Source organism: Thamnophis elegans, chromosome Z (genome assembly GCF_009769535.1).
Source record: "Thamnophis elegans isolate rThaEle1 chromosome Z, rThaEle1.pri, whole genome shotgun sequence".
In the NCBI taxonomy this organism is placed as follows: domain Eukaryota; kingdom Metazoa; phylum Chordata; class Lepidosauria; order Squamata; family Colubridae; genus Thamnophis; species Thamnophis elegans.
The window spans coordinates 107,010,949-107,155,127 of record NC_045558.1 but is presented as its reverse complement, the minus strand read 5'-3'; the positions used below and the strand labels follow the sequence as shown (position 1 = coordinate 107,155,127).

Below are 144,179 nucleotides of genomic sequence, written 5' to 3'. Positions count from 1 at the left end.
GGTAAAGGAGGCACAGTAAGGCTTCAGTAACAACAACTCTTTATTGCAAGTCAAGTAAACATCCGGCTGAGGAATGGTCGGGCAGCATCTCTTTTTAAAAGGATCTGTCAGGCCTCTTGACCAATGGGATTCAACCTCTTTCTTGCTGGAACTGAGGACCTTGGTAGAAACCTCTGTCAGTCTGTCAGTGGGGGAGGGATATCTAACACCCCTCCCCTCTAGGATGGAACAATCTAACTGGTGACGTAGTCACGCAGGTAGGCGAGCTTTTGCATAGCTCTGTCCGACCTGCGCAATTCAGTCATGGTGTTTCCTTCGAACAAGTCGGATGGACCTGTTGCTTCTGCAGACCCGCCTGACGGAATCTCCTGGAACTTTTCACAGGCCGCGGCTGGAGCTTCTGGCGTTGACTCACTCAGAGCTCACTGCAGGCCTGCATCGAAGTCAGATAAATCTTCCAATATTCTCGAGCTTGATTTGGTCTTGGAGGGACTGTTATTTTTTGTGAAGTCTCTTTCGGTTTGTGCAGGAGTTACATTTGGTTGTCTAAACCCCGAGTTGGACATGCAGCTTTGGAGTTGGTCTATATGCCTTCTCCAATTTCTACTGTCCTCAAGTTTTACTGTGTTCGATCGAGGGCCGGTAATTTCAATTATAGTTGCAGGAATCCAACAGTCCGGGGGTGATACTAACACCGAATTGCAGGAGGTTGTATAGGGTAAGCACTTTGTTGTGGCGCTTTATTAATTGTACATTTATAGTCCGCGCAGCGTGCATGATCAACTGGCTCTAAGATGCCCTGGCTCATGAGCTTATCGATTTCTTTGTCAATTTTTGGGCAGAGAGCGAATGGCACTCTCCTGGGTTTTAGCCTAATTGGGGCTATTGTGGGGTCTAAACTAAAGGAAATGGGGGTTCCTTTGTACTCACCCAGACCGGTGCCGAAGACGTCCTTGAACTCTTTAAAGATGGCTTCAGCGGCATCCTCCCCCATGGAGTTGACTCTGGTCACTTCTATCCCTAGAGCTTGGAACCAATCAAGCGCCAGCAGGCTCTGAAGGTCCTCTCTGACCACCATCATGGGGAATTTTTTGCAGAATGGCTTGTAGTTTACCCGGAAGGTGCCTTGGCCCACGATGAGGACCTTGTTCCCCTGGTAGTTGCGTAGGCAAACGTCAGGGCGGCTGATTCGGATGCTCTAGCTTTGTCTAGTGTGATCTGCAGAGAGAGATTGGATTTGGCCAGAAGCCTCCTCTGCAGAGTGATGTCTCGCACACCACAAATTATGTGATCCAGAATCAGTTCATCCAGTTCACGGAACTCACAGTAGGCTGTGGCTTTTTGGAGCACTGCCATGTACTCGTTGATCGATTCGCCCGCCTTCTGGTTCTGAATGTTGAACTGGTACCGGCGAACGTACTTGGACGTCTTCAGCGCATAATGGGTCTTCAGCGTTTATTGTAGTGCAGACCAGGACACTGCTTGTAGAGGGGTTGGTTCCAAGAGGTTTTTCGCCGTCTCGAACACTTCCCGGCCACAGTAACCGGGGAACAAGTTCTTTTTTGGGGCTTCTGAAATGCCCGTGAGATCATTGTATGCTTAGTCTTCCAGCTTGACTGGGAAAAAGCACATCATCTTTTCATCACCAAAAAATGCACATAGGGCTACACAAATGTCACAAGGATTAGATGAGCCAACAATGCCTCTCACAGGAGGAGAGATCTATTCACTTAGAGGCTTTGCAGGAGTCAGGAAGATTACACAGAAATCAGGCCTTCCCCCCAAAAAATTGTAAATTCCCAGATTCTTTTCCCACTTCTTAAATATGCCCTAAGTAATCAAATCTGCTCAAATGATTTTGACCTCCAAGCCTATTTTATACCTTTCCTCTCTTTCTGAAAGTTACGAGGACAGTTTTGTTATTCAGGATTTACCTATTAGGAAATAAGTACATTTCTTCAGATGTAGCTTTCTGCAAGTGGGAGTTTAATAAGACTTCATGAGGGGATACCATTTCCTCTCAGTTTCATTTCTTCAAGTCCATCATTAGAGGATGGACCCAACAATCCTTTCCCTTTGCTATGTGGGCTGGTTGAGAAAACAGAGGTCAAATGTATGTAACCAAACATGCCATATCCAGCTTAATCTATTGAGTGTTTCTCAACCATTTGTGTGGGCTTCAATTCCCAGAATTTTCCAGCAAGAATTCATGTATTGTAAAATTGCCAAGGTTCAGAAACATTGGTTTAGTATATTAACCCAATCGCACTATATACCCATGATGGCAAGCCTATGGCACGTGTGCCACAGATGGCATGCAGTGCCCTCTCTATGGACATGCAAGCCGTCAGCCCAGTTAAGCTCCACTATGCATGTGCGCATGCTTCCCACCAGTCAGCTGATTTTGGAGCCTCTGTCACACATGCAGGGGGCAGGGTACATGCATGGGAGATGCTCATGCATGTGTGGGGGGCACAAGTGCAAGGGGAGGGGCAGTGTGGTGTGGCACTCCCGTGAGCTGTTTTTGCTCCCAGGAGGCTGCAGGGAGGTCTACCAGGCCCAAAGTGGGGCGCAGCGGAGGCACGCCCCACCTGTGGTCCGTTTTTGCTCCCAGGAGGCTGCAGGGAGGCCTACTAAGCCCAAAATGGGTCATGGGGGTTTGCGCATGCATGTGCGGGGTAGTGCAGGGTAGCATAGGGGGACATGTGCTCATGTGTGGGAGGCAGGTGCAGGGCGGTCACACTGCATGCACAGGAGGCAGAGAGTGCAGGGGTGTCACACACACATTGCATTATGGGTGCTGGCGTGCGGGCACTTTTGCCACATGATGACAAAAAGGTCAGCCATCACTGCTATGTACTATAGAATGTATAGAACCAAGAGAAGATACCTCACTTAATCTATGCAATCTGTGTGCAAAGGCACAATAAATTTCTCCCATGATCAATGCTATGAATTCTCGGAGTCTGTGTGTAGAGATACTGCATTTCCAGTTGTTGCTTTTTTTCTCCTCCAATGTTTTCATCAGATAAATGAGAATACCTTCCATAGTATGGTGTTAGCAATAGTTTGTTTCATAGAGCAAAGATACCCAGGTGGTATCCCAATGCACCATCAAACTGCAGCATGTGGTGCCAGCACAGATGGTTCTCTTTAGTGCAACAGACACACGCACACACATTTACATGCACACACACACACACACAAACACCAATCAGAACTGTTATAGTAATTCTGGCCAATCTATTAGCAGGGAGTGTTTATTTTTCAGCAGGGGGAGGAAGGTGGAACACCAAATGCCATACTGAACATTTAATTCAGATCGCCGAGGATCCCAACGTCCTTTCTTTCAGAAATTGTCTAGCGTTACTTGACAGACAAGTGCATAAGTGCAGTCTATTGAAACTTCAAGTTTTAAACACCTGGATGAACAAAATATTACTATTAAGCAAAACCGCAATATTCTGCAGTGATCCACAATTTAATTCTTTACGCAATACAATGAGGATTTTTAAATGCAATATTTAAAAAATAAGATTAAGTATTTTAATTTGGTAAAGGGATTTACCAGCTTCTGATAACCAGCTTCTCTTGATGTTTATTTGGATTTCCTAGTAAGCTTAGCTTTGGTTTTAGTAGAAGTGATTAGATTGACACAATGGCAAGTTATATACTACAGTTTACAAATAGTTAGGGTCAAAGCCTAAATCAAGGAAACAATGTTATAGATAGTAGTGTGTATAAGCTTGATCCTCCTATACATATTAGCATGGGATATATTTCCTCTTGACTATAATAGGGCAACAAAGGAAACATGGTGAATTGTCGCAAACCTCACATCTTACACATATTGTGCTGATTTCTCTGGGTTGCAATAGTTTAGTCACCACTAGATGGCAACAAAGAGATATAGAAACTCAATTGCATATCTAGTGGAGGTCCAAATTTTTCTTCATATTGCAATTCTACCTCTGACCCAAGATGTGTAAAAAAAATATATCCAGAAAACCAGGAGATGGCAGCAAAAAGATACAGTCATGTGTCTTTTGCTGCCACTTGAATTTTTGCAGCCTCAATCCAGTATCCTAGAAAACCAGAATTTTTGTGGAAAAGGTAGTTTCAATAGACAATAACTGCAGAACCAGAATCCTGATCACATAACTAAATACACTTCAAATTATTTAATTCTAATAAAAATAAATGGCACTTAATAACATTTTTGTAAAAACAGCAATTGAGTGTTAAGCATCCCATTACAATTGGTCAGAATGCTAAATGATATTTTATTACTTAGTTTGAGTTGTTAGTCATTGATAAGCCAGAATATAATTTATTTAGTTTGATTTAGCTATTAAATCATCCACTATCATTTGTAAGTCATGGGAAATAGATGATTACATGTGATCATCCCATTTATTAATTTTATTTTAAGCAAGCAGAGGGGGGGGGAGAGGCAAAATGAATTTCAGAAGAGTAAGCTATGCCTCATATAGAGAAGAACAATATATTTTCTCTTGAAAAATAGAGAATACTATACTGTATTTCATTTGTAACCATGCTGCCACAAGGCATACACTCCCAAAACCTAGTCCTTTTGATTTTTGTGGCAGTAAGTTTTAAGAAAAGGGTTTAAGAATTTTGATGCCTGTTTTAAACTCCCAACTAATGATTCTGTATAATTATAATTTGGATTCAGACGATACTTAAGAAATCATAGAGATCCACCAATAGGGATCAAGCCCAAGAGGGACATTGGCACAGCCAGTTCTTTTCAGACAATGCTAACCATTCCCATTTTGGCATCTCCATTATTCAACCACTCTTCCCACTGCCCAGTCAGTGGGAGCACTGGCAGGGGATTATGGGAGTTACCCCTCTAGATGGTGCCAAGTCGAGGAAGGCTGAGCTGGGTCTGACAAACTAGTTTTCCTACCATCACCTGATAGCAGAAAGAAGCAAGCTGCTGGGCTGCTCAAAGGCCGCCATTGGGGCATCGGGAAAGGGGTGCCTAGGGGCAAGGAAAGAGATCCCTTCTTCCCCAGGCCGAGGGGGCGGAAGATGCTCCATGTTCTTTTTGGGGTTGTGCTTTAAAGAGCAACGTCTAGCAGAAGGAAGGTTGGGATGAAATACGGTCATTTTTGCTAAATCCTGCCCATGAAAGGACGCCGCCTTCCAGACAAGTTCGAAAGTTCGCCATCTGAACACATCGCGACAATACTGCACCCTTCTGGCTCCCGTCCTTCCGCCTGCGAGCCTCCCAGAATAGCCTTGGGCGAACGAGAGGTGCCCTTCTCCCCACCCCCCCAACCTGAAAGCCACGAAACTGCACGGGAGCCGCTGGGTGTGCCGGTGCACGCATCCTTTTATCCCTCTGCACACGGATTGTGCAGGGACCATATACTCTGCTGCCGCCGCCGCCGCCTTGCTGCTTTGCCTGGCTACCCTGGCTCTCTCTCTCCCCCATCCTTCCCTCCCTCCCTCCGCCAGCCCTTGCGGTGCCGCCCCCCGACCCACCGCATCTAGTCCGGCGAAGGGGCTGCCGCAGCTCCCTCGCTCGAGTCTCCACCGCCCCCTCCGCCCCTCCTCCATCCCTTCTTTCTGCGGGCGCCCTCTAGTGACCTGACTTCAGCTTCCAGCACCAGCTCCCGCGGCCAGCCGGCAAGGGAGGCAACAGTCGCGGAGCGCAACCAGCCGCTTGTCCTTCGCCCAGAGTCGGCTTCTTCGGCGTCTCTCTTCTTCAGGTAAGGAACGGGCAATATGGGCAGACAGAAGAGCGACGGCTGCCGCTGCTGCTGCGCCTTCCGGCTGAGCAGGGAGGCTGCTGCTGGATATGATCGGGGGCTGGAGGGGAAAAGGGAGGAAAAGTGGGGGCTTGGTTGCATATGGGTGGCGGGGTGACGGAGGGGGCTTCTCCGCCATGGAAAGAAAGGAGAAAAGGTGCAGGAGCAGACAAGCTATACGGGTTAGGTGGGTGGAAAGAGGAGATCCTGGGGGTGGGGGAGGAAAGAAGAATGGAGTTGGTGAAGGGGGCTGTCATGGCATGCAGGTGGACCTGGGAAGGAGGAGCTGAGGCATGCGATGGGGTGCAGCTGGAAGATCAGGGTAGAGGTCTGGATCCAGGCCGGGGAGGCAGGCACCGGTGGGGCCCTAGTATGAATCCAGAGTGAGGTGGGGAAAATGAGAAGGGAAGGTCCCTGGGATAGAGAAGCAAAAGAAATCAAGGCGGAATAGAGAGATCGAGGACATGCATGGGATGCAGTAGGACGAAGGGACCAAGTTTGGGGGGCAGCAGGTGTTTTAATTTGCATTTTGGAGGGAGAGGGTCATGCACAGCAGCTGCATCCATTCAGGGACTGGGGCCCTTCTGCTGGCAGGGGAAAAAAGGAGAGGCCAGGTATGGGGGCAGCACGTTTTTGACTCTATGGGGGTTCCCTCATCCACACACCCTTGCCTGGCGGAGGGTGTAATTAGGAGGCGGCTGGCAGGGCTCAGCACGTCAGGGCGCAGACAATGGGCCAGCCTCCCGGGGCGGCTGTTGTGCCAACACGCTGCTAATGTGATTAGGGGCACATATCGCAGCCAGCACCGGCCTCCTGTGTGCCAGTGAGCGTGCAAGAGGAGGGGAGGCAACAGCTTGGAAAGAGAGATGGCGGTGGGGAGGGGGAGCAACGCCAGAGAAGGCCGTGCCTCCTTTCTCAAACGAGAGCCTTGAGTACTTTGGAAAGAATGAGGTATCTTCCAAGGGGAATGAGTGAACCCCAAAGGGAAAGAGCATGCTGTGTGCGCGCAGACTTGCCGATATGCCTCAGCTCAGCATAAGCAGATGGGCTGATTCTGTAACAGACATAGAACAGTACAATACATATTAATATACTACACTTACCAGGAGATCACATTTCCTTCTGACATTGGGCATGAAATGTGTCTATCAACAGCCTTTCCAGTGGAAGGTTTGTAACACCATTGTGCTTCACATTTGGTTTGTGTACACATTAAAAGTGCAAGTGTGATAGAACAGCTGTTTGTCTGTGTGAAATAAATAGAATTCTAGTAGCACCCTTTGTGCTTGTATGTGTGTGAGGGTTACAGTGCCTCAGCTCAGCTCTGTCCCGCCTCAGCTTAAAGATATGCAAAAATTACATGTATGCAGATAAGTGAGTGCATTCCTGGTACTGTGTATTTGGGTACAGGCAGCAAAAAATAAAGTTTATTCCATAATAATTTTTTTATTCAACTTCAGTGAAAAAAATGGGCTGCGAATATGACAGTGATGCACCTACAGAACATAATTTATCATGCATTTCTCCTGCTGAGGAAATATAAGTTTCTTTACCAAACAATATCTTGTTGAAAATTTATCACATATTAATATAATATTACCATTATGTGTGGACTACTATCCTTTTTAGGTTGGTATGCAAATACTTTTTTTCTCACTTTCAATTACGATGATTCTTAGAATAAGAATGCCTGGGTAAGTCTCTACAGTTTTCTCAGCAAGGTATTCAGAAATCGTTTGCCATTGTCTCCTTCCTAAAGCTGAGAGAAAGTGACTTGGCCCAAGGTGATCCAGCTGACTTCCTGTGCAAGGCGGTGTAGAACTCAGGCTCTCACAATTTTTAGCATGCCTTAGCCACTAAACCAAGTTAACTCTCTCAGACTATGCAAATATATCTTTGTATATGTTTGTGGATGAGCTGTGTGATGTGCCAGCCTGAGGAAAATAAGGCATGCCTTCTACTAACATTTCTTGATAGTGTATCTCATCTATACAAATGTGTGGAAGAGGATCAGGCCTAACTTGGGATAGATATTTTTGTTTAAAGGTAAAGGTAAAAGTTCCCCTCATACATATGTGCTAGTCGTTCCCGACTAGGGGGCAGTGCTCATCTCCATTTCAAAGCCGAAGAGCCAGTGCTGCCCTAAGATGTCTCTGTGGTTATGTGGCCACCATGACTAAACGCCGAAGGCACACAGAACACTGTTATCTTCCCACCAAAGGTGGTTCCTATTTTTCTACTTGCATTTTTATGTGCTTTCGAACTGCTGGGTTGGCAGCAGCTGGGACAAGTAACAGGAGCTCACTCCATTACGCGGTGCTAGGGATTCGAACCGCCGAACTGCCAACCTTTCTGATCGACAAGCTCAGCATCTTAGCCACTGAGTCACCGTGTCCCATATTTTCCCATATTTCCCTCTTAAAAAACAAGGCTTTCTAAAGAAGTCAAGAAATGTTTTTCAGTCAAAAAAAAATCTGTAATTACTCTTCCCCCATAATTTAATTTTTAATCTTAGCCACTTTAAGGAAGCCTTCTGCCAGGTTGAAGCCCATTGATGACACTCTGAAACCCAGTCAAATCCAATCCTATATTTGCTTACACCTAATAGACAAAATCTTGACAAAAACTAAAGCTATAGAATTCTAATCTACTAGATATATCCTGAGAAATTCTAAACCAGTGGTCCCCAGCCTTTCCACTCTTCAGACTACGGGCAGTGGTGGGTGGGTGTGTTTTGCATGTACAGCATAATCCTGAACATGTGCAAATGAACCTTCGCATACCTGCCCACTGCTTGCACAGCCTGGTTCCCAAAGGGCCATGGCCCAGGAGTTTGGGACTCCTTTTCTAGAGCCCTCATCCAACTTGGGACTGCACAGTCCCTTAATTTAGGCCTCTCTCTGGGAGAGCATTGTGTTGCAAAAACGTCCCCGCTGATCCTGCAGGTGCCGATTCCCTCACACTTTCTGCAGTTTGGCCTCTGCAGTTGTTGAACTACTATTATCCTCATACCATGAGCCTTGCTGATTATGAGAGGTTAGGATCATCAGTTTCTCCCATCTTTAAACACTGAGCGTTTGTTTTACTTACATTAAGCCTTGCTTCCACTTTCCCTTCTTTCTAAAAATTCTGAGATTCTTGGTTGAAATCTATTCATCTCTGAAAGTATTTAGTGTCTTAAAAATCTGCTCCCTCTCTCTCTCGGCCCCCCTGCAATTTTTATTAAATGATTTGAATGAGCACTCTGCAGAAATTAGAAGGACAGTTACAATGGTCCCATCGCTTATCTCAAACTCTGCCCTAACTTTCAATTTGGTCTAGTGATTAAGGCCCCGGGCTAGAACATAGAAGCCTCTGAGTGCAAGTCTTGCCTTAGTCATAAAAGCCTCCTGGGTGATTTTTGGTCAGTAACTCATCTCAGCCCAACCCCCCCTCACAGAATTGTTTTGGGGAAAATAGGTAGAAATGTTGGATATATTCACTTCCTTATTTGTAAAAATAAATAATAAAGGAGAGATGTAAAGACATAAAATAAAAAACAAAGAGGCCAGTTAATAATTTTTTTTTTAAAAAAACCCTTCCTTTAAGGTTATAGAAAAACTTTGCAGGATAGTATTCTTCATATTGGCAGCAACAAGACATCTTATCGACCCGACATGGTTGTGGATACAACAGGGCTGGGTCATGTTACTTGCAGATGGCAGCGCAGAAAGACAAGCAGGCAACTGCAAGTTGGGAGGAAAGAAGGCAGGAATTCCTAGTTACCTAGGTAGGATTGGGACCATGTGAGTTATTTATGGATTTATCAAACAGATTTATATGACTGCCTGTCTACCTAAAGGAACTCTGGGTAATGAACAAAAATAAGAACACAATACAATTGTTTTTTTTTATTAAAAAAAAGAAAAAGAAAAATAGCATTGAGGCCTGATACAACTCATATTTGTAAATCAACTACCCCATGCCAGTTAGTTTTTGGCCTTGAGGAATGCAATATCCAGTTCAGTCACTGTGGTACCTACTCAGTTAAGACAGGGTATAACCATCATGGAGGAAATCTACACTTTGTACCCTAATGAGAGCCCATGATGTGACTGTGGTGCACTGGAACAAACTATAACATGTATAGCTCAAGAACGTCTCCTCAGGAAATTTCAAGGTACCTGGAATGATCTCCCCGCAGCCACACCAGAAGCAGTCAGATGGTTAGCTTCCTTAGATAACAAATGACAACATCGATCCTATTGCAATTGTATGGCTCCATATTATGGGGATTTTGTTATGGTTTTATCTTAATTTAATATTTTATCTCCTGCATTATATTGTCCACATATTATTCACATCTGTGTGTTTGCTGATGGTTTGTTTAAATAGTAATATGATAAACAAACAAACAAACATGACAACTCTGTCAACATCATGGCCCTAGGGCCTCTAGGGGGGAGGGGGCACTGCCACAGAGTTATAGTGCAGGCTGTTCAGTGATGGAATTACTGGTACTGAAAGAACAGCCAACAGGCCAGATGTTGGTCAATTTATGCCTGACATAACTTTGTAAAAAGAAGATGGTGCATATGACATGCTGCAAAATTTGGCAATGGGGAGGTGGCTATTCAGCCCATCTGATCTCAGTTGTTGAAAGTGGATGGTGTTTTTTGCTGCCATTTTCAAATTAAAAACAAAATGTATCATACATTTAAAAATATACTTTAGTTAATTGTTAATTAACAAAAACCCCTCCCAAAGCAAGACCCTTGCAAAAATCCTGGTTAAACACACTTTGTGTTACTTTCCTACTCAATTCTACCATTACCCATTCCCTAATGTGCAAGTCTTAGCCATCCAAAAGTTTCCTGGTCTTGATCTACAATAGTGAAGGCTGGGTATCCAGGCCCACAGTGGAGAGTACAGCTCATTAAATATTAGAAATAGTGGTTGATTAATATATAGGCGAATCAAACCGGTCAGTCCTGAAGGAGATCAACCCTGACTGCTCTTTAGAAGACCAGATCCTGAAGATGAAACTCAAATACTTTGGCCACCTAATGAGAAGGAAGGACTCACTGGGGAAGAACCTAATGCTAGGAAAGATTGAGGGCAAAAGAAGAAGGAGACAACAGAGAATGAGGTGGCTGGATGGAGTCACCGAAGCAATAGGTACGAGCTTAAATGGACTCTGGGGGATGACAGAGGACAGGAAGGCCTGGAGGAACATTGTTCATAGGGTCATGATGGGTCGGACATGACTTGCTGACTAACAACAACAATAATATCTAGGAATAGGATTCAGCCATAGTATTTGGGTGGCACACATAGTTATAAAAGGTAGCCATCCTATTCCTCATCAGTGAAAGTAGGAGTGAAAGTGAAGGTCAAAGCTCTCCTTTCCACTCCCTATCTTCCTGCAATGCATATTTTACATGATGGGTTAGCAGGAAGAGGATGGAAGCGTTTTTTAGATCAGCCTTCCCCAACCAAGTGCTTTCCCAGATGTGTTGATTTGTAAGTCCCATCACTGCAGCCACAGATCATGCTTGCTGAAGAAGATGAGATGAGACAATTTATCTGAAGATTTCCCTGGGTGTGTGGTTGCCTTCAGTCAGCAATTTAGTCTAGATTTCCTGTGTGTGCTTTCAGATGTAGAACCTGCTTTATCAAATGTACTAACGGATTAATGGGATTCTCATGGCAGACAGGTAGAGAACAAGACCAATGCGATGTAATTTTTGTATGAATTCCTCTTGTCTGATTCTATTTGTATTTTCTAAACTATGGTTTGGTGCCTGCCTTTGCATTCTAGAAAGATAAAAACGCCTCTTTCTTTTTTCTTTCTTTCCTTTTGACCTTTATATCCAGCTGATAGGTATCCACATGGCTAGGAGTTGAATTACGAGAGAGATAGTGACAAAACCTAGGGCTTCACTCAATAAAAAGAGCAAGAGGACCTCCAAATGCACAAGGACTGGTTTATATGTTTCCTTACTGATCTTATTGAAAACCCACAATCAAAAAGAAGTAACCGGGATGACAGTTTGCCCAAAATGCAGTTACTACTGTCCTAGATACAATACAATACAGTGCCTACCAATCAGTAGTATAGAATAAACGGCCTAAGTGGGACACAACTCTGTTGGATAAATTGAACAATAACCCATGAAACAGAGAACAGGAGGAGGGCAGAGCAATCAGTCCCCAGACAATGTCCTAAGGCAAAAGATAAGGTGGTGTTTCTGTAGGTCCCTATTGTAATTGGAAGAGCTTCTGGAAGTTTTGGGCTCAGGAACCAAAATATAATGAAATAATGTTTTGCAGTGAGTTCACACACACTCGTTACCTTCAAGGTATTTCTTGGAGGGAAAAACTGCTCCAAGTAACAAATACTGCTTCTGCATCATATAGCTTTTAGTCATTAATTTACAGTTCCAGCAGGAAAAAAATATGGTAAATGGCATGATTGAAATTCTTACATCCTGAAAGCTTAAGTATAATGTTTGGGAAAGACTCCTTCAATGAAAAAGTGAGCTTTTTGTTTCTGTCTTGATGGAAGTCAGGTTCTTTGACATTAGTGGGGGGGGGGACTTAAATTTTTTAAAAAGAAAACAATTTGTTTATTATCTAACTTGATTTATTTGAGAATTACATTTAGCTTTGAGAACTTTAACAAGGGTTAGTATTTGAAAACTGAGTGAAGATATTTCATCGCAGGACGTATGGTTGGCCACCAGACTTGATGGCTATAAAAAGGAAGAGAGAGAAATCCAAGGGGGATCCATCTCTTGCTTTAAACCTGCAGCTGGGTAAAATTGTCATTTTTAGAGGAAATACATCTTAGTGCACCAATTGCTGGGAACTCTCTTTCTCGAGACACCTGGTTGCTTACTTGCAGGAAAATTTGAGAAGTTGGACCAATTTTGGTCTGTTCCAGCAAAACATCTCTTATGTGAGAAGCCATAAATGTTCTGGATTATAATGTACAACATTGTGGCTTGGTGAGAAAAATAAGAGATGAAAAAGAAGCAAGGTGATATCCTATTAATAATCAGAATTCCTGACTTCTTTATGGTAGAACCTCAATGAGTCATGCTCTTCTCTTCCCCCCCCCCCCAGTATGCACAGCCAAATGGCCATCATGGTCAATGCAGCAGCAGTATATGGTACCTAGCTTCATTTTCAGTTGTTGCCTTGTGTAAACTACAAGGCCCTCAGACTTACAATATAATACAATACAATACAATAGCAGAATTGGAAGGGACCTTGGAGATCTTTTACTCCAACTCCCTGCCTAGGGAGGAAACCCTATACCGTTTCAGACAGATGGCTATCCAACATCTTCTTAAAGACTTGCATAGTGCCTACAATTAGACTACTGTTCAGTACACATTAAGTCATAGTGTGAGTTATAACTTTTTCTTCATTCTATGTTTGCAATGTTGCTTGCAGTATTGGAGAATATGCTCTTTTCATATAGAAATTGGAAATCGTCTTGATAATGTTTCAGGGTTTTCACATCACCCTCTGCTTTTCCTTCTTCCTCCAGGCATGGAGTTCCAGTGGGGTGGAGATCTCCCCCCACACACACACACACCATATGCTTCTCATCTACATAGGGGTAGCACTAATAGCTCAGATCCATCTTCCTGGAGGTTCCCTTCAAAATCCCTTTTCTCTTGTTCCTCCTCCTCATCTCCCTTACACAGCACAGTGACTCATTCCATGCGGGGGTGACAAATGGCAAGTGATTGAAGAGGCGGTATTGACATGATGCATGAGCCAGAGAACTGAAATCTCCCTTTCACTGACACAGATAAATGCACCTGCACATGCACACTTGGCTTAATGGTAGGGCTTCCTTTTTCATGCATAATATTCAACTGGAATCCTGGGCAGCCTCATCCAAAAGGATAGAGAACATTCCACAGGTGTGTCCAAAGCCAATGGTGGCTAATGCATTTGTAGCATATCCCATTTTAGCTGCACATCACTAGGAAGAAAGAGTCTTCCCTAAGAACAATGTGTGTTTCACACTCAATGCAAAAGTGTGTTGCTCCAACTCTGTTATCATGAGAGTTTGCTGAGTGAAGGTCAAAAAGACTACAAAATGAAAATGTTGTTTAGAAACTGAGCATTAAGTGTTTGTGGCAGCTGCTCAGGTTTGTCAAGAAAGCTTTTTATTAAGGTAATCCAAAGATACACTCAAGAGGAGCAGCACATAGCTGTACCCTGCCTATTTGTACTTTATGTTTGCACTTAAGATAATTTGCAGTGCAATAAGCATGTCAAGAAACAGAAGTAAGGAAATATGCAACAGATTGACAAACTGAGCTAACAATTACAGGAGATGAATAAGAGAAAGTAAGCAGGAACAACTCAACTGTGTGTGAATTTGTACTCAACTACCACTGAAAACATACCAGTCTGCTAGATACCCTGATCTGAAAATCATTCTCTGATAGGTTGACTGGATTCTGTAACATGTATGCATACCCAATGCTGCTCTGTGACTGTGTTTTGTCAAATACTGCATGCTTAGGATAGTGCCATTCTTCCTAATATGAATGCTATTGTTTGAATTATTTATAGCAGGCAGAGATATATATTAGATGTTGTTACCAAGATATTATGGGTAGTCCTCAACTTACAAAAGTTCATTTAGTGGCTGTTCAAAGTTACATTAGCACTGAAAAAGGTGGCCTTTGATTGTTTTTCACACAACCTTTGCAGCATGCCCATGATCATGTGATCAAAATTCAGATGCTTGGCAACTGATGCATACTTATAACCGTTGCTGTGTCATAAGATCAGGTGATCACCTTTTGCAATCTTTTGACAAGCAAAATCAACGGGAATGCTAGATTCACTTAAAACTCATGTCACTAACTTATCAACTGTAATGATTTACTTAACAAGAGTGGCAAGGAAGGTCGTAAAATGGGGGCAAAACTCACTTAACAAATATCTTACTTAGCAACACAAATATGGAACTCAATTGTGGTCTAAGTATACCTGTATATGTGCCAGTGAAAACAGTTCATATTTTCATGGACACAGAAAGTGTTGTGTGTGTGTGTAGGGGTGTGTCCGTCCACCGGACACCATCACTGATGTAATGGATATGGGAGAGACCTGTTTTAAAATTCTCATTCAGCTTTAATTCTGACCCAGAAGAGTTCTTGCCCTCACTTCCTGTACCCTTGAAATGACAATACTGATGATTTTATTGAGTATTGCTGATAACAACAAGGCAAATCTTGTTGGGAGAAAACTAATATATCAGGTATTAGAAGCAATTTCAAAAGGGATGATTATAATAAAAGAGAACATCAGGATCCAAATGCCAAAAATTGTGCAATAAAAAACAGAATGGATATGGATGTTTGCCAACAACAACAGCTCTTATTATTCTGTCTATCTACCTTTGAAATTATCTTGCATCATTGAAAGAGGCAAATTCCAGGAAAATAGGTACATGCTTGTTTTGGTATAAAGAAGGAGATGGTTAAGTAAATACATTCTGTTCTCAGCAGAAACCTATTGCTTCTTCATTTAAAAGAATATGTTTATGTCATAACCTTTTATTATTTGTTCTGTTTGGTGAAGGTATATCCGTCTGTTGAATAAAAGGAACTCTGGAATTGAATAGGATAGCATTCTAATCATTGTGTGTTAACAACAAGAGACTTATTTGATGCTGCTATTTGCCACCCATGTAAGTGTGTGCTACAATGAAGCTAGAATCTTTCACATAAGCCTCCTCAATGTGTTGCTTCTCTGATGTGATGTTGTACATAGTGCTACTTCAGAATTTAGAATTATTCATTAAATGTATTGGTTTTAAGAAGTTTGCAAGTGTCCTTTCAATAGGCAATTTATATTTTGGTCAGAAGATGAAATATAAAAAAGATTAGAATATTTTTGATTATTTTGTCCACTTTAATGGACAAACACAAATAAAAACATATGTTATCACTGCCATACTTAACCAATGCTATTGTGTACTGAGCAAAAGGCTACCTTGGTCCAAACTATTGTGAGGTATTCTTGCTAAAGCTCAGTAAAATTGGCACATAAACAGAAGAGTTTGTAACAGAATGAAGTTGAGTTCTTTGTGTGTAACTTTGGTGCAAGACAACAGGCCAAGGGCCTAAGTCTGATGCACCAACAATTACACTCGCAAAAATTCATGGAACCAGACCAAATTAAATGTAACTTAAATTAATTTGAATTTAATATTATTTTAATACAAGTGCACCTATATGCTTTTATTTTTCCATTTTGTTACATTAAATACTTAAATACTCATCAATAACTTTTGGTTATCTCAAAGCTTTGGTAGACCATATACAACCTTCAGCTGCGAGTTGGATGCATCTGCTTTTGCTCATGCATGTAATGCTGTTGGCCAACTAATAGGCTATTTGGAGAGCACACAGGCTGAACTCATTTTCTGTTGCATTCAGGAAACATTGCTGAGAAAGAGGAAATTAGAATAAGAGCAAGGTTGAAGAAAAGGAACAAAGGGAAATAGACAACTGCATGTAACTAGCTAATCTTTTCTGCGTTGTGTGGCTGATTTGGAGCTGGGAGGAATTTACTCTTGATTTTAAGGCTCCACAAGTGAGCCCTGCAACAAAATGTTGTCTATGTCTTTTCTAAGAGGCCTGCTCAAATTTTTTGAGAAGGCTGGTTGTGCTCTTCTTCCATATAGCCTTTTATGTTTCATTGGTTTTATTGTAATTTCTTTGTTTTGATAATTGTGAGCTACCCAGAGTAATTGAGAGTTGGGCAGCATGCAAGTTTAATAAATTATTATTATGGTTCATTGCATAGTCAGTCAGCTGTTTCAACTGGATTTAGCTTTCTCCGTATTCCTTTTTCAGCAAATATGTAATATACTACTGAACAATCAAGTCTCAAGCTGGACAATTTTTTGTGAGGGGTGTGTGTGTGTGTTGCAGAAAATTAAGGGGCTCAGACTTCGGGATCAGGAGAAGTGGCTTTATTGATTGATATCAAGGTTCAGATCAAGCTATGCAAGACAGCCATTTGAACATATGAACAATAACTTATAGAAAAGACAGTTCTTATATATCTTTCAAAAGCAGCAGAACACAGGAATGTAATATGTTTCTGTTACTAAATATCTTGCCTAAGCTTTTCCAGAAACTTTATGTAGCTAGCTTGTACTCTTGTGGTTAGGCTTTTAACATTTCCTGTTTTTGTACATATCTTAAAAGCAAGTCTCTATTCCTTCTTTCTGTCACGTCTTACTTTTATATCCTGATTCACTTTATGTCCTGCCTCATTCCCCCCTTTAAGACTCTATTTTTAGATACAATTGAGTCTTACCTATTATAGTATCTTAGATTATGACATTTGGCATAACATAATCAGTTCAAGTTAATGATATATAACACCAATAAGAAATATATATATATACACACACACACATACATATATATATATATACATACATACATACATACATACATACATACATACATATATATATATATATATATTTGTTGTATTATACATATATATATGTATATGTATATGTGTGTGTGTATACATATATATATGTTGTATTTGTGCTGATAAATAAATAAAGGGAGACTAGTATAGATCTATTTCAAGCTATTTAGCTCTCATCAGCTAGCCATACCCTTACTGGGATTAGAACCTGTGCTGTATTACATTTTAGGCAGTTGTGTTAATCACTAAGCCACAAGGTTCTCCTCCTTTACCAGCTGAGCCAGGGAAATAGGTATGTATTTAGTGTCACAACCCCTGGTATGCCCAAATATGGGAGGAAGGCCACTGCTTCCTATCTGGATGGTCTCTTGTGATGAGCTGATAGACAGAGATAGGAAGCAGTGGCCTTCCTCCCATATTTGGGCATACCAGGGGTTGTGACACTAAATACATACATACATACATACATACATACATACATACATACATACATACATACATTCTCAGACCTCATCCTACCAGGGTACATGTTCCAGTTCAGTTACAAGGTAAGCATACATACGTATTTTTCCCACATAACAACACTCCATTTTCTCCTACACACACCTATCTTCATGGAAAAGTCATGGGCCAGGAGGTTCTTTTCATTAGTCCAAGCCCCCAAGGTCCCTCCCATGAATATGCCAGTAAGCAGTTGTAATGGAGTTTCTTGCTTATGGTCCTTTTGCTTATCCCTTCAAAGAGATAATGGGAACTGGTATTTCCAGGGGAAAATAGATCACATAATCCTGTTGAGGATCGAATTGAGAGCCAAAATGGGAATTGGGCTGGCTGAAATGGCCTTGGGCACTTTTCATATGTCAAATTCCCTCCCAATGGGTAGTTCTTAGAGGGGGCGGAGGCGAGAAGGTGACCTTCTGTTGGAAGAGGTTGTGGGCAGAAGGAGAAATACTGCAGGTTAGTTTTACATCCGTAAGTGTCTGTCTAGGACTAAGGTATAATTCTGATGGTCATTGCTTTTCTGACAGTGACCCTACAGAAATGCCAGGTTCCTGATACTGTTTGACGCACAAAGGAGGGTAGTCCTAGGATTTCCACACCAATGGCTATAGGGCCAACAATGGGAAAGAGGCTCATCCCCAGCCTTTTTACTGCATTGTAAAAGTCACCTTGTAACTTGGCTTCTGCCGCTTTGGTTCTCCATCTACCACCCTTCTCAAGGACCACCGTGGCCCTGGTCTTTACCCAAAGGCCTGGCTCTACTGGAACTGCATGGTAAGATTGATGGGGCAGCAGACAACACAACCAGCATTTTTGACCTAGTGCGGGGTCAGATTGATTAATTAGACTGATCTAGTTCAAAGGATTATGGAGTGCTAATTCTGTACCACTTTTTTTGCAAGCAATTTTGTTCAGCCCGTCATTTTTATAAGCCTTAATAAAACTCCTTATATTTATACAGTTCCCTTCTCTTAATTGTCTCAGAGGCCCATTCTCGCTTTGTTCCATTCATGTTTTACCTGGATTGTTGGGCGTTTGTCCTTAGGGTTTGGGATTGGTTTAGGTTCATGGTACCATCCCCACCGAGAGATGAGACACCAGTGGCGGGAGCAAGCTGGCTCCAATCCTTTGTCTGTTGTCTCCAGGAACCCCATACCCCAGGCCCTGATCTTGTCCTGTTCTTTGGGATTCTCAACATCCTGGAGCCTCTCTCAAGGGCAAGAGGGGGTCACTCGGGCATTCTCACAACATTGGGAACTATTGTTCAGGATGTTATCACTCAGTAGGCCCTTTGCCAATAACAGCCAAACCCACAAAAAGCTCATAATTGTCCCTTACACAGAACCTATCCAATCACAATTCCCTTAATCTACAAAATCACCATGTCAGGAAGAAGATTGGGATTGTATATGATCTGGGAAAGGGCAATATCAGTCTTAGAGGTCCCACAGAACCAACTCTTATTTGTTAAATACAATGTCCACAGTCCCAGGATGAGTACTACACTACAGAGAGCCCACTCCCAGATTTCCTCAAACATAAGTGTCTCCAGGAGTTTCGTACTGCCCTTTGTCACAGTCAATGATTTTAGCCTCAGAACCTGTCTTTCTTGGGAGGGGGCAATTCCAAAAGAATGAATATCCCATACAACAAATGACAATAAGGGCAAGCACACTCACTAAAGCAATAGATAGTGCAGTTATGGCTATGTATGCTTGACTTTCCATGCCCTGACAGGTGGCCAGGTTTCCTAACACATTTTACATCTAACAAATGGAACGTCGTCTTCTTCCTCCAAATCTTCGGCTGTATGTAGAGGATCAGCTTCCAGGGGGTGACTACCAGTAAGGCCTCTTCTGCCCTGTATGTAGTTTGCCTGTTGCCGGTAGGACAGTTATAGGGGCGCTTCTTCAAGCATACCACTAAAGGACAGGCTTCATCCTGGTCTGCCTCCCAATACTCATCAGTAGCTGGCTTAACTCGAGTCCAGTGAATCCAAGACTTGGATTCCAACACTCTTATTGCAGGTGGAGAACACATGACCACAGTATATGGCCCTTACACCTAAGTTTCCATTTCTCTTCTTTCCAGTGTTTTATCCATACTCTGTCTCCCACCTGGATATTATGACTAGAAGTGCTCAGAAATGGTGGACTGAGGGATACACAATATTGTTGGATTTCTTGTATTTGCTTATTTAATTCTCCCACCATTTGATTCACCCATGAGGTCTCTATTTGACCTAGGTCCCTTACGTGATTTTTCAAGTTAGCAGTTATGACCGGGAGTCTTCCAAATATCATTTCAAAAGGAGATAACCGAATTCCCTTTCGTGGAGGCATCGCACAGACCAAAGTGCCAACGGCAATGCATTCACCCATTTAAGGTGAGTTTCAAAACACACCTTTGTCCTTAAATAGGATTCTAGTCACTTTGTGTGCCTGTTTTGTCTTGGTGGGAAACATTCAGGCCACCCAGTATAATTGCACACTATGACTAGCATTGCCTTATATAGTCCACACTTGGGCATGTCTGTGAAATCAATAACTAATGAATCCATAGGGGAATATCCCTTGGGCTGATTTCCTAGTGGAAGTCTAAGTCCTTGTCTTGGATTAACTTGAGCACATAGTGAGTGAAGGCGATTAATGTAAGCAATGTGCTGAAGTGCTTCTGCTAATGCACTCTTGCCCATATGTGTTGTTGAGTGAGAGTCTTTTACTACTGGCCAGGCTAAGTTGGCTGGTACAAAAATTCTTCCATCTGGGAGTACATACCATTCTCCCTGTTTATGTCCCTTCAAATCTACAGTTGCCTGGAGTTCTTTTGCTTTAGAATATCTGGGGCTCAGTCCCCTTGGCATTTCCAATGCTACATAAGCTGTCATGTCAGGGTAGCTCTGATCATCTCGGGTTGCTGACAGCCTTGCTTCTCTGTCAGCTGATTTTCCCTTTTCTGCTGGATCTGAGCATCCAGCTTGGAGATTGTGCAGATCCCCCATATGGAATCTTTAATTCCCCTGGGCAAGCACACTAGTTGCTCTTCTTTTCCTCTGCTGTTAAGAGTCCCCTCTCTCTATAAACTGTGGCATGGACATGTAATGTGAGGAATGCATATTTAGAATCAATCCAAATGTATATACTTTCATTCTGTGCCCTTTCTAGTGCTCGTATTAAAGCCCACAACTCTGCTACTTGAGCACTAGTGCTCTTTGTTTCTAGTACTCCACGAATTGCATGACTAGTAAATATAGTAATTGGCTGCAAAAAGGACATGCTTCTAATCTGGATTCTCTCTATAATTAGGAATTTGATTTTTCCAATTATATAAATCAGCCATTGAGAATGGAGCATATACCCATACCTTACAACTGGCAATAAAATTTCCGTTAGGGGAAATTGGAGTTATGTCTCAACTGCTCCCTTGGACCGGGTTTGTGGTCCAGTTGATCTGTGCCCTCGGGAACCTTTTTGGTTTTCTTCCTCCTGGCTCCACCTAATGTGACCGTTTGTTCTTTCTAATCAATATCTGATTCCACCTTTTGTCTCCTTGGGTCTCCTATCCCTTCAATATCAACCACCATGTCAAAGATACACAGGCACAGGTGGAGGGCACTGATGCCAGACTCTCTCTGTCTCTCTCTCTCTGTCTCTCTGTCTCTCTGTCTCTCTCCCTCTGTCTCTCTCCCTCCCTCCCTCCCTCCCTCCCTCTCTCTCTCTAAACACTTAAACATATCAACAAAGACAAACATGCAAGTTAAAACAATACAGGAACTAAATGTTCCATTGAGACTCTCCTTTTTCTTTTTTCTTCTTCTTCTTTCTTTTCTTTTCTTTCCTCCTGGAGGCTTGTTACCCATCCTGGTAACTGGCTATATCTCAGGGTTTTCCTAAGAGTGTTATATTCTGTCCTCCCAGGACTACACACCTTACAACTCTTTTTCCCCCTGTCCTCCTTAAGTACTAGATTGTTAATACTTGTCTCTGCTCTGGGATGTTTGGTGTCTTCTCTTTTCTAGTTTGGATCTCCCAGAAAATGCTGGCATATTTTTAAAGATCCAAACTCTTCTATATCTATCTTTAGATCTCCCAGCGAGCGCTGGCATATTTTTAAAGATGTATAGAGACGTTTGTTCACACATTGTTTGCATTTGATCAGGTTTCTAGCTTGGATCACCCATTCAGGCTTTAACTTTTTATTACCTGCTCTTAAGCATTTGGTAATATGGTCTTGAATTGCTTGTGCAATGGGGTGAGGACTACACACCTTACAACTTTTTTTTCCCTGATGGAGACGAATAGGCACTGCCAAAGACTTTATTTGAATGACTAATGGTGTATGGTGACCTGCAAGTTGTTAAGGATTATCTTCTGCCCATAATCACTCCACTTCAAACTCCTGCCAGGTATAGAGGACTCAAACTTCTTGGACCCCATTTTCACAGAATTGGCCTTAGGGTCTCCATATTATCACTAAAACCTTTCTTAAAATTTCTCAATATGCATTGAAGAGGTGTCTGAGGAACACTTCCTCCACCACTCATGTTCTAAGACAATGCCACTGACCTGCGGTGCCGGATCTTCCAACGCTCACCAACAGGAACTGCAATGGCTTAACCACCCACACAACTCTTGGGTCACGTTAGGATGCACCGATCCTGGACTCAGGGGGGTGATCAGGCCCCCTCTTCCACTCTCAAACGAGTGGGGCTACAATTCCCACAATACTTGCCTGCAGGCATCTTCTCAGCCGGCATTGTTTATTGACTTGTCCTGATCCCGTTCGAGTTGTTGGATCGGTGTCCACTGAGTACCCCAGGGGGTCATCTGCCTCCTTCCAGAGAAATTCTCTGTGGCGCCTGAAGGTTGGGCAAGACAGCTTCGATTGGGCACCGGTCGCTCCGTGCCATCCTCAGTGAAATATCGCTCCAAGTCCCATCTGGGTCGCCACAAATGTTGCAGAAAATTAAGGGGCTCAGACTTCGGGATTAGGAGAAGTGGCTTTATTGATATCAAGGTTCAGACCAAGCTATGCAAGACAGCCATTTGAACATCTGAACAACTTGTACATGTCTTAAAAGCAAATCTTTATTCCTTCTTTCTGTCACGTCTTACTTTTATATCCTGATTCACTTTATGTCCTGCCTCATGTTAGTTCCACTCCAGGGCCCTGGTCTCAGGCTGTTGTTGCTAAATGCCAGGTCTGTGGTTCATAAAGCTCCCCTCGTCCGGGACCTAATAGTAGACGAGGGGGCAGACCTGGCATGTATTACTGAAACCTGGCTGGGCCCGGAGGAAGGGGTCCCCCTCACTGAAATGTGCCCAGAGGGATTTCAGGTGCTCCACCAGCCGCGACCCCAGGAAAGGGGTGGGGGAGTGGCTGTCATCGTCCGAAGGTCATTAGTTCCTCGTAGGATCCCTGCTCCAGAGCTTGTCGGGTGTGAGTCCTTGTTGTTGAAGTTGGACCTTGGGGGTCAAGTGGGCTTGCTGTTAACGTACCTACCTCCCAACAGCGTTGCAACAGCCCTCCCTTCGCTCCTCGAGTCAGTAGCCGAGCTGGCGGTAGAGTTCCCCAGGCTTATGGTGCTGGGAGACTTCAACCTGCCTACGCTTGGTGAGCGCTCTGATGGGGCGCAGGAGTTCATGGCTTCCATGACAGCCATGGACTTGACCCAAGTAATCTGGGGTTCGACTCATTCAGCGGGTCACACACTTGACCTCGTATTCCTCTCGGAGCAGTGGAGGCGTGATCTAGAATTGAGGGGTATTAAGATCCTGCCCTTGTCATGGTCTGATCACTTCCTACTGAGGCTTGACTTTCAGAGACCAATCCCCCACTGTAGGGAGGAGGAACCGATTAGGTGGTTCCACCCCAGATGCCTGATGGACCCTAATGGGATTTCAGACGGCGGTTGGAGTGATACCTGACACTCTTGTCCACAGTCCGGTCGAGTCCTTAGTCGCTGCCTGGAATGCAGCGGCGATGGGGGCTCTAAACCGGATTGCGCCTTTGTGGCCTCTCCGAAGTAGCGGATCCAGGAGAGCTCCTTGGTTTACCAAGGAACTTCGGGAGATGAAGCGCCAAAAGAGATGTCTAGAGTGCCGCTGGAGGGCCAGTAAGTCTGAGTCAGACCGAGCACGGATGAGAGCCTATATCAGAGCCTATCTCATGGCAATACGGGCGGCGAAATGTTCGCATTTTGCCACTCTTATTGTGTCCACTGAGTCGCGCCCAGCCACCTTGTTTAGGATAACCCGCTCGCTCCTGAAAGGGAGGGACACGGATGAACCTTTGCAAGGTAGAGCTGAGGAATTTGTTCAGTATTTAATGGATAAAGTCACTCGGATTCGGACAGACCTGGACTCCAATTGCACGGTACCAGCCAAGGTACCGGGGGAAGGTCTTGAGCAGAGTTTATGGATTGAGTTTCAACTTGTCACGCCTGAGGAAGTGGACAAGGCCATGGGAGTGGTGAGTGCCTCCACTTGTATACTGGACCCGTGCCCTTCCTGGCTGGTTTCGACCAGCAGGGAGGTAACATGCGGCTGGATCCAGATGATAATTAACACCTCTCTCCAGGAGGGATCCTTCCCGCTCCTCTTAAAGGATGCGGTGGTGAGACCCCTCCTGAAGAAACCGTCTCTGGACCCAGCCATTTTGAGCAACTATCATCTGGTCTCCAACCTCCCCTTTGTAGGGAAGGTTGTTGAGAAAGTGGTGGCCTCTCAACTCCGACGGTCCTTGGATGAAACCGATTATCTGGATCCCTTTCAGTCCGGTTTCAGGCCTGGCTACAGCACGGAAACTGCTTTGGTCATGCTGATCGATGATCTCTGGCGAGCCAGGGATAGGGGTCAGTCCTCTATCCTAGTGCTCCTTGACCTCTCAGCGACCTTCGATACCATCGACCATGGTATTCTTCTGCACTGGTTACAAGAGGTGGGAGTGGGAGGCACCGTTCTTCGGTGGTTCTCCTCCTACCTCTCGGACAGGTCGCAGTCGGTGTTGGTCGGAGGACAGAGGTCGACCCCGAGGCCCCTCAATTATGGGGTGCCGCAGGGCTCGGTCCTGTCCCCCCTCCTATTTAACATCTACATGAAGCCTCTGGGTGAGATCATACGGCGGCATGGGATTAAATACCACCAATACGTGGACGATACACAATTGTATCTGTCCACCCCGTGCCAACTCAGTGAAGCAGTAGAAGTGATGGGCCAGTGCCTGGAGGCTGTCAGGGTCTGGATGGGAACGAACAAGCTTGCACTCAATCCCAACAAGACCGAATGGCTATTGATGTTCCCTCCCAAAGATTGGCTAATTATTCCATCTCTCAGTCTGGGGGGTGAAATTATACGCCCCTCAGAGAGGGTTCGCAATTTGGGAGTCCTCCTGGATCCACAGCTGACTTTAGATCACCAATTATCAGCTGTGACCAGGGGGGGTCTTTGCCCAGGTTCGCCTGGTGCACCAATTGCGACCCTATCTGGACCGGGAGGCACTTCAGATAGTCACTCACGCCCTCGTGACCTCAAGACTGGACTACTGTAATGCACTTTACATGGGGCTGCCCTTGAAAAGTGTTCGAAGACTTCAGCTAGTCCAGAATGCAGCCGCGCGAGCGATTGTGGGTGCACCTAGGTACACCTACATTACACCTATCCTCCACGAGCTGCACTGGTTGCCCATTGGTCTCTGGACTCGCTTCAAGGTGCTAGTTGTTACTTATAAAGCCCTACATAGCATCGGACCTGGGTACCTGAGAGACCTCCTCCTGCCAATTACCTCCCAAAGACCAATTCGATCGCACAGGCTTGGCCTTCTCCGGGTTCCATCTGCCAGCCAATGCCGGCTGGCGACCCCCCCAGGGGAGAGCCTTCTCTGTTGCTGCTCCGGCCCTCTGGAACGAGCTCCCCGTGGAGATCCGGACCCTTACTACCCTCCCGGCCTTCCGTAAAGCTACTAAGTCCTGGCTGTTCCGGCAGGCTGGGGGCTGTTAAAGCACCCAGCCCCGTCTTAATTGTGACTGTTGTGGATTTTAAAAATGTTTGTATTGTCTTATTTATTCCCTCCCCTGTTTATTGTGAGCCGCCCGAAGTCCTTCAGGAGTGGGCGGCATACAAAAGCAATAAACTCTAACTCTAAACTCTATGTGTATGTATGTATATGAGGCTACTTCTGATTCTAGATATCCACAAATATAAAGTGATCATGTTTCAACTCTTTCTGTTTTGCTGTGATAAATATAAGTTCATGTCCCATCGTATTGGATACAAATTGGCCTTGCTATGCAAGTGTTATATACGTTTTTGATAGAAACTAAAAACATGTTCTATTAGTAAATGTAAATGAACCATTGTTTTTTACCCAATGCAACGTGACTCTTTTATTCTGAAATGTCACAGATTGAATAGCTACAAGAATCATTCAACAACTCATGCATCAAATTGACGTATAATATTCAAGAACTATATAACAAATGCAACACACTAAAAGCTTTTAAATTATAGCTTAAGTATATAACAAAAAATATTTCTAAAACTTCTCTCTCAGCTTGAGAAATTGGGGTTGAAACTAAGATTTAAATTGAATTTTTACATTGCACCATGCCATAATTTCTTCAGTCATGGGTGATTAAATAAATCACAATAAGAAAGGCTCAAATCATCTCAGGACACTGTATTGTATGAACTATACTATTGGGACTACTATAGACCAATCTAGGAAGGGAGAGAAGTTTTTGTAGGGTCTAATTCAGGGATGAGCAACTATGACCCCTTTACAGTCGGCTGTCTTAGGAATTCTAGGAATGGAAGTCCACAAGTCATAAAGGGCTATAGTTGCCCATCTTTGGTCTATTTCATCTTTTCTTTTTACTGTACACTGATAACTTGTTGGTATTCCATTATGCCCTTAATAGAATTAGAGATGCATAGTTTTTATTGTTTCTACTTTGTATTTTTCTACATTATAATTTCCTTGATGATTGTTCATTTCCTGTCTACCTTTCTTATGCTACATGAATCTTCAGAGGCAGAATATTTTCTTATGTAAGAGAAAGGCTTTGGGAGGAAAATGTTGGGTTATAGAATCTTCCTTGAAGCTGAACCTTTGCAACCTCAGGTGGGAGATCAGTTCTCATGATCCTCCAATCATCAAGGCTAATAAGGAGGATGGAAATCTGTTCAGACATACCTGGAGAATATTTGCTGCAAGTGGTACATTTGCTCCAGGATCAGAAAGAGCATTTATTGAGCAGTAATTGCTGTACAACTTCTCATGGCCTTCTTAGTTCCCTTGAGATCACTGATTAACCCCTTTGGGGATCGGGATGTTGGCCTCCAAAGGCGTTTAGTCTAATCAGCAGGGCTTTTATCAAATAGCCTATTAATCCGACCCCACCAGAGAATTCAATTCCTTTTATGTGAGTTTTGCCAGCCCATTTACTGTCTTCTTCAAATGACCGTAGTGTCATCCAGATCTGGGGCGGATCTTTCTTTTCAAAGAACCATGGAAGAGCTCCAGCTGAAAACTGCATCATTTCTTTCTTTCATTCAAGAATCAATGAGCTGTCCTTCCACATCAGCTCTCGGGATAGCCTAAAGTGGGAACACACAAAGTTGGCATCACATAGAGGGTGTGTGGAATGTGTCCCAAGCAGCACATGTGTGGGATGAGAGAAAAGCAGATGAGTTAAAATCACATTTTTCTTAAACCCCTTCTTTTTGTATAAATTCCATTCCTTTTTATTTTAGCCAAGGTAAAAGAATTATATTTATTTTTTTAACTTATTGAAAATTCCTTAGCAACTGAAGAAGGGGTAGAATGCCAAACCCAAACCTTGAGAGATCTGCCAGTTGTGCACCTGTGGCTTAAAAACTGGAGGCGAAGTGCCCTTGCTTGCTGGTATTGTACTGCAGGATGAAAAGAGCATCCATTGAAATTGGGGGGCACTGCTAATTACCATTGCCTCCATATTTCAAGAGTGTCACCCTCGCTCTTTGAAACAGCCTCCCCCTGAGAGCCTCTTGGCTCTGACTCTGCATGCCTGTTGAAAGGCACTAAGGCAGGGGTGAAATTCAGCAGGTTCTGACAGGTTCTGGAGAACTGGTAACGAAAATTTTCAGGAGTTCGGAGAAAATACTACCTCTGGCTGGCCCCAGAGTGGGGTGGGAATGGAGATTTTGCAGTATCCTTGCCCTGCCACACCCACCAAGCCACACACAGAACTGGTAGTAAATATTTTTGAATTTCCCCACTGCGTTAAGGCCATGTTTCTCAACCTCAGCGACTTTAATACGTCTGAATTTAAGAACTGCCTTGCTTGACAATGGAAATTCTGGCCTCAATTGTGATTGTAAGTTGAGTACAAATGTGCAAATCATTAAAATCCCATTGGTTCAACATGTTAAGACAGTTTTACCATTCAGTGGTTTTTCCCCCTTAAAAGTAACTTTCAAAATTATAGTCTATTTTTTTTAAAAAAAAGATGTTAATTTTATATGCCTTCTTTATAGGTTTCTAATATTTTCTCCTGAGAAGTAATTTTTAATCAGACTTACCTTATATATTGGTTTTATTTTTATCACATGAATTTTATGAGAATTAAAAATTCTCATAAAAATTTATACAATAAAATTTATTCCATGCAAATTCTCTTTTTAAATGTAACTGGTGTTGCCTATGTACAATTTGTTTTAGTCACATTTTTGTGGATTTTTGATGGAGGTGAGAATAAAAGCTAGCAGATTTTATTTGATTTTAACATTTAATGTGAAATAAGATGAGGACAGAATGCTAAGATTCACCTTCAACAATATTTATGATTTTTTTAAAAAATACTTAATGCAATACTTAACTAATTATTATTTCAGTTTGTCTATAATTTTAAATCTTATTTAAAATATACAGCAGCTCAATAAAACATTGAGTGGCAATGTGTCAGGGGTAATTATTTCTGAATCCTTTTTCCTATACCCCTTTTAGCCATCATTTCCTAAGAATTAGCTTGCAAAGTTTAATAGTAACATTTCTGGCTAGGTTTTTTCAGAGTGGATTCTGTAGGTGCTACTCTACCCACTTCTTCACAACAGCCAAGGCAATGGCTATTTTATCATTGCCACAAACAGCCAAGTAAGAATTTTCACCCATATCTCCTTAGTTTGTCTATAGTGTAGAACAACCCACAGCCCTTCCTTAGACAACTGTCTTGCATCCAACCCATGGGTGTGGCTTATGAGGCAGGAGACACGTTCAACAAACCTCAACATGCTCTCTTTATAAAAATGTGCACTTTGGTCCACACAAGCCTGTCAGAATTCATTTTCTCCTGTCAGATGCTTTATGAAGTAGATTTGGTGCTCTTCTGCATGACCTGTTAACTCTGGGCAGGCAGGATTTTTGTGATCTCAAAAAGAGGGCTAGAAAGATAGAGGCATTGATATGTTTTGGCATTTCCCAGTATGATATATTTGTGGCAATCTAGCTTGGTTTAGCAATATCATAGGATGCTGCTTTTAAGCTTATAATACTTGGCGGGGTCCACACATTTGCAAAGCCATAATGAAGTTATCATATACCAGCCTGGTACTCATCTGCCTAACTCAATATTGTTTACTCTAATTGGCAGTTGCTTTTGATAGGCTCATGCAGAGGACTTTCCAATCATGAGTATTATTGCAGTATTGCTTCCAGCAGTGTTAAACAAATTGCTTCTCATAATCGTCCTTTGATTTTGCTGAGTGGGGGAATTGTCCAAGATTGAACCCCAGATACTCAAGGAAAGTTGATATAGCAAGTAAAATAAATTCAGTTCCAGTGAATGATGATCAGTCCTCTGTGATGTTTTGGTTGTCATAAGGGGCCCATGAAGGTTTGAAGAAATATTATGGTTTAAATCTTGAGTTGAATCTTGAGGGTCCATGGCCATAGTCCTTGGTGTTTAAAGGGAATCCATGGTGAAGAAAAGGTTGGGAAACACTGGTTTAATGCTTTGAAAACAGCAGATGCTCAATTTGCTAATATGCACCTATACTTGCTTAAGCACCATGAGTGTGTAAATTAGGCCGCATAGGTTCTATTCTATCCCCCAAAGCAGGAAAGCATACATATTTGATGAGACTTTATTTGAATTTATATCTGCACAAGTACAATGTGACATCCTGAAATCACACATGAGTTTTCTTGGCTATATCAATTGGGAGAGATAGCTGTCTGTTTCACATACATATTTCTGTATTTTCTACCCTTCTGTTAAGCATTGTTCCTGAGCAGGTGAGCTGTTGTATGATTTGTATGATTTAGGCCTTGGACTGACAGCCATCCAATATGATTACAGTAGTGCTTTTTTCAACCTAGCCTGAGCACATGCAATATAATGTAATAGTTAAGGAACTGGAACGGTACTAGAGACACCCAGGTTCTAATCCATCTTCAAATACAAAAGCTCCCTGAATAGGTTTGGGCCAGTCACCATCTCAGTCTACCTCACAGGGTTTTTATTGTGGAGAGGAGGAGGAGGAGGAGGAGGAGGAGGAGGAGGAGGAGGAGGAGGAGGAGGAGGAGGAGGAAAAGGAAGAAGAAGAAGGAAGAAAGAAGAAGGAAGGAGTGTTGTTTATGCTTCTTTAAGCCAGGATATAATAAATAACTATACCTTTCGCACTTTTCTGGCAGCTTCTTCAGACATATGGGGAATGACAACTGATGTCAATGTGTGTCTGAATAAAGATTTAATTCAGCAAGTAAACAAAAGTTGTAAACCTAAACTTATTTCCAGAATACTGAGTCTTCAAGTAAAGAATAATAAATACAGTAGTTGGGATGTCCTAAAGAGCTGGTGAAGCATAAGTAAGTTCAGATAGTGGCAATGTTATGTTACTAGCCAGAATGAGGGGATAGACAGTGTTGTAATTAAAATAATTGTGTAAAGGTTAGCTGCTCTGCAAATTAATTAGCTACTCTATGAGGTCAGGTCCTATGATAACTGTGACATGATTTTGCTGACCAAAGAAAGTGCCTTGTAACCAACATTTCATTTCCCAAGGGAGCTATGGTACTTCTACCTGATATTTCTCACATTTATTAAACACTACTCTTGAAGTAGTATTTAGCTGTGATGGCTAATCATTGTTGGCTATTATTCAAACAAACTATCAGAGAAGTCATCAGAATGATAACACCAACAAACTGATCACTGTGGACAGCTTACATCAAGATTATTTTTAAAATAAGGATGAAACTGCTTCATTAGATGAGGAGCAGTTTGTTTCTTTTCATCTATGGATAACAAACGAAATGACATTTAGGCACTGTGAATTATCTCCATATCAGAATGTGATAATATATAATACTTGAATGTTTATTTCTTTAGGTGACAATGATGTAAAAATGGACAAAGAATGATCACTTTAGATGGACGGTATAGAACAATGGCAGTCAGGCATGAAAGATACAATTGATGGGGGGGAGGTGGAGGGAGAGAGAGGAGAGAGAGAGGAGTTACACTACTCAATCCTTAATACTTATTATTCTGAGCAGGAACACTGGTATCTCCAGCAAGGATGCAGCAATAACAGATGGAAGAAGCTGCAGCAGAATTCAGAGGAGGAGAGAATTGAGGAACTAAAGGTCCTCTTTTCTTTTCCCCTTTGGATGACTTGCTATTCTGTTGGGGAACAGGAGAATCCTATTATTAGCCATTCTTAGGCTGACTCCTGCCTTTCTAGAAGAAACTTTGAGGAAAGAGAAAAAGGAAGAAATATCCGTCATAGTCTCCATTCAGTCAGTCTCTAATTTGGTCTGATGCAAAATTAATTAATTAATTAAGTAGAATTAAATTGCAAGTACTTTCCTTCTATGATCTGAAATACATGTAAAAGCAGTGTTCTGATGGCTATTCTATTTGAGAAAAGTTCAAGTGATTGCCCCAGATGCTGGGGAAAAAAGTAGGTGCAGAGTTTCATCTCTCCTCAAATTATCCTGATCCTACCCAGAATAATAAATGTTTTTCTTTCTATAGCCTAATCTACTAAAGTGTGTATTGGTTGTAGAGAATCTAAGAATCCTAGCCATAAGTTCCTATAGAAAGCCTTTGGGTTTCCAGAAGAATCTGAATTACAACCCCAAACAGGTTCAGGCTGTTTTCTAGGCTTTTATATTTTCCTCAAGGTTTTTTTTGGATTCTACTGTTTGTCTGTTCATCTTGTCCCTTTGTAAGACAAGTAGTAGAAACTATAAGCTCTGACCTCAAGATGACATGTGGCTCCTGAATTATTTTTGGGTTCCCCAAGAATTTCTCTGACACTACCTAATAAAGATGTAGTTAAATTCACAGGAAACAAAACATAAACATAGAACCAGCCTGATGTAAAAAATGCCATCCCTGCCAACACTACCACTTAGAAACTCCCGGCCCAAAGGCCGGATGGGTCATGTGCTGGCCACGCCCACACATGGTTTAGCGAAGGGGAGGAAAGTCCCGATACGTCATGTGATGCCGCTATGATGACGTGAGTTTGACACTCATGACCTAGAAAATTCTTGGAGGTCGCCCCCATTTTAAAGAACCTCTGGTATCCTCAACACTTTTAAGAAACAAGTTAAATTCATACTATTTTAGCAGGCTTCTGGCTCTTAGGCTTTTTGGGGTGGGGGGGATGACCAACATAATTAATTGAGTGTTAATTGCTTTAATTGGCAAAGTATTGTATTTTGACTAACACCCACTGCCCAGAGTCTGCATGGATGGGAGTGGATTATAATGATTGCTAAATAAATAATTAACATGCTTGCTTTGCTTAGTCTAATATAGAAACTTTAAGTGACCTAACTGACCCCCTAAAAACCATATTTGCCTTCTTTTGGCAAAGATGAATAACCCAGAGTCCCCGTAATGCTTCTGTCAACTGCAGAGCAAATCCAAAATGAGTAAGGATAAAATATTCCTCCCTTTAATAGCATTTTGTGACGCTCTGAGGGCATAATAATTTTATTTTAAGTGCAACATGGTCCAGAGTTTAGATTTATATACCTTGTTCCCTCTGTTGGAATTACAGACTGGCTGAACCAGGACGATGAGAAATAGCAGAAGCAGAACAGGAGTCCATATCTGACACTTTTTTTTTTTTTAATTCATGCAGCTGGCCACCTAACTGAAGAGACTGGCAGTAGCAGGGATCTAATTCGCAGGCAACCAATTTCATGGAGGATTTAGAAAATAATGAAGAACCCCCCAGAACTCAGTTGGAGATCTGGCATCTCGTTTAGACATTGTAAAGCAAGCCAGACACAGTGAAACCTTCTCATAATCACATTTGATCTCAGCAACTGGTTCCATCCAGCATCTTGCACAGGGCACAGTCCACCACCACCACAACAACACATTGCAACTTGTGGACTTAGCAGTGCCCTGGATGGCAGATCCAGTGTCCTACTTCCAGCTTGCAGCCTCTCACATATGGACTCAGTTCACCAGAAACTTTGGATTGCTTTCTTGCTCCTCCACTGCCTGGCATTGACTGGGTCAGTTGGCATCCTGGATCCAGCAATACAGAAGCAACTTGACAGCCATCAACTGAGCCAGTTTGTTCACCAGGTGAGATTTTAAACAGGGGGCAGAGAATGTCAATGGGTTCACAAGATAGTTGAAACTTGTCCTCATTACTAATTGTAAAGAAGTGCGGACAAAGTTGTTTATTATAGTTCTAGAAATCAAGGGAGAATTTGGGATAGGGGAGGTTTGGCTTATCAATATTTGTACAGTAATTAGTAATGGTAATTCTGGAGTTAAAATGCATTTTGAAAATTTCTCCTTATTTGTTTAATAATTCACTCTTTCTAATTATCTCTTTTCTCTCAAAAGAAATTTACATAGTATTCAGGGATAGGGTGGAGGTTAAATATTATTAATATTAATAATATTAATATTATTATTATTAATAATAATGACATTATTATTAGCATTGTTGTACAAACATCCCTTTGTTTATTGACTTTTATATTTTTTTATCTATGGGTCATTTGTGGTTGCTGTTCTATTGTTTCTAGTCTGCACCATTTTTTCTTATCATTAAAAGAAAAAAGAAACAAAAGAATAAAAATAGATGCATTGTGGAATAAAATGCTGAAAAAGGCTTTATTCCTAAAATTAGAACTGTCAGGATTGAACAATAAGAATTGGAATGTATGGAGCAGCTCCCAAACCTATAACCTTTATCTTTTATAGCAATTTTGAACAATCCCCTCTCTGCATTTGAGTTATTGTATGTAGGGCAGCTGCCAGCACCGTTGTCCTCTGGGCCCAATCAAGGAGAGACAGTATGAGTAATGGGGGGAGAAAGAGAGGTCAGCATGTCTATGTTTCCCTATCAATCACCACACCTTCTCTTTCAAAAAGCTCAGGGTCCTGCATTTTAAAAACCTTAGCAGGTAGGCGTTAGCCTAGCTCCTTATTTGGCTGAGAAATACCCTGAAGCCTAAACGACCAGTAGCTGCAAGCTCCTTCAAAAAATACTCAACCTCTCTCCAGACACATACAAATCTTGTAGAATTCAAAGCAATGTTCTCAATGCTTGTGACATTCAGGTACATTGGAATTCAGCTCTCATAATGTTCTAGCTAGGAATGAGAGTTATCTGTTTGTTTGTTTCCATGTTTCCTCCAACCCCTCAAAACAAGCTTGCTGTGGGATAAGCAAGGCTGAGAGTGACCTGGCCTGAAGTCACCCATTTATTTTTGTTGACCAAGCCTGCATTTATACCTGGTTCACCCTATTAACAACCCCTTAGCTACTGAAATCTAGAACAGGTGGAAGGCCTCTAGTAAACATAGACTGCCTTAGACAGCCTGACTAATGAATTTTTATGGCATAAATGTTCATGGACTCTGGAGCCCTTTTCATCACAGTAATGCTAGTAGTTTTTTGAAATGCTACTGCAGTATTAGCTACCATGGGTTAATAAATCCCCCTTTCCAAACATAGTTCCTGTATGATGCGTAGAGAATGCTAATTAGATAGCTTCTCATAATGTATTATATAAACCATGTTTGATAGATCACAATAGATCGATATGCCTAGCAGACCAAATCAAACAAATCTCATTATGGTATGTATGAAACCTGCCCCTCTTTTACATTGGGTTGTGCAAGTAGGAAGAGTGAGAAGATCCCCATTTATTATCTTTCCTGTATACTTGATGGCCACATGTTCATTAGCTGGCATACAAACTGGCCATGAATCACTAATGCACCAAACCTATGACAGCCAAGGTCATCAGGTACATTGACATTGAAGATTGGGCCATGGTCTGTATGCTCAATCTCTTGCCCACTCCCATTAGGGAGAGCATTTATTTAACAATTCAAGTTCCATGGCTAATAAGCGGCTGAGGTAACTGGTAATATGGGCTGGGGGTCCTGAGAATCAGTGCTGCATTTAGATAATTTATCTTTCTGGTATTCATGACTGCTATTTCTTGGTGAAATATCTTCCTTCTTTGTGTGAGACAATGAATTTGAGCTGATACGTTGCCAGTCATGTTGCTGGTTCTTTTAGAGCATATCTGAAACTGAGCCTAGCAACAGATGTTACATCTTTATATATGGGTAATGTTAAAGGAGAGAGTATCCACAGCAAATTGGTATCTTATCTCTGATAACCTTCCCTCCTATTGGAATTATTTGCATTTTATAAATGTCTATTGCTTTACTAGTAAGTCTGAAGTAATGTCTTGATACTGACATTCGCCAGGCTTATTTTATGATGTGGTCCTTGTGACTGGTCATCAGCCAAGGCTGATGACTTCTGGTTTTAAGTTATCCAAAGTCCTTCCTTCCTTGGAATGCATCAACATATATTTGTTGCCTCCAGTGATATTAGTTGGACATTATTTCACCAGGGATTTACTACATTTTACTTCCAGTTGTAATAAGCCAGCACTGATGCACCTGGCATCCCACTTCCTCATGCTCACATTCTCACATTCTGTCCCCAAAGCTCCACCACTTATGTGCTTCCTCTCCACCCTTGCCTGCCTGTTCCACCTTTCAAGAACAACATCTGGGATGTTAGGCTGAAAGACCACCACAGACCTAAGCATACTGAGAGTCCCTTTTTAGCCAATTAAATCCGGATCTGCACTTAAACTTTGGTCTGCCTCTGATCAGCTAAGCTAAGGTAACTCCCAGGTAATTATTTTTGGGGGAGACATAATGCAATAGTGTTCGGCCTTGACTCAGTGCCACTATATTTCTCCCTTGCATTTCGTGGTGCTCAGTTGAGATCTGCCTTTGCCTAAATTGATAGATAGACATAGGTTGGTATTCAATCCCGGTTCACCCAAAGCTAGGTAAAGACATACCAAGCCTGCTTTGTAATTTCCATGCATTTTGCACATGCTACTTTAGCCTCTGGCAATATGAATCAGTTTCAACTGATATAAAGTACCATATTTTTTGGAGTATAAGATGCTCCGAAGTATAAGACTCACCTAGCTTTTGGGTAGGAAAATAAGAAAAAAAAATCTACCTCAGCCTCTGCCTCCCAGCAATTTGCCTTCTTGCAGCAAACAGCAAAGAGCCTGTTTCAGTTTCAGCACAGCCTTATTCGCCAAGAAAAAAAAATCTGCCTCTGCCTCTGCCTCCCAGCAATTTGCTTCCTTGCAGCAAACAGCAAATAGTCTATTTCAGTTTCAGCACAGCTTGATTAGCACAAGCAGCTGATTGTTACTTGGATCGGCTTCCCAATTAGCTGTTTCAGGCAGAAGGAATTGCCATTGCCTATTGCCCCCTCCGTGCGCTTCATGTTCAGCTTTTGTGCAACCCATTTTCGCCCATTCTGGTTAGAGGCCGATCCAACCAACAATCAGCTGCTTGTGCTAATCAGGCAGTGCTGAAACTGAAACAGTCTGTTGGCTGTTGGCTGCAAGGAAGCAAATTGCTGGGAGGCAGAGGCCAAAGGGTGGGAGCCGGTGGGTGGACAGGGCTACATCCTCTTGTTCCTCCAGTTACTCCCTGATATTACTTTTGTGCCTACTTCAACCATCAAAACTCCAGTATTTCCCAGAGTAGACAGGGTTAGAGGATATGGAGGGTGGGTTTGATTTTGGTGTTTTTTTCCCCTAGGTGAGCTGTCCCCTAGATGAGTGTTCCAATATATCAGGGGTTGCCACAAAGAAGAGGGAGTCAAACTGTTTTCCAAGGCACCTGAGGGTAGAACAAGAAGCAGTAGCTAGAAACTAATCAAGGAGAGAAGCAACTTAGAACTGAGGAGAAATTTCCTGACAGTCAGAACAATTAATCAGTGGAACAGCTTGCCTCCAGAAGTTGTGAATGCCCCAACTCTGGAAGTCTTTAAGGGATTGGGCGGCCTAGAAATTTAACAAATAAATAAATAAATAAATGTTGGATAGCCATTTGTCAGAAACAGTATAGGGTTTCCTGCCTGGGCAGGGGGTTGGACTAGAAGACCTCCAAGGTCCCTTCCAACTCTGCTATTGTATTGTATTGTTTCAGCTTTAGCATCAGTGGCTAAAATAATGCAGAAGATAGCACAATCTAAGTGGTACCCAGACATTTTTGAGCCCCTCAAATAAAGGATGCACTTACGCAACATTTTAAAAAAAATAAGGTTGGCATGTTTGATCATATAATTCAACATAGCCTTCTCTGCCTGACAGTGACTCACTTGGTCATTGAAGAGAGCAGGGACTGAATCTAAATTCTTTGGCATGTAATGTAAGGACACCCCAAAGTTCAGCCAGCAATAAGAATCAGTAGGGGACCTTACTGCTAGGACAGCCTGCATTGCTGATTTCACCATGGCCCAAAGTCATATATAATGACATTTTTAACATGCAATACAATGTCTACAATGTCTACTTGCTGTTTAGGCATCATGTCAGGAGATTATGATGAGGATAGGCATCGCAAGGCAATGGAGCTCCTTCATGTGCTATGTTCCAACACATGTGCTGCCCAGGAACGTGAAAAGTGTCAGGAATTGACAGGGCATGTGGGTCCCATCAACACAGGTGAGAATCTTGATCTATAATATCCATAGAAGAAATTGGAGTAGAATGATGAAAAATTATGGTCTAGTTCATGGATCTTGTTGGTATGTTGCTGGACTGAAGTGGCATAAAAGTCTCTCTTATAAATTATTATTTTATATGAACAAATAACTAAAATATGTCTGTATGTTGTTGTATAGTTCCACGTGACAGAAAGACATTCTAATGAGTGTCGTAGGATCATTTGAAATCCTGAAATACTTTTGTATTTTAGAAAAATCAAGCTTCTAGTCCTTATCACATTTGCCAGGATGAAAATCCTGAATGCTCTCTGGAGTTTTCTTGGGTAATGCTTTGAATCAAGCAGTTTAAATATTGTGCAGTGGAAAGTACATTCAAATGGAAGAACCATTACATAATTTGATTACATATATATATATATATTTATTGCAATTGTTATGGTATTTATTGAGAAGTCTATGTATGTCTGTGCCATTGGGTTTTAAATGGTCTTTAAATAGGATTTAATGGGAAATGGTTTTTCTATTCTTTTTTGCTGCATCTGTGAAAATTTATTAAAGACTATCAGAGATTTTTCTTATTTACCAACAACACTAGGAAACTTGAGTATAAATAATGAAAATATATATAATAGCAAGATAAGAATGAATGAATGTTGTGCATTTATTGAATGTAGATGGCACTCTTTTGGCGTGAAACTACAATACGACTATGCTTATATTTAGTACTGATCCCAAGGGACTGTGGTGAATTTATGGTGGGGGGATTTATTTCCCTTCAGTATAATATTTTTTTTATAATTCCACACCTAATCAAGATTGTCCATTTAAATATTTATGGAACCAAAAAACGAACGCCTATGGATGCCTCTTCCAGTGCTTGGCAGACCATAACATAGTGAGGTTGGGGCTACCTCTTCTAATGTGGGGCAGGGCTGAATTGGCAGTTATGGACAGTTTGATCGTACTATTCAAAGAAGAGCTGAGCTGTCGTGTGTTCTGCCCTTTGGCAGTTGGTGCTACTAGCCCAGGATTCTATGTTCTCTCTCAACAGCCAGTAAATGAGGACAGTTCAACTAGCCAAGATGACAGACGGCCATAAAAAACAACTTATCCCTGAGTTTTCATTATGGTATTTGCCTCTCCACTTTTCTCCTCTAGAGATCCTGGTTAGTCTTCTGTCAGTGATTGTGACTTTCTGTGGGATTGTGCTGCTGGGCGTCTCCCTTTTCGTCTCTTGGAAACTATGTTGGATCCCCTGGCGGGACAAAGGATCCTCATCACAAACCCAACGCAAGGAGCATCCCCTCCATGCTCATCTCCACCACTCGCCTTTTGGGGATCTCCTGGCTGAGCGGGTGGAACTGGGTCCTGAAATGCCTGAGAGATCATACCTCGATATGGATTCCTATCCCGAGGCCAACCTCAAGGTTAGCCAAACCTCCCCTGACCTCCCCGTGGAAAGTCAGACCGGTACCAAGGAAGGCAGCATTCCCAATGCTCACTCCCACCAGCAAGTAGCAAGCTTGGCACCCACTCCCAGGTGAGTTGTGAGGAGGGAAGGATGCAGAGGGAGAGCCCAAGTATTAAAGCTGAGACTATACAATTGATGTTTATACGGAGGACATACGTTCAGTACTACCTGTCTAACATTAATAATTGGTGTCTAAGAGTATTCTTGTTTTTCTTTCCTTGCCCCGTTTTTTTTCTTTTATGTCACATTTCTTTTTATGTCACATTATAAGAATGAGTGCACAAACTACCTGATCAGTAAGGTAAGAGCCTTTCAATCAATATCTCTTAGCCCAGATTCCCATTCCATAAATCAAAGCATTAAGAATAACTCCCAGAGATGCAGAAGACAATGAAAATAGTGCAAGTTGCCAGATGATAGCCTAGCTCTTCTGACTGCAACACCGACATCATGAGACCCACACATAAATACATAATTGATTCAATATGCCAGTCTTTCTCAACCTGTGCAATTTCAAGGTACCTGGATTCCAACTCCCCCAACCACCTGGCTGGGGATTTTGGGGAGTTGAACTCCATGGATCTTAGAGTTGCCAAGGTGGTGAAAAACACTGTATTATATACTATTCTGAAACACAGTGCTGCTTGAAAAGTTTTGGGTTGATCCTAACAGATGCAGTCCTTTAAAAAATAAGTTTTGGCTTCAGAATATAATCATAGACATGCTTCATGGATAAGTAGGCTGTTCATTTGTTCATTGCATTCAGCTTCCAAGATACTTAAGAGTTAGAGGTTTTTAGTGGGTCTTTGGAAAAGGAGAAAGCACTGTAGCATAGGAGGCACACAGCTGTAATATAACAATGTTGCTGGTTCATAAACAAAGGAAGAAGAACTGATTATCTGCCAACTCAATAATCAGTTCTCCTCAACTGAACCTCCATCATATCACAGTTCATGGAGCTTTCTCCACATGTCTCCTGTTTCTTTTTCCATATTCAAAGAAGTGAAAAGTTAGTACTAATTAAAGATCTCACACTGAAACAGTTACAGGCACATTGAAGCAAATTATTAAATCAAGTGAATCTCCAATTTTGTTTCTAAAGAATAAAAGTGCACCTGCTATCTTTTGGGAAGGCTTGTTACGGCAGGTGCCATCAAGCTTTTGTATGCTTTTTTCAAGATTTCATCTGTAAAATCTGTAAATCTGTTGCATCTTTTTATACACCTTATATATACAATAGATCCAGATTTAGTTATATTAAGAAAGTACCATCTGAATGCTGCGGCATTTAATGTAAGTTGCGGATAATGTAAATCTCAGTGATTTTAATGAGTTAACTAACTCTGATTCAAATTTTAAATTAATTTAAGTTAATAGACCAAGAGATATTTGTTACCCTTCTGAAAATTTAAAGCCAGGGTGTTGAAAGATGTAATTCTATCCTGGACAGAGGGGTATTGATTTGTAGGGTGAATTTAATGGACATGTGGTTATGTGTGGCTGTATTTTTTTTTTGTTACTGTTCCATCCAGGTACAACACACTGCCACGTCCTGTGACCCAGCAATTGAGCAGCCCAGACACTGGAGTCCATGTTGGAGGAGAAGACAAGGTGGAACAAGTGACGAGCATTGGGCAGATAAAACCTGAACTGTATAAACAGCGCTCAGGTGAGGCAGACTCCAAGAAAGGGGAGGCTCCAAGCTGTGGACAATTAAGCTTTGCCCTCCGCTATGCCTATAGCACGGAGCAGCTGGTGGTCAGGATACTCCGAGCTTTGGACTTACCTGCCAAAGATGCAAATGGTTTCTCTGACCCCTATGTGAAAATGTACCTTCTGCCTGACCGTAAAAAGAAATTTCAGACAAAGGTGCATCGCAAAACCCTCAATCCTATTTTCAATGAGACCTTTAACTTCAATGTCCCCTTTGCTGAACTGCCCTCACGTAAGCTTCATTTTAGTGTCTATGATTTTGACCGTTTCTCCCGTCATGATCTGATTGGCCAAGTCGTCCTGGACAACCTGCTGGAGATTGCTGAGCGGGACAATGATGCTCCCCTCTGGCGGGACATCATGGAAGCCAGTTCGGTAAGTGGAGCTGTTAGTCCTTGACTTACAACCATTCATTTGGCCACCAATTGAAGTTACAATGGCACTGAAAACAGTGACTTAACAACCATTCCTTATAATTGTCACAATATCCACATGATTGTGTGATCCAAATTCAAGTCTCCATGTGATTATGTTGGTTGCAGTGTCCTGGGTTCATGTGATTGTGACTTTCTCAGTTGTCTTCTAACACAAAAGTCAATTGGGGGAAAGCTAGATTTGCTTAACAACTGCATGATTCACTTAACAACTGGGGTGATTGCTTAACAACCATAGCAACAAAGATCATAAAAATCAGATGTAACTCTCTTATTTAGCAACAGAAAGCCTGCTTGATTTCGTGAGAAGTGACGTCCCCTTGAATGATGCATTCCAGGCTTTTGAGTTAAAAAGGTAAACTCTAACCAATAATGCAAATCGCTCAAGGGATTAAATTCATTGTAATTGAATTAGTCACAAAATTCAGCAGTCTCATTTGGTTAATCAAGCTCTTCAATACTTGAATGCGGCATTTTAGCTTGGTGCACTTCATCAATTCAGTCAATCAATGCAGCTGCATTGCTCAGCTATTGTATATTCATGAATCAATAACAATAGTTGCCTCAAAAGGAGGGGGGAAGGTTTTTTTATAAACATTTCCACACTATGAAAGTCAATTTTGTTCTTTGACTGAGGAGAGGCCAGATAGATGCACAAGAGAACACAGTAGCACAGCTGTGCTCCATTCGTCAATATCCCTCCTGAGCACCATTCAGGTTGTGGTGGTCCCATTGGAGTGAAAACGAAATGAGGAAGGGAGCACTGCATTCATTTGCTTCATTTCCTCCCAGTGGAGGTTACAATTTTGGTTACAATTCAGTGTTACCACGCTTAAGAAGATACAATTATTTTTTAATTATAATAAAAAAATTAAATGCCACTGAAGCAGCAGCTGATTGGGGCATGAAGACGATTTCAATCCCTGCTAGCTTTTAGGATGACAAGCAGGCAGGGGTGAAGTCTTCTCTGCTTATTTAAAAAAGCAATTGCTGATTAAGTTCACAGAAAATGGCAATCCCCACAAGAGGAGACATTCCCTTTTTTAGCACAACTACTGCTAAATTGAAATTATATTTTTCACCATTCTCAGATTCATTATTGGGTTAAAGTGATTACTAAGCCAAGTCTCCAATTTAAAAAGTCTTAATTTTTCCTATCACCCAATTTACAACTTATATTTATTTATTTAGCTTCTAATTCTTACCTAACTCAAAAATATGAAGCAAATATTCTGGCACTGTTCTGACCAGCTAAAGTGTTTAATCAATCAACAAGAGCACAATTCTAATCAGCAGATTGTAAGGAGTATGTAATTTACTTAAACCTCTGTGTTGACCTAACCACATCTACTCAGCCACGCTCCCCTGGCAGAGCTCAGATAGCCACGCCTACCCAGACACGCCCACCTGCCTGCAGTGAGTCGTCCCATTCCGCACAGAAGAGATTTCCCATTAGTTAAACACGAAGTTTGGTTTGTACTCCTGAAATTGTCTGTGGTTAATGCCCATGGAAACATTACTATTTTACTCCTGAGAAAGCACAGAGGATATTTTGAGGCTAAGAAATGTAGTAGAAAGGATTCTGAATTATTGTTTCATATATAAGCACTTAGCTGCATGTATATTCATAAATATTGAGTTTTGAACAAGATTAGCAGAGCAATATAACCTGCTGGACAAGACTTACAATGTGCTCTCACTGTGAAACACAAATTCTGTAGAAATTTGGTATAACTGCAGCCTTATCATTGTTGCTAGGCACATAAAAGTAGCATTAATGATCATTCGTAGGATGTGCAAGAATAGTTTCTTCTTTAATACATTCCTAATTAAGGTGAGCTTTCACAGCTCATGACCTTCCCTCTTGGCCTGTTCACTGCCAGCTCTATAGATAATACAAGATTCAGAAAGCTTCTCCACCCAATTCCTTTGCTTTTTGCTTGCAAAAAAAAATGGTGGAAATGCACTCACGTATCTCTTCTGTGCTCTGGCCTCTGTCCTGCTTCCAAAATATAAGTGCAGGGAGGTTGTAAAATGTTTTGGATACTTAAAAATGTGCACAGTGTCTGAAGAATGGATGATATAAAAGGATTTGTGTGGGCAGAGGTGAAAAATGGGAAATGTCATGAACAAGGGAGGAGTTCCCTGGAGAGAATTGGTAAAACCAAAAGAGAATATGGGAGTGGGTGGTTTCAGTAGGTTTCTTACAGACATTCCACCTATTGGGTTCTCCCTCCTCCCATTCTTCCCTCTCCCCATTCCTTCTCCTTCATCTCTCTCAAAGAGCAGCTCGTCTTTAATTTTCTTCTTCTCCCTCTCTGTGCATATTTTTAGCTAGGCTCTTATTCATCAAACTGGTGGCTAATTAGGGCAGTCAGGTGTGCAGCAGCCATTTCTCCTGATCCTATCATCAAATGCCCTTTCCTCACAACTTCAGATTTCTCCTTCTTTCCTATCATGCCCAGCAATTGTCATGATAGTCATTCTTAGCTGCCTTCTATCTTTCTGCCTTTCTCCAAAAGCCTGAAATATCTTCCTGGTTGAATGTCATTCTTACTGATTGTATGATTTCCCCCCCCCCTCCCCAGCTTTAGCAAATCAGATGGTTACAGGGTGGGGGAGAAAGCACTGGAATAAAGAAAGGGAGTAAAACCAAATAAACATTCCCGGTAGGATTAGAGAACAGATACCTTAGACAACTGAAGGAGGAGAGCAATCTTCACCAGCTTCTGGATGAAGACCAGAGCATGGTTGATAGACTTGTTCAATAGGCTGAGAATGCAAATTGTGGCCCAATGTATCTGGATGGGTTCCAGACTGAGGAAGGCTGTCTTCACATCCAATCTTATTGAAGATTCCTAGGATTCTCATTTGGAAAATTGAATTATGTTGCACCAAGGGTATCTGTTCAAAATACACTGTTATTTGTTCTTTCATATAATTTCCATTGTTGCTTGTTTCCCCTCCTGCAAATCAGAACATCCAATATGTTTAGTGACATGTGTGGCATAAACTATTTCTTAGGGATTCTTTCCGACCTACCCAACCCTTTAAAATGTTTCCTCCCTGTGCCCACCAGATGCTCCCTCTTGTGTGTGAATGATGGTATTTTAGCTACATATGCAACAGTACTTCCGAATATTGCAGTTAGGGAATATGCCACTTTATTTGAGTTTTCTGGGAGTTGGGTGTTTTTAGAAGCTGGATATGAACTGATATATAATAGGCTACCCCACCCCACCCCCAATGCCTTAAGTGCAGAGCTTGAGGCTGTAGGGCCATATGCTATCCAGAGATTTGATTGACTGGATTATAGTTTAAAGAAAAGAAGGACTAGAGGAGACATGATAGCAGAGTTCCAATATCTGAGGGGTTGCCACAAAGAAGAGGGAGTCAAACTATTCTCCAAGGCACCTGTGTAGAACAAGAAGCAATGGGTGGAAACTAATCAAGGAGAGAAGCAACTTAGAACTGAGGAGAAATTTCATGACAGTTAAAACAATTAATCAGTGGAACAGTTTGACTCCAGAAGTCGTAAGTGCTCCAACACTGGAAGTTTTTAAGAAGAGGTTGGATAACCATTTGTCTGATATGGTGTAGGGTTTTCTGCCTAGGCAGAGGGTTGGACTAGAAGACCTCCAAGGTCCCTTCCAACTCTATTCTATTCTATACTGGAGCTACATCAAAATTTTGAAATCAATGAGATTTGACTGAGAAATTATTTCAGTTTATTCAATATCACTAAATCTGCTTTTGTCAAAGCAGGGGTAAGAGTTGTGAAAGTTAGGCAGGGGTAATAGCAGGAAGAAGCAGTGAAAGCATTTATAAACTATGCTTTAGGGATTCCCCCCCCCCTCAAGATATTGTTACTAATGAACATCCAGTGCAGACAATGTTGGACATATCACAGTTTATTCAGCTTCTCAACAACTTTGTCACTTATAATAAATAAGAACCTTCTCCTTCTCACATCCCCAAGGATTTTTAAGTAGTGAATGTTGTGGCATAACAGTATTATGGTATCTATAGCTCCCCTAAGTGGGTTTGGATGAAAGAGCCATAGTTCACTGACAGAGCACTTGCTTTGCATACAAAAAAATTATTGATCTTTGTCAATTCCTAGTTAGACTGGGAAAGATGAAGCTCTCCCTGAAGCCTCAGGAGAGCTGTTGCTTGTCAGTGTAAAGGAAAGATGTAAAATCTGTTCTTTCCCTTTTGATTATTGTTCACCCCAATCAGCAAGCTAATATAGTCAGAAGACTGTAGTATTTATAGAGCTGCCATCCTTGTTGTAAGTATGGTATTATGGAGACAATTCTTCCAATGGTGGAAGATTGACTTGTTTCAAGCACCTTTCTATATTCCCGTTTTTAAAAAGTATGTTGCAACTTGCCAATTTTATGAAATTAGTGAGCAAAACCTGAGTCACTTTGAACAGCTTTTGGTGAATCTTCTTTGCTCTTCTGGGCAAATGTGTTTCCTAGAATGAATTATGGCTGATCTGATGCAATGCATCTGTGCTTCTTAGGAGCGCCTAGACTGCCTGTCAGGAATGGAATAGTGAAAGAAACAAACTATATTTATCAATTTCCTGGCTCTCCACCCACCTGATGCCCTTCATGTGTTAGCCTGCAATTCCTTTACTTGATAATTGTATCACATAACCGCCCCCTCTTGGCAATCCTCTGCTGGTTAGCATTTCCATGAACATATATAAATGTATATTTTATGGAAGTCATCCATCTCCTCCTAGGCTTGCTCAGGTTTGTTATCTTTGGTTTCAAGAAGGTACAGAATATGGTTCCTGAATCCCCATTTTATCTTCATAGCTATTCAGTGGCCTAAACTGAGAGATAGCAACAAGTACTGAAACACTATGCAATATTAGTTCATATTCACTTGGGCAGTGAATTCACAGGCTCACACATCAAAAGGCAGCATGCAATGTCTCTTCTACAGCAAAAGAAAAGATGGAACAACCAATGAGAAAACAGGGGGGTTAAAAGTAGAAGGTGTTCACTTGGATTCCCCATAGGAATCTATAAATGAAACAAGGCAATTGCATAATCAGTCTTTTCTGGAAACACCTTAAGTCATGACTTGCATAAATGGAATAAATCATGGATGAATCATCAAAAGCTTTTTATATTAATCATGTCAGCTCACTTTCGTGTATCTAAATTTGTCAGATCCAGAGGGTTGCTGTAGGTATGGACAATGGTATACTACTATCACAAGAGTGGAAGGGAGTAACATTTTCAGCTCAGGAGGGGACCAGGTTGTATAAAATTGATGTGTGCATCCAATGACTGAAATACCTGATTATTATCGAAGCTCAGTCAGCTATCTAACAGAGAATCACACTGTAAAGCTATCTACAGCTTCTGCAGCCATAATTTTAGCACATTGTCTGAATCAAGTCATCACTCTAAATTTTATGTAGGCCAGTTGTTTAGGCCTAGCATAATAGGCAAATATAGGAATTTTATGCTTTGTTAATTTGGGATTCAGTTTAGTTTGCTCAGAATGATATAGGGGGAGTGGCTTACTAGAATGACAGTCTTCTCCATGACTTAGGTGTCCGAATAGGAAGTCAAAACCCCACCATTCTAATTAGAGCCTCAATGCACATACTTTTACCTGGCTTCAATCTGTGACTCTTTTACCTGTGGTTAGAGAAAGGCTGCCGTTTTCTGATCTTCCTCTCCTTTTCCTCCTCCCAGACACATCTCCCTGCTTTTAAGCCAGCAATGGTCCATCACACTGTGGCCTCCTGCTCTTAGCCTCACATTCCTCTGTAGGTTGGCTTGGATGAGGGCCAGTTGATACCCTTTGGACTCTGATGGTTTAGGAGTGCTGCCAAGGAAAAGGAAGGGGAAGAAAGAAAAGGAGAGAGATTAATTCATATTGATGAGGCTGCAAATGGGACTGAGCTGGTAAAAGATCATAAAATATTGAGAAGGAAGCAATGCCCTACTAGGTCATTGGGGGGAGGAGGGCTAAAATTCCTTTGCCTTCCCTTTCATTCTGAACTTTCATTATGGGTATCCTTTCTGGGCTAAGCTTTCATTATAGGTTCTGGACTGAAATTCCAGTGATTTGTCCATAGTATGACACTGAAATCTTAACTGGTAGAATTCCTTGTCCCATATTTTTTGTTTTGGAATTGGCTGGTTCTTTTATGTCAAAGCTGCTGTGTCTTTAACACTGATACCAGAAGAAGGAATATCACAGGTACATCTTGATATCCCTAAGGGAAGTAGAGTAGATTAATTTCCAACTGCGGGTGATGAATGACATGCAGCATTAAGCACTGTGGCATAATATTTTCCTTCTATACAGATTATATTTTTGATTAATATGTCCCTTTAAAAAAAACTTTGCTGTCACTGGAATGGTAAACTCATACCATTGTGTTTTTTTTCTTCGCCGAGGTGGGCTGTACCACCTCTAATCTCAAATATTTTTCTCCTCTCTCCATGCACCCAAACATCCTTTTTCCTCCCTACCTTCTTCCTCCAGGGGCCAAGAAAGATGTTTAGACAGTATGTATAGTTTTCTTTCAAAGTTTAATCATTTTTTGTTTTGGATTGTGGCTGTATCAAAAAATTTTCTTCCTGATATTTTATGTGTTTATTGTTCTAAAGCAACCCACTTTGGGAAGGATTTGATCTGAAAGGCAATGTATCAATATTTTAAAAAGATAACAATTCTGTCTGTATTATTTATTAAGTTATCTGTAGATTGGCTATATAAGTGGACCCAGGTTGCCATGCTTAATGGGAGAGCCCAAGAAACAATGTGGTTTTTCTCCAATCAAGAGTCTGATATATGCTTTGAATTCTTTGGTTATCTAAAATGGAAGTTGAAATCAAAACATCTGGAGAACACTTAGGGGATAGGCTGTATCTAATTTGAGAGGAAGATCAAAGCCTTGAATGGAGGCATTGGAATCTATTGTTCATTGTCTCCAGCTTCACCCCTTTATACTGCAGTCTTTCTATTCTTCCAAATGCGAGGTTATTTCTGATGTAATCTATTGCCAATTATTGCATGGAGTATATACCAGAAGGGGCTGAATCCCTTCCTCTCTTACATACATATTCACACACTATCCTTTCTCTCAAGAAGTAGGCTTTGGAGGCCAGCAGGATGGAAACAGTAGCTCTTATTAGGGGGCTCGGATTGTTCTCTGGTCAAGGATTTTTCAGATTAAGCAAAGGGCTACAGATGAGCCGCTTCTTATAGTGTCTGGTGTCAATAGACCTGAGTTCAGTGAATCAATAGCTGATTCATCATAAGACAACTTCCTATATTTCTGTAGGATAAGACCTGTCTTACTACCATCATTGGGGGCTTTCTCAACTAAGCCCACCTTCACATTAGACTTAGATGTTATGGAGGAAAGTTGTGTACTTGTTAATATTTCAGAACGAGGAATGTGGATTTGTTAAATCAATGCACTTTGCATAGCACAATGTGCTCTCTTTCTTCTTCAGTCTCTAATGCACATTCTTCTCTGAAACCCTAGAAAGATAATCTTCATGTAACTGCAACTGAACAAGACAAACAGGTCAGGATCATTTTAAATGTATTAAAATTACAAGGAAACACTGCAAGGAAGGGCAGATTGTTCTGACACTCAGTACACCCACCAGACAATCATTTGATTAAGTGCCCACAATGTGCTCCCTAAAGTCCAAACATGTCTATAGATCAGAAATAGCAGGGATAGTTAACCCTTTTCAGCCTAGGTTACAAGTCTTCTTTCTAAATTGCCTGGAGGCCTCAAGAGATGTGTCTGATGGTATTGAGATACCATTGAAAAGGAGGGGGCCAAATGTTTAGAACTTCTTTTATAAATTCAGATAGGTTTGCACATTATAAGGTATCATTCCACTATACATGAGCCATACTAAGGTAACATAACTGTGCACTGATAATCTAACTTTTATTTTATCAATTTCTATACATAATGGTTATTTCCCCAGTGATGATTATCACCAGCATGCTTTCAAGCCAACGTTTTCTTCCTATTAATACAAATAGCAACTGTGACTATGAAAATTCCAACTTTGAAAAAAAAAATCAAAATTATTTTGAGATGTTCATACCTTTCTTACCAGTTGTCTTGTTTAGCAACTGTTCAAAGTTGCAAACATTGAATAAAAAAGCAACTTTGTGATTAATACTCGCACTTACAACCGTGACAGTGTCCTGCAGATACATGGTCCCTTTTTGCAAGTTCCATAACCAAATATCCACAAGCAGAATTAATAGAGAATGTGGAAGAGAAATGGAAGGCAGTCGCATGGTGTTCTGTTTAACGACACCATCGATTCACTTAATGACAGAAGTGACATCAGTCTGGGACAGTCGCATGGTGGGGTTTGGTTTTGGGGTTTTTTTTTGCTTAGTGACTGTGGCACTTAGCAGTGGAATTGCTGCTGATTCCAATTGTGGTCAGTAAGCAAGGACTACAGCTACATGAAGGATGGAGAAAATTCCTCAACAGGGTAGTCAGTCCTTTGTATTAAACTAACTTTTTTTAAAAAAAAAAAGTGGGTATAAGTAGTCCTTGACTTACAGCCTTTCATTTAGTGACCATTCAAAGTTATAACAGTACTGAAAAAAGTGATCTATGACCGTTTTTCACACTTGCAACCATTATAATATCTCCATGGTCACATGATCAAAATTTGGATGCTCGGCAACTGGTTCATATTTATGACTGTTGCAGTGTCTTGGGGGGTCATATGACTGCCTTTTTTGACTTTCTGACAAAACCAATAAGGAAGCCAGATTCATTAACAACCTTGTTACTAAACAATTTCAGTGATTCATTTAACAACTGTGGTAAGAAAGGTCATAGAATGGGACAAAACTCACTTAACTATTTTGCTTAGCAGTGGAAAATTTGGGCTCGATTGTGATTGTATCCTACCTGTGGACAATCTGTATATGGATTCTCCCTCCTAAATATTTTAACTTTCTGCTTATGACAGGTGGCCTTAATATTTTCCAATGAAGAGATATGTTGGTGTATATGTGTGTGATCCAAACATGGGAAAATAACTGGTGATAAGCATTTCTTATCAGTTAACGGTATTTCTTACTGAGTGAATGAGTGAATTGCTTTGTTTCTGGTCATGGTTATTTTCTATGGCATGTTTGTCTAGAAGTTGTTTGGTTGTTGTTGGGTTGGGGTTTTTTAGTTATAAAAAGCTATACAGATTTTGAAAGCAAAAGAAAAATTTTAAGCATTCAGATCTCTGAAAGATTTGAGACTGCCTTTTTTTCTCAGAATTTTAAAACATGGCAAATCAGTGCATTACAGTTGGATTAAAAAGAGAACTTATGGTTCCCGGATATTTTTAGATTCCTATAAATTCCAATCAGGAGGTAATATTTATCAAAGGTTGGAATTATAGTTCAACAATGTAGAAGACAATTTTTATGGCAATCACCTATTTTGCCAATCATATAAATATCACTGATTATCCTTTAAAACAGGGTTTTCCAACCTTGGAAACTTTAACACTTGTGGACTTCAGCTCCCAAAATCCTTCATGCAAACTGGGGAATTCTGGGAGTTAATGTCCACAAGTTTTAAAGTTGCCACGGTTGGAGACCCCTGCTTTAAAAGAAAAGGGCTCTAACTGATGAGCCAAATGAAGTGAATACTGAGGACAGTTCCTGAGAATATTTTGGCAGGGAAAAAATGTTCTTAAATCAGACCACCAGCCAAAAATGCTCTTTTCCAGGAGCTTTGCAGAAGTGTCTAACAGAACTCTTGTCACAGATCTCAAATAGAGATATGTAACTTGGTGCTGGCCAGATGTTTTGAACTAAAATTTCCAAACTTTGAGCAACAATGCCTGATATAAAGGATCAGAGAAGATATATAGCCAAAATACTGAAAATATGTAGAGAGAAAGAGAGATGACTTTGGCAGAGAGAGGCCATATCTGTTACCAAAAAAAATGAAGGGAAATCATGGTTTAAACAGGGAGAAGGAATACATAACCTTCTTAATCCACATGAATATAATAGGAGGGTGGAAAATAAAACACAATCAAACGTGTGAGATTCTGTTATTATAAAGTAGCCTACCTATTTCTTAATCTGGTTACATTGTGGGGTTAGCAAGAATAAAGACGAGGAGGGAGCCACATTCAGAGTTGTAAGATTCTGTTATTGTAACCCTATAAAAAAGTAGTTTTAATGTTCATGACTGCGCTCATGTTTGATCTACCTTGATGGACTGACATTCATCTTGCAACTCCCACCACCACTCACCACCACTTCCCTGCTTTTATTCTAAAGAGAACTAGGTAGGGTCATTGGGGGTCATTGCTTTCTCTAATTCAATCCCTGATTTGGGCTGAGATTTCTCTTACCTGACCATTGCCTTGGCTGTGTCTTTTTCTCCTCTTCTTCAAGGTTCTTCTCATAGTCCATTACACCTACCCTAATCTCATACCTGATATAACTGCTGTCAGAATTGAAAATAATGCAACACGTTGTATTGCCCGAATACAGCAAATCAGTAGCATCTTATCTGGCACTTATCTATGTATACGTGTGTGGGTATGCATGAAATGGGCATCTGTTTCAGGCCACTTCCCAATGTGAGATCTTCAATGCAAGATGTGATCCAGGCACAGCTGGCAGAAGGCTGTCCAGCCTCTAACTCAATCATTTCAGTGAAGGTTTTCTTTTAACTAAGGATCTGAAATCATTCCATTTCTTTTCCCATCTTCTCATAGGAAAAAGCGGACCTTGGCGAATTGAATTTTTCCCTCTGTTACCTACCCACTGCTGGTCGTCTCACAGTTACCATCATTAAGGCTACCAACCTCAAAGCCATGGACCTGACTGGATTTTCTGGTGAGCAGATCTGATGAAGTTTGGATCATGACCAGTAGTTCCTAGGCTGTTGGCAGTAGAGCAGTAACTTTGACTTAGAGGGAGGCTACTCAGAGGAAAAGGACAGTAAAATGAAGAAAGAAAGCTAAATATCAGAATTCAAGTGTTGGCGAACTGTCAGGCACGGTGGGCAGGAGAAATCAGAAGAAAAATTAGAATGTACTGATATATGTTTACAGTTTGCTACAGATTAATAAAACATCCTGACTCCAGATTTTTTTAAAGTAGTAAAAAAAACCTACAAAAATTGACTTCTCCCTGCTCTTTCCCCTTTTTTCTATCCTAAGTTGGATTGTGCAAAAAAAGGAACCAAAAAAGGCGCAATGGAATAGTCCGCTATGGGATATTATGTGAAAGAATTTGCACAATGGAAGAGTTTTTTTTACGTTTAATGTTCTTGGTTTTGAAAAATGCAGACAACATTTATGTGGGGAAGCCTTAAGAGATGAATCTCATAACCTGGAGGGAAACTTTAACTTTTCCTACTACAGTCTGTCTGACTTCCCCTGCTTTGAATCATGTTAAAAGCAAAATCATGTTTTTAACATGACATGTCTTTGGGCCTCTGTTCTCTTGCTAAAACAAATACATGAGTGGAGTGTGTTTCTAAGGTGTGCTGCCCACTGAAGCCCCCTTTTTTGCACTTAGGCCTGGTTTGTTTATTTTAAAGTTTTGGTAAATTGGAATCCTATTCTTTGTAAATGTGGAGGTAGGGATTGAAAGGAGGAGCTTCGGTGTGTGTGTGTTGACTTCACAGAAGCCTAGGATTTAACAAGGAGGAGATTCAAATGTAGGTAAGAATTTGAGGTCAGTCACAAATAAGAACATTGCCAGGTGTGGAGGGTCCTGCAGATCTTTGGGATGTATCTCCTAAAGCCTGATCCTTGCCACACTGTTTAGGGTGGTTGAAAGCTAAAACGTGAGACCTCTAGAGAGCATCAGGCTCCTTATCCCTGCCATCAGCAAAGGAGGCAGCATTTAAAATTAGGGCAGAGAAAGCAGCAAAAGGGGTTGCTGAGAAGGAAACAAGACAAGTGTAAGATGGGTCCTGTTATGCTTCATTGCTATTACAAGGACATAGTTCAGCTTCAGATGAGCAAATCTGTCAATTTTTGTTTTATTCAGCATCTCTTTTTTACCATGTTAATGATGTTTGGCCTGTTTTCACAGCAGTTTGTAAAGGCTGTTGTTTATTGCTCCTAATAAATACTTTCTTATATGTGATTTTTCTAGAATGTTTTTGCATAGTTTTTTTTTCCTAATAGGCTTTTTCTAACCTATGCTTTTTTCTATGCACATTGTTCCTTAAGCCGTGTCTTTTGCACATCTTTTTAAAAAAGTTGTAATTTGCATTCTGTGTGAGCTGGGGTTTATTTTTGGTTTGCTTGTACATTTGGGAAAGATGAACTCAATCAGTTTGCATAAACATACAGACAGAATGAATTTTTCTACTGCCTCTAGTTAGGGATATACATCTCAGTGACAGTTGTCATGGTTGTGACTCTGGAGGATGCATCTTAACAGAAAATGCCAAGTCAGTTTTAATAAATTGATCCTTGGTGCTTATGATGACAATCAGAGCTCAATCCTCTATGGAAGAGGGAGGGGGAGGAAGGACTTGCAGTTATAAATGACCAGGAGAGAGTGGGACTTTCTCAAAGCAAGTCTGGCTTTTAAGGATGTTTGTAGTGGAAAACTGAAGAGCAGATTATGTTCTATGGTGGTAACTTTCCTATATAATCTGGAATTGCAGATTAGATTTGGTGGGCACAGCCCCACTTATATCTATGATATACCTTCTGCCAAAGAAAACAGCTTGGGTTTTGTCACAGGTCTATTGTGGGGGCAGGGCCAGCTTGAAACATTTTGCTATCCGGTATTTTGCTGATTACATGGAAAGTTTGTGAAATAGTAGGTCATTAGGGAAAAAAAGGTTATATATAGCCCAGCCTATTCCCTATAATGCTACTTTTCTTCTTGTGGAAATTGCATCCTAAAAAAGGGATTCTGAATTGTGATTAGCCTCCTAGGGGCGTGTCTGTTGAGTTGTGAGCCGCCCTGAGTCCCTTCAGGGAAAAGGGCGGCATACAAATGAAATAAAACTCAAACTCAAACTCCTTGCAAGTTCTGCCATGCCATTCTCCTGCATATGGTTTTGGACCTTATCATACGTTGTAGTGGACAGCATATGTCCTCACTAAGCACTTGCCGTTCTCACAACCATGAAAACCTCGTTCATTTGCCATTGGAAAAGATTCCTGTCAGTGCTCAATCTGGAAGTCTAAACTCCTTGAACTCAAAGGAATAAAAATTACAGATCAGAAATGGGGATGGGGCAAAATGTTAAAGTCAGAGAGGCTACAGGTGAAGGCTCTTGGTATTCATTTGGCTTGGCTTCTTTCCCCTGTAAACCTGGACCACTTTTCTCTTATCTTTTGCCTGCATCTTTTCAGATCCCTATGTCAAAGCATCCCTCATGTGTGAAGGGAGACGCTTGAAGAAGCGTAAGACTTCCATCAAGAAAAACACTTTGAACCCCAGTTACAATGAAGCTCTTGTCTTTGACATTCCCCAGGACAGCATGGAGCATGTCAGCATTACCTTGGCAGTCATGGATTATGATTGGTAAGATATATCATATCCACCCAAATTCCGGTAAGTTAAACAGAAGACTTTGGAGAGAAGTCATTTCAGCCAGTGATGGGTCAGCACTTTCCTTGATTCTACTTTCAGCGAAAGAGTCCTGTCTTTAGGACATTGCAGAATTTGGGGCACAACGTGCAAGATGGCGACACAGAATAGGATGTTTTGAGGAGGGATATTGGCAATTCTTACCAGCTATGGATGCTGTTGCACAATTTCATAGAACAGCTTGAATTTATCCCCCCCACCCCCCACCCCCCACCCCCAATCATTGTGACAACACATAAATTAACATTGAAATGTCAGAGCATTCAGGTAATTTTGTTTGGTACATCTTGTTAAGTCAGATGATGTGTTGCTAGTTCACAGGTTAGTGAAGAATAGTGCAAAAAAAGGTATCTTCTGGAATTATATTAAAACTACTAAAGAATGATTACAGCCCATTAGGAGTTCATTTTACGTTTTTTAACAAAGATGCAGTGGGTGGAATTTAGAGCCAAGTTTGCTCCACGTTCTCTTACAAATGTAGAGTTATGCAGTGAGGACAGTGCATAGAGAGTCTACTCTACTCTACTCTACTCTACTCTACTCTACTCTACTCTATTCTGTCCTGGCAGGTGGGACCTTATGATGCAATACATACAAAGAGGAACAGATTAGCAGGATAGCGGTTCTTTGTTGTTATTAGTTGCGAAGTTGTATCCGATCATCGCGACCCCATGGACAACGTTCCTTCAGAACGTTCCTTCCTGTCCTTTATTATCTTCTGGAATCCATTTAAGCTCATGCCTACTGCTTTGGTGACTCCATCCAGCCACCTCATTCTCTATCGTCCCTTTCTTCTTTTGCCCTCAATCTTTCCCAGTATTAGGCTCTTCTCCAGTGAGATCTTCCTTCTCATTAGGTGGCCAAGTATTTTAGTTTCATCCTCAGGATCTGGCCTTCTAAAGAGCAGTCAGGGTTGATCTTGTCTGGGACTGACCTGTTTGATCACCTTCCAGTCCAAGGGATTCACAGGAGTCTTCTCCAGCACCATAATTCAAAGGCCTCAATTCTTTGGCGCTCAGCCTTTCTTATGGTCCAATCTTCACAGCTTCACCCTGCCAACGAAAGTGCATATAGTCAAGGCTATGGTTTTTTCCAGGGGTACTTAAATACTAGTATTTAAATATTCAACATATTATTTTGCTGCAGAAATAGAAAAAAAAACCTTGATACACTTTGTTAGAACAAAATCAGCTTTGTTTAAATATCCATTTCAAATCCCGTCCCCAGCTTTTTAAAATTATTTTAGACGCTAAAATGGAATATGACATAAATAAGCTTAAAACATAGCATTTTTAAACGGGGGGGGGGGGACACTTAATATTTCAGTGTCTCCGCATCCCTAATATAGCAGTTTGAAGTAAAGCATACAAATAATCCAATAGCTCACAGATATGTTAGCACCTATCAGCCTTTGGCTGATACCAAAAAACTAATCAGACCTGATTAATGTTTGAGTGGGAGAGCTGCATAAAACTTAGGACCAAATTGCTAGACTACACATTTTGTAAAAATCTAGAATATGGCAATGTAAGTGTTTTGGATCATGGCATCATAGACAATGAATTTAAGGGAGTCTTTGGTGTTTTTTTTTAATGCTAATCACATAAGGTTGACATTTTCCTCCATCTCTGTGAGAGGCTGTCTCTGAAATAAGTCTCTTCTTCCACAGTATTGGGCATAATGAAGTCATTGGCATGTGTCGAGTGGGCAATGATGCTGATGCACCCGGGAGAGATCATTGGGCTGAGATGCTGGCAAATCCACGTAAGCCCATTGAACATTGGCACCAGCTAGTAGAGGTGAGTGTGATATTATGAGACCACCAGGTCTGATCTGTGTCCAACCTATTGCTTCACTGGAAACTAAAAACTAAACTTAAGTGCCAGATCAGGAAGAAACAGGGGTAATGTCATTCTGCAATTTCTCTGTTAAGCACTAAGCTATTCTAATCTGCCTTGGGCACAGGATAGAGCAGTGTTTCTCAGCCTTAACAACCTGAAAATTTGTGGACTCCCAGAATTCCCCAGCTAGTCGTTTTAAAGTTGCCAAAGTTGAGAAACACTGGGATAGAAAGACAAAGAGAAAAATGGGGGAGCCTATGAAGTGACAGGATAGAATGAAAAACATGCTTCTCTGTCTTAACTATGACACTATTTCACCCACATATTGCTTAATTCCCACCCACTATTGTCATTTAGCACCTTCCGTGATTCCTTCCTTCCAAACAAATGTGGCCCTTGAAACAATAAAAGCTGCCCATTCCTATAACTAAGAATGCAATAAATTACTCAGTGTATTCCTTTTATGATCTGTCTTTCACTCAGCTTTTACGGTAATGATGTAGCTCTAGACTGTTGGCTAAAATTGTTGTGCCTCTTATGTATTCTGGTATTGCAGCTGCACAGTACCGTTCCAAGAACTTAGTAGTGCGTCCTGAATACAAAGCATGGTTCATGAAGAATGCTGGAAGACTCACTGACACAGTGGAATAACATTCCAGAATAACTGAGAAACAACGGGCTAAAAGTTTTGGGAGACTGTCAGGATTGTATAAATTGGGACAGAATATGGAGTTGGGGTTTCTGGATCCTTTTTTTGGGGGAAGACATAGTTGGGAGGAATGGGGGCCAAGTTTGGGCCATCTCTTCAAATCTGAGTCCGTAAGTCACGGTGCTCTGGCAGTGGCTGGAGAACCTTTTGTCTCTCTGACCTTTTTCTCTTTGCTGCCTCTGATTTTTCAGGAGAAGACTTTGAACAGCTATATCAACAAGAATCCTCCAGCTCGAGACAAACCTAGCATCATAGTAGAAAGCGTTCATTCAGACTAAAGCAACCACCAGCAGCCCTTTGCCACCAGGGACTGTAAGTGTCTTAGAGAGATAGAAATGGGATGATAAATGACATATACCTTCTCAATTTTGGTAGAAGCTGTAGCAAATCGGAGACACCTATCCTCCATGGGTGCCCTGGTTACTACATTGCTCTTTTATAAGATGAATGCCAGATAGTTCACCAAATTGATGCTATATGGGGTTTCCTAAATATGACCTTATTTAGGGGGCCTATGGCCAGTAAGTATTGGATCCCTTATGGCAGGGCAAATCAAATAATACATGCACACACAAAATACTTTAAGATTGGCTATAACAACACCTTGCAGGTCTGGTTGTGCATTCCCTCCTCCCTCTTTTATATTCATATGAATTAGGGGAGTGTCTGTCTGAGACATTTTCATAATCACACACACACACACACACACACCGGTCGTCTGGATTCAAATAAAGTTTCCCTCTTTATTGCTTTGGTAATAAATCTTCTCTTTCCCCATCAGGGTCATCCTGTGTACTCTATTTACAGTCATCAACTTAAAACACAAAGAAGGCCCTCCAAAATTAATCAGTGTGCTTGAGTCCTACTAATGGGAGGAGATGTTCCTAAGATATTACGGGTCCAACCCATTTATAGATAAGCACTGTAATTTGAACTGGATCTAGTTCAATTTCTAGTTAATATAAAAGTTGGTTTTGAAAGAAGTGATAAATGGCCTTCATTCTTTTTTCTTTCAGGGTTCCAGTAATGTGCTCTCAGAACTTTCTGGAGTGTTAACGTTTCCTCAGATCCATCTGAGAGGAAGTGCCAATAGGAGATCATCTGAGGGAAGGACTGCAAGTTCCTGCTTCCCTCAATCCCCATCTTCCCCAGAAAGTTTGCTGCCTGATGCATTTTTCTTTTCAAAAGCCATAAGGGCAGCCATCAAAGAGCATTTTTCTTGTGGGAGGGATATATTGTATCCGGAATTAAAAATAAAAAAGACCCCTCCCCCTAGCTTATCTAAATGGGGGTGGGATCTTTTTTGACATGCATGCTATTGGAGTCTTTGTTATGGAAAGAGTCAAAATGGTAAACTAGAAACCTATGCTTTGTTTTTCAAAATTGCTCATTGGACAGGAATTCAAGAGGTTCCCCTTTCCCATGGAGCTACAGTGGGACCTCGGGTCATGACCACAATTTGTTCCACAACCTTGGTTGCAACCCGATTTGGTTGTGGTCTGAGCCGTTCATGACTCGAGGTCCCACTGTATTTAGTAGAGTCCTTCAGACTGTTAAACGTACAGTCTTATTCAGGAGGCATAATAGGGGACAGGCATGGCAGGCAACCATTCTTCCTTCTACATCCTATCCTGTGTACGGGCGTCAAATCTTCTCACGGCTGTGACCTTAGAGCCAGGTGACTGTTAACCCTTCCTCTCTTTCTTGTTTTCTTTTCACAACAGATCTTTTGAAGGCATGAAGGAATGTCTTTGTGGGTGCTTGGTCTGATAGGGGTGGGGGCAGAGTTTCTGCATAGTACCAGAAAGCATGCAGCACCCATTACCTCAGTCTTCATGAACCTCCAGCCCAAGAATAGGAGGGAGGGAGAAGAAAATTGCCATTCTTTCCTCATCACCCAACCTTGATAGACAACTGTGTAAGTGACCCAGGAGGACTCCCTGTGGACATCCCTGCCAATTTGCCCTGCTATGCCTTCTGCATCAAGGACCACCATGGAATTACCTTCCTACAGATTAACATCAGGCTTGTGACATCAAAATGGCTCCATAATGGACTAAATTAAGGCCTACTTTCTAACCTGGAATTAGATTTGGGCTCAGCTTAAGTCCAAATATCAACAGCCAGTTCTGGACTCTTTCATATGTATGTGTAAATGTTTGGGGGTGAGATAATAGTGTGACTCCTTTCCTAAGTCTCATTAAGTTTGCTGCTTCTGGCTTTTGCATGGTCACCCTCCACTCAGTTTGAGTGTGTTGAGTGCTTCCCAGATTTAAGCTAGGACAGCCTCTTGGTCAGAGAATCAAGACATCCTGGTTCTCACCACTCAAGTCTCCACTGTGTTATTTCATTATGTACCCCCCCACACACTCCATTTGTTTTTAAATTTGGAATGTCTTTCTTTTTCTTGTTCTCCCCCTAAGTGCATCCATTTGTCATTTTGTCTTGGTCTCTGAAACTCAGTCCTGTTTATGGTTGTTTTTTTGTTCTAATTGTGTGAAATAAAGGGAGGGGGAGGGATAAAACAGGAGAATTAGCCCTGCTTCCTAAACTTCTGTCGCCCTTTTTTGGGGGGGAAAAGCCATATACTCTCCCAATTGCTTGGCTATAAATTTCTGGCATTAATGGGAGAGGGAGGGGGCCGGAAAGTGATCTCTCTTCACAATAGTTTGGAACTTGAAGTTGCTGCTAAAACCATGACATCAATAAAACTGGAAGAAAAACAAGAAAAAAAGTATCTCTGGAATTCAAGACTCTTTTGAACAAAGGTGGAATATAGCAGTGGAGATAAATGAAGGAGTTGAACCTGTATTCAGCATTCTACCAATATATTCTGATAAAGCGGAGATGTATATGCTCTTATTTCATCAGAAGAGAGAGATACGCTCTTTAGCTGGAGAGACTTGTATTTTCATCTGTTGTAGAGTAAGGCAACTTTATGTATCTCAACCACACCACGCCAGAAAAAGTGAAGCAAGCTGATAAATTCTACTGGCAGCCAAGAATCAAGCTTTTTTGTTACTATGGTTGTATCCCATCATTCCTCTTGCAGATTAAAATAGCACATACAGGTAGTCCTTGCCTTATAATGTAATTGAACCCAACATTTCTGTGGCCAAGCAAGACACTTCAGTGAGTTTTGCTACATTTTATGATCTTTCTTGCCACAATTGTTAAGTGAATCGTTGCAGTTGTTAAGTTAGTCACATGGTTGTTAAGTGAATCTGGCTTTCCCATTGACTTTGCCTGTCAGAAGATTGCGAAAGGTGATCACAAAAGCCTGGGATACTGCAACTGTCATAAATACAAGTCAGTTGCCAAGCATCTGAATTTTTATCACATGATCATGGGGTTGCTGCATTGGCCCTGAGTGTGAAAAACAGTCGTAAGCCATTATTTTCTGTGCCATTGTAACTTTGAGCAGTCACTAAATGAATTGTAAGTTGAGGACTACTTGTATTTGAGAGTTGAGCGAGGTCACATTCTTAAATCCTCTAAGGAAGGTGCATTAAGAAAGTGACGGCCCTGAAGACTCCCAGTGACCTCCCGAGTTTGACTAAAGATTCGGACCCCTATTTCCATCCTAGTCTTATTCCATAGTTACCTTCAATTGGCATAATAAGACAGAACAGATAGGTTACCTAATATTTTATATTGGAGATTCTACTTGGGTTGCCCAGATGGATTAGCATGCCTTGCCCATTCCCTCGCCTTGACAAATTTTCTGGGAGCACCAAAAGTCTGCATGCCACTTTGCTTTGGAGTACTCTAGATTCATAATGCATTCGTATCTTATACAAGAATACAGGCTCAAGGGACAAAAAGTTAAACGAATGATAATATTTGTAGAGCCTCAGAGAATTTGGGAGAGTTGACTGGTTTCTAAATATTCCAGAACCACTTTTGCTTGAATCCTGTGTCAAAAATTTCCCTTGATCCAATCAGTGAGAAGGGTCCTAACTTATCTCCTTCCTGTCATGCTATGTTTCTATATAAGGAGGATGTTATAAAAATTCTATTAAAGATGTTCGCCAGAGTACAGCGTTTTCCCTGGAGATGTATGCCTATAAACAGGAGAGCACAAATATCAATATGGTAGAATAATGATGAGTCAAGTCTACAGGCAATCTTCCTCCTCAGTACAATTCCAGGCCTAAACAAAACAACTCCCAAGCAGAGCTGAGATGGGTAACAACTGGGACTCTGCTGTTCAAGAACCCCAAAGCCAATGTTTCTTAAGGCTGCTTGAGGAGAGTGTCTCCAGAATGTAACATTGAGACTAGTTTGGAAATGGTAACTTACTTTGATTTTAAAAAGTACCTGGGCCTCAAGTGAACAAAACAAGTAGTGTATGGTTGTTATATAAGGCTTATCTGGGCAAAGTCTCACTTGGGTCTTAGAACTGTTAGGTATAGGTCCCAATATCCAAACCAACCACATGACTAGGCATAGCTGTGCTAAAACTCTTTTTTTTTTTACTGCCATAACATTCACCCTTCAGCTGGTTCTACTTATGCATCATTGGACTTCTCCCCCCCCCCCATTTTCATTATTTTACCCATAATTCAAAACTTCCTCAATAGGATAGCTCAGCATCCTAAAACAAGTATTTGGATTTTAATCATATAGCCACAAGGTCCACATTTTGCAATTTTTTCCCCACTCTGAGTAGGAACTCTCTTGACTTGATTTGTTTGAGAATCCATGTGTTTGTTTTATTGGCTGTTCATAGTATTCTCAGGAGTCTTTCCAACACCCAACTTCAGAAAGGCCGATACTCTATCCTTATTCTTTTTTATTCCAAAATTCATCACCTATCTTAGTTATAATGGAGGCATCATAATCACACTGCCACTGTCAATATAATTCTGCACCTACATTTGACACCTTGGCTGCAAATTCAACTGGGGAGAGCAGCTCCCTCCCTCTGCACTGCCATTTATTAAGCTTGAAGTTTATTTGTGGAAGAAAATATCCCATTTCTAATTCCTCTGCCAGGGAATAAGAGGTAAATAGAAAAATAGTTTTTTCATACGGAAACATGACACTTTGCCAAAACAGGAATTATATATGGCTCATCATGCAGTTGATCCACAGCCAGAGTTACAGAATCTTCTATCATTCCACATCACCATGCTTGGCTGTCCTCCATTGGATTGACAATGGAAGCTAAGACTAAAATTGAGGACCTTCTCTTCAATGAGGATGGATTGCTTAGCTGTAATACTGATGACACCCTGGACATAGTTCAAAAGGTTTGAAAAAGTTTCCTCAGGAAGAAATTCTTCATCCTATTCACATCTCAACCAAATGACACACCAGTGTTTCAAATTTAAAGAGCACACAATACTATATGCAGAAGTCCTAACTAGATGTTGACATTGCTTACATACTAAGTAGAGTCATGGGCTATGATTCTGCTTAGACTATATACAGCTGCTTTGATTTGATGCTCCCCATACATTTCAAAGTACATGGACTTTGAAATCCTATTGATCATTTCACAGATTCTACAGAATCCCAAAATAACCATTCTGACTCTCCCAAGAGAGTCCCAAAACTCTCCCAAGAACTCCAGAGGATGATGGTGATGAGTTGAATCTTTTATGATGGTCACAGACCAGAATAAAAATTAAAACATTAAAATAAAATGAGATGTAATCATGTATTATAATTACTGGTAATATCATTGAAGGGTGATCAAAGTATCCCTAATTTTACAAACAGTATAGCAGAATTTAGATGCCTTCAAAGAAATTGTATCATACTGATCTCATAGTAACAGCTGTATCAAAGGGAGATTAGAATTTCTTGACTATTTTGTGAGGTAAGGAGTTATGAGTCTCTGAATCCTTATAAAGGATATGAGCTGTGGTTTCCATGGTCCCTTGTCCTGATCACCTGATACTGATGATAGGTTAGCTGTGTCATTATTAGAGGGAAGAAAAGCTGAAGAAAATAAAAGAGATAGTTTCAAAGTACAGCTTTATGAAAGAGAGCCAAGTCATGCTGTTTTACCTCACTGAAGTAGAGCATGATGTCTTTACAAAGATCTCTCTACCCAAACGGTTCCTTTTTTTTCAAAGTAGATCTTAACCTATTTGAATCAAGACATTGTATTGCCCATCTATTTTTCTCAGCCAATCAACACCATCAGAAACATCACTTCATTCTTTAGATATCCATCATGCTCTCCCATTTTTTACTTGGATTTTTAAACACCTTTTAACCAAGACCAACAGACCAAAAGAAAGCCTTTCCTCCCAGCATTTCTGCAAATGGATATTGACAATTAAATTTTGATATGAATTGGTTGAACAACCATCCTCTCTTAGTGCACAAAAGTGGCACCAGCAGTCTTTATCGGAGGTATTTCCCTGATGTGTCCCTACCAGAACTATGCTGGGCAGCCATGTGGACTCACCTTTCCATTTTCATCTAGCGCTATAAATTTGGCCTTTACCCCCAGAAAGGTTCAAGCTTGAACTTCTTTTTAGACAGGTTATTTATGCTAAAATGTATCAACTGGTTAATTCTCTAACTGCAGCTGGTTTAGGTGACCACCTGTGGATTCAATTTATCTTCTAATCCCACTTGGCCTTAGATCCAATGTCATCCTTGGCAGTTGAAGTAAATTGGCAAGCTATGAACAGTAATAGGCAAGAAAATCTGTAAATTCTGGAAGATTTCAAATGTAGTTATATAACTTACATGTGAATTTCAGTGTTTTGCAAAGCATTTTGTGACTACCCCCCCCCCCACTTTACCTATTTTCTCATTTTTCACTACAGACAACCCAAGCAACAGGATAGGGCCTTATTTTATTCCAGTTATGCAATTAGAGAAGTGTCTCACATGGAGTCCATCTCACTGAAAATCAGCAAGCAATCGACAGGTTGTTAACTATATAAACTATTTGCACAACAAGCAAAGCTTATAATTGACAGCCATGCAAACACATCTTAAATTGTACCATTTAACTCTCACATAAAATCCTCAGATAATTTACTGGACCGTCCCAGGCCACAATTCTGAATCCATGCAATACCCATCTTCTCCTGGTCTCAATTAAGATGAAAGTGTTCTTTAATTTTCAAGAATTATCAAGAATATTTGAAGCTAGCATCACAACTAGCCTGATCTTCCTCCAGAAGCCAAAGAGCCTTACAACTCTGTGCCACATTCTAGAATTAAACTTCTCTACGTTCTGCTCCTTTGTGGTTTCTGTGGATACAATTATACGTAGCTACACTGAACCAAGTTGGGTCATAAGTAGGAAGAGTTTTACTCGTGTTCTGTGCACACCGATCAGGATTACCATTGTGGGAAGATTCATACAGCCAGATTCTCAGTTGCATCAGGTAAGTAAAGCCCACTTACCTAAAGGTAATCTTAAGTGCAAAAACTGATGAGAACCAGGAACTGCATGATTCTTTTAGTATTCAAAGGCCTGCTCACCATCCAGCTGCTCTTCAACAAAATGTAGAAATAATTTGCCCCACTATCTCAATATACCCTTCTCTTGCTATTAATGGATAACGGTATAGATGGCTAAATTTTCTTTACTGAAGCTAACTGCAGGAAGTCCCTGTCCACTCACATATAGTTATGGCTATCTTGGCTGCCACAGCCACTTCTTAAAAGCTTTTTCATAGATGTTTGTTACTCCTAGAAGGAACCAGAGCATGAAATGCTCAAATGAGATCTTTCTTATTATCGCCCATCCTTCTAGATTTAACAAGGCCTGAGAAGGGGGGAACAAGCCAGAGGTCCTGACAAGGCAATCAACTACTGTGCCTGATGAAACGTATTTTTCAATCATACCATCCCACCAAGTTCTGCCTTAAACTCAATGTTTACTGGGCTTTTGTGAAGTTGTTTTGTAGCTGGGGGAAAGCAGTTAGGTAGGTAGGTATCTGCATAGCTGGACTGTGGATGTGCGTGGAATCCAGTATCATATCTGCTCTGATATCCAGAAGTGGGAATGTCTTGTAGAGATCAAAACAGTCATAAGAGGCAAGGATTCATGAAGGTCATGAGAATTCTTAACAGTCACTAGTCAAAAACAGGCCGACTGGAACAGACAGGATAGTGCAAACCCCATGACCAAAATGAGGGAGTCAAACCCTAGTCAGGTGGATAGGGAGCCAAGTCCCCAAAGACTGTAAAATGGGTGCAACTCTATTTTGGGCTTATTACACTAGGTTTTGAGGGGGGGGGCAGTTCCAAAGGGGTTCAGGGCCATAATCCAAAATGCAGTTATATAGGACACTGTATTAGAGATACGTGTAAGGCTTAAGGCACCTATTTTGTTCAGATACCCTAATTCTCTCCAAACACTCCCTACAACACTCTGGGCCTCACCCACTCAGGGGATTGCAAGTCAGGCACACATAGTCCACAGGCTGCACATTTTCCAACTTTGACCTCTGTATACTCAAAACCAGGAAGTCAGCAACAGGCATTCTTCCCTTGATTAAAGGTAAAAGGTAAAGGTTCCCCTCGCACATTTGTGTTAGTCGTTCCTAACTCTAGAGGGCGGTGCTCATCTCCGTTTCTAAGCTGAAGAGCCAGCGCTGTCTGAAGATGTCTCTGTGACAATGTGGCCGACATGACTAAACTCCAAAGGCGCACAGAACGCTGTTACCTTCCCATCAAAGGTGGTTCCTATTTTTCAACTTGCATTTTTTACATGCTTTCAAACTGCTAGGTTGGCAGAAGCTGGGACAAGTAATGGGAGCTCACTACATTGCGTGGCGCTAGGGATTCAGACCGCTGAACTGCCAACCTTTTTCTGATCGACAAGCTCAGTGTCTCAGCTGAACCACCGCCTCCTTTTTTCCTTGACTGATTGGTTAGAGCTGGGCATTGATTAGATGGCTGGTAATTCCCAACCAACCAGATATGTAAGATAAGAGGGTGGAAAAGAAACTCAAGCTCAAAAGTCATTATTTCATTAGCCTATAAGAAATCTTTACATTTGTCTTTATACCATGTTCCACAGAAAGTAGAAGTTAGATAATGCCTTCTTAGAACAATGTTCAAATGGGATTCTGGGGACTGAAGGGGGGGAGGGAGGGAGAGGTTTTCCAGATTCCATATATGTTGCCATGAACTTCTGTGGCACAGCCATAGCACTAGTAGGAAAGAGAATGTGTCACCTGAATTGTTCTGAAGCGGCTCTTGTCTTTGTCTGCAGTGTGCGTGGGGCTAGGCAGCTTAATTGATTCTCTCTTATTTGATTTGATCAATGTAATATATTAACCCTTGCTCATTTCTCTAAGCATACCATTTGCATCATCTGTTTTTTAGCTTATAAATCCTCAGTGCTTTCAACCTCTTCCGGGTCAGAAATAGTCAAAGAATATTTAAAGAAGAAAATTCTTAGTCTTAATGTTTGGGGAAATAATACTTTAAATTTTTAGATTTTTTTTTAAAAAAAGGATTTGAATATGTGGTTGTATATAATTTCCTATCCTGAAAACAGAATTTGAAACTACCTTATGGAAGACATGTACCTTGTGGAATCAATAGAGATATTTACAGCTTACTATAATCATTTAGGAAGGAAACCACCCTGGATTTAAAGTGAGATTAACGCATTTCCTCCCACATGCCACACAAGCATAAAAAATATTAGCTCTTTCGTTCTATAACCCAAAACTAGCCTTGCTCCCACAAATCAAAGAGAGTCCCATTATTTACTTCCAATAATATTTATTTACTTTGTTGTCCTTTATCGCCCCCCTCCCCCAGCACTGCCTCCATTGCCCCCTCCTTGCCCCCCTGCATCAGGGGCTCCAGACATCATAAGGAAAAGCACGATAGGAATAATGTACATCCACTGTAGGAGAGAAAGAAATATATACATGTTATATTAAATATATATTATATTAAAAAACATATGGCTTTGTTGTGGGTAATAATCCATCTCATTCTTTTCCATCTTGGAAGTGGTCACAGCTTCTTACAGTTCCCAATCTTCCCCCTTAGCAGTACTTTCCAGTTTCTATTTTTGCTCTTGTCCCTCCCTGCATCCTGTTGCCACCCCTCTTTCAAATCCAAACACAAGAAACCCTTCACCAGATTTACAGCTGAGCTTATCCGTGTGCAGCCAATGAGGAAGAAGTGTCTGTGTCTACCGTGAAGGAGAAAGGACCTGCCACCAAAAAAGGGTGTCTCAATTCTATCATATCAGGAAATAAAGATCCAGAGAGTAGCAAACTGAAAATTAAGAAGAATGCCCTGAAAGGCACCCTTTTACTTTGAAAGTTCTCAGCCAATTAGCAGCGGAGGAGGTCGAGTCCAAGCTATCTCAGGGCAAGTAATCGCTAAAGTAACTTCAAGAAAGCCAGCTATTGAGCAATGTAATTTGGGGGGTTGCAGTTATTCTCAGAATGCATTGATCAAAAAAAAAAGAGTAAAAAAACCGATAAATGCTACCCTCTGGACCAGTGAACACAAAGGTAACACCTGGGTGAATGCTGCAGTCACCTTACACACATACACACATTCTCCCCTCCCCAGTATCAAGGTTGGCTCCAAAAGAAGTGTAGCCTTTTTGTTTTCCAAGGTGACACAGGGAGGCACTGAAAGAGTTCAAGCTAAATGGAGCCAAGCAAAGAAGGTAAAAGTGAGTTGAGCCAGGTGCAGGATTACTTTTGCTCAGGGCCGTCGTCTGAACTTCTTAGGGAACGTTGCATAGATGGTCACTGGGAGAAGTGCAACTCCACCCAGAATTATATGCCACTGCAGGGATTGGGGATAAGAAATATCAAAGCAGGAAGCTGTCATTTCTCAGCAACAGTTGCCTGGCTCGATTCAGAAATGAGACAGCAGGCAGGCTGAGGAACTGAGAACATTGCGCTACAAGGGTGGAAAAAAGAACGGAGCCTGCTCTTTCTATTATTCCTTCCCCCCCCACCCCCCCAAGTACAACACTTACATATTTCGCAAAGAAGGACTTCTGCTCCTGGGGATTTTTGGCTTTCTGAGCCTGCTCTTGTTCCAAGCGTTCAATAAATGCTGCCGTTTCAGGGCTGGCAGAAGAAGGGGAGAGAAAAAAAAACTATTAGTAACAAAACTAGAAAGTATCCTTCAGTACTCAGGACTCACAGAAGGCTGCAGAAGCCCAGACAGGTATTAAAAAAAGTAAATGGAATATTTGGGCCCCAATGTATTTTCAACAGTGTTTCCAGTGTGAAAAACATTAACACACTACACTCCAAATGTTCTGCTGTTTCCTTCATTAAAACTAGTCAATGAAATCATGCTTTGCCAGTAACATATATATTGAAATTCACTGGATCCATCTTAATAAACTTCCCCATTTTGGAATATATTCAAAACTCTGCTCCCTTCCTTTCCCCTAACTGGAGATATGATTCTGCCCTACTTCTTCCTGCTCTCAAAATTTACACCCAGTCTTCAAAAAAGGCAGACTGGTGAATATCTCTAATGTTCAGTGCGAAGCTAAACCTGTAACGGACTTCAATGAAAGCTGCCTTTCTAATTTGCATGTTTAAAATCAGAGACAAGTCTCTAGATTCACACTTCTCTGCAAATAAACCACTTAGAAATCTTTCTGCCTATCCGGCCAGAGGAGACCCCTGCCTTTTAGCCAAGCTCCTGCATCCCATTTTGGTGAAGAAGACTGGTCACTTTCTTATATTCCAATTGAGGAATCCTGCTCTTAACTCACAAATCTCTGCTTTCAAAAAAATCTTCCATAATCTAACTTTAGATGCCTTATACAAGGTACCCAGGTTATCTAACATTCTAGTTAGAAACCATCTCCTCCTCCATCTTTCAAATTCTTAAAAGTATATCTGAAATTGAATGAAGGAAACCAAGTCAAACTTCCTATATCCCCAGGGAGCAATCATGAGTCTTTGGGAAATCCAAACAGATCATACCTTGCCCCAAATAAAAGCTATTTAGTAGCATATCTCCCTTCCAAAATCCCTGGTAGGGATTCATGATTAAAAGCCACTCTTATGTTTTATACATTTGCCTGATCTCATTTTAAACTAGCTGTTGTTAATACATCTTGCAGCAGTGAGTTCCACATATCAGCAGAGGCCCTGCGTTCTCATGTGATGAGTCAAAAAATACTCACACGGCTGCTGGTATGGGCTGCTGGAGGAGAATGGTAGTATTGAAGAGTTCCAGATCCACATCTTCCACTTCAGCTCCGTGGCAAGAGCTAGGAATAGTGACAGCAGAGAGGCCAATTATGTTGCCAGCGATGTCTGTGTGCACGAACAGCCTATCTGACAGATGAGACTCGACCAGTGAGCACTGCAAGGAAAGGAACACATATCAATATCATTTCTCTGCCTTTCTTAGCATTTCCAAATCAATGCACGTGAGCAAGGAAGTTATGGAATAGTGAATGAATGGGACCATAAACACTTCAGGGGTGACTCTTTCTTGAATTTGGCTTCCTACATTCCACCTCAGCCTGTTAACAGCACATATGACATCTTCAGCAAAAAATATCCCAGACCGCAACTTCTCAGGAAAAGAATTTAGTTTCAGAACCCTGAGATTCTGCAAGGTTGCTTTCCCTCTCAGGAGACACCAGTGTTGGACCAGAGAGACAGATTTCAAAAGAAGAATGCAATGCTTATTCTTATATTTATATCTTGATGGTCCTTTAAGCAAAGCCAGTAATTTCCTAAGCCTCACTTCTGCAAACCTGCACAGACTGCACTGCCAAAACGTTGGTGTCATTTTTTTTTTCATATTTGTGGGGAGGAAAAGGCTTTCTAAAACACCAATGTGGACACATAAGCCCCCGCAATTCTCACAGGAAATGGTCAAACATTTATCTTTGGCCATTCTTGTCTTATCAATGCATTACTATTAATCTCTCCTTTGGCCCTCAAAGCTGGCTTTTCTTTCTGAAAAGTGTACCCTCAGACTGCAAAAAAACTTGAATGCGATCCAAGTACACAAGACATGAGGAAGACACAGTGACTGGCTCAGAACCTGAATCTCCCCAGCCACAATCCACCATAATATTGTCTTCCTATCAATCAGCATATTGTTGACCTTAGCTGGCAAAAAAAACAAGTTCTAGTTTCTATTACTTAGAAATCTCTAGGGACTGGGAAGAAAATAAAACTCAGAAGGCAATGGAATACTATTTCTGCATTGCTGCCAAGTAAAGATGCATGATTTTGCCAATGTATCCCAGAATTAAGCTAAAGTCAATTGGGAGAAGGTTATTCTATTATCTCCCCCTTCAATAATCTCAGAACAGCCTCATCAGGATTAGGAAGATGATCTCCTGATTAATACAGGATATGCCACAAGAGACTACCGTATTTAAGGTTGGGGGGGGGGGGGAATCATCTCCATGAACCTAAGCCCATATTCACTTACCCCTCAACAAACCAAGAAAGAAAAAGCAGTTTCCCCCTTCCTACCTTTGCAGATGTTACATCTGGATATTTTACTAAAGAGGCAAGATCGGCTCACAAGTGTTTAGGAGTTAATTTTTTTTAGCTGCTTTCAGTCTAGTGATGTGCAAGTGTCTCAGTATGACACTGCTCTAACATTTTGTAAAGGTACTTTTAAGATAACATTGGTCCAGAATACTTGGCATATTTGGGGCTTGGCACATTGGATGGAGCACTTTCCATACCTCTGGATCTAGGCAAGTGTCCTTATAGAGGTGCAAGAATTCAAAAGCAGTGAAGACACTTACCGCTCTAACAAAAGTGGTGACATATTCAGCAGCATTCTCTTCAATGCTCCCCAGAGGTTGTCGTGGGATTCTTAAGCGGTACAGACCACCCCTTGCAGCTACCTCCTGAGTTTGTGAAAAAAGAGGATACAGTCACTAAGAGACTCACTACCTCATCCTATTAGAAGGAGATAAAAATTACACTCGTTACATTGAGTATCTTTTGTAGTGTTTATTTTTGCTTCCGTTGAGAAGCAAATAATTATAATTTTTAAAATTCCAAAGGTTGCTAAATTTCTATGCTTCAATGCCTAATTATGATAGAAAACATCCAAGCATCCACAGCATCGTGAATGAGATGCATGGAATTTCAAAATTAAATATAATTTTATATTCTTTAAAAATGGGGAGATTTTTAAATCACTTGACAAGATTTTTGGGATTTAAATTTTGTAAAACTATTTTTTATACCTAGCACCCATAACGTTTGTCAACTCCTAAGCTTACATCAGGGGAAAAGGTGTTGGCTAAGAAAACCTATCTGCCTAAGATCCCTTAGGCTTCCATGCAGGAAAGCAATGAAACACAAGATCTCTATATACTACTCCAACTCTATTAAATAAACTTGTTTCTTCCTTTCAGAAAGAAGCTACTTTTCTTCCAAAGTGCCCCCATTCTAATATGTTTCTCCTTAAAACAAGTAAAACAAAGCTGCTCTCCCTTGGCTTCCCCACTCACCCTAAGTTTGTTGCGCTCATCTTCAGTTAACTGCTTCTGGCTTAGGGAGAGATTAGGCTCAGGACCCACATTCCACAGAATTGTACCCCGTTTTTTGAAATGAATGCTATCATCTTCAGCAGAAAGAAACACAAGTTAGTCTCAGGAGTCTTACTCTTATTCCTTTTAGATAAATGACCTTTAGCCACTTACAACATACAGAAGTGAGTGTGTCTCCAAAGTCCTCCCCTATTTTTTAGACTGTTGCCAATGCAATTCTTTTCCTGTTTAGCATATGCAGAACACATTAATACAATAAGGACAGAAGTGAGCATCTCATGGGCCCCACCCTGTCCAAAGGTTTTTGGGTTTTTTTTGCTGCCTTTCAATAATTACACACAAAGTTAAACTTCAACATGAACTTGCACATGACTGTATAGATTTTTAAGATATTTAAGGCATCTATTTTGCTCCTTAAAGCCATTCTTAGAAGGAAAACCCAGGATCTATTTTCCCAAGTTTAGCATGTGTCTTAATCCTTCCCAATGTAAATAATAATAACCCTCAGTTCAGGAGTAATTTGAAAATAGTGAACCAGGCCTAAAAGAGGCGCTTACTACTCAAATATTGTCTACCTTTGCATATTTGCAATGGAGAACTCAAGGTTTCAGTAGTGTCTTAATATATGTATTTGTATGCATAAAGGGCCTATGAAAAGTAGAAACTAACGTGACTATGAAATGGGCCTAATTACTGCTACTTAATATGGGCAAATTGTCCAATTCAAGCTTGCCCATGCTCGCGATATACACTCACCCAACTCAAATGAATGTTCCAGCTGCAGATTCAATCCACAAGTTTCAGAATCTCGGGCTTCACCAGACTGAAAGCAACAGAACTAGAACATGAGTGTTGCAAAGCTCCTATAATTTGTTCCAAGCTTCAGTGACCCGAATTTTGCCCTATGTGCGCTAATGCTACATCCCACATAATAGCAAAACTTTTCTGCCCATAATTTAAAACAGTACTTTGAGTTTTTGGTGATTGCACTGGCACCACCTGTAAAAAGAGACCACAGATTTACAGCATTAAATGTGACCCACAAAACTACGATGCATTCCAGTCTATGATATTTATTATGGAATAAGCTTTCCTAACTAGAATTTATATAATCAAATAAGATAATTTAAACTAGGCATAGGCAAAATTAGAAATGACTCAAATTCACATGTTCTTTTGACTGAATTTTTATATAAAATACCTTCCAATATTTTGAGAAGCTCCTTTCCATTATCCAAACCTGTAAGATTGTTGCCAGGAAATAGTTTTTCAAGCAGATAAGGAAGTTTCCATTAGCTGACAAATTCTCCAGTTGGAAATCCTGGAGAGTTGCTTCAGACAATTGAATATAACTCCGAGCTAGATAATATGTGCCATCAAGTTCTTTTTTATCCCTAGAAACCACATAGATATTCTCTATGCCAGGGGTTTTCTACTTCCAGTCTGTGGCCTATACGGAACCAGGCTGGAGCTGGAGATGAGTGGCAAATGAGTGAGTAAAACAGAAACCATTTCTCCTGCCCATGGAAAAACTCTTTTCCATGAAACCAGTCCCTTGTGCCAAAAAAGGTTGGGAACCACTGCTTTATAATGCTCAATCCCTAGCCTGGTCTTTCAGATCTCCCAATGCTGACTTGGATATATCAGCAATGATTTAGAATAAGGCAGCTATCCACCAACTTCTAAATCTCGGGGAAGCTTAACAATTAAAATGTTTTGAGAAAGATCATAGGGGCTCAGGATTCAGTCCATCTATAATTATGGAAATCCTATGATGATTTTGGGCTAGTCACTCTCTCAGTTCAGCCTGACTTCACAGAGTGGTAGTTGTGGGGATAAAATGAAGGAGATCCCATGTAATCCATCTTGAGCTCCCAAAGTAGCAGTTATTGTACATACAATTAATACATCTGTTCAATATTTTATGCCAAGATGGCACTTAAGCCCCAACCTCTTTTGCTAAGCTGCTTCCTTCCCCAAATCAGAATACCTTGATGCATTGTGATTTAGTTTTGAGTAATAAGTAGTTATACTCAGTTTATAAATATTAATGGCAGAACTCACGAAGCTGCATCTCTTTTCTTATTAAAAGAAAAGACAGCCACAAAGAACGTTTTGTGAAGAATACATATATATATTTGTCACCTCTCATAACTCCAGGTCCCAATCCATTTAATGAAGCTGCATATTAGGAGATTCAAAACAGGCATCACTCGGTACATAGTTAAACTATGGGACTCACTGCCACAAGATGCAAAGGGAGCCACCAGCTGAAATAGTGCTGGTGGAGGGTGGGGGGGAACCTATCTGCAACCATTAATTATGGCTAAAATGAAGCATCCAGACTCAGAAGCAGCACTCCTGTGGATATTTTGTTACAATTCCTTATGAAAACACCAGTTTGGCGTTTGGTCCGGTCTTGCACAGTTTATGTCCTGGAGATAAAGGAGCTTCTCTTTCGACAACCCAGGTCAGCTCTGCACTCACCCATGTTATCGTGAGACTTACCTTGACAACTGCCTCTCCCCGGCAGGCTGCAGAAGCCCGGACAAGAACCTGAGGCGAGGGGGAAAGAAGGAGGGCGAGGACAAGTAGGAGGCAGACGCAGAGCGATCGTTCGGCAGCCGCCATAGCTCCCTCCAGGGATCACGTGATCTGAAGAAGACGAAAGCGGGGGAGGACAGGCAGAGCACGCGCAAAGCACTCTGGGGCCGAAGTGCAGCGTTCAAGAGCTGCGCGAAAGCCAATCACCGGCGCTTTGAGTCTCTGTCTTAAGGGCTCGCTCGCCGATCGCGCCGCACGTGGCGCTGGTTCGTCTCGCAGCTGCTAGCGCTGAGAAGGAATGGATGACGTAGGGAACAGCGGACTCGAATGATGGGGAAGAAATTGCACAAGAAAATAATGGTGCCGAATGAATTTTCTTGCGCCTCTTCCTTTAATCTCCTGCAGAACGGTCGACCATTGTCTCCTCTTATTTTTTTGACGGCGGTGAAAGGATAATATAACAACCTGTAGTTTTTCTAGACCCGTCAGAAAAAGGGAAGGTTTAACTTGGATTTGTATGACCTTAGCATACTGGATGCTACAACTGTTTCTAAAGGAAGTAGAATATAATGGATGCTCCCAAGTAGAGCATCGGTTGTATCAAAAGGTGGGGACGGAGCGAACTAGAGTCTCCTGCTGTGCTCCCTTACTTAGCAAACAGAGTAACCATCAAAATTAATCGCGTGTATTTGCAGGAAAAACCAACAGTTACTTGCAGGAAGTTAGCACTCAGCCCTCTCCTAGAAAAATGAAATATCCTAGTGTAGGAAGTTATCACCCAGCCCTCTCCAGAAAAACGAAATATCCTAGGAAATATTGAAAAGGCAGAATATTTCTCTGGATGTAAAAAGGAAGAAACATGTTTTAAAAGACAGAATAGCTGCCTGCAGCTTCCTGCCCATCCCCCTTTGTCAATGAGCCATTAAAGCCTGAGCTAGTCCACTTTACATAATAAAGAGTTCTCCCCTTCAGCTCCAGAGTAATGGGATTAAGGCATGATAATGAGAACTCAACCAAACGTGGATTCACGCAGCCTAAAGAGTTGCCCCTGTATGGGCCCATGGAAGTCTGACAACAATCAAAATACAAGCTCAAGATCAAAGGCCAGAGAGGGCATAAAACCAGGGACTCAGCTTCTCTTCCTCCCTTTTTTCCCTTCTCTTCTTCTCCACCAACATTGAAGCATGTGATCATCTTTTCTGTTCAGGACTCAAGCCATGTCAACCATTAAAACCATCTTTCCAAGCAGCCTCCATGTCTCCAGTGTCTTTTTCCCCACTTGGAGCCGAACCCAGAAGGACATTTCTTCCAACACTAGGAAATATTGAAAAGACAGAATATTACATTTCTCTGGGTTAGAAATGGAGAAACATTTTTTAGGCAGAAAACAGACTTAATAGCCCCCAATTTCCTTAATGGCACATACATAATAAAGAGTTCTCCCCTTCAGCTCCAGGGTGATGGGATTAAGGCATGATAATATTAGCCTTCCATAGAAACTCACCACATGGCATCTGAAAACTCAAATTTGGCCCCATGGGAGTCTGACCACCAATCAGAATACATTTCTTACACAGGAACAGGAAACAGAGGTGGAGCTGAACAGAGGGTATAAAGCCAGGAACTTTCAGCCCTTCCTTCTCTTTCTTCCTCACCCAACATTAAACCATGTGATTACCTTTTCTGTTCAGGACTCAAGCCATGTGGGTCCTGTCCACCAATAACCCATCTTTCCAAGCAGCCTCCATGTCTCCAGTGTCTTTTCCTCCACTTGGAGCTGAACCCAGAAGGACATTTCTTCCAACATACCTATCCCATTTTTCTTTCTAAGCAATGGTGGCAGCTGCTCTTTGGTTTTGCAGTAAGGTAGCAGAAATAACCCAGAAGGCATGTACTGAAAAATTAATAAACAGGCAGCCAGGAGCCATAGCCAGAGAAAGCCACACATGTAGCCAGGAAAAGGTGACACTCAGTCACAAAGGAAACATGAGATAATAGGATTAAGAAGTTGGGGAAAACCCCGAATCTAGCAATGACCAGTCAGAATAACAAAAACACAAAATCCAATTCCAAGATAACACAAACTTCATGACTATTTACATAGAGCAGACACCTTTGTATAAGTGCCCAAACAGGAAAACACCTTCCTTGTGTCTTATGAGAGAATTAGCCCAAGGACAAGACAACGGAGGAAGGAAATCCAAAGACAAGAGAATCAAGATCAGAGCAATCATCTGGAATAAAAGAACTTTATAAAATCCAAATTTACACAATAGCCTGAAGCAAGAAAACTGTATAAAAGGGAAAACCAAACTATATGGACTGCTGCAGACCCAGGAACGAGGGAGCTGTGTCTCATCCTTCCCGTTCTTTCTTTCTTCAACAAAAAACTTACAACTTCCATGCAGCTGTCTTCATGAAACTTTCTTTTACTGTTGGCAGTGACTCCTGGCTGGGAACGGACCGGAAACCTTTGCCTTCCAATAGTATAATACATCATCACAAAAGTGGGTGATTATGTTGAGATATTGGAGATTGGTTGAAAGTCTTCAATTTCAGTTTAACAAGAATCCAAAGTTTTAACTTTATATTGTGGTAAAACCTTCCAGATCTTTCCCTTAAATTTCCTCTTTGTGTCCTCCCCACAGGGCCTCCATCACTGTAGTCCAGATCCTTCTGTGTCTTCTGGATATCTACATTTTGAGATGGGAGACCTGAGAAGATGCCTGGACAGCGGGGAATATGGAGCACTGAAAGATTGTTATCTGTATGAAAGCAATTTTTTACAGGTGAAGCAGAGTGGGAAGGAAATTAGGAAAATATCCCCCTTCTGAAAATCGAACCCTAAAGCCTCCTCCGATGCTCTTGAGGAATGAATAAGGACAAGTGCAATCTTTTCTGTGGATACTGGTATCCTTGAGATTGTTTACTTGGTGCCCTCTTCATACTCTTTTCAGCACCATGTATAGGCTACCTTCATTTACATCCATTCAACCCTTCAACTTATGTACCGTACTGAAAAAAGTGACTTACAGCCATGGCAGCATTCCCATGGATATATGATCAAAATTCTGGTGCTTGGTAACTGGCATGTAATTGCAACAATCACAGCATCCTGGGATCATGTGATTGTCATTTGTGACCTCAGCCAGCTTTCGGCAAGCAAAACCAATAGGAGAAGCTGTATTTGCTTAACAACGATGCTTGCTTAACAATTGTGGCAAAAGTTATAACATCAGGCACGATTCATTTAACAACCATCTTGCTTAGCCATGGAAATTGTGATTGTAAGACGATCTATGACTTCTTTTTCACAGGCATGTTAGATATGTGCATCTCTGCAATGTTATTTTATTGTTATAACTATTTTATTTTACTTTCTATATTGGCCATAACATTCTTTGAGAAACTTAAGAATGGAATAAATTAATCATTTCCAGCCAGTCAACCTAGCCCCCTAGCAGTCTTGCATTAGCTGAGGCTGAAGATTTTGAAACTCCACCAAAAAGCAGCAAGTTCTAACTTTCCTTAAGTCAGATAGGCAAAACAAAAATCAATGTGTTAGGCTTATATTGCCAGATATAAAGCTAAAACGGTGTTTTTGAGTGGTAAGCTATATCTAATTTGTTTGGGGGAGGAGTATCATTGCATTCGCTGAACATAATTAGTAGCCTGTACTATTTTTGAAAAGGCACTCCAACTGTAAAAAAATCAGTGGGAAGGTATTTTTTTCTAGGATGGTATCTATTTTTCTGTTTTCATTTAAAAAAAAAAAAAAAGCAGGGGCACCTCATTTAGTTGTTCTGCTTCATGTGTGTAAATGCCTTCACCATGCCACTATTTATTTATTTATATTATTCTTCTTATTTTTCCCACAACAACAAACCTCTGAGGTGGGTTGAGCTGAGAAGGTGATTTGCTGAAGTCACCTAGTCAGCTTTCTTGCCTAAGATGAGACTAAAACTCACGGACTCTGGTTTCTAGGTCAGCACATTAACCTTATGTTGTCAGTTGTCTATTCTGTCTGATTGCATTTGGAAGTTAGAAGTCTTGTCAGAGATTCGTAATCTAATTTTTTTCCTGGAATTAACTTAACTTGATCCTAACCCACCTGGGGAGAAACATGTTAGAGAAGGCTGTCTTTTTCTTACCCACCTAGAGAAAAGACAGGGATCCTTACTACCAGTTTCTACTGACTAATCTTTTTTTTTTTAAACTAAAGAAGCAAATCAAATGCTGAGTCAATCTGGAATCTGATACAGCATATAGAATTATAAGCAAAGCCATTTTTATATGCCATTAATATGTCTCCAGGGATAAAAAAAATACTTGAGATATCTAATTAAGAAAAAATAAATAAAGCATAAGAATAAAATCATTTTAACTGATTATACTTCAATTATGCCCCAAGCTTTATTTTTAAATTCGATTTTACTGAAATATATGTGAACAGCTCAGTAGCATCTTAAGTCAGTGAATATGTTACTCGGGATAATGGGCGTTGCAGTACAACAGATCTACAGGGCACCAGGTTGCAGGAGGTTTCACTGTGGGAAGTTCAGCATTAGTGTACATTATTTCCTGCTGTCCCTAAAATGTCTCTCCTCTGTGCAGTGAGAATTGTGATTTTTCTCCTAAGTCAGCCTTATATAACCTGTTCTGCTGCAGGCAGTCTTTGAACTTTCATCAACGTAAGACAGTTATGAAGGAAGTTGTGGCATATACTGTATCTGTCTCCTCTTCATCCTTCTATTTCTTTGAATATTTGGAATGGATTTTTCCCCTGACATAATTTATAACAGGAATCTCAGGTCTGAATCATTTCAAGAGAGTGTTCTTTAGCCCAAGGCTCATAGCCCTGAAGTCCTATTGTATTTCAAATACAAGTCTATAGCAAGATTGGGGGGTGGGGGATCATGTCATTAAATATAAATTTATAAAATAAAAAAACTGTACTGCGAAACAGTATACCTCATTTTACTTTTATCACTTGTTTGGCAGCCTTTTTCATTAACCAGCACACACCAGTGTTTGTTTTAGAGATGGTTGCTTAACAATTAGCAAAACCTTTATGCTAATTAGCATAAGTTATCTATAACTTAGTAGAATTTTTCTCCTCAGAAGACAAGTATGCCGGAACATTATTTCTATTTTGCAAATAATAAAATATTTAGGTGTATTGCTTTAAGCTTCACCTACATTGTGAGGCTGTCATCTCAAATGGGATGAAAAGACTTAACAGGTGCTAGGAAGGGAAAAGACTTGAGACCCTTCCATCTGAGGGCAACTTCTGAGCAAGGAGAGCTTTGACGTGAATGAAGCACTCTTTTTTTTTTTGCCTCAATCCCTCATGGCAAAGTGGCTGGCAAGGGCCTCAACAAGAGTGCATCCTTATTCTGTCACATAAATACCTACCCTTTCCAATTAGGTTTCCAACAGAAGTGGTATTCAGCAAGTTCTGACCAGTTCTGGAGAACCGGTAACGGAATTTGTGAGTAGTTCAGAGAACTGGTAAATACCACCTCTGACTGCCCCAGCTGCCATCTTTTCTCTGCCTCCCAAGTCCCAGCTGATCAGGAGGGAATGGGGATTTTGCATTGGGATTTTTCCCCTGCCATGCCGACCAAGCCACTCCACACCCACCAAGTGACGCCCACAGAACCGGTAGTAAAAAAAAATTGAATCCCACCACTGATTTCCAAGGTTTGTACTGAGGCATCTCCACCATTATGTTTCCTTTCTCTGTTTTCCTTTCCTCAAATGCCCCACCTGCTGCAGATCCAAACAGATCCTTAGAAAACCACTGGCCCATCCTTCACTTTATTGGCTGGGGTGGGCACAGGCTATCAGCAGGGAGTTCAAAGACAGTTGACAGTAAGCAAGTAGAGATCCCTGCAACTATCCTACCGCAACTCATTACCATCAATGGCCAGCTTGGCCTGAGCTGTAACAGGACTAGGAATGTAGCTATCTCTCAGCCAAGTCATGCTTTCTTCTTAAGCAGGAAGAATCTATAGCACCTGGCAAAGAGCATCTGCTGTCTTAATATTCTCTCCTGCTTTATGTATCAGTAAAATGTGATGGAGAGCTGCATATGGACTGTGGGAGGCAAGTTTGAGATACCCAGTCTACATCAAAAATTCTGAAACTCATGGTCCACCAATTATATGTAAGAAGCATACAGAAACTGAGAAGAAGCCCATTGGTTCTATCGGTTAAATGTGGGATCAGAATGTTCAGGGAATTCATTGAATGACTTGAAGCCAGTTTTTTTTTCAATGTTAGAATTGTTACTGTATGGATATTGTTTTTTCTATACCATCCAAGTCTCCTTGCAAAAATGTGGGATATTAATGTAATTGATTGATGTACTTAGCCTAATCAGAATAAATACTAAACCTGATCCAAAGCTAAATCTGACAAAATTTATACCTGTTTCTAAACAAGCATATCTTTTGCATTGGATAGGCAAGACTACCACTGATTTTTAGAACCAAAATTATCTTTCTGCACCTATCACCAATTTACATGTGATCTGTGAAGAAAAATGTTTGAGAATTTCTATTGAATAAAGATGCTGAGCCAAGCTTGGCTTCTGCTGAATTTATGGACAAGTTTTGACAACAATAAGAAAACAATGGTTACCATTGCCTTGGATGACCATGTCATAAATCCTCAGTAGATGAATTCAGTTCATTCCTAAAATTACCATTGCTTGCTTTCATTGCTTGAAAACCTTCAGTTGTCCAGACATTGCTCATCTACATCTTGAAATAATTGTACGAAGCGAAGCCAATGAAAAGCAACACTGGGAGTTATAGTTCTACAATATCTGGAAGAGCAGAATATCTCTATCCCTGACTTAATCTTTATTTAAGAGTCTTTAAAACTTGGCGAATTTTAGACAGCACTGGCTCTTCGGCTTTGAAATGGAGATGAGCACCACCCCCTAAAGTCAGGAACGACTAGCACATATGTGCAAGGAGAACCTTTGAATTTACTAAAACTTGGCAAATTTCCAGTGACTTTGATAAAGAGATGCCCTTTTTCTAACTCTATCTTGTTTTGTACAGATTTCTGGCCTGTAGTTAATTCGGCTTATTGTTTATTAATGTATTCCAATTGGGTTTGTACAGAGCCATAGACTATTATCAATATTTTGATTTTAGCTTAATAGTTGTTATGTGAGGACCATTTCTCTTGTAATAGTGTAAAAGTGCAAAGAACCCTCAAAATGAATTTTCCCTTCCAGGTTACCAAGGCAGGAGATATTGCCACCAGAGTTACTATGGGCATCGCTGCCAGTAGCCCACATCTAGAGATGCCTGATCTTATGCTGCTGGCACGGCCAGTTCCATGCCTAACAGAACGGTGTGAATGTCAGTGTCCTGAGGCACTGCCTTTCCCAGATGAGGAGCTGCAGCTGTTTGCGTGAGTGCCTTTCACCGCACCACCATCGTACAGTGATATACTCCCAAGGCCTTGTCTGTGGTTCACTTCAAGAAATGCATCCAGATGCTAAATTTTAATGTGATAGAAGGGGGGGGCATAATGAAATGTATGGGGAGCCCTTATATTACCTCACTTTAGTTTTTAAACAATATTTAACATTAAATTACATTTTGCCCTGGTTCATTTACTCTATCGCTACATGCTACACGCCATTTTGGAGATCAACCCTGATCACATCACCTAGAGGCTGAATTGAAATGTTTGTTTCTCTGGTTTTAAACAGGAGTGTTGAGGAGAGGGATTATTCAAAAAGTCCAAGATGGCAGCTTTGATTCTGCTGTTGGAGTCAGCATCTTGATTTTTTTTTAAATCCTCCCATGGACAGATACGGCGTTCTCTCTCCACTTTCCTCCCATTCATGTACATCTTCCATCTCCTCCTTCTCCAGGCTTCTTCCCTTGAAGTTTGTCCGTCTCTATATTCATGATGAGTCACGGTTCCAGCTCAAAGTCCGCCTGGCTAATGGCCGCACTTTTTATCTGCAGCTTCTAACACACCCCCTCAAGCAGGATGAGGTCTTTGGGCACTGGGTACGGCTACTATACCGCTTGCGCTTTTACCGCTGTGATGCCCCCCTTACTTATGAAAAGGAGACTGCACTGCATCATCGTAAACATATTTAGGTGAGCCTCTGCTCCTTTCTCCAGCCCCTGTTCCCACTATAGCTGTGATGGCAAACCTATGGCAGGTGTGCCACAGGTGGCACACAAAGTCCTCTGTAGGCACGGCAGCCCAGCTCCACAATGCATGCGCATGCACTCCCTCTGGCCAACTGCTCTTCGGGTCTCTGCCACACATGTGCAGGGGTTGGGAAGCATGTGGGAGATGTGCACGGGCATGCGCAGAGGTGGGAGGCATGTATGAGTGTTTCTTGCATTGCATTTTGGGGCCTTGCAGGCTCACCGCGCCCCATTTTGGGCCTGGAAAGCCTCCTGCACAAATCTGAAAGCCAAAAATGGGAGGGGGTGGAGGAGCGCAGGGGTGAGGGAGCATGGAGTGGTCACACGTACATGCACGGGGGCGGAGGGCACACAGGGTGGTTGCATGTGAATGCGGGGGGGGGCATGCACACATTGCATTATACGTGTGGGCGCATGCATATGCTGTCACACGCTTTTAGCATGCAAAGACCAAAAGGTTAGCCATCACTGCACTTCATTCCTCCAGTTGCCCAGATCTCCGTGAAAGGGACTGATTCTTGGGATTCAGATAGAGGTTCAGGCCCTGATAGTCAGAACTAGAGAAACAGCGAAAGCCTTATTGGAGAAGCAATGAGAGCCCAAGGCCTGCTGGAAAAAGCAGTTGGCGAAGCAGTTTCTGAAACTACTAGGCAATTGAGTTACGCTAGAAAAATGCTAAGAACATTTGGGATCATTTTGATATTGTGGATGACTGTTTTTTGGGGTCATCTTCCTCTGTGCCTTTTCCTGTCTGTCCCTATCTTTCTTTCTTTTTGCAACAGAAGGAAAAGGAGCATTTTTTCCTGGTAAGGAAGAAGGAGAAGAAGAAGATGACGCTGCTCAGGGGAACCAAGGATTTCTTTATCCCCTATACTCATACACAGTAATACAAAGTAAGGTTCTCCTCCCAGCACAAGCTCACTAGTGTTGGATACTGCCCTCCCCACATGAAGTTACTGCAAATTTCCCCCACCCACTTACCCCATCAATAAATAAATGGACAAAACTGCTTTGTACATAGCTGAATAATTGTAAGACATCTGCTCAGACCTGCCATCTCTAAACAAGAACATATCTTTCTCCACTGTCTTCCACCCCATCTTACATGTGGCTGATCTTTCCAACAGGAAGAGGGATCCAGATTAGTCAATCAATTCACTTTATTGACACAGGAACTGACTGAACAAACAGACAGATTAGGAGAAGATTAGCCGGATTGTTGTAATTCTGCTCCAAATATGATATGTGTGGCTTCTGTAATAAGGTTGGTGGTGAAAGAAGAGAGACTGGTCTTGATGCACTTCTGCCCAGCCTCTGCACAAGACAGGAAAGGACACTGCAGCAAAAATGAGATGACTACATGCTGAGGAAAAAGCAGAGCAAGAATCACTGTTTGTGGAAATTGGGAGTAAATGGGTCATTTGACTCCCCCCTCAAGGCCCCCTTCAATGCTCCCCAGTCTTTACAATATTTCAGTGATCCCAGATAATTCAGGTATGACAGAGTTCTTCTGCAGGAGTCCAAACAGATCTACAGAATCATCTGGAGTCATCAAACTTTGTGCTACAATAACAGTAATGGATTCAGGCTTTATTTTACCTCAGAAATGGTTGGATGATACAGAAGATGCTCTAAACTTGAGTGTGGGGAATGGACTGATGTTAGAGACTCATCCAGATTTTTTGGCTCACCAGATCTTAAACAGTTTTTAGGATTCACATAGCTCACCTGAGTAAGAATTTGCCTAAGTTCGTTGTGTAAAACTTATGTAAGCACCACCCTTTTAAAAAAGATGTACTCCTAAACATCAAGCCATTTTCTAACACACCCAAGTCACTGTCCTTTCTAGTGGAATGCACCAATGCTTTGTTGTCCTCTAGATTCCAAGCCTTGACTTATTCCCTCTTTAGATATATTGAAATATATATATTCATGTTACTCACCATTTGCCTGAATTGACAATTGTATCAACAAGGTTACTGAGGTGCTGTTGGGAAGGAAAGAAAGGAAGAAAAAAAAACAAGAATTAATGAGCTTAGGAGTTTTGTGTTAGTTTCATGAAAAGGCACATAAAGCTTTTTCCCTTTTTCACTTATTTGAACAACAAATTCCACATCCTGAGGACTTCCCCTACCTCTGTGGCTTGAGGACTTCCCCTACCTCTATGGCTGGTTGTGTACCATCTTCCATTGATTGCATGATGTTAACTACAAATTAATGCTGATAAATTGCAAGTGCCTAGAATCTCACTGTTACTGTTTGGAAATAAAGTCTGCCTGAAATTTAACTTGGTTCATGAGTGACAGAGGAACATGTCCATAGAATCAGAGTTAGAAAGTCCCCAATAAGAATATCAAATCCAGCCTTTCAGAAATGTACACGAAAGCATCTAAGACTAATAGTTGTTTATTATTTATTTACTAATTAATTTTATTTATTCTATATCACTAATATAAAATATTTTTACTATTTTATTTATTATTTATTTACTAATAGCTATCTATTCTGTGGTTTCTTTCCCAAACCCCCAAAACTTTAACATTAGACTGTGTGCTGTCAACCTGATCCCATTCCTAAGAGGTCTGTAAGGGGCATGCATAAGCCTGCCGTCCTTGTCCTAATATTCCTTTTTATTCGTATCTATATCATGTATTCAAAAACATGTTTATACTTATATATGTTATCTAATATATGCTTGACTAAATAAATAAAAAAATATCTTCTACTTGAACTCAGCTAGTCAAAGAAAACTAGTTCTCTGAGTGATCTGTTTTAGTATCCAACTGTCCTCTTGGAAACATTCAGTCAGTATTTAGCTTTTAACATTCAATCAGTATTTAGCTTGTTGTAATTTAAATCTGTGTAGTTTTCTTGCCTGTAATATAGAAATAGTTTGCTAGTTACAACCTCTGGATTTTCTTTCAACTTTCTAAGAGTCTATTGCTTTGAAAGGTCTCCCTTAAAAGTATTATGGAGGCTTAACCCTGCTCAGTTTCTGAACACAGAATAAGTCAGCTGCTGCCATCTGCCGTTTTTCTTCTTCCCTTTCTCATTTTAGCAGCAGATGCAACTTTTGCTCTAGCAAGCTCCTCTTGCGTTTGGAGGCATTGGTTTCCATTTATTTTCAATTCGTTTTTTGTATTAAATTTCCCAGATAGTCTGAATGCCACACCTTTCAGAGGTGCCATACCAGCATGGAATTCTCACTTGGTTCATTACTACATAACACTTAGGCACTGTTGGGGTTAAAAAGACACACTTTATCTGGCACAAGGGAAACAGTAGGCCTTTTGGGCTTCTCAGTGCATTTGCTAATACTGTAATTTCAAAAATCAATCCTTTTTGCAGCCACCCATTAGCAGCCTTTTAGAAGGAATGTAAACTGCCAGACAAATGAACACAAATACATAGGAACAAATGCACAAACAAGTGAGGACAGCAGGCCAATAATCTAGCCGCTCCTGTTTCTTATAAAAGGAGAGAAGAAGGTTTGTTTAACTCATAAACATTGAAAACGGAATGAGAAAACTACAGGTACTCCTTGACTTACAACAATTCATTTAGTGACCGTTCAAAGTTACTATGGCACTGAAAAATGTGACATGACTATTTTTCAGTTATGACACTTGAAACACCCCCATTATTATGTGGTCAAAATTCAGCTGCTTGGGGAGAAGAAAGCTGACATCGCGACAGAACGACGTGCAATCTTGGTGGTCCAAGATCGCAGTCGAATTCCTGCCACTGGATGGTCCATTTGGACCTAAACCATCCCGCTAAGACGGTGATTGAGAAGGGCATCTCCTGCTGATCTCAGGGACATCGCAAAGTCCCTGAAAGATTCAGGAATAGCCTTTTTTTCCAGCGACAGAAATGCAGCTAATGAAGCTGCTGTAGTTGGGACAGCTCTGGAACTGGAAGAAAGTGGAAAGAGAAAGTGTGTCAAATTGGTGAGGAAATTTTATTATTAGAGGAAGAGACTACCCAAGAAAAAAAATTAAGATTAAAGACAAAAGACTGTAGGCGGTGAGATTGATCCGCATTGAACTCAGTGTGTTATCCAGTTTCTAATTTCTTTTTTTTTTCACAGATGGAATTTTTGCCGGGGATCCGTATTTTTTAAACTAAATTAAATGGATTAATTTTTTCTTCTTTTTTCACTTTTGCTTACACCTATGGATTAGAATTCTTTTTTTATAATGCTTGATTTGATTGATTTGATGGTTTTTTTATCTCCATTTAAGGGTTTTTTCTTTCTTTCTTAAGCTTGGAATATAAAGAAGGAAATAAGAAAGATTAAAGAGGGTTGTAAAAACAGGAGGAAAAGCAGTTACGCTGCAACTTAGAGGCTGGAGGCTGGATACATTGTTTTTTCTTCTTTCTCTTTGGTCACTTGAGATTCAAGTTTCTTTCAGCTTGTTTACTGACAGTGATAGTAGAAAGTGCCCAAGTTGCTTATACAGGTGCCTTTTGGAAGTTCTATCACTAGCTTTTGGAGAGAAAACAACATTTTGACTTGAAAGATAATAAATGAACCTGTTTGAAGTTTATTAAATAGCCTTGAACAGCAGGAAAAAAAAACTAACATTGCAAATGATTATGTTTGAAATTCAAAATCTATTAGTTGTGACAGAGAGAATTGATAAGAATTTGGAGAATATGGAATACAAAACAGAAAAATCTGATAGAGAAACTAAGGATGTTTATCAAATGAAGAAAGTAGAGGACAGAGTTCAAAAGATGGAAGGAAAAAATGAGCAAAGAGATAAGAAAACTGTGGATACTGACAACAAAGTGAGCGTGGTTGGTAATGGCAAGAGCGGAATATGGAAAGGGGAGATGGATGGATTGAAACTCTACCCCAGACTTCAAAGCACAGAAGAAAAAAAGAGAGAAAAATTGACGGAGATAAGGAGAGAAATCTTGATAGAAGCACTAGTGATAACCAAAGATAAGCTGATGGAAATAGCAGATATTGGGCTTCAAGCTTTTATGAGATACAAAAGGAACAGCATGTTGCCAAGGAGGTTTATATAAGATTTATTAAGAATGTAACTAGAACATTAATGCTGCAAATGGCAAGATATATAAGATAGTACTATTGCTGGAGGGATACAGGTTGATGCAATGTAAATGTATAATAAAAATTAAGCTAAACTTAGTTTACTACGTTTGTGTATAAAATGAAGCTACAATAGCTATAGGTAAATAATGATTAATAATGATAACAATACATATAGATATATCAGTTTGATAATATGAAATTTTATATAAACAATAAATGGAGATTATGAGAGGAGGTTTAAAAGCTTTATCTAGAATATGTTATAAAGATGTATTGTGATTGGATGATTGTAGGATGATTTAATGGAATGTTATTATATAATCCTATTCTAGATTTTGAATATTATATGTAAAAGAACATAAAAACAATTATAGTCAAATTAAGGTTGAGATATAATAATTGTGATATACAGAAGATAGGTGAATTTAAAATATGCATTTCGATATGAAAAGCAGGTAGTGACTATGGAAGAGATCTATAGAAATACTGTAACCAACTGACACACTTTCTACAATTTGTAATGGAAGATGGGTTTATTTTTATTTTTATGTTTGTTTGTCTTTGTTTAAAAACAAATAAAAATTGTTTTAAAAAAAATTCAGATGCTTGGCAATGGTTCATACCAGGGGTGGGTTGCAGATTCTTTTACTGCCGGTTCGCTCAGGGATGTGCTTCGGGTACACGCGTGCTTTGCATGCGTGAGTGCATGCGCAGTAGTGAAAAAATTGCTTCTCCACTCATGCGCAGAAGCAAAAAACAAGATGGTGCCACCATAGGCACCGCTGATAGAACCGGTTCAGAGGCGTAGGTGGCCGAGTTACTACCTATTCAGCCAAATGGTCCAAACTGGTAGGAACACACCTCTGGTTCATACTTATAACTGTTGCTGTGTCCCAAGATTATGTGATCATCATTTGTAACCTGACAAAGTCAATGGGGAAGTGAGATTCACTTAACAACCAAGTTATTAATTATCAACTGAGTGGTTCACTTAACAACTATGGCAAGGAAGGTTGTAAAATTGGACAAAATTGGACAAAATCCAGTTAACAAATGTCTCACAACAACAGAAAATGACCACTTTGAAATTCTGTACTTGGCTATTAATTAAGTTTTGGTGAAATGGCGATTGGTTGAATAAATTGTCTTTACGTTTTAGGTTTGCAAGTGTACAGATAACATCATGCTGAATGTGCTTTCAATCTATGGGAGAAAGCACAAAAGTACTTTTAAGCATTGGGAATCACTGCCAATGGAGAAGATAGCAGAGTGGTAGACAGCTTAAATATGAATGCTCTTGCTTTCTGAAGCCTCAATTGAGCTGAAGAAGGCACCATCTTTGTGGCTGGGGTTTTAAATTATACGGTTTAGTTTTAAAATAATAGGATGTGGATTTACATGGGCACAATGTGTGACATAAATGATGATGTTTTCCTTCAGAAGTCCATTTTGTCCAATTCCTTTTACAACAGATCTTGCCGCCTTTACCACCTTTGCCGGCTTCAGTGTTTCATTTTTAGGATACAAACATACCTGCTACTTGTGCAGCATAAGCAGAATCTCAAGAATTTTAATCAGTTTTGGGAGCGGGGGAAGCACTGTACAATTGGCTAGATTCAATCTGAACAGAGTCCCATTGTGAAATTGCCTAAACAAGGAACCAAAAGGGAGGTAGAGATATCCCTGATTTTTGCTTCCCTCAATAGACAGGTAAGAAAAAAGGGATTTATCTCTTTTTTCCTAACTGTATCAAATGTGCAGGAGCACAAAACAACAACAACAAATGATCAACTCTTTACATGTTTACAAGTTGAAAACAGGACTAGAACTAAGAGTATGACAGCAATTGGAATCTACAATTGGTGTGCTATTGATTGCTTAAAATGTCTCTTTGTTCTCTCACAGTTATGAGGTATAGCCAATAACCAAACCAGGAAGCATTGCATTCTTCTATCAGTCACTTATCTTCTTGGACAAAGCATGCCTTCAGAAGCAATGCAGCCATCATGCCTCACAAAAGCAAGGGGTAGTAATGTAGATCCTGCCCAAGTTGTTGACTCCTTGTCCCTATCTGTGGTGCATTGTGTTCCCAGAGGCTCCTTTTAAAAGACATAAAAAAGTGCACAAGGGAGAATACGAGGAAAAAGATTTTTCATTATCTAAAGATTCAAGTCTGTACTGGGGTAATTCTCTCCGTGAGCATGTCTGAAGTTTTAGTAATGAATTATTAATCAGCTTCTGTTCTGCGCTTAGCAGCAAGAGCTGGCTATAATGTATTTCCTTGCATTATTTATTTCCTTTCCTTTTTGGTTAAAGAGCTACTTTGCTATAAAAGAAAAACGAGAAGAGAAAGTAAACCTGTAATTAACACACACACACATACAAGCAAAGAAATTGCTTCAAAAGTCTATCCATGACTAATGCCCATAAGGCTTGAATGGGAAGCAAAAGCCACAGAAGCAGCAGTCAAGACTGCCTTAATTAATGGTCCAATCATCTGTAAAAGATGTAATAATGCTCTACTTGTTCATGCTGAACAAAGCTGGGGTTAGTGCAGCAAAAGCTTTTTCTTGTTAAAAAAACATTTAAAAAAAGCAAGTACAAAGAAATGCCAGGAAGCAATTACAAAATCCAGAAATGTGATAAGAAGAGTGACATGCTCAATAAAAATGAGTTAGCAAAGGATGGCAATTCTAGAGAATGGTTAATAACAATGGTGGGATTATTATTTTTTTACTATCGGTTCTATTGGCATGACTTGGTGGGCATGGCAGGGGAAGGATACTGTAAAATCTCCATTCCCACCCCACTCCAGGGGAGGGTTTCTGCAAAATCCCCAATTCCTCCTGATCAGCTTTGGCTCGGGAGGCAGAGAATAGATGGGGGCAGAGCCAGTCAGAGGTGGTATTTACCGATTTTCTGAACTACTCAAAATTTCCACTACTGGTTCTCCAGAACTGGTCAGAACGTGCTGAATACCACCTCTGGTTAATATGTGAGCCAACATTGGGAAAAGTTAGAGGCTTAGCTGCAGCCGCTGCTTTGTGTCTTTTATAAGTGTCATTGATGCATTTTCAGACCATGTCATTTTCATTCCAAATCACCTTTAACATCCAGCCTGCACTCTACTATGCTCTCGCCAAGTTCATTGATGGCCTTGCAGGAGTAGATGGCGCTGTCAAAAGGACTTGGTTTACGGATATTGAGGGTCAACACTCCTTGGTTGTTTTTCTGCAGAAATTTGGGGTCCCCACTGAGATCCATTTTGTTCTTCATCCAGATTATCTTGGGCTGGAATGCAATCAAGTGGGATAAAATAGAAAACAATCCAAATCAAATATCTTCACCATCACACTCTATTTTAACCCAGGGCCATACATTGCATCATAAAATTTCAGAACAAAAACTATTTTGATTTGAAGACTGTATAAAAGTCAAATCAAAGGTTTTGATATGTTGTGCATTCTAGCAAAGTTCTTAAAGCTGCATTTTAGCTGTCCTTCTAGTACTCAAACCCAGAATCATTCATATTATAATTTAATAGGAGACAATACATGACAATACATCAAAAGAAGAGCCAGGGCAGAAGAAATAATGTATATTGAATTTTAAGGAATCTATTGCCACAATTATGTGGTGCTGCTCATTAAAATTAGATTGGACAAATTCACGAAGAATAAGTCTACAGATACCAGTTAACACATGATCGTTATGCATTTATGAATGATGACAGATAGTGGCATTTCCTGATACCATTTTGAAGTGACCTTCCTGGAAGCATTTGACTGGTCAGTTTGAGAAGAATACTTAAAGAGTATAAGCCTTTGATCCAATGCAGCAGGGCCCCCTTTACTAAAGTTTCACAGAAACTCTTTCATTTCTAGCTGTTTCCTTCTACCTACTCCTTATCCTTCTTCCTTCCCTTTTCTTCATTAATTCTTTGTTCTTTTTCTCAGGCATCTATAGCCAACGGAATTACACATTAGATCAGCAAAATACATTCATGGCAAACAGGCTGGAGAGAAAGTCATTATGGGTTCTCTCACAAAATGGCCTGAATTTCTTTTCTTCAGCCTGGTTAATTTAGTTGGGAGTCTAGTTGTGTATGGGGGTGGGGGGTGGGGAATTGATTGCAAGTACAAAAGGGAAGAATTTTGTTGAGAAGTATCAAGAAAGGGAAGGACTTAACAATCCCCATCTACCAATTCTCCCTAGATACATTTCTCTTTTTTCTTTCCCATAGTAATGACTGAACTTTCTAAAGTGGCCAGACATCTAAATTATGCTGAGCAATGGATTTTGAAACGTTGGCAGCTTTTTCTCACAATCCCAAATGGCTGGGCTGAGCCATTATATGGATATACACATCCCTAAGGCTATTGTACTTTATGTACTCCAATCAGACTCAATAGCAATACATAGCATTATACTAATTATTAAAATCCACCATGGTCATAGAATGGTGATCAGCAAAAGCTGATGACTTGGCAGATTGGTCATAGAAAATTATTTCTCTTATAAAACTTTTGACTTTTAATTACTTGCCAAATGTAGCAGTTGTATCACATGAGTTGAAAGTCATTTAATGATTATTTGCAAAACACAAGGAAACAAATAAACATGAATGTATATAAGAGTTATTTTGATTAATTAAACATACCTTGAATTTTAAAAGATATCCTAATATCTTGCCTAATTTTGGTTTCAATGTCCATTGTTTATTTATTAGAACAGCTCTTGCTTTCACTACCGATTATAAATTCTTGAATCGTAATATTTTCTCATTTATAATTTAATTTTATCTTTAAAATTATCTAATAAAGTAGAAACTATTATTTTTCTACGTATCTGCTCTTTCCTATTCCCTTGCATCATTCAGTTGACTCATATGGTTTCTTCCAATAACTGGATGTTTCCTATTTATCTGGTACATACTTTAGGATGTCCCCTCACTGCGCAGTTCAGGGCGGTGGTATAGCCAGCCACAACTGTTCGGTCTACCAGTGGAGTCAAGAATATAGGGGCCATGCTGAAGTCATGCTCCTTATAGTTGTACTTTTTACTGATCAAGCCTAGAAGAATAAAAAGCCAAAATAATCATCAGTGGATTCAAGCTCCAATCTTATCGTCAAATTTCCTCGGTATCCTGTTGAATGGGATTGGACTTCATCAGGTGCACATAAGGACCATTCCTGGATCACTTTTGTGGATTTTGTTCTTTCACATAAACCTGATGCAGCCTATTTTAGCAGTTACATGTGATCTTAAGAAAAATCTACACAAATATTCCTGTAACTGACCCCTTAAAATACATATTAGTTTTTCATCCTCAAGATGAATTATTTTGCCAAGTGTGACTTAATTTAAAAAATATATATTTTTCCTGACCCAAGAATATTAATTTAGTCTGCAAACATGCAGGCTGGTATAAAGAAAATTAATTACTTATCTGTTCATTGGGTCAATTTCTTAAGCATCTACAAAAAGTTCTAGATAATCCAGGATTTTTAAACCATCTCTCCTTTGAGTGACTATTTAGCTTCTTCCTCTCTTAAACAAACATTCCCTTTTCTCAAAGTTGGCACTCTACCCCCTTGTACTCATGCTCTTACCATCCTTTGACAGCTGAGCCCATTAATAACTGATTCAAACATGTAGGAAGATTTTCTGTGAAGACAGTTTTGTAGCAGTAGTAATGGAGTTTGCAAGCAGATGGTTCCCCATTGACAGAAACTTTCAGCTTGCCCTCCTCCTTGGCTTTCTCTCATCACCTTGAGGGTTACGGTTGTGACTGCCACTCCTTTTCAATAAGCTACTTATGCTAAGTGAAGGGCAACTTTGCAGCTTTCCTTTCACAGTGACTGATTCATGATCTCTTTTTAAATCACCACAAATCAAGCACAGGATGAGTAAAAGTGGCAGGTGGACTACTGGCTCAATGCCATTTTTCCATGCTCCTGTTTTTCAACTGGAGAAACACCTGGACACCATATCTAGAGACTGTGGTGTGCTGTGATGGACATAATGGATTAATAAGAATTGATTTTTAGGGTGTCTTGGATGCAAAAATATGACTGTGTAAAAATTAACTGAATAATTCAAATGTTTGAAAGAGTGGATATATCTGTTCTTCCTGAGTTTGGAATAAACGACAGTCCCCTCTGCTAGATTTCTTTGGCCTCACTATTTTTTTCAAGCCATCTAGCTATATATGAGCTTACCGCTTTTCTGGATGTTTGCAGTGTTTTTGGAGACCCCAGGTTGCTCACTGAGTCCACAGATATTCTCGCTGTAGACCCGGAAGTAGTATTCATTGCCCATGATGAGATCAGACACTGTGCAACGGGTAAGCCGGTTGTGTTCATATACAGTGAACCATTCCTGAGGATAAAATCAGGGACAGAGAGAAAAAGGATGATAGGGAGGTAAGGAATAGGGTAAGTTTGGAGCTAAACATAGAAATATCTTATTGATCACTGCATTTAGACACCTTAATGTATTTATCATATGAAGTAGTAAAGATTTTACACAAGATTTCATACATTTGCAAACTGATGACCTAATCCCAACTGGGTGGTTTTGATATGATGCTATACAACAATTTGCTGTTTAGAGAGGAGGAGGGGAATGGTACCCAGATTTTCCACAGCAGAAATTACAGGATGGCCCTCAAATCCAGCAGCATTGGAGTATCATGTTTTGAATAAGACATCAAATACTCATCCATTTAAATGGAGAGCATCATTGCGGTCCAGGTACTCAATTATGCACAGGACTACAAACTAACAGAGCATGTTGGCCTACATTATCAAAAGCTGTCATATGCAACTACATACACATAATGGACAGAGAAAGAGGTAGTTCTCAAAAAGCTTGTAATCCAGAGCTTCTTTTCATCTGCCCCAACAGACCTAATTTTTTGTCCTCAAAGTAAAATTGATGGAATGATTAATGTATTTGATCTTTCTTTATTCAAAAAAGGTTCCAAAAGTGAATCTTTTTTTCTGTCCATAGATTATCCCAGCAGAGAAATTTATTGTATCATATCCCCTTACTCAGAACCCTTTCTAGGATCCATAATACAGTGCCTAAAATAAATCAAGGGCATGAGTTGACACACCATGTCTGAAAAAGACACTCTTTCTTAAGATATCATTCTGGGCAGAAAGCAGCAATTACTCTAAATCCCCAAAGCACGTATTTTAGATCTTTTGGTGCTGTTCTCACAGCAGTCTTGGAATTACTGCCTGATCATCTAGCTGTAACTCAATTGGATTTTGACCATAAATTATTCTGGCAAGTGGAACCCCTGCAGTGATAGTGGGTACGTACTTTCTCTGATAATCTCAGCAGTAAACCTGTTGCAGCCCACATATGTTAACCAAGGATGTGCTAAAAATCTGTCTATAGAAGCCTCTCTTTTATAATGTGTTCAGGCGACATTATGTCATCATCAGTTGAGGTGTGTGCATGAGAGAGAATGTGAGTGTGAAATGGTCAACAGTCTGGATAGATCTTGTCTTCTATTCATTCACTTCACTTTTGATAGTAAGGAGCTTAAAGGAGATTCTCCACAGAAGCTCTTAATTTATGAGTAGAAACATATGGACTCTGGTTTTAAGTCACAAAAGTCTTTAAAAACCAAAAGTTGCACTTTGATATGGATCTGGAAAGAGACCAGTAGTCAGTGTAGTCAACTAAGCATACACACAATATGATTATTAACACCCAAATCCATTCTAATGACTTCTTTCAAGAAATTGATTGCCTGATTATATGCCATCATGTCAATCACATAGTTAACACTTTCTTAATAAGGGTCAGAAAAAACCCCAAAATGTTAATAGGTTAGGAAAGGGAGCTATAAAGAAATTGACATTACCATGGTCTTCTTGTCAGCTTTTTGGATGGAGTAGCCAGTGATCTCTGAGTTCCCATCATCCTTGGGAGGCTCCCATTCTACTAAGGCATTGAAGCCCCATACTTCCTTCACCAGAACGTTGTGTGCTGGGCCTGGCTTTTCTGCAGAGGAAATGATGGACAAAGAGACACATTATTATAGAATTATTATAGAAACAGAAGAGCCCAGCTGTAAAGTTATTTAGTATACTCAAAATCATTAAGTGAACAGAAATTGAGTGGTTGGTGGCAGTAAAGGGAATATCTTTATTTTTCAAAAACATGTTTAAAATATATATAGTATAGATAGTTTTTTGAAGTCTCATAGTGGTTTACATTTCTAATTGTGCATTAGAGTGTATTAGTCATATGAATAGCTTGAAATTTATTTGCTATTCACCCATATACATTTTTGTTATGCAGGGGAATCTCTGTATATCTGTTGTAAATGAAGCTACCACCACCTCAGTCTCTGTCTGCCTGTCTGTCTGTTGTTGTAATATGGTTCCTTGTGTAGGTGTGTGTCCTCCATGGCCTAGTTCATACTAGGGCCTGCAGAGCCATGCTGAATCACACAGGAGACAACTGGCTCCGAGAAAGCCATAACATCCTGATAGTGAATAACATAACATTCTGAGATGTGCCCTACCAATGACGTCCAGGATTTCACCATATATAGAAAGAACTTTCCTGAAGCAGTAGATTAGAAATTGTACTTTTACAGGCTGTTTTTACTCACATGCTATTGCTCCTCCTGCCTTTGTTCTATCCCAATAAAAGGGGCTACCAGACCCCCAATCTGGGTCGCTCCATCTCGAGAAAGTTTGTCTCCTGTCTTTTCTCAACATTGGCCTCATGGACGACCCACGGGAACATCACATTTGGTAGCAGAGGATGGTAACTTCACAGTCTGTCTTCCTTCTTTTCCCGTCTTCTCCCTCACCCCCACCCCTTTCTCACCAAGCATGTTGCTAGGAAGATCTGAAGTGATTATTTGCAGAGCTTCAGCATTAAGTTGAGGGAGGCCATCCTTGCTCTGTAATGCCTTCACTGTCTGCTAGTCTGCGCCAGTCAATAGTTTAAGAAGTCAAAGTAATATTCAAACTAGATGCAGGAAGAGCTATTTCTTCACACTGTACAAATGCATGCAAAAGTGGCAGAGGCTGTTATAACTGGCAGGGAGGGAGAGCCAGCATAAGGACCGTAACATCTCACATCTATTCTTTGTCCAAAGAACACTCCAGAAAAATCGCTTGGGCGACACTAAATTTCACTTCAAATCTTCCGTGAGGCAAAAAGAGATTTGGATTGTGAAGGAGGGAGAGAGGGAGGTTTTTTTGGACTGTATTGGGAGGAGTGACATTTGGCTTACCCCATGAAGAATGCTTAAATATAGAGCGAAGGAATATGATCTCACCCTCTTGCAAGGGGGCAGGAAAAGAGCTGGTAAGGGAAGGTGACAGACAGGGGGAAGCATTCAGCAAAGGATAAAACATCCAGTGGAGAGTAAGTAGGTACACTGAAGAGATGTGATATGCCTCCAAATGAGATGAAGAAAGCCCAGAAGATCAGAGAGATCCAGACCACTCTGCACCTCTTACGTATTCCCACATGCTTACTGAACAAAGTCATGTAATGCTTTCTGTCTCTTGCAGACCAGAGAGCGCCAAGCATCTGGGTTTCCCACAGAGATAAGGAAACTAATGGAGTGGCCATGGATTAAGCCTTATTAACAGTTTAGCATAAAGGAAGGGAAGGGGGGAAGAGTCTTCTCTCCTTGATTGCCAAACCCTTTCTGACTCTCCAATTCTTTGGAAGGTAGACGCCTGCAACAGGTTCTAAATGAACATTCTCAACTGCAATTCTCTTTTTTACTGTGGTTATCCTCTATGAACTGTATGCTCAAGAGCAACCACAGCAATAGGAAGGGCCAAGTAATCAATTGCAGAGCCCCTGCTTTACACACTGGTGGTCTCAGATTCCACCTACTGGCATTTCCTATTAAAAGATTAAGTAGCAGGTAATGGGAAAGACATTTTTCTGCCTGAGGTCTTGGAGAACTACTTTTGGTCTGAGTGGACAATCCTCGGCCAAAATAGAAGGCAGGTTCATATATCCCATGTCTGCACAAACTCTCCCCATGCTTCAGAGAGGAAGATACATGTTAGAAAGCAGAGATAATTTTACCTGCAAGGGGACAGGTGGTTTCTGTAAGAAACTGGTTCAAATTACAAGATAGTAAGAAGAAGTTGGAACGCTAAGTTTAGCTTTCTTTAATGACTGTCTTTAAACAGCTATTAAAGGATCTTGCACTGCTTGTGGATTTTAATAAGACAGTCTACTTATCATCTTCCCCATAATTCATGCAGCTCACCAAAAGAGACCCATTTCACTCCTCGAATTTCCTGGCACCCTCCCCAAAGTTGCCCTGGCCAACTCACTTTCAGTAAGCTGTTCACCAGCATACTGAAGTCCTCAAGCCCTCAAGTCAATTGAAGTTGCATATACCTGTTGTTCCCATAGCACTCAATGACAGATAATGCAGGTATTAATTATATGTTGAGAGAACAGATGGGAGTTATTTACATAGAGATAGGAAGGCTACATAGACAGGTATTAAGTACATGAGGATATAATACTAGATGTTCAAAGGGGCTGGAGGTGAGAAATAATTAGCATTAAAGAAATTAAAGACAAATGTTTGCACAAAAATATTTAGGCAAACAGCAACTTGTATTCTTCAGCATCTACTGAAACTATGACTGATGTAAATATCTCAGTAATGAAAATTTGAGACTGTCCATCTTAAGCACACTCTTTCTCTTCTGACCCAAAAACAAACAACTTACCTACTTACTTACTTACTCCCTCCTTCCCTCTCTCCCCTTTTCTTTTTTTTTTCTTTCTTTCTTTTTCTTCCTTTCTTTCTTTCTTCTTTCCTCCCTTTCTTCCTTTTTTCTGTTAGTTTGCAGTTTTGTCTATGAAAAGCAAAGTGGTCCTTACCTACAACACGGATCTTGATATCAGCTTTGTCTTCCATGGTCTCAATATGCACTGAGAGGGTATAGATGCCTGAATGATGTCGCTCAGCCTTGCGGATGAAGAGGATGGTATCAAAATCAGAATCACGGATGTTGATCTCCTTGGGATCAAGAGGATGCCCATCTTTTGACCAGGTGACCTTAGGACGAGGCTTACCCTGGAGTGGATAAAATATTTAGCATTAGCATCGAGGCCTTCCTCTTAGCAGCACTCCTTTCACTTTCCAAGAGAATGTCACTGACCCACAGAAAAAGTAAATTTGTACAACATTGAGAGTGATTTGATGATTCAGAATCAATAATAAGGTGGAATTACTGCCCAAAGTGGATGAGGTTTGCATTGCAACTTGGCATATTTCTTTCTGCCTTGCTACATTATTCACAGGTGTACTATGCTATATTTTTTTACAAATATACTCCAAAAGTCCAAAGAAGCAACCTGAAGAGTTCAAGGATAGCTACAGCCATGTTAATTAGAATGAAGGTTATATACTCCTCATTACAGTAACTAAATAATACTTAGTTATAATGGAGATTGTGTATTAGTGAATCAGAGGCTACTTGATACTTTCTAATGGGAGCCAATGGTTGAGAACCTTTAAAACATTTTTTGAATGTTAACAAACCTCAGATATTATTAAAGGGAAGAGCTGATGAAAAACTCTACATCTTTTTGAAGGAGAGAAAGAGAATTGAGAAGAGAATTAACAATTTGAAAATGCTACCCAGCCTCTTGATTTTTGCTATTATTCAGCATGTCACACCTATGTTTCTCCAAGAATGTCATGGCTAGAGAAGGCCTCCCTGCGAATCTATCTGATAAGGAGAAGGTGAAAATATGAGGCAGTTTAGGAATATTTCTCAATAGAGGCAGTGCTGAGTTGACATGGGTGGACTCTAAAAAAAAAATTCTGGAAAGGAGAATGTAGATGGAGGAGAGAGTAGGACTGGCAACTGAAAATCGAGTTAAACAGGGTGAGCTATTGAACCTCTTTTAGAAAAGAAGAATGTTGGTGGGTTATCCCAAGATGGATTTAAAAACTGTGATGTATTCAGGCTTGCTGGGTCAAGAGAACGTTGAACAGTGTTCATCTGCAAGAATGGTCAAAGTCTGCAGAGTTCCAATATAGTATCAGAACTTTTTTAGTATAATATCAGCATCTAAAAGTAGTAGGGACTAAAATGACATGCCCATCCGATTTTCATCCACCCACCCACCCACCTACTCCACACACACACTGGACACTGCTGAACCTCAAGTATGCTGAAGAAAGATTGAGAAACAGGGAGGAAGACTGTATTCTACCAGCCAATACTGCATTTGCAGTAGCCAATCCGAGAGACAAAGAATGCTGGCCAAGACCTTTTAAAGGCTCTAAATAAACATAGTTACCACCTTTAGATATAAAGCAATATATGAGGATAATACACCAACATTATAGATTGCACAGCATGCCATTTGACACTGAATTAATTAAGCGGCAGTTGAGGAGTGAAAAACTTCCTCTGAGCTTTTTCCATTTGAAATCCCATTATGACTCCATTCCTTACTTGCTAATATCAGCGGGAGAAAGCAGGAGGGGCCAGGTTGCTAAGGAATGTTACTGAATCAGATGTAGATACTATTTGACTTAAGAGGATGGGGAAAACATTCTAAAGAATGTGTTAATCCATGTTTCACATCAAATCCAGAGACCTCATGAAAAGTTTACGATACTATGACTTTGTAAATTTCTCTCCTTTCTTAACCAGTTGCCTACCTGGAAGGGGATTACCAGGTTGATTTGCTCCCCAACTTTCTTGATGTATGTCTGTCGGAGATGGCGAGGGAGGCGGATCTTGGGTTGTTCTATATGAAGGCAAAAGAAAGTACATGGGGGAAAGAACTCAAAAAACATGCTGGAAGACACTTGATGGGAAGATTGGGAAAATGGCACTTTGGGGGATGTCTGGTATCATAGCCACGCTTTATGAATTACTAACATAGAGCCAGAAGTATGAGTGGAATTCTAGCAACCCAGAATCATCTAGAGAAGGTCCAAAATCATCATGTCCAACTTTCTTCCCAACATGGCTGTGCTGGTTAAAGGAGATGCTAGATATATCTATCTAGAGTACCAGACAGAAATGTTCTGCTACTGTAGGTATTTAATTGATATCAAGCTTATGGAGGTGGGGCTGGAAAGGACCTATTGAGGGGCTTGTCGTGCTTTTTTGTTGTTGCTATATTTGGAAGAACAGAATAGAAAATCTGTGCCCCAATTATCCATTCCAAAATGAAAACAACTAAGATGACTTATAAAATTCCAAAACTATTAATAATTTTTTTTAAAAAAAATCAGTCAGGGGCTAAACTATTTGGAAATATCTGGATGAAATTAATAATTGCATGAAGCCTTAAAAAAAACCAGAATGACTGCTTTTAATCAAGATAGGAATGTACCTTTTGCTTGAAAATTTTAAGAGGAAATCATGGGCAACACTCTCAAATTGATTCAGGATCATAGTGGGGCAAACATTTTGAGAAACCTGATGTGTATTGAGTCACCCCATTGTCCCACAGGAGCTCAAAATCTCTTCTTATAAAATAATTTGATCCAGGAGACAAAACAAGCTACTATGTTTTTTTGGTTAACATCTCCAAATGCTCAAAGTGACTCACCAACAATCTCACGAATGGTGACAGGCTGTGGTAAAACGGCTGGCAGACTCTGGCCTGCAATATTTACTGCAATTACACGAAAGAAAAGCTTCTCGCCTGTTGGAAGTCCTTTGGCAGTAAAGCCACAGCGTTCTACAAGCTCTGTATTAGCAGGTATCCATTCATCGCCTGGAAAGAGGGTGGAGTGCAAGATTAGGAGAGAAAGTATAAGTGGGAGGTCAGAAGCCTTTTTTCCCCTGAACTGTTTTGGCCAATGGTATGTTTGGGAGGGGTATTCCCCAGGGAGTTTCCAACCATGATGTCATAAATATCAAGGGGGCAGAAAATAAAAGAAGAGAAATACTGTATATTCTGCTGAAGTTTGATCTGGTCCTTGATTTCCAATTGGCACTTGTGGATGCTGCTACAGGACTAGTGAAGGTTTGGCCCAGTTCAGACTACATCAGCCTTGTCAGGTAGACCAGGCAGGAGGCACAACCAGATGAGCTAACTCCATTTTATTGTAAAGTTGCATTAAGAGAACCTTGCAAATCATTTCTTTCCCTGCCCCCTTTATAGCCCAAGAAACTAGGAAGGGTCCCTTCTGAGATGTTTGCCACACCCACATTCTCTTTGGGGCTAAGTTGCCTTTTATCTGAATGTTCCTTTGGATGTGTCTCTTCTCCCTAACTTCCAAGGTTACTCCCACTGCCATTACAGACTATCTTGCCAGAGGTAAAAAGAAAAGAAAAGAAAAGGGGGGGGGGGACAAAATAAACAAAGGGAGCAGTTAATCTGGTCTCCATCACTCTGGAGAACTTCTTCAATTGTTTAAACCAGAGAGCTGTAAAAGGGCAATGCATGGCATACAAACTCAGAATTTCTTTTACTGGTAGAGAAACTCACTCCCTTCCTTGCAGTATTCAATGAGGTAGCCATCAATGCCTCCTGCACCGATTCGGTCTGGAGCACGCCATTTCAGGGTAGCTGTCGTATCTGTTACATCCTCCACAGTGAGATGAAGGGGCTCACTGGTGGGAGCTGAAGCAGAATTGAATGGGGAGCGATATTAGTAAAATGATAACGGTAAAAATATAACTACACGTACGCACACATAATTATCATTTCTTGGTGTATAATGAACAATAAGGAACAACCATCTGCCCATACTTTTGCCAGTTTTGTGCCTTTTTTCTAGGGTCATCCTTTTCTTGGTACTTTAGACAGCAAAATGCTTTAAAAAGCAAAACAAAAATATTGTTGAATGTTCATGCACATCTCTTAATCTATTCATGTTAACCCAATTGTCCTTAATGACTGAATCTTTTGCAGATGATTCTATAATACAAGCAATTTGTTGTTTATTTATCTATTAATTTTTTCTGCTGCCCATTTCACTGATAAGGTGACTCTGGGCATATTTCCCGATCATTACATATGTACTGCTGGATTCAGAAAAATACAAATAATAACAGATTTGCAATTTGGGTGTTTGTTCTCAGGAAATGGTTATGGTTATTCAAAATGCATTTTCATGGAAACCTATATCATTATTATGAAAATGCAATCTGAATTCATTTCGCACATATCCAGAATTTAAAAAAAAAAAACTCCAACAGAAATCTCTGGTGTTGACCTGGAATTCTCAACTCTTCTTCATGATCAGCTCTTTGGCTGCTAAGTCTAGCTCCATAGTGGTGTGTAAGGGAAAGGACAAGTCCACCTTTTCTACCTGTTTCAGTGTCTCATTCCGCTCCTGCCTTGCCCTTGCCAGTATTTTATCCCAAGCCAGCCCTTGTACTCACCAATAGGCATGAAAGGTTTGGTATTATGACTGGGTTGAGAGATTCCAATGGCATTGGTTGCAAAGACCCGCATCTCATAGAGACACCCTTCAATCATCTTGGTGGACTCATAAGTCAGCTCAGTGTATACTTCAAAATTCAGTTTCATCCAGCGCATGCTACCCTTCTTCTTGCGCTCCATCAGGTAACCTGGAGTGCAAAGAAGGTGGGGGGGGGGGGAAATGATGTATGGTGAAAGAAATTTCTATAATCAGTATTATCTAATCAATAGTTATCGGATGAATGGATGGGTGGGTGGATGGATGGATAGATAGATAGATAAACAGACAGACAGATAGGCAGATACATATAATACATATACATATAGATAGATATAGATATATGCATGGAACTTATTATAGCCTAAAATTTTAACCACTTGCATTCTGTTGACCATTCAGAAATTTTCTATATTAATTCTTAACTTAGAGTTTAGAGTGATTTTTAGAATGTTAAAAAGATGCACAATGTATTCTGATATAGGTAGTCCTTGACTTACGACCAGTAACTTAAGAACCATTCAAAGCTATGATTGCCTAAAAAGAATCCTTACTTATGACCTGTTCTTGAAGTTATGACTGCCACACCACCCCTATAATCATATGATTGAATTTTAGGTGCTTTGTAACAGGCTCACATTTATGACTGGTTGCAGCATTTTACAGTCAGATGATCACATTTTGGGATCTTTTTTGCTGTTTTCTGGCCAAAGACACCCATTAGACTTATGACCATGTCATTTGTTTAACAACATTTGATTTGCTTAACAAATACGGTGACCCACTTAACAATATTTGTGACAATGGTCACAAAATTGAGTTCAGTCATGTGGCAACTTTACTTACAATTGCAATTAGACTCAGTTGTGATCATAAATTGAGGACAACTAGTATTTACTGGTTCTCCAGGAAAATTATGATCTCCAGATTATTTCTGAAAAGTAAGATCCCAATTACAGGTAGTCCTTGACTTACAACTACAATTGAGCCTAGAATTTCAATTGCTAAATGAGACAGATGTTAAGTAAGATTTCCCCCATTTTAGGATCTTTTCTGCCACAATTGTTAAGAGAATCAATGCATAGTTGTTAAGTGAATCTGACTTTCCTATTGAGTTTGCTTTTAAAAAAATTTTTTTTTTATTTTTTTTATTCTCTTGCATACCATTTTAAGTATACATTCACATAATTATTTTTCATATTTACATTTATCATTGTTATACATTTGTTATTCCATTTTATAGGTTATAATATAAATATACAGTTTGGGTTGCTTTGTTTACCATCCCTTCCTCCTGTTGTAACACCACCTTATTTTCCCTTTCTTTGCTCCCTCCCTCCCTTCTCTACTTTCTTCCTTCCTCCTCTCCTTTTCCTTCCTTCTTCCCTTACCTTTCTCCTACTCCTACTCTTCCTCTTCCCCTTCCTACCCTCTCTCCTTCTCTTCCTCTCCCTTCCATCCTCCTCTCCTTACCTCTTTCTTCTTTCCCCCATCTTCCTTTCATTCTCTCCTCCTCTCTCTCTTTCTTTTCTATTATTATAGGTGTCTCTTTTGGGTCTCAGTTTATATTTCCTTGGGATGGTATTTCGGCAAACCCAAATATAATTGGTATCTTTTTTTTGTTCCCTTACCTTCGCTAATCTATCCTATTTATATTTCCTTTCCTATTGGGTTTGCTTTTTTTATTTTTTTTATTCTCTTGCATACCATTTTAAGTATACATTCACATAATTATTTTTCATATTTACATTTATCATTGTTATACATTTGTTATTCCATTTTATAGGTTATAATATAAATATACAGTTTGGGTTGCTTTGTTTACCATCCCTTCCTCCTGTTGTAACACCACCTTATTTTCCCTTTCTTTGCTCCCTCCCTCCCTTCTCTACTTTCCTCCTTCCTCCTCTCCTTTTCCTTCCTTCTTCCCTTCCCTTTCTCCTACTCCTACTCTTCCTCTTCCCCTTCCTACCCTCTCTCCTTCTCTTCCTCTCCCTTCCATCCTCCTCTCCTTACCTCTTTCTTCTTTCCCCCATCTTCCTTTCATTCTCTCCTCCTCTCTCTCTTTCTTTTCTATTATTATAGGTGTCTCTTTTGGGTCTCAGTTTATATTTCCTTGGGATGGTATTTCGGCAAACCCAAATATAATTGGTATCTTTTTTTTGTTCCCTTACCTTCGCTAATCTATCCTATTTATATTTCCTCTCCTATTGGGTTTGCTTTTCAGAGGGTCACAAAAACTAATCATATCATCCTGGGACACTGCAACCATCATAAATATGACTTAAGTGTCTGAATTTTGATCACGGAACCATGGGGATGCTGCAATGGCTGTAAGTTTAAAAAATGGTCATTTTTTGGTCATACACAAAGAAAAGGGTTCCTAATTTTCTCCCACATCCCAATGTTGGATATATCCCACAGGGGGACCAAAACATGAAGCAATGCAGAGGTGGGTTGCCAATTTTTTTACTACTGGTTCGGGTGCACAGAAGCATCTGGGCGGGTGGGCAGAGCCTCCCACCACCATTACTACCGGTTCGGCCAATCCGTGCCGAACCGGCAGCAATCCACCTCTGAAGCAATGTCTGAACCTAGTCAAGACTAGGATTACAAAAGGTGGCAATGCTATTTTAGTTTTAGTTTCAGGGAAGCCAAATAATCAAAATATTATTCAATATGCTAGAATGGTGAAGGGCAGACCCTTTAAAAGAAAAATAACTGTCAGAGAAGAGCAAAGATGTTTTTGCAATTGTGAAGCTTTTTCATTGTGAGGATAGATTTGCATGGCTTTCTCCATGTTATATTAACCTTTAGCATTCAGAGGCATTAGGCCAGGGGATCTGGAACATTGAGTTGAGACTCCCTGGGGATGGCAAGCAATTCTTTTCTTAAACCTATTCAAACTTGCACAAAAAAAAAAAAATCAGGTGCCCTGCTAAGCCTCATTCTGGGCTTTGCTCTTCGTTTAGCTTTGAATGAGCTCACAGCAGGTATCTCTTATACCACAAAATTTGAGACGTATGTATTAACACTAAATGTAAACAGCTGTAAATTTAAATTAATTTAAACTATGTATGTATGTTTAATAAACTACTAGATGAATGTATATCAAAATTGAGTGGAAAATGTATTTCTTGCCCAACATTAGAACAATTAATTTTATTTAGGAGAGACATCACATCAATTCATTTATCTTTTTAGGGTGATCTCCTAGAAAGTTACAGAATCTCTGTGTTAGGCAATGCTATAGGCTTCCATCTCTGTGTTAGGCAATGCTATAGACAGAGAGAGTCAAGGAGTAGGATGAGATTATCCTTATTCCATGGCCTAGGAAGACCACCATTCCCTAACTTTAGTTCCCATGTGTCTGAATAGCCACCCACATTAACTTAAAGTACTCACCAGTAATAGGCATACCACCATCATACTTGGGTGGTTCCCATACCAAAATGGCCCAGTCCTCTCCCACAGAAGTGACACGGACAGCTTCAGGAGGATCGGGAACATCTGCCAAAGACAAGGAGCAAGAATGTTCTTCTTGTATTTCCCCCAAAATATGACCTACCCTGAAAGTTACCCCTAGCTTAATTTTTTTACATGTGCACCCAATATAAGCCCTAACACCACCACCTAAATAAGCCTGTTAAGATCCCATCCACTCCGGGGTGCACGGGATGGGGCAAGGCACACAGGTAAAAATTAAGCTAAGATTGGAATGGGGGAATTGAGTCGACCTACTTACCAGGCCTTGAACATCCTCACACCTTCCCTGCCTTGCTGGTCCACTTCTACAGCCACTTTCCACCACTTGCATGGCGATCCATTTTTTTGGCTGCAGAGGCCTTTCCTGAAGGCCTCTGACAGCGAAACAGAGGCTGGGGTGACGCATGCAAGTGGTGACAAGTGGACACAGAGGAAGTGGGCTGGCAGCATGCTCCTGCTGACCAGGGCTGTTGGTGCTGCTGCCCTGAGGTGAGTCAGTGGAAGACGTCCCTCAAAAATAAGTTCTGGTGCCTTTTTTGGTGGCAAAAAAATAAAATAAAACTGGATCTTATTTTCAGGACAACACGGGGCAGTGAAGAAATGCCAGGCAGAAAGAAGGCACCCTACATTCGCATTGATCTACTAACTCACCCACAACTTTGATGTTGAGAAAGGCAACGTCTTCGCCCACCGGATTAGTCACCTTGATAGTATATGTGTCTTCATCAGAGCGCTCAGCACTCTCTATCACAAAACTGCTCAGCTCTTGTCTCTCTTCTATACGGACCCGGCCTTCTTTTTCTGCAAAAACCTGAAGCAGAAACAATCAAGGGGATCTAGGAATTTGCAAACTGGAAATAAAATGTATGAAGAAGCCAAGATTTCTGAGAACAATAGAATGTTCAGCATTTCAGAAATATGGGCTGTTGCTTTAAAAACCAAAACAAATTTCAATGCTTCTCACAATAGGCCAAGCAGTTTTCAATAGGGTAAGGTGACCAGATGTCCCGATTTCAGCGGGATAATCACGCTTTATAACAATTTGTCCCGTGTCCCGGCCCGTTTTCAAAAAGTCCTGATTTTCTGGCTTCATGTTGAAAGCCCAGTGGATTGCCCCTAACCAGGGCAAGACAAAAGACACCCTGTCTAATCCCTCTCTGTCTCTGTCTCAGTACTTTCATTGAAGATATTAAAACGTTAAAGCAACAAAATGGACCCCCCCGCCCCTTTTACTCACTTTTATAAGAAAAAATGACCAAGTACCATAGAGCTCCAGGAAACACGTGGCTAGAGAGGGAAGCGACTGTTACTTCCTGGATTTTCCAGAAGGGAGGGGCATGGAGGTTGGAGGTCTGCTCCAAAATGGTGGCAAAGTTTCTTTGAAAAATATTTCCCTGACTAATTTCACCATTTCAATTTTTTCAGTTCTTTGTATTAACATCTACATCATTCTGGGTTTACTTGGAGTGCAAGCCTGCTGGTAAGTGAGCTGGGTTTTTTTCTTTTATTTTTTTAATGTATTTTAAAATAATATTTTATTTATTGTGCATAGGATTTTTTAAAATCCTATGTGGATTCTTTTTTTAAATTGTCTTAGACTATTTTAAAAAAGATTCTATCCAAAATAAATTGAAGTGAAACCATGTTTAAAAATTCTATGCACAATACTTTGAAATATATTGTGCATAGAAAGAATAGTTTGAAATGTTTTACTTCAATTTATTCTGTGTGAATTCTTTTTTTAAATTGTCTTAGGCTATTTAAAAAAAGATTCTATCCAAAATACAAAATACCAGCTGCAGTTATTCACTTAAGAACTATGGCAAGAAAGGTGGTATAATGGGCTTAATGACCAAAGTTACAATGGCATTGAAAAAAGTGACTGATGACCATATTTCAGACTTAGCGACATTTTCACACTTAGCGACCATTGCAGCATCCTCATGGTCACATGATCAAAATTTTGATGTTTGGCAACAGATTCGTATCTATGATGGTTTCAATGTCCTGGGGTCATATAATCACCTTTTGACAAAGTCAAATGGGGAAACCGGATTCACTTACGTTACTAACTTATCAGCTGCAGTTATTCACTTAAGAACTGTGGCAAGAAAGGTGGTATAGTGACCAAAGTTACAATGGCATTGAAAAAAGTGACTGATGACCATTTTTCACACTTAGCGACCATTTTCACACTTAGCAACCATTGCAGCATCCTCATGGTCATGTGATCAAAATTTTGATGTTTGGCAACAGTTACAATTTATATTTGTAAATTGTAGTTATGTTGAATATTACAATACTATTTTTGCGTTGTATGAAAATTTTTGTTGCTCCCTATAAAATTTTTAATCAAACCCCCTCCCCCCTGGGTCAAAGGTGTCCCTCTTTACCAATCTGAAAATCTGGTCACCTTACAATAGGATGGACCTGGAGCCTTACAAAATTATTGGCGTAATACATTATCCTTGCTGAGCCTGGAAAAAGGATTGGGTGGTTTGGCATGTTATATGAATCAGCTCAGCAATTTAAAAATATGTACATTTAATTATTTTAAACAAAGTGTATTTTTTTTCTCTTGGCCTCAGCTATTAACAAGCTGCAATGTTAAAAAAAATATTTAAAATAAACTTTAAACAGAACAGGACTGATATGATTAGATTTAGAATATATATACCAGGGACTATAAGATTTTTTTTTTAATGATAAAAAGCTTTAAAACCACTTCATGGAACAATCAGCTAAATACTAATTATTGGCATTAATTGAATCTGACTTAGGAAGTGATGATTCTCACAGAATCATCAGAATGTTGTCATTGGAAACATTATTTTACTGACAATTTAATTGTGCTTACAATATTTTAAGAAAATGGGGACTTTTATTATTAAGCTTGATTTACCAGACAGGTTTAAAAAAAATAAAAGAAATAAAATCTCCTAAATAATAGTAAGTAATGTCTCTTTAGTCCTTTTCAGTTTAATTAGGATTGTGAAAAGCACTAATGAAGTACTTTGTAACAAATGGAAGCATGAAGAAAACCCTTCCCTATGAATCATTACAGAAATTGGAATAGGAATCATTCAGATATTTCACGAAAGAGTACTCCACTCGTCTGCTCACAATAGGACACCTTATGCCACCAGGCTTCAAATATGGGGTTTGGACAACCTAGAACTATGCCGCCTATAGTCTGACCTAAGCATAGCACACAAAATTGTCTGCTACTACATCCTACCTGTCAATGACTACTTCAGTTTCAACCGCAATAATACATGGGCAAACAACAGATACAAACTCAAGGTAAACCGCTCCAACTTGATTGGAGAAAATATGACTTCAGCAACAGAGTGGTCAATGCCTGGAATGTACTACCTGACTCTGTTGTTGCATCCTCAAACCCCCATAACTTTAACCTTAAACTGTCTAGCATGGACCTCACTCCTTTCCTAAGAGGTCTGTCAGGGGGCATGAATAAGCGCACCAACGTGCCTACCATCCCTATCCTTTTGTCCCCATTTATTTGTACCCATTTCCTGTGTTCATGTCCATGTTTATACTTATACCTGTTATCTCATACATGATTGACAAACTAAATAAAAAATCATTTATTTGCCTAAGGATGCATGCCGGGTTCCAAGGTCGCTTCCAGCTGTCTCCAAACTGTGTCCATAGCAGTGGTGGGTTGCAGGTGGTACATCCCCATACAAGCGTACCAGAGCCTGCCCGGAGCACTGGATACCATTCCCGTATGGTGCTCCAGAGGGCCCACCCTCTCACCCAAGCTCCTTACCAGTCTTTTAAGTCTTCAGCACTTCCACACACGGCACGTATAGTGCCTGCGCGATGCTCCACTGAGCAGCTGGAGTGTCACGAAGGTTCTCAGAGGTGCTAAGATGCATGGGCGTGCATGTGTGTGTGTGTGCGGTACATGCATGCTGAGCACGTCCATGTGGACAATGCCGGGCCCGTTCCAACCATATTGGTTGGAACAGGATCCGGAACCCACCACTGGTGCAGAGACAGCCCGAAGAACCTTCCAAAGCAACCTCAGAAGCTTGTTCTACTCTTACAAAAGAGAGATATGGTTTCTGCTCTATAATTATGAGCACGTCCATGTGGACAATGCCGGGCCCGTTCCAACCATATTGGTTGGAACGGGATCCGGAACCCACCACTGGTGCAGAGACAGCCCGAAGAACCTTCCAAAGCAACCTCAGAAGCTTGTTCTACTCTCACAAAAGAGAGATATGGTTTCTGCTCTATAATTATGATCCCCCTCCATTTAAAAGCTTTGCGTGCCCTTATTAATTTAGATTTAATTTGATACATAATTTTCTATTGGGAAATTATGACTTAAGACCTAGGCTGGGCAAAGCAGGTCCCACCTTGAGCATTTAAAGTTACTAATTGTGATGCTATCATGGACCTGCTATTTCCATCAGTATCCTCCCAGATTCCATAATCTGGAAGAAGTTAATTTCGAAAAAGGGGCAGTGTTGCAAATTAGTTACCATTCTTTGCTTTACCCCGCCTAAACGGAAGCTTTAATATGTTTTACTTGGAGCCAACAAATACTTACTTCATTACCCTTTATCCAAGTTGCTGTTGGTGCAGGTTCTCCAGTGATGTTCACGTCCAGCCGCAATTTGTTACCAGCAACAACGACAATTGTGTTTTCATTTGTTTTCCCTGATCCACAGTCTAAATGGATCTTGGGGGGTTCTGGGAAAACCAGAAGGGACAGTGAAACAATTTCTCCTCCACGATAGAAATGCAATTACCTGGTATTTTGAGAAATGATATCAATAGCTACTAACAACTCTTGAGAGAGCAAACATGGAGTGGCTGGTTTGAGTTCCTTCCTTTCTTTCTTTTTTAATTGGAGCCTCTTTGTTGGGGGTTGTCATTATAACCTTTCTCTTGACAATTAGTTGCCTACCTATGCTCTCACACAGAGATGACTTTTTAGGGAGAACTGCTTGTAACCCTGGATCTACCTCAGCTGGAGCATTGCTTAGTTTGTGTCAACAGCTCATAGCCAAACAAGAAAAAAGAAGAGCTATTCCTTAATGAAGATAATTATTTCCATTTCATGAATAGGAAATGTACTTATTATCCCTTAGAAGAGTAGAAAAGAAATGCATTTAATCCAGCATCCTTGGGCCAATCAGATGCCTCTGGAAGGGCCACAAGGAAGACTCGAAGCTGATAGTTTGCTCCTATTTAGGAGAGGCTCAGTTGTCATGACAAATATGGGTAGACCTCAACTTACAGCAGTTTGTTTAGTGACCAGTCAAAGTTACAACGGCACTGAAAAATCTCACTTATGACCGTTTTTCATCGTTACAATCTTTGCAGCACCCCCATGGTCTTCATGATAAAAATTCAGATTTTTAGCAACTGGTTCCCATTTATGAACGTTGCTGTATCCCAGGATCGAACCGAGCAATGGTAACCACCTGCACCAAGGAATACACCAGGGCACTTAGGGCAGCGAAAAGATCTCACATAGCCACCTTGGTTGCGTCCGCTGAGTCTCGCCCAGCCGCCCTGTTTAAGATAACCCGCTCCCTATTAAATAAAAGGGAAGCGGGGGAACCCTTGCAGGGCAGAGCTGAGGATTATGCCCAATTCTTAGCGGACAAAATTGCTCGGTTTCGGTCGGACTTGGACTCCATCCCCGCAGTTCCAGCCGAGGCACAGGAGGATCAAGTAGAACATCTCTGGGTTGAGTTTCAGGATGTTACCCCCGGGGATGTGGACAAGGCCATGAGGGCTGTAAGTGCCTCCACCTGCGTACTGGACCCGTGTCCCTCATGGCTGGTTACTAACAGCAGTGAGGTGACACGAGGCTGGATCCAGGCGGTTGTTACCGCCTCTCTTCGGGAGGGAAACTTCCCCGCCACACTGAAAGCGGCGGTGGTGAGACCCCTCCTAAAGAAGCCATCTCTGGATCCAGCTGTTCTTAATAACTATCGCCCAGTCTCCAACCTTCCCTTTCTTGGGAAGGTTGTTGAGAAGGTGGTGGCCTTCCAGCTCCAACGGTCCTTGGAGGAAGCAAACTATCTTGACCCCTTCCAGTCAGGCTTCAGACCCGGTTACAGCACAGAAACCGCTTTGGTCGCATTGACCGATGATCTCTGGAGAGCCAGAGATGGAGGATATTCCTCCATCCTGGTCCTCCTTGACCTCTCAGCGGCTTTCGATACCATCGACCATGGTATCTTTCTGCGACGACTGCGGGAGGTGGGAGTGGGAGGCACCGTGTTGCGGTGGTTCTCCTCCTACCTCTCGGACAGGTCGCAGTCGGTGTTAGTGGGGGGGGCAGAGATCGTCCCCTAGGCCCCTAACATATGGGGTGCCTCAGGGCTCGGTCTTATCCCCCCTACTATTCAACATCTACATGAAACCGCTGGGAGAGATCATCCGCAGGCACGGGATCAGATACCATCAATATGCGGACGATACCCAGTTGTATCTGTCCGCCCCGTGCCAACTCAATGAAGCGGTAGACGTGATGAACCGAGGCCTTGAGGCCGTTATGGACTGGATGAGGGTTAACAAGCTTGTGCTCAACCCAGAAAAGACCGAGTGGCTGTTGTGCTTCCCTCCCAAAGATTCGATCAATATTCCATCACTCAGGCTGGGGGGTCAAATTCTATACCCCTCAGAGAGGGTTCGCAACTTGGGAGTCCTCCTGGATCCACAGCTATCGTTTGACCACCACCTGACGGCTGTGACCAGGGGGGCATTCGCCCAGGTTTGCCTGGTGCGCCAGTTGCGACCCTACCTGAATCGGGAGGCTCTCACAACAGTCACTCGGGCCCTTGTGACCTCTAGGCTGGAATACTGCAATGTGCTCTACATGGGGCTGCCCTTGAAGAGCATCCGGCGACTTCAGCTAGTGCAGAACGCGGCCGCGCGAGCGATTGTGGGTGCACCTCGGTTCACCCACATAACACCTATCCTCCGCGAGCTGCGCTGGCTACCTGTCGATCTCCGGATGCGCTTCAAGGTGCTATTAGTCACCCATAAAGCCCTGCATGGTAGTGGATCTGGATACTTGAGAGACCGCCTTCTGCCAATTACCTCCCTGCGACCAATTAGATCTCATAGATTAGGCCTCCTCCGTATTCCATCGGCCAGCCAGTGCCGGCTGGCAACTACAAGGAGGAGGGCCTTCTCAGTAGTAGCCCCGACCCTTTGGAACGAGCTCCCCGTGGAGATTCGTACCCTCTCCACCGTCCAGGCCTTCCGCACAGCCCTTAAGAACTGGCTAGCCCATCAGGCCTGGGGACAAGGATAGCCGCCCCTCCCGAATGATGAATGTATGTTGCTTATTACTTTTATTATATGTGTCTACGTTATTGTTTGTATTCCCCCTCCCTGATTTTATGTGAGCCGCCCTGAGTCCCCTCAGGGAAAAGGGCGGCCTACAAATGTTAATAAACATCTAAACATCTAAACATCATGTGACCACCTTTTGTGACCTTCTGACAAGCAAAGTCAGTGAGAAATCCAGGTTCACTTAACAACCAGGTTACTAACTTATCAGCTGCAATGATTCATTTAACAACTGTGGGGGGAAAAGTTGTAAAATGGGGCAAAACTCACTTAACAAATGTCTCACAACAGCAGAAATTTTGGGCTCAATTGTGTACGTTGAGGACTACCTGTAGTTACAGACAAGTCTTCTTCTCACCTAACCCATGCAAGCTGGTTACTGTCCCTCCATCCTATAGCAATGAAAGTCGAAATATGCAAGTAGTCCTAACTTACAACCATTTGTTTAGTAGCTATTCAAAGTTATGATGGCGCTGAAAAAGGTGATTTACGGCCGGTCCTCACACTTATGACTGTTGCAGTGTCCCCCATGGACATATGATTAAAAAATTGGGTGTTTGGCAACTAGCATATATTTATGATGGTTGCAGGATCCTGGGATCATGTGATCACCTTTTGCAATTTTCCCTTCTGACAAGCAAATTCAATAGGTAACATGTGATTTGCTTAACAACCATGTCAAAAAGGTGATTAAATCCGTCACTATTATGATTAGAAATCAAGGACTATCTGTAATTGTTTGCTATGTGATGAAATATTTTATTCTGACTACCCTGAAGCTTCCACCATTCATGGGATCATGTTCTCCCTTGGTTTTTTTTATTTTCTAAATTAAAAATCCCCAGGCGCTGTAACCTATCCAAATATGGGGGATGCCTTAATCTCTGAATATTTGCTTCCAGCAATTCAGGTGAGATTCTTGGGCTCGGCAAAAACTTTAGGCTGGATTCCCTCTCATGTAGCCACTGAACACCATTGGGCTAAAAGATTCCACCCACCTTGCTTGGGGACATATTCAATCTTGATCTCTAGAAAGGGAAAGAGAAAAAAGAGAAAAAAAACCAACAGTGAAACCTCTGGGCAATGCTTTGAAGTTATAAATCTATATTGTAACTTTTTGTGCCACTATACAATTAAGGCATGGTGTCATCCTCCCAAATAGTGTCCCCTGTAATAAGAGCACCATAAATTTCCTTACAAACTGTCAATCATATCCAAAAGATTATATTCATGAGTAAGTCAGAGAATAGGCAATGTGGTTTCTGTAGTTAGCATAAAAGTTTTGCAACTGAAGTATACATTTAAACACATGGATACACACAAAGTACCCAGGTTGATAGTCCATCGGACCCGAATCGATAGAACCCTGAACCCTTTTTTTAAGCTCCTAAAGTCCACCCCCCCCCCAAATCACAACAATAGGCATAACTTTCCTTTTTATAAATTGAAAAATGAAGCAGGTACTATAATCTAAAAGTCAAAAGGGAAAAAAAATCCTAGAAAAATTAACTCCATACATTTGAGTGACTTCACAATTTAACTGTTAGTGGTCTTTGCTACAACAATAGCAACAAAAATAATTGTTTCCCTTTTATGCAAAAATGCAGTCTCCTCCTAGTTTAGACTAATGAGTTTTGGTGCATTTCTTACAGACTTGGAATAAAATTTGCTTCAGGATTTTAGCGACAGTTCATTTCTCCTTGCAATATTCACACACTTTGTCATTAGTTGCTTTGGGAAAATCCCTGTTAACAAGATTGAGAGGGCGGGGGGTTCTGTTTTTTTAGCCCCTCATAAATTTGTGGCACAGGTCATTTTTTTGGCTCATAGCAATTCCAGTTTAGTTTGGCAAACTGAGCACCTGGACTATATAACTGTGATGATCATGAGTATCTCAAGGGATTTGCACAGTGGAGAATCTTAAGCCTACTACCCAAGTCCCTCCCTACACTGACCCAAGAAGTTGAGTTTAGCAGAAAGTGAAAGAGCATATCCATCAGGGACGAAGGTGTAATCTCCCTCATCTTCAGGTCTCACATCATCAATGATCAGCTTGTGGACCCTGCAGAAAAAAAATGAAATTATGAAGAAAAGGTCAGAATGGATGGATCATCACCAGCTAATTTGCAGGGTTGGGGTTCTAATTACGATCACCTCTCACAGATGGCCCAATACCTTGATTTTTCTTCACTGTTAAAACAGATCATTTAAAGTCTATTTCTCATCCAAGTGAACAAGCTGGCTGTTTAGAGGTGAAACAGCATACATTGCATCAAATTGCTGTTTTTCATGCAGTATTTAAACTCTAGGCTCCAAAGCAAAGCAAACACCACCAGTATAACCGTCAGTTCATTGAGTGTAATGCATTTAGCACTTAAACGTATAAGAAACTGGTGGATCAGCGTGTATCAATGTGTATGCACATGATTGCATTAAAAAAAAATCAGGAACCATTCCTTTAAAATAAATATTGGTTTTGCCTGTATTACCTTGTTTATTCTTCCCTTCCTTCAGAAATTAGATCACCCATATAAATTGAATGAATGAATGAATGAATGAATGAATGAATGAATGTAGTATATTGAATAGAGAGATGATACTCTGCCCGAGCCTTTACAGTGAGATTTATATCCAAGCAAAAATATAAAGCTGAATTTCATATGCTTGAGGCAAATGTTTAATCTGTAATATCAGAACAGATTCAGTTGAACTAAAAAAAAATGGCAGGCACAAATGGAATCATAACGAATGGCAAAAATAAGAACTTCACCTACATTCTGGATTGTAGGTGGGTTTATTGTGGCAAGATACGGAAACATCTTCTCTCTGGTTATATCTGCCCATCCCACCATGCCAGGCAGGGGGAGTATGTTACATAGCCCATCAATTAAAGAATTTGGACTGGTGGGGTCCAGGAAGATACCACTGTCTGCTGTCTCCCCCACTCTGTGGAATATCTCCCCTCCCCAGTAGTGAGGTGGACCTCCAGTCTCCTGGCCTTTCTGAAATGTTTGAAGACCTGGCTGTGCCAAACTTTCTTGGGGCATGCAGAAAGCATGCCAGCTTGAAGTTGATTAGCACCCTTGAAGGCCTTCTGCCAGCTTTTTAACTTTAATAATTTTATACTTGTTTTAACTGCCACCAATTGTATTATAATGCTTATCTGGTTGTTATGTTTTAAATATGCACCCCCCAGAGCCCCCTGGTAAGATGAGATGGGCTGTCTCCAAATTTGATAAATGCATAAATAAAAGACTAATATTGCATTATTCGAAAGATAAATGTATGGTGCCAGTTATTGAAAGGATTGAAAATCTGATTGCACTTGGCATCCATGAGCAGAATACCTATAGACTTTGTATGGACAAATAAAATGAATTACAGAACTCATTTCCACTTAATATGGTAGGGTATAAAAGAATGCTAGTTCTTAAAATTAAAATAAATTTATTAATTAAAATTTACTTTAGATAAGGATATATAAAACTGTAACTGTTAATTGTTATAACAATATATGGTACTTTGGACATTTCCTCATTTTATTTTCTTGAGAATACATCTATTTGCATCATAATTTTCTTTTTCTGTTACTAATTAATTTTTTGATAAAACCCACTCCGCCTATTTTCTAGTTTTCTCCAAATGCTCACCTGCCCTTGTGAGTCATTGTGATACGTTTACTGGGCCGGATCTCAACTCCATTCTTGTACCATTTGCCAGTAACTTTTTCATCAGACACTTCACACTTGAAGACGGCTTGTTCGGTGGCTTTGACCGTCAGATCAGCAATACCTTGAATTACCTCGAGTGGTTTGTCTGGATGGTAAGATTTGAACACATAAATTTCACTGGCAAAAACTTCCAAATTCCCTACATAGCCTTTCCACTGATGGACCCATTGGCCCACACGGACCTTCAACTGCAAGATATGCTTCTGATTGGCCCCCGTTGGTTACAATCTGGAAGCGGCCAGCATCTTCTTTGTTAGCCTCATTGATGATGAGCATGTGCTTTTTGCCATCCTTTCTGATGCGGTACTTGAAGGTGTCTTCACGAGTCAATTCCACACCGTCCTTCGACCTGGAGATGAAGAGAGGGAAAAGGGGAAAAGATGGAGAAAGGACATGACTGGAAAGACATGGCAATGTGTATGATGCAAGTAAAACAAGAGGGAAGGGAAGGGTCTTGCCAGCGTCATAATGGGCAGAAAATGTAGCTTTTCCCAAATATTAGCCATATTTTCAAGCAATTTGATTACATTTCCTAAGATTGTTCTTCTTATAATTCTATATATCCAGGCAACATTTCCTTTTTCAACTATGTATTACCTATAAATTTATCATTATTATTCTGCTAATCTAAAACTCTTGCTTCCTAAATTTTAAATCATAAAATTTTATAACATTTGAAAAGAACTGGCATTTTAATTTTTTATCACATTATTATTCTGTTATTGTTTTTTGCTGAGTTAAAGAAAGAAAGATGAAAACAAATCAACATGAAACATATGTTGGTAAACTTAAGAGATAATTCTGTGGTCAATATCAGAGATTGGGATTATTTAGAAGACAGCTGATTGGCTAGAAGAGAAAAAAAAAGAAGAGAAAAATTGGAAAAGTTGAACTGGAAACTTACCACATTACCTGGGCTCCTTCCTCAGATACCTCTACTTCCAGCACTACCTTGTCTCCCACATATACTTGTTGGTCATCCAGACCACTCACGACCAGGACAGGTGGTTCTAGGTACATAAAGATGGAATGTATAATAGGGATATTGCTCACACATGGATACGCCTTTCAACTTTATTTTGCAAATCATCACCATCTTTGTTATTTTCTCCAATTCTATTATATTTGCATGCATCCTCCATCCACACCTTTTACAAAGACCTCTGTGAAGCTCTTCTCATCTCCAGCCACACATTCGTAGGCTGCATCATCCGCCAGCGTTGTCTTGGTGATTGTCATGATACGTTTCTTACCCACATTCTCAAAGATGTATCTATGCGCAAGAAGAAGAAGAAAAAAACCATTCACCTGCACCGAGAGAACCTTAATATGTTTCCCTTGTCACCCAATATATTTTCTCATTTCCTATCCACTAGAACAATAAATCAGCATCCTGGCTTTACCACCTTATTGCTCAGACTTACTTGCCACTGGGCTTGATCACTTGCCCATTTTTCATCCATTTGATAGGTAAGTCAGGGTCACTCAACTCCACCCACATCTTGATCTTGTGGCCTTTGTCAACTTGATAGGCTGGGTCCAGTTTCTTAATGAATGCTACAGAAGAGATTGAGAATAGACACCCTTTTGCACTCTTGGTTAAGAGAAGGCTAATAAGACAATATCATTTATATGTGATGCTAAAATGCTAAAACATGCCACATAATTATTGACATTAAACAGAAGCAATATTTCAGTCTCCACCAGTCTAGTCCCTTCTGATACCTGCACTTTTCTTGATCTCCACCTTGGCTTTCTTGAGCCTTTTCAACATGCCACGTAGATCAGTGATGCCATACTCAAAGGCAATTCGCTCATACTCGCTTTTCTTGGTCACACCCTTAAGCAGTTCCCAAATCTCTGGTGGAATCCCCAAATCATCATCGTCATCCTTCTTTTTCTTCTTTTTCTTCTCTTCTTCTTGAACTTGCACTTCTCTACAAAGAGGGGTAGAGGAAGACGAAGCTTTTGAACCTGTCCTCTAGAATTCCAACCTTTGTAGCTTGGCAGCCTGGCTTGGGGGGGATGGAAAGGTGAGAGAGGAACTGGGCTGTACAAGTTGAGCTGCAATTCCATGCATGTACGTGCCAGTCTGCCTCTCATGTGAGTCAAGCTGTGCACACATGCACCGGCCCACAGCCCATTTGCGAATACGCCATGGCCTAGTAGTAGGCCACAGCCTAGGGGTTGGGAACTAGAGCAGCCAATTCTTGTCCTATATTGCATTATACAAAACTCCCAAATTTCTCCAAAAGAAAGCTTGTCCTAAATTTGACCATCGAGGAGCTGAAAAGAAATTACATAAAAGCCCTCTCCCCTCATCTATCTTTGTTATCATATCTTCAGGAAATCTAAGACCTTCCATTTTAAAGGAAAATTACTTGACAAAAAATGCAGGTGAAGGCAATATGCTATATACCTAAATAGGCATTTTTCTGCCTAATGCTGGCTGGGAAATTCTACACCTTAAAATTACCAAACTTCAGAAATATTGCCCTAGACTGATTGCCTCTGCTGGTTATCTATTTTCAGGCAAAGAGAAGATTGCTGTTATGCTCCCTTCATTGCTAATATCTTTATTTACTGTACCTTTTCTTAAGCAAGCCAGTGAAATCCAGCTCTCCAGCAACATCGTTTTTGGCTTCTCCACTGCAAGAAAAAGAACAGCGAACTTCTCATCCCAAAGTACCATTTAACTTTTTGCTTTCTTTCATCTTCTGATTTTTGCAATATTTTGTCTGAAGAAAGTTCTGGAGATGGCTAAGCATGCACATTCCTTTGTCTCATTGTGGTTTGATTTTGGAATTCTTTTCATGATCCTTATCAGCCACCATCACCCCCATATTTGTCAAGTTCAGCAGCAGAACTATAGACACAGGACTATGGAAGCTGTAGTCCAACAGAACCAGAATGATTAAATGGAGGTGGGCTTTTCCAAGTAAGGGATTCATCTGTGCTGAAACCATGGATACTTACGAACGTTTGAATGTTTCTAAAATATTGCCAGTTTCTTCTGTTCTTGGTGCTGGAGGAGAAGATAACAATGCTTTAATTTTTTTTTATATTTATGCTTTTATGCTATTGTAATCTGCAGAGTCTCTCTAGATAGTGAGATAGGCAGCACATAAATTTAATTAATAAATAAAAATAAATAAAGTTTTAAAGGATTAAGGGAGTTCATGAAGATAAGTATGAAAAAACAAGCAATTAGGAAGGAAATTAGGAAGGAAAAAATTGTCCTCTAAAGCAAAAACATATTTTTGCTCAGAATAACTATGCTTACTAATGTTAGCTAAGGATTAATAACCAAACAAACACATGTCATCCACAGATATAAGTAAAGGAATGATAAAATATCCTGAAGACTAAAATTCTAGACAGGGATATCAGCCACAGAAAAAATTGCCATTATTAATATTAATCTGGCAAATTAATCTTGACCAGTATGAAAACCTATTTGGTGGGATATAGATTCCAAAGTGTGACATTAGATGTGAAGACATTTAGGCTGAATTTGTACAACATGGGTCTTGGCTAAACTTCATTTAGGTAATCTGAGATTCAGTAAAATCTATGGAGATTCTCAGTTGTCCATGTCATGGTTGTCCCAAAAGTGCTTTTTTTCAAATCTCCATAGACATTTAGCTATACACTTTGGGATGAACAGCCTTCAAAAGGTGCAGAGGTGACCCTTAGAATCTCTATAGATATTCACTGAGCCACAGACTACCCAACTGAACTTTAGCCAAGATCATGTTGTACAAACTCAACCTAAATGTTTTCACATCAGAAAGAGGACTAATGAGCACTTGAATCCTCCCATTCTCCACCATTCAGTCAGAACGGAATAAGCTTCTTGGATGAGAATGAAGTGTCTTCTAGCAAAGCTAGAAAATCCAGTTGCCTTTTGAAAGAAAATACCTGTGGATCAGTGAGGTTTGGGAAACCCACTTACTGACTTAAAGAGTTGTATGAACAATGTCATTTATCTCAGTGAGCAAAGAATGTTATGCAAACATTGTAGGTTTTTTTAAAAAAAATTAGGTCTGGAGATTAGCAAACAGTGTAAACATGGTGGTACCTTCTACATCAATATTGAAGACACAGCTGTCAAAAAAGTCCTTGGCTGACACCTCAATGCGATAGTCACCTCGGTCTCCAATTACTACTTTCTCAATTTTCAGCTCATAGGAGTAAATCTTTGCAAATAAACAAAACATAAGCACAAAGTTTATTAGGTAGCTATTTTTATTGCCACTATATGACTGGCACATAATAGTTCTGAACTAGAAACAAGCATCTCTATATTCTCTATATTCCATTGGTGTTAATGGGAGTTATGGAGATTTTATAGGATGTGAAAAATGTAGTTCAAAGAGAAAGAAAATAGCAGCAAAAAATGAAGTACTAGAATTAAGATACCTAATTTGCAATTCTCCAACCAAAGTCCCAGAGGTAGCTTTATTTATTTGTTTTACAATTCAGGGTTTGATCAGTAAAAAAAAAAGGATGTTCAGTAGGTAGTAAAATAGTTTAGGGGGCAAGATTTGCAACAGACACAAAAGGATTAATCACACTTACATTATCGATATCTTACCCCAATTTTTTTCCCTTCACTGTGCTAGTTCCTGTTAGTTTGACAAATATTTGAGATTAGATGTTTACCAAGACTGGTCTGTTTTTGCTCTCAGTGTCTTTAAACAGTTAAATCTCAAAATAGTTAAATCAGCTTAAAATGTCTTGTTCAATTTGAAATTAAGGATATTTTCAGATATGTTTAGATTTCTACTTCACCCATTTTAGAAGTCTCAAGCTCAAGATATTCCCAAGCACTTAAAAAGCTGTTTATGAAGAGCTGATTACTCTTTAATTCAATAAATCTAATTCAATAAATTCAGATAAATCTGTTGTGTGAATACCTTCATAAGGTCAACAAGTGTAATCCAGAAAATTTCTCCAACAGTCACCCAGCAGTATTGTATATGGCAAGTTTCTCCAACCTGATGCTCCCTCCCTCCTCCTAGCTTGTTCTTAAAAGCAGCAGAGTAGCATTTTTCTACTCTGGGAATGCTGTGATGACATTCATAAAGTGTTATGACCAGTTACAGCTGGTTTCAACAGCTTTGTAACACTGAAATGTCACTAAGCAAATTGTTGTAAGACGTGGACTTAATGTATACAAAACATCAAACTGAAAATTTAGAGTTTGGGGAAAGGACACATATTTATGAGCCAAATCAGACTTAGCCTGGGAATTGTGCTTTGGCAGAATTCTTAACTGCTATTGAAAAACATATTTCACAGTATCCTTTTGAAATAAGTCATGGTAGTTAGAATAAAATACTTTTAACAGTGCAATATATTTTGAGAGAACAGACATCAGTATCTCTTATAGCCTCCTTTTCTACAGGGGCTCACATTTTTATCCTTGTCAAAGTCCTCTTTGAACTGGAACCGTAGTCCGCTCTTAATGCCCAACTCCAGCCATTTCCCCTTGAACCACTTGATGGAAGGTTTGCAAGGGAGTTGAGCCCCATCCAACTGTACACGGATAGACACATCACTGCCTATAGAAAGGAGATATCAAAGTCAGAATACCTGTTTCCCTATCTAAATAGGCACTTTGTTGTCCTATCAATGGAACTCAGGGGAATTAAACTTCTACGGAAAGGTGGACTGTCTCTGAAACCCCGAGGAAATGAAATTATCGGTATTCTAAATGTGCTGGACTACAAATCTCAGAATTTTTAGACTACACAGCTATTAGCTGTGGTGGCTGGGGATGGTGAGGCTCCAGGTCAACCTTGCTGAAGGTTGTTAGCTTCAGGGAGATGTTCTAGTTCAGTGATGGCAAACCTTTTAGGCACCGAGTGCCCAAAGTGCATGTGCGTGCCTTGCGCATGTGCCTATGCCCTGCCCAAACTGCAAGATGTGGGCCATGCACACGCACAAACCACGCATGTGTGCAGAACTCACGCATGCACAGCAGAGACCCAAAGATCAGCTGGTCGGCGGAAGGCACACATGCATGCGCAGCAGAGACCCAAAACAGAGCTGGGGTGATGGCACGCATGTCCACAGCTATGTTCACCACCACTGCTCAAGTTTTTCTTGTTTTTCTAACCTAGAAAAATCAACAGTTGCTTTACACTAATTGAAAGAGAGCCATGTTTCCTCTAAGAGAGGATTCTTAGAAGTGTCCTGATTATTGCTGATATGCAAAATGACCATATAACATTGATCCATAGCTTAAGGCATATGATAGAAGTCTATCTGTAGTTATGCAGCTAGTTGCTTTAATCTGGCAAGATTTCTGTCTGCCGGTGAAGAACAACAAAGGAAACTATTCATATTTAACACCATATGTTGTTCTTAGTTCCTGGACCCTCTCAAGGCAAGGCACACCTAACCCTAAAGCTTTACTGTACTAAATTATCAAGAATTAGAAAGAAGTTTCTAGGTTCTCTTCTTTAAAAGCAAGCAACTTTTGGCTCTGTAACATCCTATCAGTAATAGTCAGAGGGAGGGAGGGAGGGAGGCAGGGAGAGAAGGAGAAAGAGAGAGAGAGAGCGCGAAAGGATGAATGAAAAAAAATTAAAAGACTATTCAACCAGGTCTAATAAGAGACAGCTACCTTTTCCTCCTATCCTTTGAAATGCCCTTAGCGGCTTCTTTTGAAACTGTTTGATCTCAACTGAATGCTGGAACTGTAAATTTTCAAACTAATGTCTGACTTAACTGCTTTGGTTTTCCCTCTTCTTCATCTTTACTATTTAGTAAAGACACTATTTAGTGTCTTAAATTGCAAATGTCTTTTTTATTTATCTGTATCAATGTTTAGATAAGAAAGAAAGAAAGAAAGGAAGGAAGGAAGGAAGGAAGGAAGAGGGAGGAAAGAAATAAAGAGAAAGAAAAAAAGAGAAAGAAAGAAAGAGGGAGGGAGGAAAGAAAGAAAGAAAGAAAGAAAGAAAGAAAGAAAGAAAGAAAGAAAGAGGGAGAGAGAGAGGAAGGAAGGAAAGGTCTCCAAGTAAAGTATGATGCACAACAAAATGATAAGATGTTTTTTTAAAGTTCATGTAAATTTCGCTAGAATTGGATATGCATGGATCTTCTGCCTTTCTACTTTGCCATTTACCACAATGTATTAGCACATTTTCTGGCTTCTGGATGAAGACTCCTTCTGACTGTTTAGAGGGATCCCCTTTGTCTTCCACTAGAGAGGAAAAGAGTACAGTAATTAATGAAGGACAAAAAGTGTTAGGGTGATTAGAAATTCTAGGATATAGCAAAGCAGGAGAAAGTATTATCATTGCATTTAAGTTCTACAAAGGAAGAACAGATTATCAAGAGCATGATTTAAGAGAGCCCTCAGTATTTCATGTTCTGCTTACAGATAATATGATTTTCTCTCTAAAAGATTTTACTTCAAAATTAGGGGTGGATGAGGGAGCCAAGTTTATTATAGGTAATAAACTTTTAAGATTTAACAAATCTTACCTATAGGTATTATAGGTAAGATTTGATTAAAAAATAGAGGTAACAGCAGAATGTTAAGCATCAGTTATTCTTTGACTTCCATATAGTTTTAATTATGGAATCCTTCTGGACCAACTCAAGGTATAGAAAGTAGGAGGCATGATATTGTGGTTTGCCTTTCTCCAAGTCCTGGTGGTAGCAAAGAAGACATTGAAGTGTCAGACCCTATTTTACAAGGTTCATCAAGACTTCAGTCTCCCCACACTTATATTTGACATCTATATGGACCTGCTGGATGAAGTCATCCATAAACATGAACTATATGCCTCTGCCGTGAATCAGCAAATGATGCCATTGAGGTTCCCCAGTGTGGAGGCTTGTGGAGGCCTGAATGGACAAGAACTGACACTGGTCAACTCTGTCAAAAGCAAATAGCTGTGGGTTCTGAAACCTCTGAATTGATATATTTTTTATCTTTATTTCTAAATGTAGTAGCACTTGCAGTAATTCATCCCCTAGTGTAATGGCATGTAGGATAGAATGAATAAAGAGACACTGCCAAGGGGATAAGGAACAGCATAGTCCATAGCTACTTTAGATAGTAGGTAGGACAAGAAACTTGGAACAGACCTTCATTAATTTGCTAAGGGTGTGTAAGAGATGAGGGGAATTTGTACTGTTAGACTTGCTGGATTGATATCAACCTTGCAAAGTAGACTAGGTAGGAATCACAACCGGATGAGTTAATTTACTACATTGACAGCCTTGCATGTCTAAAAATACAATTCTCCCCACATTTATCCAGAAACTAAGAAGCCTTCTAAGCCTCTTATTCCATCCTTTCTATAGATATTGGCAATGCTGTCTCTCCCTTGGCAGTGTCTCTTGAAGATTACTTGAAGATTTCCATTATGCCTGTGTACTTAGTTATCTTCCAGTTGAATTACTATAATAGATTCTATATAGTGCTCAACTTAAATAGCATCTAGAAACTGCAACTTGTCCAGAATACATTTTTTTTAAACTTGTGTGGGCATTTTTGAAACTTCACAATGTGCCCATATAACACTCCTTCTATGTGAGGTGCATTGTCTTCTTATGAGCTTCGGGGTGCAATTCGCAGTGTTTGTTATTACCCATAAAGTCCTGCGTGGCTCAAAACTAGATTACAGTACTTGTAAGACTGCCTAATGTCCAATGATTTCTGCTTGGACTGAGTGACCAAGAAATGACAGGTTTGGGCATGGTCCAGTTCTCTCTATTAAGCAGAGTCATCATGTTTTCTCTGTTCCAGCACCTGCCCTGAGGAACAGCATTCATCCAGGTGTCCTTTTGGCTGTTTGCAAAGCATTAGAGAATTGGTTGCTCCATAGGATATTTGAACGAGAATGCTAACTGATTTCTTTTGCTATTTTTCTAGAAGGAAATATTCTTACCTTCTGGAACCTGCTCTGCTGGAGCTTCAGCTAGAAAAAATAAAAGAGAGGGGAAATATTAGGTGTGGTCTCATAATCACAGTTTGAGACCTTTTCAACCAGTTTTTGACAAGCAAAATCAATTGGGAAAATCCTGATTTGCTTAACAACCATGTGATTCACTTAATGACCACAGTGATTTGCTTAATGGCTGCAATAAAAAGTTTTGTAAAATTGAGTTCAGTCACAATGTGATTTCCTGCAAGAATGAGAACGGCCTTGCTTAGTAACTGAATTGTGGTTTTAAGTTGAGGACTGGCTGTATAAATTCTTGTTGCAACACAGCTTTTCTCAGGCCTGTAAATATATTTGGATATTTAAATTTTACCCACATTCTTAATGCATATAGGATAGCCTTACAAAAAAAAATGACGAAAAAACAGCTGGGCCTTATGTTTGAATGAAATAAAATTCCTATAACAAAGAAATGTTTGGCGAGGACTAGGACTTAAGTGCAACTTTTCTTGACTAAGTTTGAACGTAACAACTAAATGATTTCTGCTAAGTGAATAATGTTTGGATGTAGGACTTTATATCCTTATCCCCATCCTTTGTTCCTCCACCATGGCAGCAAAAAGATTCAGTTAAAAAAATACTGTCTAGTCAGTTGAAAGTTTCAGTTTCTCAAACTATGCCACAGCACTTATTGTATCTGTCAGAGTATGTTCATAGACTGGAATACACATGGCAACATGTCAGTCAGCGGGGACTGTTTGAATAGACATGTTAACAGGTCAGCCAATGAGGATTGTTTGGAAACTGAAACATAATATTTGTTTGTATGGGGCCATAAGAGACAATCTGAAGTCTGGGTGTGGCTTACACTCGGTTTGGCCTCTTTAACTTCCCAGCTTCTGTACAATGTAGGCCTCTGTATCTCTCTACTCTGTAATGACTTGCTTCTATAAAATATTGTATCTGTGTTCCTGATATTGTATGCTGAATTCTGCTATTTAGTATTGTATGTAAAAAAGTTTCTTATATATAATTGAGTCCTGCTGAAGTTCATTTATTTGTGTGCTTGCTGGATGTGCTGCTGCAACGAAAACTCTTGACAATATCATCTCCAGAAGAAACAATGCATGGTTCAATGCAATACTTCAGTGTTCTGCTGTACTATGATTAGGCTGAAACTGAAGCAAAAGCTTTCAAGGGATGTGGTGGTGGTGTTTTTTCTGCCAGAATCTAGAATCCATAAAACCAGCCTGAACATTTTGCTAAGAAGATGACAAGGAATTGAAACTTGTGGCAGCTTAGCTCACCTTGAAAATCTGAGGTTCAAAACTGCTTTCTATGACTGGATGTTTTAAACATGCATACTGTATGTAGAGTGTGATTTTTGGCTTTTATATTTTATTAGGCAGAGATGTCCTTTTCAATTAGGTACCAATGCCATACTGAATCCCACAAAGGAAAGATATCAAAGTAAAGGAGTCATTTTTTTCCCTGGACCAATAAAGATATTATCTTACTTGTTTGTCATTCCTTTAATTAAAATGGTCTGTCAGGGATCAGCAGACTATGAGTTGGGAGCCAGTTTTTCTAGGTCAACATGCCAGCATGTGCAACACTAATGCAGAGGTCAGCAAGCAGCATGTCTCTGCTTAAATTTTAGATTATGAGATACAGAAAATCTTTCCCCTGTTTCTTTAATTCTGAGAATCCAGGGCCAAATAAGATCCAAAGTTTGTTTGTTTGTTTGTTTGTTTGTTTAATTTCATACTTCTCAATGCTCATCTTCCTCATACAGGGGCTCTGGGTGGTGTATAATTTAAATAATTTAATAAATTAATCATTAAAACATTAAAATTAAATATATCTCTATATAAACGCAAAAACACTCATGCAGGAATCATGAAATCTCCAGAACCGTAAAACCTACAAACTTGAACTTTGGCACATGTGTTTCTCTTGGCTTCTAGGTGCTCGATAACAAAGGATTTTTAGAAATGACCATTAGAGCATTAGTATTTTGTATATTATTATTAACACTGCTAAAGAGTTCTACTCCCCCTCTCAACCTGAAAACATGGATGTGGGCATGGCCAACGCTTGACTCATCCAGCCTGCTGGCTGAGAGCGTGGAGAGGAGCCTGAGGGAGAAAAGGTGATAGGATAGGTGGGGTTTCTGTGGGGCAAGGCTGAGGGAGTGAAGGGGAAGGGATAGGGGAGGATTTGGTGGGGCAAGGCTGAGGGAGTGAAGGGGAAGGGATAGGGGAGGATTTGGTGGGGCAAGGCTGAGGGAGTGAAGGGGAAGGGATAGGGGAGGCTTCTGTGGGGCAAGGGTTGAGGGGAAAGAAAGGGATAGGAGAGGGGAGTATTTGGTGGGGCAAGGCTGAAGTGAGAGAAGGGGTTAGGATAGGGGAGGCTTCTGTGGGGCAAAGGCTGAGGGAGAGAAGGGGTTAGGATAAGGGAGGCTTCTGTGGGGTAAGCCTGAGGGAGAGGAGAGGTCGATGGTAGCTACTCATTAATTTAAGTGTCGATTTATCAAGCCTGATCACATAGTTTTGTTGCAGAGCAGGGGTATTCAGCTAGTGTGTGTGTGTGTGTGTGTGTGTGTGTGTGTGCATTAGATTTGCTGAATCTGAAGATTTTCTAAATCAATCTCTCTCTCTCTCTCTCTCTCTCTCTCACACACACACACACACACACACACACACACACACACACACACACAGCTTTCCTGAGCCTTTTCACTGAATTGACATACAGTAGTATATCTATTATTTCTAGAGAATCTAATGCATGGTTCAATCAAAGTAGACACATTATGCCTGTATTTTTCTGCTATAACTGACATGCAAGAAGCCATAAAGAGAAAATTATTCAAAGCAGCCTAATTAGTCCTAAACATCTTCCGGTTATGGTCCAGTTGTCTACTAAATTTCATGGCATCCAGATAAGCTGTCCTCTCATCTTCCTCCACCCACCCAGACTCATAATTTGACATGGTTTCTTATCAGAAAATGTTTTCTTCAGTAGAAAAAGACAGAATAACTGTATAATGTATTTTGGTTGATAGTGGTAGCAGTACCCTTTGATTCTGGCATCCATTCTGACTCTGCCTTGGATGGATTATTTTTAATTCTTTCTTTTCAACAGGGACATAATCCTACCATCAAGGTATTCTTGGGGAGAACAACTGCCCTAAGCACCATTTGTAGAGGGGCATCAAAGGCTAATACAATATTTGCAAATTGATTAAATTAATTTTATTCAGTTAGCAAATAATCTCAACGTCTTTGACTTTGGGGCTCCTCCACAAATAGAGGTTTATTGGGATACTGACTTCAAAGGGTGATGGGAAAACATTCTCAGATGAATATTCTGCCCTTGGCCTTTCAAGAGTCTTGAAAAGGCTTTGCATACCATTTTATTTCCATTCCCTTGATGAGGCTATTCATAATCACCAGGGAACGGAAAGGCAAACAGTATGTTCTCTACAGCCCTTCATTCTTCCAATCTAAAAAAAAAATGAGCGATTGACTTTCTGTTAGATCCTGTATGCATGATCAAGTCAATATATGACTCATATTCTTACTTTTGGGCTCTTCTTTCTTCACATCTTTTGGCTCTGCTTTCTTCACTTCTTTCTTCTTTGCTGCTGTAGAGGAATGAAAAGACAGCAGATCAGGAAAAGTGGGCACAACGAGGCAATCCATGTCCTCCAATCACATGCAAATATGGCAAGCGACTAGTTGGCCTTCAGAGGCTATTCTGTTCCTGTGATCATGCCCAAAATTTGGGACCAAGTACCCATTTTGGATGGCATTTTTTTTCCTATCCTCCCCTTGACAGTTTAACAAGTTGATCAGTAAAATATCTGAAGTGCTGTAAGCAAAGGGGAGATGAGACATGACTTGGCAAGAAGAAACAGAATTTTCTCTAGCATCTTTGTAAGCCGCATGAGTCAGCTTTAAAATCCAGATTCCTTATGTCTTATACCAGGGGTGTCAAACTCAAGGCTCAGGGGTTGGATCCGGCCTGCAGGATGCTTAGACCTGGCCCGTGGGGCCATCCTGGAAACAATGAAGGACCAGCTCGCAAGGCCTTGCCAGTGAAAATGGAGCTCCATTTTTTCACTGGCAGAGCACTCAAGCCACCACAGACACCCCCAACATGAATGATGTTAAACTGAACATGGTCCCCGGCCACGCCCCCCCCCCCCAAGGTCAAACACAACTGTGATGCAAACCCTCAATGAAATCGAGTTTGACATCCCTGTCTTACCCAGATCTTGTACGTAGCTGCAAGTTATGAGCAGCTGTATGTGGCCTGGTAAAGTGGAACATTGCAGCATGATGGTCATTGTTCTGGATTTCTACTGCACTCTACACTCTTCGTTTTTATTGTTTATGATTGTATTAATTATCATTTTATGGCCACTGCATGCACTCAGTCTTGGATAAGCTATATATAGGAATTATCCTTTCTTCTTTTTTAATAATTCTGCAAATCTAATGCAAAGAGTTGCTCTAAACATACTAATGCATGATTCTCCTCTGTAGGTGATGCATTTTGGCTATATAAATAACAATACTATCTGAAGACTAAAAATGACATGAATTTTATTATCAGAGAATGTTCATAAAAACATTATTTTGAGAAGGAAGATGAAGGAATAATATTCTAGGAAGAAATCTCGCTCATTAAGAGAAAGTTTGGAGAGAATAAGGTAAGGTAAACCTGTGGAAAATCTGCCATCCTGTTTTTTCAATAAACCTGAAATCACACATTTGCATTGTGAATTCAAGATGAGCTCTTCATCATTTATCTTGATGGAGTTATTTGTACAAACTGTCTTTTAAAAAATTTAAATGAAGGATAAAGAACAGCCTCCCAACTCTGTTGTCTTTAAATTAACATTTTAAACATAAACTATTCAATGCAGCAGCAGTAATATTATTAACCATAATAATTAACTAAGAATGAAAACTATCGTAAACCTGTTCATTCACTTAGTTAAAATAATGAATATTATTCTTTAGTTTATTTTTGTGGATATACCGTATTATTCACAAAATAATGATAGGTATTTCTCTGGAAGCTTGGGGAGAGGGATTATTTAGAGATCTCTCTGCATTTTATGCCAATAGCAACCATGTGAAGGGAAAAAGCTTGGCCCAAAATCACTTAGTGTGACTTTCAAGGGCTGAGAGATGTAATGTTGGATCTTTCTGTTCCTATTCCAACACCATAATCCTTATGTGAGTATTAATATTTAATCAAACTATGCTTTTCTTGGGGCCCAATAATTTATCAGAATGCTACTCTGGATCATATGGTCCTTTGGGGAAAATTGTATTTATCTGAGTATTTTAAAGGATGGATAAGCATAATGGAAGGCAATATTATTAGCTATCTCCATTGACAATGATGAAAATTTTAATGCAATACCAAGTGTAAGATAACCAAATGGAGAAAAATGGGATTAGAACAACCACAACAAAATAGCTATCACTCTGTGCATCCAAGCATACTCCATCTCTGTGATAATCAGCCTTTTGATTGCTAATCTAATCTTGAATTGGACAACACAAAGACCTATTCCCACTGCTGATCCTTCCATCCATCTTTGAGCCAATAGAAAAGTATATTTTGCTTTATTGTTATTTATTAGATTTTTGTATCCTGCCTTTATATCATTATGACATTAGCTGTTCCCACTGTTGATTCCTATCCTGCCTCTAATGTTTTAACTGCATTAACTGTGACTGCAGTAATCTCGGTTCTTTCTACTGAAAGGAGGGGAATTTTTTATGTTATTTGAGGGTGTCCTTGGATAGTGTTTGTATAAGACTGAAATAATTACTTAAATACTACTGTGGCTAAGGAGAATTTAAGAGTTTTTCACTCGTGGCCTGGGGACAAGATGAAGGCTTTGTTATGGAAATGTGGTTAAAAAAACATTATTGAGGCTTGTTTGTGCCATGGTTACCTGTAAATGTATAAAGGCTCAAAGACAAATATGAATTTAGAAAGGCAGGAACTTTAGAACAGTGCAAACATTTTAGCTGCCAATAATAGTACAACACATAGAGTAAAGCATGTTTAGATGAATTCAACAATTAAATTTAATAGCATGCCTCAGTACAGTTGCCTTTTATTCTTTTATCTCAGCTGGCGTTTGATTAATCCCTCCTAAGGGAAATATGCTTTTCTTTCTTTCACACATAAGAATTGCTTTTGGCTAGATTATTTCTTTATTTCTGATTCTTTGATGTCTAAAATTAAAGCATATAACATTATAATTTCAAATCATGCTTCTCTGAAGCTTATTGTGTTATCTGGAGAAAATTGCAAATACTCTTTAAGTGGTTTCTTTGCTGCAAAGATCTCTAAAGCAAATGGAACAAAAAATGGCAGATATTTTTCTAAAAAGAGACTTTCACTGATTGTTGTCTTTGGCATAGGACAGTACCATGGGAACCCATGGGGCGGAGTCAAAAAACCTCAAGCTAGTAGTTGTGATTATGCAAACAAACCACAGCTTGTTTTTTTACACACATCAAGTAATGTATTTAAAAACAGACCACGGTTTTAACTGCACTGTTAAACCTATCACCTTGTCTTTTTTTGACCTTGAGTATTGCTAAAATATTTATTCAAATCATTTACTTGTTTATTTTATTTGTTTGTTTATTATTTATTTATAAAATTTATTGTCTGCCCATCTTACCATAGGGTAATTCTGGACAGCTGACACACATATAAACTAAAACATAAAAAGTTTCAATCAAACATTAAAACCAAGGACACATGGGGAGTGTGGAGGTGGAAGGGGGTGCAGGGGGATCTCTTTTTACCCGATCAATCACTTTTATTGTGCTGCTCCCCTTCTGAGGTCCCAAGCTGACTGGTAAAATCATGTCTTTAGGCCCTTACAAAAAGATAGGGCATTTGGGGCCAACCTCAAATGGGAAACAAGAGAGCAGGGGAAACAGCAGAGAAGGCCTTCCATCTGGACCTTGCCAAGCAGAATAATTAGACTGAGAGGACCCCCAGCATGCCTCCTCTGCCAGCACAAGTGGTACGGGCCAATCCCAGTGGACTGAATATCATGCTATTTAAATTGATTAAACCAGTGGTTCCCAACTTGTGGTCTGCAGACCCCTGGGCAATTGCAATGTCATCACAAGGGATCTGTGAAGGCTTGAAGAAATGTTATGATTTAAATCTTAAGTCTTGGTGATCCAAAACCAAAAGGATATTCAATAGGAGATCGTGGTGAAGAAAAGACTGAGAACCAATGGGTTAAATTTATATTTTTAAAGAACAAAATAAATTATTTTTATTGGGGTTTTTTTCATCCTAGCCATCTCTTGAAGGATGTAAATCTAAGCACAAACGTAACAAGCTCTATATTTCCAAGACAGAAATTTACTATCTTGAACAAAGCAATGATATTAGGAAAGGGAGAGAAATCTTGCAAGTTATTGTTTTATAGACTTAAAAAGAAAATCCCTGAGCAATGAAATATTGTACCATCTGTTATAACATCATTAATCAATTTTTGTTTAAAATGTATTCTGAATTGTAACATATTTGTTTTTGCAGATAAGATAAATTCCTTTATACAGAAATGTGTTTTGTCACATTTACCAGAGATTCAAGCTACTAATTTTATTTCACCTCTTTTGCTTTAAAAAATGTCACTACAATTAGATCTATTAAACTGAAAATATCCTGCTTCTGATAGTTTTCCAGTTGAGTGATATAAAAAGTATATTGGGTTTCAGCCTCTTTTTGTTCAAGATCTATACTGAAGCGTTTTCGAATAAATTATTTCTAAAGAGGGAACAATTCCAGATTTTTCTAAATCAGGAAATTATATTACTAATTATATGTTCTAACAACTGAGAAATGTGGAGATTTTTAGTTATTTTATCCCTCAAAACAGAGGGTACCTTTCTAACTATGATGATCCAGATCAAGCTCCATTTATAGAGGACTGTCAAGTTTCAGGCAGTATCAGATTTTTATTGTTTTTATTTTAATTCAAAATAAGTAAGATCCAACAGCCATAATTTCTAAGAGTGCTCAGAAAACTTTTGTTATATTCATTTGCAGACAGTGCAGTCAGTTTGATTTTTTTTTTGTTTCTATAAAGTTTTATATTTGGAGTTGATAGATTTATTCAATGTCCAAATCATTGAAGAATTTACTAACAGTATACCCTTACTGTAGATAAATTTATGTTGAGGAACACCTCATGGTTGCCCTCCTTTTCTTTTAATTTAGTTTAGGACTTCTTGCTATTCACTCAAATCCATCCAATGGGGCAGCTTTCAACCCACAAAAGATCCACTAACTTTTGAAGGCAAATTCTTCCAGTCTCTGTTGGTCAACGTCATACCAGAAATTCTGAATATATCGGTGGAATTATTATAGGCTGAATAGAGTATACATTTTGTTTCACCTTGATGGTATTTTAGATATTTTAAACTAGATTTTTTTTGTTCCTAATCTTAATCTCATTATTTAGGAATTTGAGGTCCTTTCTAGTTACTCTGTGTACTGAAGAAAATCAGACTAGATGTCATTGGCTCCCAATAATAAAATATAATGGTTTCAATACAATAGTTGTCCATGATATTGAAGGAAGAAAGCTACATTTGTGTATGATGATAAAAAAATTGGAGTCTACTAGCACTTTTCCAGCTAATCTTTTTTAAAGACATAAGCTTTCACAAGTTGTATCTCACTTCATGAACACCCATGACACTCCATAATAAATCTCAAAGTGATTATTTAAGGAAAATAAAACATTAACAGCATTACTCAGTGAAAAATTGTTGAATAGGTATGTACTGTATGAGAAGGTTTAAGGAATCTCAGAAAATGCTTACAAACACAATCGGTTTTTAATATAGTACCATGATTAATTCATAAGTTATTGGTAATTTTCCATGAAACCTATGTTATTAATTCTTCTTGCCCTCCCGCTGTCCCCAACGTTTCCCCTTCACCTTACACCAATTTATATCCAGTCCAGCGAAACTACACATGACAAAGTGAGCCGGAACACAAGAAAGCTTATTCTGTTTAATTAAAATCATTAGTTGGAAAAAAATGCTAGCAGAGTTGGGGTTTATTGTCTACTTATCTTGATATAAGAATACTGAGGAACCCATCTCAATTTATAAAAAAAAATTTACTTCTATTTTGATACAAATGAATAAAAAAACTAGACAAATTATCTAGAATTCTCTGGAGTATTTGGGATAACTAATGGATTCAGCACTGAATGTGGGATATTTGCTATATGTTTATTTCATTGCATATTTACATGATATTTTACATATATATTCCTTTGGCAAACTTTTACTTTTATAAATTACAACGGTCTATTAAAAGAGATACCTTAAACTTTCCACACTTATACGTTTATAACTGGGCATCTATCCTATCTTTGGTTACTGACTGGAGTAAGCAACTTTAGAATTTAGCTCCTCTTGGACTCAGCTTGAGAGTTATTATCTGACCCCACTGAAACCCTGGCAGGTATTGTGCAGGTATCAATTTCAACACCTATACTTAATACTGCAAGACATATATAAAAATATTACTGCTCAGCTTTGACCCATTTAGCTGAGAAGGCTGCATTATAAGCCTAGTTTTATTTCTTTATTTTATTTTATTTTTTTTATTAACAAACATGTAAAATAAACACACACAAAACTTAGACGTACACCATATTTACACAATACAATATGAACAGGAGCTTCCTGTTCTTTCTAATAGCAATTATCAATTGATACCGCTCACCTTATATTATTTCCCCTTCTATTGTATTTCATTTGGATTTCACCGTTCTTAACCTTCTTATTTTACTTATTTTTTTTGAGTTTTGTTATATTCCTTTATTGATTCTTGTTCTTTCCTCCATCCACCTATACCATTTATCCCATATCTGGTAGAATTCTGATTCTTCTTTTCCCTGGATTTCTTTAGTTAGTTTGTCCATTTCAGCACAATCCATAACCTTTCTTATTATTTCATCTTCGCTTGGAATTAATTTTTTTTTTCATTTCTGGGCAAAGGCAATCCTTGCCGCCATAATTATATGTAGTATTAAATACTGGATTTCTTTTTTGTATTTTGCAGACATTATTCCTAATAAAAAAACTAAAGGTTTCCATTCTATTTTAATTGCCTCCAGCCTTTTCAAAAAAAAAAAAAAGCCTCCTCACAGGTCCACCATAAATGGTAATATGTTCCGTGTATTGATTCGCATTTCCAACATTTTGGGGAGGTATTTGTTACGATTTTAGCTAACCTTGTTGGTGCCAGGTGCCATCTGTAAAACATATTGTACTGGTTTTCCTTGTCCCATAAGGCTAGTTTTAAAATAGCTTCCAAATCTGTTTTTTTCCAATGAACTGGGCCACTAATTATGTTATTACTTTTCATCAACACAACTTTGAATAAGCTGTTTTTAAAACTTCATGGAATTAAAAATGTGTTTGAGTTAAATCTCAGTATATTCAACTTGCTCTGAACTACACTATCTGCTCAAGATATATATATATTCCTGACTGAGTTACAAATATTTGGAATCTATCAAGATTTCAAGAACTATGGATAACTTTTGCAGGAATTGGACAAAGGAACTATGCAACCCTGGAAGGTGAATTATATATTGAACTGAGGAATATTGTTGATAGCATAGCTTCCAATGGTCCTTGTGGGGCTGGCCTCAGAAGAAACTCAGAAGCTGCAACTGATCATATCATACCAAATATGCCAGCTGTATTGTTAGGAAGGCAAATCTACCACTAAAGAATAACCTCAATATTACAATTAGTTCTAACTGGTTTCTAGGCTTATTGTACAGCTCTACATGGAATTCTCCTGGAGATATCAGGAACAGATATCAGAGCTGACTCTGACTGACTATTTTCACCCACTCTGTACAACTCTTCAGAAGTGCAGCAGCATAAAAATCAAAGCACTAAAATAAACTGATTAAAACCATCAAAAACCAATGAGACTTTGACCTTGACTCTAGTGCAGATGACTTTGAATGACAGGAGGTGTTAGCTACTAATATAATTTTATATTTGTCCTTTCTTTGTTACGTGGTTTACTCTGCTTCATTGAAACCTATCCCAAATCTCAATTACTCAGTGCAATTCACAAATAAATGAAATTTTTGAAATAGTGCTTTTTCAACAAAGGAAGCAAAAAAAACCAAGTTCTTTAAGTAATGCGGGCAACTTCTTTAGAGTTCTGTTTTCAACATTATTTGAAGACCTTTCCCTTCAATTTTTATTGCTTTAGTTATTAATTTCGTGGTTGTGTGCATCTTTTAATGTAGTTGCATGCATTGATGCTTTTCAATACATGTGGATAATAGAATAAAACAGACAATATACAAAGTTTAAATTCTTTAAGCATTCTTGCTTCAAAGGAGTGAATAAAAGCATTAGTATTCCTCACATAACCTATAGTAAAGCTATCTTCCTTCCCCTCCTATTATGTAGCTGAATACTAAGCAAGATTTTAAATGGAGCAATACACAAATGCTAAAAAGGTGTTTTAAGCAAGTCTGGATATTGTAGGGTTTGTTTTTTTACAAAGTTTGATGAGTGCTACAACACAGCACACAAATCCCCAAACTTGACTTAATATCACACAACTGTTGTACTCACATTGCTCTAGTGAAAATACTTATAGATGCTAAAATATAAACAAAGTAAAAATAAATTCCTTGTTGAGTCATTTCCTGGTGACTTGGAGACAAGTCCATATAGTTTTCATGGCAACACTACAAAAATAGTTTTCCATTGCCTTCATCTGTAAACTACTCAAATCCACTTTTAGCCTGGTCTCACATCATGTGCATGTTGACATGAATCACATAGGCAACAGTATTTAGGATGATCAAAAGACAAGATTTGATCTTGCACCTAAATATTTTCCCACATTAAGATCATCCATGTCCCAGATATGTGAATGCTCTCAAATTCCAAGTGTCTCTTATCTATTGCTCCCTTGCTGAATCCCTTTATTCCCTTGCTGAAATTTTCCACAGCATTCCATGCTTTTCATTCGTAAGGACCTCCCTTCCAAATGATCAAATTTGGAAAAACTCTGTTTGGTCTCAAAAATCCCTACTTCAATTGTTCCTTCTAGATTTTGTCCCATCAAGGAACAAAATCTAGAAGGAATAATTGAGATATGAATTTTTGAGACCAAAGAGGATATTTGTAGGACAATAGGGTTTGAATGATGGTGAGATGAACAGGTGAAACCATTCTTGTCTGGGATTAAGTGTCACACAACAGCCAATGATTGACTAGCTGTAACCTAGGAACCATTTTTTGCTTATTTGTTTATTCAATTTATATGGCCATCCATCTCACACAACCTATGATGAACAATCATAAAATCAGTTAAAACCAATGACTGAACAAAAGCTGTTATTCCAACTCCAAGCGGTTACAAGCAAAAGCAGACAAACAAATGCAAATTAGAGTAATTATAAAACATAGTTTGCTTATTCCTTAGGAATTACAATGTGATTTTGAGATTCAAGGCAGCTTAAAATATTTTAGCCATATTTGTGTCCAAACCATTTAAACCCAGAATATTGGATTAAAGTTAACCAAGAATCCATTAATTGCAAGTTTGTACTTCTTGACCTTTTCTTTGGGTCAAGAGGTGTCTACTAAATTCAGTTACTGTAAAATATACTGTAAAATATCTTAAAATAAATGCATCAGCTGAAGTGACAGGATGGGATACTTTTTCTATTAAGACCATAATGCCCCTATATTTTAAACAGGAACCCCAGCTGGTTCCTTTCTTTCCCATGTAGCCAAACCCCTTATTATTGCTACTTGTTCTGAGTTATTATATTTTTGAGGATTATACTCAAAGGATAAACTGAGGTTTTTAAACTGCAGATTGTGATCTTAAATTAGCTAGCAGACACACATACATTTTGTTTTAGCTTTATTGCTGCAAACATAAGGTGACCAGACGTCCCGCTTTTGGCGGGACACCCCCGCTTTTGAATGCATTTTCCCGCATCCCGCCCGCCTTTTTAAAAGGCACGCTTTTTTTGGCGCTCGCAGCTCCCGCCCATCAGCTGCTAGCTTGCTGGGCTGGCTCATCGTTCTGTTCTCTATCCTACCTACCTACAAATTTAAGCCAGCCCAGCCTGCCGCTCACTGACTGGATTGGCCTGGACTCCAGCCAATCAGTGAGCTGGCTGGAATGGAAAACGCGGTGTGCTTAAAGTTTTCCATCCCAGCCAGCTCACTGATTGGCTGGAGTCCGCTTAGCACGCATGCACCCCCCTCCTCTCTGCCCCCCCTCTGCAACCCCGGATACCCTCTGCCGCCGTGCCTGAAGCATGGGAGCGCTCACCAGCCGGCAGAACGCCGGAGTGGAAGAGGTGGATGTCCCGTCCAATTTCCTCTACAGATACCCCCCAAAATCTGGTAAGACGGAGCAAGCGGGGGGGGAAATATGCGAGAGGTTTGCGGGGAGTCCCGCCTGGCAGGGTTTTGCGCGCGCTCCGTACTCTGAGTTGAGGGAATGGCGAGCAGCGGCTGCAACCCCAGAGTTCGGCTAGGCGAGAACTTTAAGGCGAGCAGCGGGACGGACCCTTGCTGTCAATCTCCCCCCCCCTCTTGTGCCTTTTCGCAGCCGTCCCATCGTTCTCCCGCCAGTGGGGCTGCTCCTGTGATCCCCCCCCGTGGCTGCGAAGGAGTTTCCCGAGAGTTTTAGAGGGTCAGGAGTACGACCCTCATTGCAACGTCGCCATTTGCAAGCTCCGGCTGCTTGGGAGGGTGGTTATTTATTTATTTTTTTCTTCTTGCTTCCGCTTTCTTGCCGGCTTGCAAGGATTGTGGTGGCGGCTTGGATGGAAATAGTGACATTCGTGGCATCGCGCTTGGGGTTAAAAACTGCTTTTCGTTCGCGGCAGCAACTGCTCTTTGAGAATTCTTGCTTGAAAAAACAGGACTCCCTCACGCGGTCCTGAATTGAGGTCCATCTCCCTCCACCCCTAATTAAAAAGCCCCTGGTAAATTCTTGCCTGTCCTGTGCCACTTGGCATGCCTGCCTGTTTAGTTGTTATTGCGCTGATTGAATTCTAAAATACCCCATCAATCTACCCCATCCGGAGGTGGCGGCAAGAGCAGCGCGTTGTTGTTGTTGGGGCCAGCCTGCTCGTCCATGGCTGGAGCCGTCGTCGCGGGCGTTAGGGACCTTCCGTTCTTCCTCCGCACCTCGCCCGAGCAGTCCTTACAGTCGCTGCCCGGCTCCAGCCATGGACGAGCAGGCTGGCCCCAACAACAACAACGCACTGCTCTTGCCGCCACCTCCGGGTGGGAAGCAATCACGCCTGTGCGGCCCCTGTGCTGCGGTGGGAAGCGAGTCTGCAAGGCTTGGTTGCTTCCCATCCGGAGGTGGCGGCAAGAGCAGCGCGTTGTTGTTGTTGGGGCCAGCCTGCTCGTCCATGGCTGGAGCCGTCGTCGCGGGCGTTAGGGACCTTCCGTTCTTCCTCCGCACCTCGCCCGAGCAGTCCTTACAGTCGCTGCCCGGCTCCAGCCATGGACGAGCAGGCTGGCCCCAACAACAACAACGCACTGCTCTTGCCGCCACCTCCGGGTGGGAAGCAATCACGCCTGTGCGGCCCCTGTGCTGCGGTGGGAAGCGAGTCTGCAAGGCTTGGTTGCTTCCCGCCACTGCCGCTTCCCTCGTCCGTCTCGATTGCTGGAAGCAGTAACAAATGGCGCGTCTGCTCCGCTGTCAGCGCCTTGACAGCCACCCCAGCCGGCGGCTACCGGGCCTCGCTGGAGTCAATTGCAAAACCGCGTTCAGCGCTTTGAGGACTTGAGGCATCTTGGGAAATGCAGTTCCCTATCGGAAAGAATGGAGTAGCTGCGAATTTGTAACAACAGAAGATAATAACTTGGTGCTTCGCAGGTTACGAAAATCTCAAGTTTGATTTGCACACTGTTTTTTAAAAGTTAGATAAAGAAATTATGCTGTGAAAGCGACTAGAAAGCCTCCCCTCCCCTTCCTGTGTGCGAGAAAGGGAAGGAGAGGAAGGAAGGAGGGAGGGGGGAAGGAAAAAGAAGAAGGGAGGGGGGAGAAGATGGAAGGAGAAAAGATGGATGGAAGGAGAAAGAATGGGAGGAGAAGGAGGAAGATGGAAGAAAAAAAGAAGAAAAAGAAGAAGGGAGGGAGAAAAGTGGGAAGGAGGTAGGAAGAAAAGGGGAAGAGAGGGAAAGAGCAGAAAGACAAAGAGGATGAAGTTGATAGGCAAGAGGAAAGAGGAAGGAAGGAAAAAAGAAAAAGGGAGGGAGAGAGGAAAGAAGAAAAGATGGAACTAGAAAGGAAAGAAGGGAGGGAGGAAAGGGGAAGACAGGGAAAGAGCAGAAAGACAGAGAAGGTAAAGGTAGATAGGCAGAAGGAAAATAGGAAAGGAGGGAAGGAGGAAGGAACAGAAGCGAAGAGGAAGAGAGAAATGGAAAGAGCAGAAAGACAGAGAAGGTAGATAGGCAAAAGAAATGAAGCTGAAAGAATGGAAGGAGGAAGGAAGAGAAAAGGAGGAAGGGAGTGAGTGAGGAAAGAAGAGAGGATGGAAGGAGAAAGGAAGGGAGGGAAAGAGCAGAAGACGGATAAGGTGAAGATAGATAAGCAAGAGGAATGAAGGAAGAAGTGAGGAGTCTCGGGGAGGGGGAAAACATTTAGTGACCAAAGTTACAATGGCATTGAAAAAAGTGACTGATGACCATTTTTCACACTTAGCGACCGTTGCGACCATTTTTCACACTTAGCGACCGTTGCAGCATCCTCATGGTCACGTGATCAAAATTTTGTTTGGCAACAGATTCGTATTTATGCTGGTTTCAGTGTCCTGGGGTGACCTTTTGACAAAAAAAATTTTTTTTAATCAAGCCCCCCCCCCCCCCCCGGTCAAAGGCGTCCCTCTTTTCCAATCTGAAAATCTGGTCAGCTTATGCAAACAACACATTGAAATAGCACCTAATTGCATAACAAATTATTTCCCAGGTAGGATCCTTTAAGAAATGTTGAGCTAAAATTCTCATCATTTCAATGGTAACCCTGTTGGATCTAATGTGAGATTTTGTCTAAAATATGTGAATTGGACTACATTGTTTTAATGTCGGTCAAAAACGTTAAAAACATTGCTTTTCTAATTAATATAAAATAACTTTCTACATATGAAAAATTACTATACAGTCTCCTACTGATCTTAATGCAAAGATATTCATTTTTCCATGTGGTATATGTGGTACATTTTCCTGTGTGATATTTTAAAAAGCTCTGTTCAAAATCAATCTCTTAAGAAAATAAAATATAATGAGCAATTTGCCATTTCCAGGTAATTTATGGAATAAAAAAGATCAACAGCCATTTTTAACAGGTTTATTAAATATGAAGGCTAACTATTAATTGCATGATTTATTTTAGATTTATACATACATACATACATACATACATACATACATACATACATACATACATACTGGAACCAAATTCTCCAGCTCCAATCTCTCTACCAAGAGATTTATTATTCCATCTATAGAGCACCCACATTTTTTTTAAAAATATTTTTTTCTTCACAATGCTTCCCTCCTCAGGCCATTTTGTGCAATATCAACTTAAACTAGTTGGCTAAATTAGGAAAAAATGGATTGTGATGTTTAATCACAAATCACCAAGATCTGTTTTGACTTAAGAACCTGAGATATGAGTAAACGTCATAGTCAGGCAAGTCTCTCTCTCTCTCTCTCTCTCTCTCTCTCCTCTCCCTCCCTCCCTCCCTCCCCCCCCCTCTCTCTCTCTCACACACACACACACACGTATATAACTATGATGGTTGCAATTACAAGGATCAGTCATATGTCTCCTTGTTCACCATGACTGTAATTCTGAATGGTCGCTGAATGAGCGGCTGTTAAATGAGAATTACCTGTAAAGATGCCTCCAATTCACCAAGCAACATATTTTTTTAAAAAATAAGCATTACTTTAATATAGGATAATTGTTAATTTTATTAATACTAGTATTTTAATAGAATTTGGAAAAGAAGCAACTGACTGACAGTCATTTATAATATTGTTGCACAGATTAATTCAATGATTGAGTGATTGATTCATCAAGCACACTATGGTTTATCTAACAAGGCAGCAACCCTTTCAATGGGACAACATTTATCTGAACTTCTCTACTGGATTTACTTATGAAATGTATTATAATCCACACAGAGAAGGTAGAACCTGGAGATTACATAAACCTCTAGGAGTTCATGAACATATATTCCAGCCCGTTTTGGATCATTTTGTTTTAAAACAATGGCTCTCTAATTGCTTATCCTCCTACAAAAAGCAAAGAACTAATCTCTTCCCTCAAGT

At 40.3% G+C, this 144,179-nt stretch overlaps 4 protein-coding genes and 1 long non-coding RNA gene across 6 annotated transcripts; 2 read left to right on the top strand and 3 right to left on the bottom strand.

The window, feature by feature from the left end:
* The first annotated feature begins 37,641 nt into the window (after positions 1–37,641).
* SYT3 (synaptotagmin 3) lies at positions 37,642–57,845 on the top strand. The gene is made up of 7 exons (XM_032237407.1): positions 37,642–37,777; positions 38,938–39,319; positions 40,783–41,338; positions 52,167–52,287; positions 54,780–54,951; positions 56,687–56,816; positions 57,759–57,845. The coding sequence occupies exons 1-7, from the start codon at positions 37,642–37,644 to the stop codon at positions 57,843–57,845; spliced, it is 1,584 nt and encodes a 527-aa protein (XP_032093298.1).
* LOC116522488 lies at positions 44,089–55,985 on the bottom strand. The gene is made up of 3 exons (XR_004256972.1): positions 55,952–55,985; positions 47,064–47,253; positions 44,089–44,363 (listed from the first exon to the last, which is right to left on the bottom strand). It is a non-coding gene; the product is annotated as an uncharacterized LOC116522488 (long non-coding RNA).
* A 9,432-nt stretch (positions 57,846–67,277) lies between the features above and the next one.
* EMC10 (ER membrane protein complex subunit 10) lies at positions 67,278–74,836 on the bottom strand. 2 transcript variants are annotated; one of them, XM_032237584.1, is made up of 7 exons: positions 74,546–74,836; positions 72,794–72,860; positions 71,999–72,111; positions 71,282–71,386; positions 69,686–69,867; positions 68,513–68,606; positions 67,278–67,411 (listed from the first exon to the last, which is right to left on the bottom strand). In XM_032237584.1, exons 1-7 carry the CDS (start codon positions 74,666–74,668, stop codon positions 67,304–67,306), a joined length of 792 nt encoding a protein of 263 aa, XP_032093475.1. In that variant the 5' UTR covers positions 74,669–74,836; the 3' UTR covers positions 67,278–67,303. The 2 variants fall into 2 exon arrangements, with proteins under 2 accessions (XP_032093475.1, XP_032093474.1); XM_032237583.1 differs by having other exon boundaries at positions 72,794–72,875; positions 74,546–74,708.
* A 2,450-nt stretch (positions 74,837–77,286) lies between these two features.
* On the top strand, positions 77,287–82,716 carry FAM71E1 (family with sequence similarity 71 member E1). The gene is made up of 3 exons (XM_032235951.1): positions 77,287–77,370; positions 81,834–82,012; positions 82,482–82,716. Exons 1-3 carry the CDS (start codon positions 77,287–77,289, stop codon positions 82,714–82,716), a joined length of 498 nt encoding a protein of 165 aa, XP_032091842.1.
* Positions 82,717–90,928: 8,212 nt separating this feature from the next.
* Positions 90,929–131,086, bottom strand: MYBPC2 (myosin binding protein C2). Its single transcript, XM_032235950.1, has 28 exons — positions 131,008–131,086; positions 130,319–130,381; positions 126,739–126,768; positions 124,962–125,039; positions 123,245–123,393; positions 121,908–122,025; positions 120,803–120,851; positions 120,416–120,475; positions 119,552–119,763; positions 119,251–119,383; positions 118,975–119,099; positions 118,731–118,836; positions 118,009–118,175; positions 117,746–117,911; positions 116,051–116,157; positions 115,094–115,123; positions 111,331–111,473; positions 107,400–107,559; positions 106,668–106,772; positions 103,225–103,413; positions 102,326–102,460; positions 101,441–101,608; positions 100,539–100,627; positions 98,741–98,936; positions 95,721–95,860; positions 94,060–94,219; positions 92,774–92,910; positions 90,929–91,129 (listed from the first exon to the last, which is right to left on the bottom strand). Exons 1-28 carry the CDS (start codon positions 131,084–131,086, stop codon positions 90,929–90,931), a joined length of 3,495 nt encoding a protein of 1,164 aa, XP_032091841.1.
* Between the last annotated feature and the right edge of the window lie 13,093 nt (positions 131,087–144,179).

Excerpts from the sequence above, each read along its gene's own strand:
- SYT3 (XM_032237407.1), top strand. The coding sequence starts at position 37,642 with ATGTCAGGAGATTATGATGAGGATAGGCATCGCAAGGCAATGGAGCTC. Across the intron at positions 37,778-38,937 it reads TGTGGGTCCCATCAACACAG|AGATCCTGGTTAGTCTTCTG; the intron begins GTGAGAATCTTG and ends TTTCTCCTCTAG. Across the intron at positions 56,817-57,758 it reads ATTGGCACCAGCTAGTAGAG|GAGAAGACTTTGAACAGCTA; the intron begins GTGAGTGTGATA and ends CTGATTTTTCAG.
- EMC10 (XM_032237583.1), bottom strand. The coding sequence starts at position 74,668 with ATGGCGGCTGCCGAACGATCGCTCTGCGTCTGCCTCCTACTTGTCCTC. Across the intron at positions 72,112-72,793 it reads GGAACATTCATTTGAGTTGG|ATGATAGCATTCATTTCAAA; the intron begins GTGAGTGTATAT and ends TTTCTGCTGAAG. Across the intron at positions 67,412-68,512 it reads AGTCCTTCTTTGCGAAATAT|TGGATGTACATTATTCCTAT; the intron begins GTAAGTGTTGTA and ends TCTCTCCTACAG.
- FAM71E1 (XM_032235951.1), top strand. The coding sequence starts at position 77,287 with ATGGGAGACCTGAGAAGATGCCTGGACAGCGGGGAATATGGAGCACTG. Across the intron at positions 77,371-81,833 it reads ATGAAAGCAATTTTTTACAG|GTTACCAAGGCAGGAGATAT; the intron begins GTGAAGCAGAGT and ends TTTCCCTTCCAG. Across the intron at positions 82,013-82,481 it reads GAGGAGCTGCAGCTGTTTGC|GCTTCTTCCCTTGAAGTTTG; the intron begins GTGAGTGCCTTT and ends CTCCTTCTCCAG.
- MYBPC2 (XM_032235950.1), bottom strand. The coding sequence starts at position 131,086 with ATGACCATCATGCTGCAATGTTCCACTTTACCAGGCCACATACAGCTG. Across the intron at positions 119,384-119,551 it reads GGAGATCAAGAAAAGTGCAG|CATTCATTAAGAAACTGGAC; the intron begins GTATCAGAAGGG and ends TCTCTTCTGTAG. Across the intron at positions 111,474-115,093 it reads TGAATATGTCCCCAAGCAAG|AACCCCCCAAGATCCATTTA; the intron begins GTGGGTGGAATC and ends TGGTTTTCCCAG.